Source organism: Salvia splendens, chromosome 7, assembly GCF_004379255.2.
Source record: "Salvia splendens isolate huo1 chromosome 7, SspV2, whole genome shotgun sequence".
Taxonomy (NCBI): domain Eukaryota; kingdom Viridiplantae; phylum Streptophyta; class Magnoliopsida; order Lamiales; family Lamiaceae; genus Salvia; species Salvia splendens.
This window is the reverse complement of record NC_056038.1, coordinates 35,949,287-36,091,100: the sequence shown is the minus strand read 5'-3', so window position 1 is coordinate 36,091,100 and position 141,814 is coordinate 35,949,287. Positions and strand designations below refer to the sequence as shown.

At 38.3% G+C, this 141,814-nt stretch overlaps 19 protein-coding genes, 2 non-coding genes and 2 pseudogenes across 26 annotated transcripts; 14 read left to right on the top strand and 9 right to left on the bottom strand.

Annotated features, from left to right (window-relative positions):
• Positions 1-2,803: 2,803 nt before the first annotated feature.
• Positions 2,804-5,055, bottom strand: LOC121741901 (UPF0481 protein At3g47200-like). Its single transcript, XM_042134854.1, has 2 exons — positions 4,865-5,055; positions 2,804-4,257 (listed from the first exon to the last, which is right to left on the bottom strand). The coding sequence occupies exon 2, from the start codon at positions 4,241-4,243 to the stop codon at positions 2,960-2,962; it is 1,284 nt and encodes a 427-aa protein (XP_041990788.1). The 5' UTR covers positions 4,244-4,257; positions 4,865-5,055; the 3' UTR covers positions 2,804-2,959.
• A 1,921-nt stretch (positions 5,056-6,976) lies between these two features.
• On the top strand, positions 6,977-9,164 carry LOC121742482 (cytochrome b6-f complex iron-sulfur subunit 1, chloroplastic-like). Its single transcript, XM_042135623.1, has 5 exons — positions 6,977-7,137; positions 7,217-7,440; positions 8,035-8,152; positions 8,245-8,427; positions 8,940-9,164. The coding sequence occupies exons 1-5, from the start codon at positions 7,093-7,095 to the stop codon at positions 9,039-9,041; spliced, it is 672 nt and encodes a 223-aa protein (XP_041991557.1). The 5' UTR covers positions 6,977-7,092; the 3' UTR covers positions 9,042-9,164.
• A 33-nt stretch (positions 9,165-9,197) lies between these two features.
• On the top strand, positions 9,198-11,362 carry LOC121810828 (flavanone 3-dioxygenase 2-like). The gene is made up of 5 exons (XM_042211551.1): positions 9,198-9,215; positions 9,435-9,755; positions 9,889-10,136; positions 10,514-10,838; positions 11,102-11,362. Exons 1-5 carry the CDS (start codon positions 9,198-9,200, stop codon positions 11,360-11,362), a joined length of 1,173 nt encoding a protein of 390 aa, XP_042067485.1.
• A 1,825-nt stretch (positions 11,363-13,187) lies between these two features.
• LOC121742301 (uncharacterized GPI-anchored protein At4g28100-like) lies at positions 13,188-15,582 on the bottom strand. The gene is made up of 2 exons (XM_042135409.1): positions 14,809-15,582; positions 13,188-13,755 (listed from the first exon to the last, which is right to left on the bottom strand). Exons 1-2 carry the CDS (start codon positions 15,394-15,396, stop codon positions 13,429-13,431), a joined length of 915 nt encoding a protein of 304 aa, XP_041991343.1. The 5' UTR covers positions 15,397-15,582; the 3' UTR covers positions 13,188-13,428.
• Positions 15,583-21,957: 6,375 nt separating this feature from the next.
• Positions 21,958-25,049, bottom strand: LOC121810827. Its single transcript, XM_042211550.1, has 2 exons — positions 24,734-25,049; positions 21,958-23,794 (listed from the first exon to the last, which is right to left on the bottom strand). The coding sequence occupies exon 2, from the start codon at positions 23,785-23,787 to the stop codon at positions 21,958-21,960; it is 1,830 nt and encodes a 609-aa protein (XP_042067484.1). The 5' UTR covers positions 23,788-23,794; positions 24,734-25,049.
• LOC121742811 lies at positions 23,069-23,175 on the top strand. The gene has a single exon (XR_006038147.1). It is a non-coding gene; the product is annotated as a small nucleolar RNA R71 (small nucleolar RNA).
• Positions 25,050-37,181: 12,132 nt separating the features above from the next.
• On the bottom strand, positions 37,182-38,804 carry LOC121811263 (transcription factor MYB41-like). Its single transcript, XM_042212089.1, has 3 exons — positions 38,618-38,804; positions 38,397-38,526; positions 37,182-37,883 (listed from the first exon to the last, which is right to left on the bottom strand). Exons 1-3 carry the CDS (start codon positions 38,748-38,750, stop codon positions 37,187-37,189), a joined length of 960 nt encoding a protein of 319 aa, XP_042068023.1. The 5' UTR covers positions 38,751-38,804; the 3' UTR covers positions 37,182-37,186.
• Positions 38,805-44,771: 5,967 nt separating this feature from the next.
• Positions 44,772-46,143, bottom strand: LOC121811264 (transcription factor MYB102-like). The gene is made up of 3 exons (XM_042212090.1): positions 45,949-46,143; positions 45,722-45,851; positions 44,772-45,418 (listed from the first exon to the last, which is right to left on the bottom strand). Exons 1-3 carry the CDS (start codon positions 46,079-46,081, stop codon positions 44,827-44,829), a joined length of 855 nt encoding a protein of 284 aa, XP_042068024.1. The 5' UTR covers positions 46,082-46,143; the 3' UTR covers positions 44,772-44,826.
• A 7,534-nt stretch (positions 46,144-53,677) lies between these two features.
• Positions 53,678-58,362, top strand: LOC121810826 (annotated as a pseudogene).
• Positions 58,363-65,019: 6,657 nt separating this feature from the next.
• LOC121810825 (malonyl-coenzyme:anthocyanin 5-O-glucoside-6'''-O-malonyltransferase-like) lies at positions 65,020-66,369 on the top strand. The gene has a single exon (XM_042211549.1). The coding sequence runs from the start codon at positions 65,020-65,022 to the stop codon at positions 66,367-66,369; it is 1,350 nt and encodes a 449-aa protein (XP_042067483.1).
• Positions 66,370-67,718: 1,349 nt separating this feature from the next.
• LOC121810824 (malonyl-coenzyme:anthocyanin 5-O-glucoside-6'''-O-malonyltransferase-like) lies at positions 67,719-69,484 on the top strand. Its single transcript, XM_042211547.1, has 2 exons — positions 67,719-68,252; positions 68,585-69,484. The coding sequence occupies exons 1-2, from the start codon at positions 67,719-67,721 to the stop codon at positions 69,407-69,409; spliced, it is 1,359 nt and encodes a 452-aa protein (XP_042067481.1). The 3' UTR covers positions 69,410-69,484.
• A 2,849-nt stretch (positions 69,485-72,333) lies between these two features.
• Positions 72,334-74,044, top strand: LOC121810823 (malonyl-coenzyme:anthocyanin 5-O-glucoside-6'''-O-malonyltransferase-like). The gene is made up of 2 exons (XM_042211546.1): positions 72,334-72,870; positions 73,223-74,044. Exons 1-2 carry the CDS (start codon positions 72,334-72,336, stop codon positions 74,042-74,044), a joined length of 1,359 nt encoding a protein of 452 aa, XP_042067480.1.
• A 901-nt stretch (positions 74,045-74,945) lies between these two features.
• Positions 74,946-76,331, bottom strand: LOC121810822 (malonyl-coenzyme:anthocyanin 5-O-glucoside-6'''-O-malonyltransferase-like). Its single transcript, XM_042211545.1, has one exon. It carries the CDS (start codon positions 76,329-76,331, stop codon positions 74,946-74,948), a length of 1,386 nt encoding a protein of 461 aa, XP_042067479.1.
• A 2,463-nt stretch (positions 76,332-78,794) lies between these two features.
• Positions 78,795-79,501, top strand: LOC121810820 (malonyl-coenzyme:anthocyanin 5-O-glucoside-6'''-O-malonyltransferase-like). Its single transcript, XM_042211544.1, has 2 exons — positions 78,795-78,803; positions 78,959-79,501. Exons 1-2 carry the CDS (start codon positions 78,795-78,797, stop codon positions 79,499-79,501), a joined length of 552 nt encoding a protein of 183 aa, XP_042067478.1.
• A 6-nt stretch (positions 79,502-79,507) lies between these two features.
• On the top strand, positions 79,508-80,119 carry LOC121810819 (malonyl-coenzyme:anthocyanin 5-O-glucoside-6'''-O-malonyltransferase-like). Its single transcript, XM_042211543.1, has one exon. It carries the CDS (start codon positions 79,508-79,510, stop codon positions 80,117-80,119), a length of 612 nt encoding a protein of 203 aa, XP_042067477.1.
• Positions 80,120-81,142: 1,023 nt separating this feature from the next.
• LOC121810818 (malonyl-coenzyme:anthocyanin 5-O-glucoside-6'''-O-malonyltransferase-like) lies at positions 81,143-82,423 on the bottom strand. Its single transcript, XM_042211542.1, has one exon. It carries the CDS (start codon positions 82,421-82,423, stop codon positions 81,143-81,145), a length of 1,281 nt encoding a protein of 426 aa, XP_042067476.1.
• A 1,486-nt stretch (positions 82,424-83,909) lies between these two features.
• On the bottom strand, positions 83,910-84,012 carry LOC121742783. The gene has a single exon (XR_006038121.1). It is a non-coding gene; the product is annotated as a U6 spliceosomal RNA (small nuclear RNA).
• A 5,078-nt stretch (positions 84,013-89,090) lies between these two features.
• On the top strand, positions 89,091-90,901 carry LOC121742577 (phenolic glucoside malonyltransferase 1-like). The gene has a single exon (XM_042135759.1). It carries the CDS (start codon positions 89,280-89,282, stop codon positions 90,648-90,650), a length of 1,371 nt encoding a protein of 456 aa, XP_041991693.1. The 5' UTR covers positions 89,091-89,279; the 3' UTR covers positions 90,651-90,901.
• A 1,782-nt stretch (positions 90,902-92,683) lies between these two features.
• LOC121810817 (cytosolic sulfotransferase 17-like) lies at positions 92,684-93,598 on the top strand. Its single transcript, XM_042211541.1, has one exon. The coding sequence runs from the start codon at positions 92,684-92,686 to the stop codon at positions 93,596-93,598; it is 915 nt and encodes a 304-aa protein (XP_042067475.1).
• A 3,179-nt stretch (positions 93,599-96,777) lies between these two features.
• LOC121741775 (diacylglycerol kinase 5-like) lies at positions 96,778-100,347 on the top strand. 2 transcript variants are annotated; one of them, XM_042134672.1, is made up of 13 exons: positions 96,778-97,258; positions 97,481-97,701; positions 97,823-97,945; positions 98,052-98,180; positions 98,260-98,345; positions 98,537-98,654; positions 98,785-98,833; positions 98,914-98,996; positions 99,091-99,158; positions 99,272-99,352; positions 99,553-99,640; positions 99,732-99,848; positions 99,918-100,347. In XM_042134672.1, the coding sequence occupies exons 2-13, from the start codon at positions 97,501-97,503 to the stop codon at positions 100,230-100,232; spliced, it is 1,458 nt and encodes a 485-aa protein (XP_041990606.1). In that variant the 5' UTR covers positions 96,778-97,258; positions 97,481-97,500; the 3' UTR covers positions 100,233-100,347. The 2 variants fall into 2 exon arrangements, with proteins under 2 accessions (XP_041990606.1, XP_041990605.1); XM_042134671.1 differs by having other exon boundaries at positions 96,779-97,184.
• A 1,432-nt stretch (positions 100,348-101,779) lies between these two features.
• LOC121741776 (diacylglycerol kinase 5-like) lies at positions 101,780-104,168 on the top strand. Of its 5 annotated transcripts, none has more exons than XM_042134676.1 (9): positions 101,781-102,120; positions 102,402-102,560; positions 102,632-102,680; positions 102,763-102,845; positions 102,936-103,003; positions 103,118-103,189; positions 103,360-103,447; positions 103,543-103,659; positions 103,729-104,168. In XM_042134676.1, the coding sequence occupies exons 3-9, from the start codon at positions 102,677-102,679 to the stop codon at positions 104,041-104,043; spliced, it is 747 nt and encodes a 248-aa protein (XP_041990610.1). In that variant the 5' UTR covers positions 101,781-102,120; positions 102,402-102,560; positions 102,632-102,676; the 3' UTR covers positions 104,044-104,168. The 5 variants fall into 5 exon arrangements, with proteins under 5 accessions (XP_041990608.1, XP_041990607.1, XP_041990610.1 ...); XM_042134677.1 differs by having other exon boundaries at positions 102,402-102,566; XM_042134674.1 differs by having other exon boundaries at positions 101,780-102,047; positions 102,402-102,680.
• Positions 104,169-104,618: 450 nt separating this feature from the next.
• LOC121742707 lies at positions 104,619-107,089 on the bottom strand (annotated as a pseudogene).
• Positions 107,090-126,052: 18,963 nt separating this feature from the next.
• On the top strand, positions 126,053-126,544 carry LOC121740934. The gene has a single exon (XM_042133592.1). It carries the CDS (start codon positions 126,077-126,079, stop codon positions 126,338-126,340), a length of 264 nt encoding a protein of 87 aa, XP_041989526.1. The 5' UTR covers positions 126,053-126,076; the 3' UTR covers positions 126,341-126,544.
• The last annotated feature ends 15,270 nt before the right edge of the window (positions 126,545-141,814 follow it).

Genomic DNA, 141,814 nt, shown 5'->3' with positions numbered 1-141,814 from the left:
GTAGCTCCGCCCCTACTACTACAAGTGCAACACCTCCAATCATAATTTCTCAAAGAAATATACAATGAAAGAGAAAACGAGCTCCAAAACATTATGACTAAGCTCAAATTCAAAATAAAGATAACTAAGAGCATCCACAATGGTGGATATCCGCTCCGTGCCTCGGGAACAGAATGCGTTGCAAGACATCGGTCATATCGACACTCACACAAAGAAGGGATGGAGGGTGTTATTATGTCACGCGCCTTCCCTCTAGCTGCATTGTATCTGATCTCACGAGTTTTATTTCTACATTTATTATTGATGTAATAATGTTATGTAACTAGGTTCCTCCAATGCACCTAGCTAGTGGGTGCTCAAAGAGTCATTATGAATCTAAGACACGTGGTGGCCAACTACTATTATGTTTAATTAATCGTATAATTATGATCATTATTACTACCTTCTAAATTAGTCAAAGACAAGGGCGAAGCCCTATTTATTTTTATTGACATGTCTATCATCTAAATTTTCAATTTTATGCAGCAACTCGTATACTGAGGTGTAAATTTTATTTAGCTATTCTAATATAATGATATATATTTAAAACAATTCTATTTAAAATTGGACTTGTGACCTTTTAATTTACATTGTAAGTATTATACTTCTCCCAATTACATCATTACATGCGATATAATTTTTGTGGTTGTCCCATATTTTGTTGCCAAGATGGAAATGATGTTGAAACGAAAGGACACGAGAAGAGTTCTTCTGAATTGGGGATAATTTATTTGAATATAGTGTTGAATAATTTAGTGGTGTTACAAGATTTATCCAAATGGTAATGTATTCAACCCATGCCCGACCTCACATGACAGGCCACATTTCAAGCTCTAATTTACCCAATCCAATATCACCAAAATAATTGGAGAATTAGTTTACTAGTGGGCCCTCCTTCAGTTTTTTACATTAATCTAAGATAAAAATTTGTGTGACCTCTCACTTCGTGATGGTTCTCGAGAAAGAGTTATTGTTCTTTATATAGTAATACAATAAATAAATAATATTTGAAATATTACGAATTTAATATATAATTATAAAAATAAAAAAATAGAAAGAAAAACAATTGAAATATTAGTAGTAGAGAATGAGACTCGTTTCATTAGAAATTTTTTTCTTAAATAGAAATGGTCTATTTTTGGAATATATTCTAAAATGACAAATGTGATCTATATATATTAAGAGACAGAGGGAGTTTAGTAATTTGTTAAAAATTGTTATTTTCATGACTTAAGTTAGTTCGATGAAAATGAGTGTTTGTTAAGAATAAAATTAATTATTGTTATAAATAAAACTCATAATATATTCAAAATAAAAAACTTATATTCCTTCGTTCCAAAAAAATATGAATATTTGGGACGGCACAAGAATCAATGTATAACTGATAAAGTAAGAGGGATATAGAAAGAAAACTAATTATAGTATTATTAGTGGAAAATGAGAGTCACCTTATTAGAGAAAAGAAGTTGCCGAAAATAGAAGAGGATATTTTTATGAAACATCCCAAAATGAAAAATATCCTTATTTTTATGAGACGGATGGAGTATTTTTATCATTAAAATGTTTGTTGCAAAGTGATTATCATTCTTAACAAAAATGCAAACCGGTACCGACCCGAACACCTTGAATTTCGGTTATCGTTTAATAATCGACCGATTCCGGTTCGATTCTCGATTAATCGAATAACCGAGAATCGTTTACCCACCCTAGTTTTAATGTATAAAAGTAAACGTTTTAAAATTTTGATTCAAGACAGATAGAGCGAATTGGATCCTCTCAAAGTTTGTGCACCATATGCGAGCCCGCACATGAGTGCAACCCTTACACTTATAATTTAAAATAACAAAATTATTTCTATGCCCTGTGTTAAAAGAACACGAATCTAGTTTCTTAAAGAAGATTAAAAATATTTCTTTCATAATTATAATTGGAAAGATCGATCCATTAATCTATTTTCTACTTTCTACGATGAAAATGGAGTTAAAAATAACGTTTTCACAAAGAATTAAAGATATTCACAAGCTTCTTAGTCATCTTAACGAATTTAATTTATTTAATTCGGAAAATGAGGTGTTGTCTAATTGTATATCATTGGAAACCACATTGAATCTAGTTTTCACAGAAGGAAAAACAAACCGATAAAACAATATATGTTTCTAAATATAGTTATTTCGTCTTATTAAAATCTGCCATAGTGTTTCAAGATCTTGTTTTTGTGATCCTGTGATATTTAAGTTTATGCTCGTGGGCCTTAAGAAAAAAAATGTGAAATAAACATATTTATAATTTAATTAATAAGGGGTTTATGAAATAAAGAAGTGGAGATTGTGAATGAAACACACATAAATCAATTCCATCCTGCTATAGGCCCAAACTATAACTATAAATCTATAACTATAACTTAAAATTTCCAAATCCAGTAGGCTCTTTTATTTATTTATTTATTTATTTATTTATTTATTTATTTATTTATTTATATATAAAGAGATCCAATAGGTTATATATAAAGAGATCCAATAGGTTGGGCCAAGAGAGATAAGTTTCTATATATAGAGAGAGAACAGAGAGATCACAAGAGAACAAATCATAGATTATTTTGGACACAAATTAAGAAAATTGTGTGTAAAGAAGTTAATATATTGTGAACGTTTGTGATAAAGCTTGGTAATATAATTGTGTGTAAAGTAGTATTAATATTTTCGTCTTTCTTGTAATATTCTTCACTCACTTTATTTACTCATGATATATTTTTAATGATAGAGACTTATATAAATACAAACAATATATTCCAAACTTAAAAATAAAACATGAAATTGAGATGTAGACAAACAAGCTAAGTTTGGCTCTCCCAATGGAAGTAACATTACAAACATACATACATACACCTGCAATAGAAGATGGAATCAAGTGGCAAAAGTGTTTAATTGGTTGGATTGATTGTGAAGTAAGTTTGTATAAAAGTGAGGCATAGCAGAAAAGTGGCGGCCGCAAGAGCTATTACAGACCATGGGCTCCGAAAATTGGTGTTGATTAGTTCGGCCATCCATGTCCTTGCTTTGCTAGTGCAGTGCTTCTCAATCCTCATATTCACATCACTAAAAACGCAATCGTCCGGGAATCCATAAGTATCGATGCTCTTAACCATTTCAACCACCTCTTCATCGTTCGCCAACATGCTGTACAGTATGCCTTTCTCCCGCAGCACCTTTACATCTCCAGCATTGTTGATCAGAATTTTCATGAAATTAAAGTAAGCCGTCACACCCATGTTTGTATCCGTCTCAGGCGACATCTCGAATGCAATAGCATTCGAGAAGAATACTTTGCTATTGTAGGTGATGTAGAAGAAAGGAAGGTGGAGTTCCGCATACCATGCAAAGGATTCGAACTTGATATCCGTCAGACAATACGAACTCCGCCTGAAATGAACGCCCTTTGCTTTCAGATCAGTCGCCGACCAAAAGGGAGTGTTCATCATTTGCCAGTTAGTTCTTGAGCCTTGCTTCCTTGTGTTGAGATTATTACATTGTTTGACAAGCCGCAAGAGATTGCTCGAATTTTCTTGTGTCTCGTCGAGGATGAAGCTAGTGCCATGCATAGCTTCGAGTAAATGAAGAGGCTCTTCCCCTCTCCCATCCGCCCATGGAAGTTGTGTCAACCTGTCATCCCCAAAAATATTGTAGCTCAAGTACTGGCACAACAATGAATCGTGATCCGGGTGAATTAAGGAGATGAGCCATAACGGAACCTGATTCTCCAGCATAAACATATCGCGGAACATGAACAATACCCCAGACATTCCCAGGCGTTGGCAAATTAGGTTGTATGTTTCATCTTCTCCGATGTAGCATATGAGGAAGCAGGCGTCGCGAAGCATCATTTCAGCCAACTCCCCGTCCGCGTAGCCATCTGCTCCGCCATAGAAATAGCGGATTTCATCTATCCGCTCAGATATGTTACTCAGTAGGAAGCCTTTGCGGGAAGCGTCCCCGCAAACTATATCCTGTAGCTCATCCTTGAGTGGCTCCACTAGATGCGACTGTGGATGCAGGCGGTGGTGGTAGGGGCCGAGGGGCACCACTACTGGCTCATAGATTTGCTTTTTGTCTTGTCGCAACTGTATTGGCACTCTGTGCAGCATGCGCCGCCGTGATTGGATGCCCACGGTGACGGATCCGGAAGTTTCTTCTTCTCTGTTCGTCATACAACTCGAAACTTCTACACGTGTCTATAGTTAGTCATTGACGGGGATTGTGATATATGCATAACTAATTCCTAGTACTGAACCGTTGAATTTTAATACATACTTCATTAATAGATGACACGGAGTTCATTACAAGATCGTTTCTTAGAATGAACTAAAACAAACTAAAAATGAAGGGTTTGACAGTTCGGAGCCAGAAATTAATTCGACATTTGGTTCCTAAACTCACAAATTTTGGTCAAAATTTGGTATTTTCCACAAACCTAAAACTTGATTGTTAATATTATCAAACTTGCACCTGGTAGTGAGTTTCTCTTGATTCAATTTGCCCCAAATTAAATTTGACACGACACAAGTCGGATTTTATAGTTGAATAAAACAACGGACATAATAAACAATGCCGCTTTTAATACACGTTTTAAGTTTATGAAAAATACCAAATTTCTAGCAAAAGGTTGTGATATTAGAAGCAAGTTGTGATATTATAAGCAAATAGCTCTTTAATAATCAATAAAATCTTCTTTTTTATCAGCATTATCTCCCATCAGGTCTCTTTCTACTCTCAAACCGATATGACATAAAAAGAATAGTATGATAAACGAACATGGCAAGAAAAGTCACCTATTATCTTGCTAGCTTGTTTGGTGGAGAGAGAGAGAGATATTGAAGCTGCAGATGAAGCTTCTTTATCTGGATCTGCCTCAAATTTAGTTCTGACTCTTTTTCCTCTGCAGAATTACTACTTCTACTTTTCTTTCTTTAATGTAAAAAATTGATTTTTACTAATATAGAATTTGAGATTGAAGAATGATTGTGTGCAGAAGGGAAGCATTTAAGTATAAGTTCGGTTCTGGTGAGAGATCAAAATATCTCAATTATGTGTGGCTATAATTCTATGTTTTGGATACTTTTGCTTTCTTTATTTATATATTTTTAGGCTCAAAATAAAATTGTATTATGAACTTTGATTCAATTTAATTTTTCGTAGCATAGACAACTAAAATATGATATTAAGCGTTAAAACGACTATTCAACCAATTCCTAATTAGGTATTAGTAATATTCTACCATTAAAATAGTAGTACTAAGAGCATCCACAACGGCGGTGAGCGGACCGGCTAGCCGATTCTCGGCGCTGGCCGGTCCGCTCGCCGAACCATTGCAGCAGGCGAGCGCCAAATCGGGGAGAAAAACGACGAGCGCACGCCGATTCCCGGGCGCTGGCCGATGCGCTCGCCGAACGGCTGGCCGCCATTGCAGGCTCCCGATCGACGAGCGATAGGCCAGCCGATTTTTTTTTATTTTTTTATTTAATTTTCGAAACACTATATATACGCGACTGCAGACCAGTGGCCAAACTGACGACGACTGCAGGAGGATATCGGAGAAAGCCTTCCCCGTGCCCGGGCTTTATAAGGAGTTCACCTACTGGAACTGCTATGGGGTGCTGATGGACTCCGAGAAGTTTCGGGCAGGTGTCGATGCTAGCTGGCCGAAGAAGCAGCGACTGAACTATACCGGTGATTACAGCGACGGCAGCAGCGGCGGATCCCACGACCTCCCTGAGGATGTTCAGGAGTTCCCGTCCCCTCCCGTGTTTACTCGCCGCACTCGCCCGGTTGGTCAAAGGCGGGCGAAACGGGCTTGCCAGGGGTCCCAGAAGGTCTAGTCGGCATCCCCCCTGTTGGCAGGTCGACAGCCGAGCTCGCCTTCTTCGCGCGTCAACAAACGCGGGCTCAGATGTACAAGATCTTAGTTGACTGGAAGGCGGCAACTGACCCCGAGGAGAAGAGTTTTCTTCACTCAATGCTCGTGGGTATGCGGGCCGATTTGAATGCCGTCGCAGCACAGTTGGGGGGCTCAGACGCGGGCTCAGATGTTGCAGATTTGGGGGTCCCGGATAGCGGCGACGACGGCGAGGAGTGAGGCGGAGGCGGGGGGCTCGTGTGTGGAGGAGGAGTTTTTTTTAAAATTAATGTAATTTTTTTTTAATTTATGTACTTTTTTTAATTAATGTACTTTTTAAAATTTAAATATTACTCCCTCCGTCCCGCACTACTCGCACTTATTTCCTTTTTGGGCGTCCCAAGTTACTTGCACTCTTTCCATTTTTAGTAAAAAATTTTCACATACAGCCGTCATTTTTGACTTTCCTATACACTCATTCCTTAATCTCCGTGCCGAAAAGGAAAGGGCGAGTAGCCCGGGACGGAGGGAGTATTATTGAATTTTCCCGTATCTGTGTCGTAAATTTAATTCCGTATTTTGTGTGATTGTTAATTATTTGTTTTTTATAATTTTGTTTATTGTGGCTAGGCTATGACTGACCTATTGCTTGTCCAGTTGCTTGTCCTGATGATGTGGCAGGATGAGTTTTTAGTGCTGATGATGTGGCAAGAGGAGTTTGTGGCTAGGCTATGGCTAGTCTATTGCCATTGTGGATGCTCTAATTTTGTTTTACTGAAAAATGACTCAATTTCTTTTTTACATGTCTCAACCAAAATGACATATTATTGAAAACACATTTTATCTCTACCTTATTCTCTCTTACTTTTTTCATCTCTTCCCTTAACATACAAAATAAATCCAGCTGCATAAAATCTCACTGTCACATAAAATAAATGAGTCACCTTCCTTGAGACGAGACATTATTCATTAAATCAATTTATTTTCCTAAGTTGTTCCATTTCAATTGATTCATTTTCATTTTTAACAAAATGGAAAAACACCTTCAATATCTCAAAGCAACATGTGGCTTACAAAATCATCACCTTATCTAAGAAGCTTGTGGTCTTCACTTTGCTCAAAATCCCTCTAAAATTCACTCCTTTCCACACAGACATTCCAACAATGGCTTCCTCAACTACGCTCTCTCCCGCCATTGCCCCTTCTCAGGTAATTCCCCTCTCCTCAATTCCCCAAATCCAACTTCATTCATCAATCCATGACTTTTTGACTTGATTCGATCGATCAGCTCTGCTCCGGCAAGAATGGGATGAACCGATGCTTTAATGTGGCGGTGGCGAAGGTCGGGAAGGGGAAGGGGTTGAAGGTTCGGTGCATGGCGACGAGCGTGCCGGCCGATCGCGTGCCCGACATGGGCAAGAGAGAGCTCATGAATCTGCTGCTTCTCGGCGCCATTTCCCTTCCTGCTACCGGGATGTTGTTGCCCTACACTTACTTCTTTGTTCCGCCTGGGTCAGTTTCCTCTCCATCTCTGCTTTAATTAGGTCTTTTTTTTGATGAATTGATTGTGTGATTTGGTTGTTTGATTGACGAATTTGAGAAAATTTTGGGGAATTGGATTAATTGTTGTGTTTATTGATGGATTTGTGTTCGTTCTCTGCTTTTGATTTGGGGAAATGTCTGATTGTTTGATTTGTGAGATCAATTGCTACTGTTGATTGAATTGGGGGAGTTTCTTTGTGTTAGTTTAGTTTGTCAATTGCATTTCAGTTAAATAATGTCAACGGAGTGCTCAAAACTCCGTTGAGCACTCCGTGTAGTTAAACACCAGATGTATGGCTATATATGATGTATTGTTATAGTTGGAATTTCATACATTATATACCTAAACTTTAACTATATGTCTTGGTTTTAACTTTAATGCGATGGTATATGTGATGTGTGCATTCTCGAGCGGTTCTACTTGTTGAGGGCTTCGTGTTCAACATCCATAGGGCTCGATATCCTAATCTGCGACCCCTATGTTGATCAAATTCTATCATATCGGTTTGTACATTACTTTTACGTCCATCCTCACTCCGTGTGTGATCTGGTAACTGAGAACAGTTCCGGAGGGGGTGGTGGTGGCACTCCCGCCAAGGACGCATTGGGGAACGACGTTGTTGCAGAGGAATGGCTCAAAACGCACGGGCCAGGCGATCGGACCCTCACACAGGGATTGAGGGTAACTAATGACAGTATATCCATTTTCAGATGCTAGAAAGGTAGGTTTTTACGAGTGGGATGTGTGATCGATTCTTTGATGTTTTTTTTCAGGGTGATCCCACCTACCTCGTTGTGGAGAACGACAGAACACTTGCAACGTATGGTATCAATGCTGTCTGCACCCACCTTGGCTGTGTCGTGCCATGGAACAAAGCTGAGAACAAGTTCATGTGCCCGTGCCACGGATCACAATACAATAACCAAGGAAAAGTTGTTAGAGGACCTGCTCCCTTGGTAAGTTTGGACAAAAAACATTTCTTTTTGTTACATTTTATAGAAATTGGGGCAAAGTTACTCATATTCTTGTTGTTGAGTTGGTTTACCTCTAAATTTGTGGCTTGAGATCCTAATCTATTGGTGTTCGTAGGTGAGACCGTCTCAATGTGAGATTAGTCAAGATTCGGATCTAAACCATATTTCATTGGCGTATTTTTATCGTGTTGGTATTTATAGTTACAAATTTGCTATTGAAGATAGGTTTGGATCCGTTTTCTTGACCCAAACTCATAGTGACATGGTTGCATACTGTTAGGAAATACTATGCATAAGTAATTACGGAAATAACAATACAAACACATGAATTATTTACCCAGTTCGATACAATGTGTATCTATGTCGAGGGGCGATACTAAGCCAAAAATTTCACTATAATTTTCGGATACAGTTTACAAGGGGAAAACAGAAATAATTTCATATTGTGGAATTTAGATGAACTAATATGATTTTTAATATTTTTGTTTGTGCAGTCTTTGGCTTTGGCTCATGCAGACCTTGATGATGGAAAGGTGGTGTTTGTTCCATGGATGGAGACTGATTTTAGAACTGGAGAGAATCCATGGTGGTCTTAGATCTCTCTAGAACATTCCCTTTTCAAGAAAAAAACTTGATGTCACCATGTATTTTTTATGCATACTATAATTTGTGTAAATCATAATTTTCAATTTAATTCATGCAATAGATTGCATACCTCATATTCTTGGCCTCTATAAATACAAGTTCACGTGATGATAAAGTGCAACTCAGTTGGTTAGACGTTTTTACTTCAACTAATTAGTCAGGGGTTCGATTCATCATACGGTAGATGTGAAATCATTATCGGCCCTCTTGAAAAATATTACTACTAGTATGTATATAGATACAAGTTCACGTGATACAATCTTTGTAAAATAAACATCATTTTGTCCCATTTGCATGCAAAGGCCACTAGGCATGAATTTTCAGCAAAAACCTACACGTTTTAGTATCCTTTCACATATTTGAACTTCTTCCACAACACATTCCTCTCTCTATCTCTCTCTAACATGTCTGAAAAAGAAGAAACCAAGGATGTTGATGTTAGTACAATCAATCTCAAGAAAGGGGTAAAGAATCTTGTTGAAACTATGCCTAAGTTGAACAAGTTGCCATCCGATTTCATTCTACCATTAGAGAGAAACCCTTTGTCCGTAAACTATGCCCAGATTCCGATAATCGATATAAGTGGTCTAAATGGAGCTTCTGAAACTAGGGATTCCACCATTGGAGCAATCGCCTCTGCTTGTCGTGATTGGGGAATTTTTACGGTTAGTCACCTTGCATTACGAGTTCGATGCAATATAGCATCAAACTTATGTATAAGATTCATATTAGGTTATGGATTCTCTCAATGAATGTAATGTATTAATTTAACCCTTACAAGTTCACTTTTGATGGTAGATCACTAATCATGGGATTGAGGAGGCATTGATAGAGGATATGATGGAAGTTGTCAAGGAATTTTTTGGTCTGAATTGGAGGGCGAAAATGAAGTATGCATCAGATGATGTAATGAGCCCAGTTAGATATGGGACAAGTTTGAACACATCAAAGAAGCATAATCTTCATTGGAGGGACTTTTTCAGACATTATGGTCATCCTTTTCAAGACACCTTCCACCTGTGGCCCCACAATCCTCCTAATTACAGGTTCATTCGTATTTCTTAAAATTCATGTCGAACCATCTAATCATAAAACATATCAAAGATTAAGATATAGTAGTATGTTGGTTATATTATGATTTCTTTGAGCACGAAAATATGAGAATTGAGAAAGTGATATTTAGTTAAATAAGTGAAAAAAAATAAAGTACTATAAGAGATAAAAAAGAGTGTCCTTTTTTCCAAATTATATAGTACTATCACTTACTACTTTGGAACTTTCGAAAAATAATGCATATCACTTACCTTGGAATTGAGAAAGTATAAATCATTTCCTTCGTGCCAAATGGGCCTCCCCATTATGATCCGATCCGATTTTTAAAACATTTATCGAGAAGCTAACGTGTGAGCAAATTTGTGCGAAGTAATGTTGCAAGGGAATACTTGGAGCGGGTGTGGAAGATGGCGATGAAGATATTTGAGGCGATATCGGAGGGCTTAGGGCTTGAAAAGGGGTACATAGAAGAGTGTTTAGGTGAGGGAGTTCAGATTCTTGCAGCCAACTACTATCCACCATGTCCTGAGCCACACAAAACATTAGGGTTGGCTGCTCACTCTGATCATGGTGCACTCACCTTTTTGACACAAAATGGTGTGGATGGTTTGCAAATCAAACATATTGATCAAACATGGTATGCAGTTCACCATGTTCCTGGCTCTTTTCTTGTCAACATTGGAGATTATTTGGAGGTTAGTATTGTCTGATTTACGTAAGATTGAGTATTCGAAGGATTATACGATCTAACATTATTAGATTATGTTTTCTGAAAGAAAAAGAAATATCTAAAAAAAAATTTGGAAATTAATCAAAGGCCGAACCTTGTTAAAACATTTTTGCAAATACCAAATCATAGTAAATTATGGTATCAACTAAATTTACCTTCGTCTATTGGACAAATATCTTACCAACTAAATTTCACTTGATCGTTTTGTAACCATGTGATTAACAATAGATATTGAGCAACGGGAGGTACAAGAGCGTGGAGCATCGAGCAACGGTGAATGCGCAACGAACAAGAATTTCGATAGCCGTGGGCCATGGGCCTCAATTATCGAGCTTTATTGGGCCTGCAAGCCCACTTGTAGCTGACAATGGTTCGGCCCAATATGGGCCCATTAAGTATGAAGACTATATTAAAATCCAACAAAGTAGCACAGTTCGTGGGAAGACTGCGTTGCTGGCACTTAAAGCCCAACAAAGTGAATTGATATGAGTCAAATCAAAAGGGTAGTTTGATGTTTTTTTTTATATGTTTTTCGTTTCCTATTTTATTTACATCTACTTCTAAGTTCTATGGCAGTTAATAAAGATGTATTGAATCCTTTCCTACCATTAAATTTTTTATTATTATAAAAAAATTTTGCTGGGAAAATGAAGGATGAGATATATTATAAAGTTTATTTTGGTGAAATTGTTGCCACGAAAATAATTCTCTTTCTTATGATTTTTGTGTCTCATCATAGCCCACTACAAATAATATATAATAACCGTAATTAATATTTACCGATTCTTGCACAGATTATACAGTCTAATTATGGATTTTAAAATCATAGTAATCAAAGAATTATTTTTTAATTATAATATTTTAGTACTAAATATAATTAAAACAATAATTATTCATTAAACTAAAGAGTTTCAATTTAGAAAATATTAGTGTAATTAAATCAGTCGTGGGTAGTGGGTTGATCATGAAATTTCAATCAAAATCATGGACCATATTAACCACATTATTTGAACATTATGGAGCCCATTAATTGACGAAATGCTTTTGTCCATATTTTATTTTTGTCGTGGTATATATAGATATTATAAAATGGTTTAGCAAAATAAAACAAAGGTATACGATACAAGGAGATGGTGAAAATCAAGATGAAGACAAACATCCAGCCGTGATTCCCTCTTTCAAAACATGTGCCCAAACATATTAAATTGCCTTTGATCATGTGATGCTCCAATTTGTAAATTCCCAAACAAGGTTTTCTGATCTAAGCCTTTTGTTGTTCAAAATTAACCAACATTGAAATCGATGATTGTTACCATTTATTTACTCATTTTCATACACACTACAAATGACCAACATACTCCATCTTGGGAGTTGCTCGAGTCTTGAAAAGTAAACAGGCCCGGTCCTGAGTTTTTATTGGCCCGGGGCGGAACTAAAAGAGGGGCCCCATAGCATGTGGGCTCTTGTTTCTTGCTTGGACCTGGCCCAGTAACATGTATATACTCATGTATGTATTTGGATTTTGGAGGCCCCAACGTTTTGGGGGCCCGGGGCGGGGGCACTGCTCGACCCCCCCCAGGGCCGGGCCTGAAAGTAAATTAACTTTTTTTGTTTGTAAGATTCGATCTTTCCCTTCTTCGTCTCCAATAGTGAATGCAAATTTTTTTTTATTTCTGTGTGCGACAAATAATTGCATAATACTCTCTCCGTCCGCGAATAGGAGTCTCATTTCTTTCCGGCATGAGTTTTAAGAAATGTTAAGAAAAGTGGGTGGAAGAAAGTTAGTGGAATATAGATCTCACTTGTTTATATTAATTTAAAAAGATATGTGAGTGGAATGAGTTAGTATAATGTGGGGCCTCTTTACCATTTATAGTAATTATGAACCGGGACTTCTATTCACGGACGGACCAAAATGGAAAAAACGGGACTCCTATCCTTGGACAAAGGGAGCACGTTGGTAGCAAGACAGTTGGCGTCTCATCAGAGCAATTGTCGTCACGTCAGGATCAAGTGAACAGAATGTGCTGATAGCATTAATGTATATAATGAATGACTCGAGTGTAATAAAAAGTCGATCGACCACACCACTGACCCATCAGAGTCGAAAATCCATTAAATTCGATTTGGTAAAACCACGAGATCAAAATTTACTTTGTCCTATTTTCAGCCATCCATTACTAAAGACAACTGGCTCACAAACAATCTTTTGACACCCGCAACAACCTTCTTTACTGTATCCAATCTCACCCGTATTTTAGTATGCCTATAACTTAGAATAATATTTTAAGCACAAATGTAATGACATGGGTAATATCGTAATTAGCATGCGACTTTATATGATAAAACCGTGAAGTAAGACCTTCTCGTACTACTACATGTCAATCGAACCAAAATGCCTGAAAATTTACAGTGATACAAAATGACAAAAATGACCCCACTCCCATTTTGTCGACGTGCTACACGTGAACCCCCACTAATTTCAGAGACAGCGTAAGAGATCAGGTGTATACAGGCAATAATTCATGACAAAATACCCAGCCAATGCAAGGGGGCTACAGGAAAAGAAAGGAAAGAATCATCAGGGGTAGAATCGGAAGAAGAAAAAAGGCCGCCGGAGCCGACGAGGAGTTATATTTGTCGAACTGCAGAGAGTCCACGGCGAGGGGCATGTTCTCCTGGTCCGGGGAGCAGGTGGACTCGTGCGGAGGGTGCGCGCTGTACATTATGGCGCGCAATACGGCAGAGACGGTGGGAATGTAAGCCGTCTTGTTGCGGGCCAGCAGCCACGTCAGCCCCATCAGCCGGCAGTCCCGGCTCAGCATTTTGCTCGCACGATCGCCATCACCTCCTCCTTTTGTTCCGTTTTTGCCACCGGTCACCTACGCGGGCATACGAGGGTATTTTAGACCTTTTGTATGAACATCAAAAAAGTAACGTGACAGCTTATTCCATCTAATAAAAATAGACATCAAACTTAAAAGAGTGTTAAATAATTACTAGAAAATAAATTGTGAATGAATAAATTAAATAGAGAATGAATTTCACTTTAAAGATAATCCGTTTTGTGACCGCTCGTAAATGAAACACAACTTAGTTGAGAGTCAGGTCCCGCAGCACAAACACAAAACGGCATAAGCACAATAAAGTAATGTGTCCGCTTATAAATGAAACACAACTTAATTGGTAGAACAATTATCACCCAATCAATAGATTAGGTGTTCGGGTCACTATGACACGGAGGTAAATGTGAAACCATTATACAACTAGTATGAGCAAGTGATTTAGTCTAGTTCCTACATTTAACTTTAAAACTTTCAAAAATTATTATTAAAAAATAAATGAATAAAAAATAAATCTAACTTTGATTTTACAATTTATAAATATGAATAAAACTATATACAGTATAAAAAGAAATACTGCTAATATTGACTATATAGTGTGAATGGTTGATATAACACATTTATAGCATGATAGTTCACTTTACTAAACTATCATTGGAATTTACAAAAGGAAAGTAACAAAGAAAAGCCCAAGAAAAAGGTGAAAGAAGATTAAACTTTTTACATATGAAGGCTCTAATCACGAAGCAATCAAGCCGTTTACTTAAATAAAAACAAATTTTTATCTTCACTTTGACATGCAAAAATGCATAGTTGAAAAATAATATAAATTTCAACTAAGAGAAAAACCAGAGAAATTGGAAATGAAACGCGAGACTAATTGAGACCACAAAATTTTAGGCGAAAGATATTTTCACATCTGCTTGATTTCGAAGAATGAATTGATTTGGAAAATTGAGGAAAAACTACCAACACACACAGAGCATTAATGGCGGAATGAATTTAATGTTTCCGAATGTCAAAATTCATCAATCATTGAGAAATAAATGCGAGCAAAAACCTATAAAATCGAATGAATTGAAGTGAAGTCACCTTCTCCAGCGCGCCGAGGCATTTTGTGCAACCGGAATAGGACGAATTCCTGCAATTCCGCTCCAGATTCCTGACGGCGGCGGTCGGCGTGGCGTTTTTGTAATTACCGGTGACGTTGAAGGCGGCGGGGCAGCTGAGGGACGTGATCTGGTGGAGGCGGATCCCGCAGAAGCACAAAACGGCGTCGCACGAGGCGTTGGCCTGGGGGAGGTGGATGTCGCGGGCGGCGAGGGAGGACTGGAGCGTGTTGACGCATTTTTGCGAGTCGTCGGGCATCATCGGGAGGTCGGAGGAGAACGGCGGCGGCGCGGCGGAGATCTGGAGCGCGGATCGGGCGTGGGCGGCGAAGAGCCAGGCGGCGAGGACGGGGCAGCAGCGGCTGCGGTCGAGGTTGCGGCCGCAGGCGGCGCTGACGCCGCCGAAGAGCTCGGCGGAGAGGTCGAGGCGGCAGGTCTGGGAGTCGGTCTGGACGGGGAAGGCGGGGACGGTGTTGGAGTCGACGGGCTTGGCCGGCTCGGAGAGGAGGCCGGCGAGGGAGCGGTGGAGGAGGAGGAGGAGGAGGAGAGTGAGGAGGTTGATTTTGAGCATTGGGAAGTGTGATTGGGGGATTCAATTAGGTTTTCATTCGGATTGATTTTGGGATTTTTGTGGTGGTGGGGAGAGGGGTTTGTTGTTGATGATTTTGGGGAAATGGAGCTTGAATCGATGGGGATTTTAGCTAGAAATGAGGAGGTTGAAGGAGGCAGAGAGAGAAAGTTGTGAGACGCCTTTTACTTGAAATAGGATAAGAGCATGCCCAACGGTGGACGGACGGCGTTCCTCCGTCTGTGCCACTCTACTGTCACTGCGCTCGCGCCGCTGGCACGGTTCTGCTAGCTGCGAAGAGCACGTCCGTGCCAGCGAGCAGGCGACGTGGCGGCACGCGATTGGTTATTTTTTTTATTAAAAATTGGTTTTTAATTAAAAAAACTGATAAAAAATAATAAAAAATTTCACTTTCCAAAAAAAATATATCCGTTTATTACCGTTTTGTACCACTTTTTATTTATTTATTATTTTCCCCCCAAAAATACACATTTTCATCTATAAATACCCCCACTTTCACACCCAAAAATTCACACCAAACTACACAATTCTCATCTTCATTCTCCCATATCCATTCTCAATCTTTCTTCCACTCCTACACCATAACAATGTCCGGCCACGGCGATAACCCCCCGGGCTCTAGTTGGAACCCCGAATGGTTCGGTTCACCACCGTTTCCTAGTCCGGAAACGGAATACTCGGCCCCTCCTCAAACCCAAAGTTCGGGCGTTCCGGGTGGCTACCGGCCATACCCAATCGACGACCAAGGTGCCCCCGGAAGGCGATATGGATGGACACCGGAGCCTAGGCCAACCGCCCCCTCCCAAACTCCGACTCCTCCTACTCGCGGTGTCCGCACACCGTACACTCCGGCGGAGATGGATAAATTGTTCAAGGCGTACTTGGAAATCTACGAAGATCCGGTGGTTGGCACGAACCAATCCGGCGATCACTTTTGGTGGCGCATCGCTCGCCGGTACAATGAAAACCGGCCGCCGGGAACAGTCGAGCGCAACGAAAGTATGGTGCGCAACGCCATCTTCCGAGCCAACGATGAAATTGACAAGTTCAATGGCTATTTCCTCCAGGAAGAGCGGAATGTGGGGAGCGGCCGGAACGAGGTCGACTTCATCACTGCCGCGATGAGCACCTACCAATCCATGAACTACTAGCCATTAGTTCTAGGCTTCCCTAGACTCTTCTCATCTACCAACATTCCACTTTTGTTCTTCACCTCTTTTTCAACCTTCACACACCCTTTCCAATAAATGCCAATTATTAACTATTTCTCACTTTCAATTTTCTTTTCTTTTCTCTCTCTTTTTTTTTTCTATTTCTTTTCTTTCTTTTTCTCCATGCTTTGCATGGTAACATCACTATTCTTTCTTTCTTTTTCTTTTGTTTTTCTACCTCAATAAGCTTCTATTTCATTTGCTAATTCCCCCTTTCAAACTTTCATTTCCTTTTGATTTTTCAAAAATAGAAGGGGTTCCTCTGTGCCATGAAGAGCCCATTTAGTTGCCCCTCTTCACATAGCTCATTGAAGCACTGCTCAATGCCCAACCGTCGGATTGTGATAGGGCATGGATATCTAGCTACCCGGTAGGGTAGTTGTGAGAGTTCGGCCCATTTCTTCTTCTCTTCGGCATTCAAATTAACTCCAGAGTGGTTGGGCGCCATCGTTCACTACCTAAAAATTGAGAGTATTAGATCAATTCGACAAGAAACCACAAAGATGCATTAATGTAGACACTCTCCCCCAAACATACTCTATACTAAAAGAACTTCTCATTCATACATTTATCGAGACTAGAATCAACCCCCCATTGTGTCACACAATGTCTCTTCCACAACAATAAACCTCAATCATGCTTAACTCAAACATTCCACCAACATGCATCACTTATCTAACATTGCATCTATGTAGACATCAACAAATCAAAGCATGCTAGTTCCCCACACTCAATAACCACAAACCCATGAAGGAAATTGCACAATTCATGCTCAAAGCAACCATTCAAACCAAATTCATCCTCTAACTAGCAATTAGTCAAGAAATCTCCAAACAAACGAAAGACATGCTAGTTTCCAACCCTCGATTCACCAATAATCATCTAAACACCGACATAAGTAAGAGAAGAATGAAAAAAAAATCATACCTTTCGGGCTTAGAGTGATAGAAAACGGATTTCTCTCCTTTTTGCTTGTTCTTGAGTAAATCAACCGATTAATCGGTTCAACCCTTGAATTAGATGGATTGGGAGGATGGTATGTGTGTGAAATCAGTGTAAGTGGAAGATTTGAAGGTGGAGGGGCGAGAGAGAGTAGAGAGGAACGAGAGAGAAATGGGGGTAGGGTTTTGAAAGTGTAAAAACTGACCTGGTTTGCGTCTTTAAATCGCGCGAAGAAATCGCCCGGTCGGGCGATTTGCACTTTGAAAATCGCCCGGTCGGGCGAACTTTCTGGACAATCCCGATTTCATCAAACGCCCGGTCGGGCGATTCGTATTTTGTACATCGCCCGGTCGGGCAATCTTGATTTCTGGAAACGCCCGGTCGGGCGATTTGCACTTTGCAAAACGCCCGGTCGGGCAAACTTTCTGGACAATCTCGATTTCTGTAAACGCCCGGTCGGGCGATTTGCACTTTGCAAAACGCCCGGTCGGGCGAACTTTCTGGATTCCAAGTCCATTTCGCCATTTCGCCATTTCGCCATTTCTCCAGTTTTTTTGTCCGCTTTTCACCCATCAAAGCCTATCTCCTGTTCCACTTAAAACACACAAAACACACCAAAAACAAGAACAAAATAAAAACACACCAAAAACACAAAAGCTATAAATTTTACCTACTAGGGGTTGCCTCCCCCATAGCGCAATTGTTTAACGTCATTTGCCCGACGCTTTGCAAGCTCCACTACTCAATCAAGGCAACCACAAAGACCTCGTCTTGTTGCTCCTTGGTAAAGAACCTCTTGAGATTTTGACCATTTGCCTTGAACGTGCTTCCATCGGGTCCTTTGAGCTCCATTGTGCCATTGCTCATGACCTCCTTGATAGTGAAGGGTCCCGACCACTTAGATTTTAGCTTGCCCGGAAAGAGTCTCAACTTGTGGTTGAAAAGCAACACGGCATCCCCCTTGTGGAATTCACGCCTCTCAATCATCTTGTCGTGATACGTTTTCATTCTCTCCTTGTAGATTGAGGAATTAGCATAAGCTTCATTCCTAAATTCATCAAGTAAATTGAGGTGAAGCTTCCTTTCCTTGCCGGCCTTGGTGAAGTCCATGTTCATTTGCCTCACCGCCCAATATGATGAGTGCTTCAATTCAACCGGGAGATGGCATGATTTCCCAAAGACCAATTGATAAGGTGACATCCCGATTGGCGTCTTGTAAGCCGTCCTATACGCCCATAGAGCATCGTCAAGCTTGAGAGCCCAATCTCTACGGTTAGCATTGACACTCTTTTGCAATATTTGTTTGATCTCTCTATTGGCCAACTCGGTTTGACCATTAGCTTGTGGATGATAAGGAGTTGTCACCCGATGCTTCACTCCATGCCTTGCTAAGACCGCCTCTAGCCACCTATTGCGAAAATGAGACCCTCCATCACTTATGATAGCCCGAGGTGCGCCGAATCGCGTGAATATGTTCTTTTGAACGAATTTAATCACCACCTTTGAATCATTAGTTTGGGTAGGAATGGCTTCCACCCACCTTGATACATAGTCAACGGCTAGTAGAATGTATTGGAACCCACTAGATGGAGGAAAGGGCCCCATGAAGTCAATGCCCCACACATCAAACAACTCGACTTCAACAATTGTCGTCAATGGCATCTCCTTCTTCTTAGAAACACCCCCCATTCTCTGGCACTCGTTGCATCTTCTCACGTAGTCCTGGCAGTCTTTGGTGATGGTTGGCCAAAATAGACCACTTTGGAGCACTTTCATAGCAGTCCGGTTAGCTCCAAAATGCCCCCCACTAGGTGCGGTGTGGCAATGCATAATAACGGACTCCCACTCCTCTTGAGGGACACATCTTCTAATCACCATGTCGGCACATCTTCTAAAAAGACAAGGCTCGTCCCAAAAATAGAACTTCACGTCGTGGAAGAACTTCTTCTTTTGATAGTCCTCAAGTCCTTCGGGAATCACCTTAGCAACAAGATAGTTCACAATATTGGCATACCATGCCACTTGACCCTTGGCCACATAAAACAAATGCTCATCCGGGAATTCTTCATTGATGACCAACTTCAATTTTTCCTCTTCACTAGCATGCTCCAATCTTGAAAGATGATCCGCCACCACATTCTCACACCCTTTTCTATCTCGGATCTCCAAATCAAATTCTTGAAGGAGCAAGATCCACCTTATAAGCCTTGGTTTTGCATCTTGCTTAACAAATAGATGGCGGATGGCGGCATGGTCAGTAAAGACAATAGTTTTGGCCCCAATAAGGTAAGGGCGGAACTTGTCAAAAGAGTAGACCACCGCAAGCATTTCCTTCTCGGTAGTGGTGTAGTTAGCTTGAGCCGAATCCAATGTCCTACTAGCATAATATATCACCCGGAATATCTTGTCTCTCTTTTGTCCCAAAGCCGAGCCTACCGCCACATCACTTGCATCACACATGATCTCGAAAGGTTGAGACCAATCGGGGGAGATCAAGATTGGGGCACTCACCAACGCCGCCTTGAGCTTCTCAAATGCCTGCGCACATTCAAGAGTGAAATCAAATTTTACATCTTTAGCTAGTAAATGGCAAAGGGGTCTAGCAATATGTGAAAAATCTTTGATGAAACGCCTATAGAACCCCGCATGGCCTAGGAAGCTCCTCACGGCCTTCTCACTACAAGGATGTGGCAATTGCTCAATGGCAACTATCTTGGCTCTATCCACTTCAAGTCCTCCGGCTGAAATTTTGTGTCCCAACACGATCCCATCACGGACCATAAAATGACATTTCTCCCAATTGAGTACTAGATTGGTCTCCTCACATCTCTGCAAAACTTTGGTTAGATTATCCAAGCAACTATCAAATGTCATACCAAAAACAGAGAAGTCATCCATGAAAACCTCCATAATATTCTCAACCATATCATGAAAAATGGACATCATACATCTCTGAAAAGTAGCCGGGGCATTACAAAGCCCAAAAGACATTCTCCTAAATGCATAGACACCATAAGGACACACAAAAGCCGTCTTATGTTGATCCTCGGGAGCTATCAAAATTTGGTTATATCCCGAATAACCATCGAGAAAACAATAATACTCATGTCCGGCTAACCTATCCAACATTTGATCAATAAATGGAAGGGGGAAGTGATCTTTCCTAGTGGCCAAATTTAAAGCGCGATAATCAATGCAAACTCTCCACCCGGACACCACTCTAGTAGCTATCAACTCATCATTTTTCCCTTTCACCACAGTGGTGCCCCCCTTTTTAGACACCACTTGAGTAGGACTCACCCACTCACTGTCGGATATAGCATATATCATACCGGCATCTAACCATTTCAACACTTCTTTTCTAACCACATCTTGCATAATAGGGTTTAGTCGCCTTTGGTTTTGTACCTTAGGCTTATACCCCTCGTCTAAATGAATTCTATGCATGCAAACGGTTGGGCTTATTCCCTTAATGTCCGATATGGACCACCCAATGGCTCTCTTATGCTTCCTAAGAACTCTCAACAATTTATCCAACTCGAAACTAGAGAGAGAAGATGATACAATTACCGGAAAAGTGTCATTCCCTCCAAGAAAGGCATATCGCAAGTGTAGTGGAAGTGGCTTCAACTCAAGCTTCTTGTTTTCCCCATCTTTATTGCTATCTTCACTTCCACTCCTAAGAGGTAGAAATTGTGGACGAAGTGATCTAGGGATTTCTTTAGCCGAGTCCAAAGCACCTACAAATTCCAACAACTCGGGGTTAGCATCCAAAACATCAAAAGAATGAGAAGAATACATGGAATGAGAAATGCATCTCTCTAATTGATCATCCAAGTAAGAGGTCGGTGTCACTCCTCCAACACACTCATCCATCACGGTCACAACATTGCAATGTTGTAGGCTTCCTCCCGGTTCCGCATCATGCCTCTTTAAGGCCTCATATATCGAAAATGTCACGCTCTCATCATTGAGACGAAGTGTAAGTTCCCCTTTTGAAACATCGATCATGGCCTTCCCGGTGGCAAGGAACGGTCTTCCCAAAATAAGAGGTACAATTCTATCCTCTTCCATGTCCAACACCACGAAGTCAACGGGGAATATGAACTCATTCACCCTCACCAATATATCTTCTGCTATGCCCGAGGGATATGCCACCGATCTATCCGCCATTTGCAAAGTAATGCTAGTCGATCTCAATTTACCAATATTCAACTTGTTGAAGAAGGACAATGGCATAAGATTAATGCTAGCCCCTAGATCGCACAAGGCATTCCCCACAAAGCAATTTCCAATAGTGCACTCAATAGTGAAGCTTCCCGGATCTTGCATTTTGGCCGGCAACTTCCTTTGAATAATTGCACTGCAACTCTCCGTCAAGTTGACCGTCTCATAGTGCCCCCCATTTCCTTTTTTGTGATACCACATCCTTGAGGAACTTTGCATAACTTGGCATTTGTTGAAGTGCTTCAACAAGAGGGATGTTAATTTGAACTTTCCTAAAGATATCCAAAAATCTTGAAAATTGTTCATCCTTCTTTTTCTTTTGCATCATTTGAGGGAAAGGAAGTTTAACTTCCGTGGGCTTAGGAGGAACTATTGTCTCGGCTTGATCTTTTGGTGGGCTCTTCGTTGATGCCTCCACTTCTATTGTCTCTTCTTCTTCGGGTTGCACAATAGCTTCCTTTTCGGGCATAGGGGGGCTCTTATAGCTTGTTCCACTCCTCAAATTGATAGCCTTGCAATCCTTTGGGTTAGGAATGGTGTTGCTTGGGAATTGCCCCGGTTGATGAAGTTGGCCCACGGCTTGGGCAATTTGACTCATTTGATGCTCCAAAGCCCCCATTCTCGTGGTGACCTCCACTACCGCCGTCTCAACCTTATCAATTCTCTTAGTAGATTGTGTCATGATTCCATCGGTCTTCTCCATTAGAGCTTTTAGAAGCTCATGGGTGACATCATCACTTGAAGGTTTAGAATTGGTGGGCACATTAGCGGCCCCACTTGTCGACCCACTAGGTGTAGGGAAATGAGGTGGTGGAGGTGGTTGGATAGCATTGTTTGGATTGCCATAAGAAAGGTTTGGATGTGCATTGAAGGGTGAGCGATAGCCTTGGTAATTACCACCCCCATTGTTAGGGCGATAGTTGTAGAAGTTCCTTTGATTCCCTCCTTGATGCACATAATTGACATCTTCCACGGTATGTAAAGGCTCTCCCATAGGTGCCACTCCCAAACTAAGGCCATCCACCTTTTGATTCAACAACATCATTTGTTGGTTGAGAAGATTGAATGCATCCGAATATACAACCGAAGCCACCGGCATTGAACTATCTCGGCCCGAGCTCCAACCCTTGCTAGTATAGGCAAGCCTTTGAAGCATCTTCTTGCACTCCTCGACCCCCTTGTCCAAGAATGAACCCCCCGAACCAAAGTCTAATTGACTCTTGATAAACTCCGAGCATCCATTGTAGAAGAGGCTCACTTGATGGCCCGGAGATAACCCATGGTTGGGGCATTTCTTTAGCAAGGCGTTGAATCTCTCCCAAGCCTCGAACATAGACTCTTGGCCCTTCATTTTAAAGTGGGAGATCTCTGCTTGGAGGTTGAGAGTGGAGCTTAGAGGGAAGAATCGATCCAAAAACTTTTGGGCTAAGTCGTCCCAACTTGTAACCGAGCCCGGCTCAAGGTTATCAAACCAATCTCTAGCATATCCCGACAATGAGAATGGAAATAGCCTAAGTTTGATTGTATCGTCGGGAACCCCATTAAGCTTAGTTGTATTGGCAATCTCTAAGAATTTAGATAAGTGCCTATTAGGATCCTCCGTGGGCCTTCCCGAGAAAACACGTTGCTCCACAAATTGAATCAATCCTGTCTTCAACTCAAAATTGTTGGCATTCACCCTTGTATCATAGGGTGGATGTGGGATATTGACGTTCCCAAATGCGTCTCTAACCGGAGCCTCTCGCCTCCTTTCCTCCTCTCTTTCCCTTCTCATCTCCGCCATTTCTTGTTGTAGTTGGAGAATGATTTGGTCTTGATTTAATAGAGGTGGAGGTGGAGGGGGAATTCCCTCATTGTTCCCATGTGGATTTTCCATTGGCTCAACTTGATGTTGAGCTCTTGCTCTTCTCCTTCGTCCTCCTCTTCTTCTATTGGCGGCTTCTATCTCTAAATTAATCGGCTCAAGGGGTAAACGACTTGAGCGCGTGAGCATAAAAAACCTACACAACACAAGAGAGGAAACAAAGTCAAAATAGAGCTAAACTAGAAAACTAAACTAAATAATTAAAGCAAGTAAAATGTCTAAACTAGTATTCTCTATCTTTTCACAATATCAAACACAAAAGCAAATTTAGTCCCCGGCAACGGCGCCAAAAACTTGACTCGTGCTAATTTAGTATTCAAAAGCGTCACCCGCAAGTGTACGAGTTAAGTAGCACGTGGTAAGCTAAATTATCGATCCACGGAGACTAAAAGCCGGTTTGAATACTATGATGTAACTTTGAACACTATCTAGACTAATAAAAGGGGTTTTTGGTTTTCTTAACTAAGATCAAAGAACAAATAAGCTAGTAAGACAATTAACTAAGAAAAACAAACAAACAAAGATAGGTTTTCACACAAATTGGGAAAGTATAGGGAAATGGATCCGTTAGAATGGATCAAGGATTTCATCTATGGGTCATGCTCATCTATTGGGCCTCAAATGCGGTTAGGAAAGTCGGGATAATCGGTTAGACCCCCTCTCGGGTGCATCTAACACGTGGGTCAATCTCTAGTGTAGGAGTCTCGTCCATACAATTCGAGATTGACTCCAAAGCACAACGGACCCAAGCCCTCTCTCTAGCTTATGCATCTCTCGATTACATATAATGCACGGAGTTGTTGATTACACATCTATCCTAATCTTGTATTTCTCAATAACATCAATTAGGTACAAGATTTATCTAATTGGTAGCTAAGCAATTAGATATTAAAAGACCAAGGTTCAACAAAACCAACAAAAGAGATAGATACGCATTCAACCATAGATTCAATCCATACAATCCATTCAAACTTCACCAAATCCCTACTAAAAGCTTAGCTACTCATAGTCAAAGCTAACATAAAAGCAAAAACAAGGAAAACAAAGCTACACATAATAGAAATGATACTAGAACTCCCTATGGTGGAATTGATGGTGGGGGGTCTCCTTCCTCCAATCTCTTGGAAATGGGAAGCTCCTTGACTTCAAATCCTCTCAAAACCTTATTTTCTTGCTAAGATTCGTGGTGTGGGAGTTAGGGTTTGGAAATGAGTGAGAACCCTTTTATATCCGGAGTAAGAAAGAGGCAAAGTTGGCAACAGCGACAAATCGCCCGGTCGGGCGATCTGTAAGTCGGAATATGCCCGGTCGGGCGATCTGGGTAAATCGCGATGAGGCTTCAAACGCCCGGTCGGGCGTTTTGTTGGATGAAAAACGCCCGGTCGGGCGAACTTTCTGTTTTCTTCGCCCGACCGGGCGTTTTTTATATGAAATTCGCCCGGTCGGGCGAACATTCTGTGGTCAGCCCGTTCGCTCCGTTTTGCCCGTTTTAGACCTGTTCTTGCATCAAAACTCCGACAAACTTGTTAACTCTAAAAAATAGCTGAAAAGTGGGTGAAACATATACTTTATACCTCAAAAGATTCAACAACATGTGTTAATCACCCATCTAAACATCCTAAACTATGAGTTTGTCAGCCATTCAAGTACCTCAACGTTTGGCAGGAGACGCGGACGCACCTAAAGTATATGGGAGGCGTAACATCCTCCTCTAGCGGCTCCTCCAAACGGTCAAGGTCGGTATCCCTATCCGACGTCGGCTCCGAAGAAGTGGCTAGCCAACTCGCCGGAGCTAACTTGAGTAGCCCCGACACCGGCCCGAGCGATTCCCAACGCCGACCGCAAGGAAGGAAGAAGGCGGCGGCCAACCGCCGTCGAGCCGCGGCTGCAACTGCCGATGCTCCAGTTCCCGCTCCCGTTCCATATGAGCCACCTCCACCCCCCCACCAACTCGTTGTGGGAGCTTTTGGCCCAACTCAATATGGCCGATAGGTCCACTATGACCCCCTCGCAACTTCGATTGCACGAGGCCATGATATTGGGCCTCCAAAGACAATTGGGGGTAGTGCCGCCGGATGAGTAGTCGTCCACGGGGGTATTTTTAGCTTTTAATTATGTAGTTTTTAATTTTTAGGATTCTAATTATGACTTTTTTATTTTATTTGTAATTTGTAATATTTATTGTGGTTTTTTAATGAATTTTAATATTATGGAAATGTTTTTGTTTAATTGAATTTTAAATTGAATTGTGCTCGTCCTTGCGGAAGAGCATAGCTGTGGGTGTTGTGCTCTTGCCAGAGAGCAAGCAGGAATAGTGGTGCCGGGGCCCACAACCGTGCTCGCTGGCAAGAGCACAGTTGTGGATGCTCTAAGGGATTTTGGAACTGACGAAGAATTGTGGGCTGCATTTTTACTGTGGAAGAAGAAATATGAATAGAGAGAAGCGATTGCTTACTTCACTTACTTGCTTAGCTAAATAGTGAAGGCTAGGCTAGGTAATTAAACTTGGGATCGGACACGATGAAGAAGATTGTCGTCGATTTTAGTAGACGGAAGTAGTGTAGCGTACATCTATCTCGTGTCTGGCGAACTCCGAACCATTTTCTCGTAGCTCATCTTCTTCATGTAAATGATATGGGTTAATAGCGAAATTCCAGACAAAACTATTACAAGGGTTGAAAGATTGAATTTAATGAAGTGTTTTACTCCCTCCTTCCCACTAAAGATGATCCACTTTTCTTTTTGGTTTGTCCAATCCAAGATGACTCATTTCTAAAAATGGAAACACATTTATCTCTACTTTATTCCATCTATCTTATTTTACTCTCTCCATTTAACACACAAAATAAAACTACATAAAACTTTGTGCCGCTCAAGGAAGGGGTCATCTTCCTTGGGACGGAGGGAGTATTTTTTATGGGCAAATAGGGCCGGTTGATCTTCTATTCTATGGAGTATTTAATAAGTATCAAATGTATATTGTTTTCGTTCACTGCTAAGATGACACGAACCTTTAACACGAATTGATAAAAATACAAATTAAATGAAAAATAACAAATAGTTGGAATATTAATGGAAAATGAGACAATCTTTAATAGAGAGATAAACTTAAAATAAGTGGATCAAAATGGAAACTACGATGGGAGTGGATGAATTGAGTAATATTCTCTAATTTTTTTAGAAATAAATTACAGAACTATTATTTGAAATAAGAAAATGTAGCGTTTATATGATGTGATATTATATAGTTTTGACACTTTTAGTTAATCGAGTAAAGTATAAAAAGGGTAAATAGTTTTCCTACATACACACCTGAAGTTTAAATGAGAAGAATTACTGGCTATTTTATTAGGCTCCACACTGTCCCAAAAAAATAAAATATTGGTAACTTTTTACTAACTTTTGAATCAAAAGGGGATGTTAGGTATGTCGATTTATAAAGAACTTTTTAATTGGATATCAAAATGTAGTATAGCAGGTAACATTAGTAGGAAATAACTTGATGTTAATGGTGTAGCATTGTGATGATCTTTCCTAGCATCAATAATTGTCACTTCCATTCAAAATAATTATCATTTTCTGTGGAAATGTAACAATTAAACAACAATTATTGTCAAAAAGAAAACATTCCATTCCAACAACAATTTGTATGTCTTTACGTACAAAATATATTAAATAGAATAATGTGGAGTGAGTTAGTGGATGAGTTTGATTTTTTTTTAAATAATACACCTCAAACTTCTTGGACATATTACATGAAGAAAAAATGTTTGATCAAATAAGTTGATCTTCGTCATCTACAAGAATAGGAGAAAGGGTCGATGAAGCGTATAAATCAGATTCGTCTCACTTTGACCGGACACGAGTTTTAAGAAATGTAATGAAAAGTAAGTTGAAAAAGTTAGTGGAATATTAGTCCTATTTTATATATTAGTTTTATAATAAAATTTGAGTAAGAATAAGTTAATAGAATAAGAGCATCCACAACCGTGCTCTTGCCAGCGGCACGGTTGTGGGCCCGGGCGGTACTATTCATGCCTGCTCTCTGGCAAGAGCACAACACCCACAACTGTGCTCTTCCGCAAGGACGAGCACAATTAATATAAAATTCAATTACACAAAAACATTTCCATAATATTAAAATTCATTTAAAACCCACAATAAATATTACAAATGACAAATAAAATTAAACATTGCATAATTAAAATCCTAAAAATTAAAAATTACATAATTAAAATCCTAAAAATTAAAAATTACATAATTAAAATCCTAAAAATTAAAAATGACACTACTCGTTGCCGAATTTCGCCCACATGTGGTTGATTAGGTCTTCTTGTAGTTGATTGTGGATTCGAGTATCGCACATTGTGTGTCTTGTCTCGATCCTCTGGCCAACCGTCGTATGCTCGCCTCGGCGTAGGGGAGACCTCGCTGTTGAGCTTCCGGCTTCGTCCTCGTCGTAGAAGCTAGCCGCCCTCGGCCCTTCGTCGGCTATAATCATGTTGTGTAATATAATACACGTGAACATGATGTCGGCGATATTATTCACGTACCACAGCCGAGCCGGGGCCTTCACAATGTTGAATCGAGCTTGAAGGACCCCGAAGGCTCTTTCGACATCTTTCCACGCTGACTCTTGACGCTGCGCAAAAAGAACCCATCTCGGGTCGTGCGGGTTGTGGAGCGTCTTCACGAACGTCGACCACCTTGGGTAGATACCATCGGCGAGATAGTAACCCATGCGGTATATATTTCCGTTGATGGTGAAGTCGATCGCCGGTGCTACACCATTCATCACATCATTGAAGAGTGGTGACGAATATAGCACATTCAAGTCGTTGTTGGATCCAGCAACGCCGAAATATGCATGCCAAATCCATAGGCGGTAGTCGGCGACCGCCTCAAGGATAAGCGTTGGGCCGCCGCCTTTGTGACCGCTCAAGTGTTGCCCCCTCCAAGCAGTCGGACAATTCTTCCACCTCCAATGCATGCAGTCAATGCTGCCAAGCATTCCGGGAAAGCCATGGACTGATTCGTGAAGACGAAGCAACCGTTGGCAATCATCAGTGGTGGGTGCTCGAAGGAATTCATCCCCAAAAGCAGAACGAACGCCCTCGCAAAAATTCTTTAAACATAGGATTCCAGTGGACTCACCGATATGCAAATACTCGTCGAACATGTCGGCCGTTTGCCCAGTAGCGAGTTGTCGGATGGCACACGTACACTTCTGCAACGCCGTGATACTTTGCCGGCCGGCTGCATCTACACCTGTTTGAAAGTATTCAACACGTGCGGACAATGTGTTGACAATTCGCATGAACAAGCGCTTTGACATGCGAAAACGGCGCCTGAAGTAATCTGCCGGAAACCGCGGCTGGTCGGCAAAGTAGTCGGCAACGAGCCTTTCGTGGGCTCCCTCCCGGTCACGATGGATGTACCGTTGATTTGATCTGGTTCGTTGAGGAGGAGGAGGAGCAGGGGTATTCGCCGCGACATATGCTTCGTAAGCGGCACGATGTTGTTCGTAGTATTCTTGTTCTTCGCGTTCCGCTTCCGCCATAATATGGGTGAAATCCATTTGAGAATTTGAGTGGGGGATGAATGTGTTGATAGTTTGTATGAGAATTATGAATGAGAGATGAATGAGAGATGATTTGATGTGATAAATGGATGATGAATGTGTGTATTTATAGATGATTTTGGGGAAAAAAAAAATAAAAAAAAATCAAAAAAATTCAGAAAAAACGGGAAAAAACGGCCATATTTTTGGGATTTGGAAAATATATTTTTTTTATTTTTTAGCATTATTTATAATTAAATACCGATTTTTAAAAAAAAATAAAAAAAAGTTTAAACACAACGGCTATGCCGTTGACGAATGGGAGCGCGCCACGTGTGCGTCCGCTGGCACGGACGTGCTCGATACATCGAGCAGCGCCGTGCCAGCGGCGCGGCTGCAGCGGCGGCGGTCCTGCGCCTTGCCAACGGCGCGGACGGCGGTGGCGTCTTTCGCCACCGCTGCGGATGCTCTAAGGGGTCTACTATAAAAAAATGATAAAAGTGAAATGAGATAAATGATATGGGATGGACTGAAATAGAAAAATGAGATAAATGTAGGAACGAGAGAGTACTTATTAATTTTATTTTGAAAATAGAAAAAAAGATCGTGGGGTAGGTAGAGAGAGAGAATCAAGGAAAAAGATGGTGTAAGAAAGTGAAGGGTGTCTGAGAATTTGGCAGTTTTATACTGTCTTTTTCTTATCAATTTTCTATCTGGCTCGTGACAAATTGAACAAAAATAGTGGAATTTCTAAAATTAAGAGCATCCACAACGGTGGTGGAAGAGCCGGCGTCCGTTCGCGCCGCTGGCACGGTGGTGTCTCGGCGCCGCTGGCACGGCGCTGCTCGATGCAGAGAGTAGTGCCGCGCCAGCGAGCAGGACACGTGGCGTTGGGCGATTGGGCAACGGCATAGCCGTTGCCTTTAAATGTTTTTTTTTATTTAAAATCGGTTTTTAATTAAAAAAATTGATAAAAATTAAAAAAAAAATTCACTTCCCAAAAAAAATATATCCGTTTATTACCGTTTTTACACCTTTTAATTTTTTTTTATTTTTTTCCCCCAAAAATACACACTTTCATCTATAAATACCCTCACTTTCACACCCAAAAATTCACATCAAACTACACAATTCTCATCTTCATTCTCCAATATCCATTCTCATCTTCATTCTGCCATATCCATTTTCATCTTCATTTTCTCATACCCTACAACATAACAATGTCCGGCCAAGGCGATGACACCCTCCCTCTCACGGTTGGAACCCCGAATGGTTTGGTGGACAACCGTTTCCTAGTCCGGAAACGGAATATTCGGCCCCTCCTCAAACCCAAGATTCGGCCGTTCCGGGTGGCTACCGGCCATACCCTATCGACGACCAAGGTGCCTCCCAAGGGCGATACGGGTGGACACCGGAGCCTAGGCCAACCGCCCCTCCCAAACTCTGCCGGCTCCTACTCGTAGCGGTGTCCGGACACCGTACACTCCGGCGCAGATGGATAAATTGTTCAAGGCGTACTTCGAAATCTCCGAAGATGCGGCGGTTGGCACGAACCAATCCGGCGATCACTTTTGGTGGCGCGTCTCTCGGGGGTACAATGCAAACCTGCCGCCGGGAACGATCTAGCGCAACGAGAGTATGGTGCGCAACTGCATCGGCCGAGCCAACGAAGAAATTGGCAAGTTCAATGGCTATTTCCTCCAGGAGACGCGGAATGCCGGGAGCGGCCGGAGCGAGGTCGACATCATCACTGCCGCGCTGAGCACCTACCAATCCATGAACGGCAAGTCGTTCAAGTACCTCAACGTTTGGCAGGAAACGCGGTTCCACCCGAAGTATATGGGAGGCGTAACATCCTCCTCTAGCGGCTCCTCCAAACGGTCAAGGTCGGTATCCCTATCCGACGCCGGCTCCGAAGAAGTGGCTAGCCAACTCGCCGGAGCTAAATTGGGTAGCCCCGACGCCGACCGCAAGGAAGGAAGAAGGCGGCGGCCGACCGCCGTCGCGCCGCGACTCCATCTGCCCCCGCTCCCGACTCCAACTGATAATTATACAATTGAAATAAAAGTCACAAAAATTAAAATAGAACGGCTCTGAATCGTGAGCCATCTCGAAAAAAACACTCTTAGTCATTGTTTGCATTATCGTCGTTGGAGAAATTTCCGGCAATGCCGTATGAAACCATTTAAACACGAGAATGTGATTGAGATATAGAAAAGTTAGAAATAAATTACAAAAATATAAATTGAGGAGTGTAAAATATGATATACTATATAGATAGGTGTGAGATTAAAAAAGAAAAGAAAAATAGAAAGATTCTTTGAGGGAAATAGTGATATAATAGGTTGATAAAAATAATTCAAGCTAATCGATTATTTAATCTAATGGATTTTGTTATATTGATTATTAAATAAAATTAATCTACATTTAACACATTTATAAAATAAAATTTTGCATCTCTCTAAATATATTAATTTACAAAATAAATAAATAAATCCAATTCGTGTATTTGTATATAGTTAATTAATCCCAAATTAATTAACGAAACATATGTTACATAGGCATGATGTATGCGAATTCAAACCTATCTTAAGGGGAGGAAGATATGAAGATCAACGGCGACAAAGAGGTCGACAACAAGTCTAGAGATGATAAAGTTGACCTCGGCTCGACGGCGAATCGCCCTCACAAGAGGAAGCGTTGCCATCGACACACCATGCATCAGATTCAAGCAATGGAAGTGTAATATTTTTACTATTATTAATATTTTGGTTATGCATTTTCTTGTGTGTTTTTATTTTGTATATTATTTTTAATTCGGCGATGATATGAATTCGAATGTGTATATTTTTTGTTGTAGTTTTTTCAAAGAATTGAACTTAGCCAAGCATTAGGATTGGAGCCTGATACGGAGAAACTCGTATCAATGATAATTGGCGAGAATTCGCCGGATATTGAGAGCATCCACAACCGTGCTCTTGCCAGCTGCACGGTTGTGAGCCCGGCCCCACTTTTTCTGCCTGCTCTCTGGCAAGAGCACAACACCCACAGTTGTGCTCTTCCGCAAGGACGAGCACAATTAATTTAAAATTCAATTAAACAAAAACATTTCCATAATACTAAAATTCATTAAAAAACCAAAATAAATATTATAAATTACAAATAAAATAAAAAAGACATAATTAAAATTCTAAAAATTAAAAATTACATAATTAAAAAAAGCCTAGGCTCCGGTGTCCACTCGTATCGCCCTTGGGAGGCACCTTGGTCGTCGATAGGGTATGGCCGGTAGCCACCCGGAACGGCCGAATCTTGGGTTTGAGGAGGGGCCGAATATTCCGTTTCCGGACTAGGAAACGGTTGTCCACCAAACCATTCGGGGTTCCAACCGTGAGAGGGAGGGTGGTTATCGCCTTGGCCGGACATTGTTATGTTGTAGGGTATGAGAGAATGAAGATGAAAATGGATATGGGAGAATGAAGATGAGAATTGATATTGGAGAATGAAGATGAGAATTGTGTAGTTTGATGTGAATTTTTGGGTGTGAAAGTGAGGTATTTATAGATGAAAGTGTGTATTTTTGGGGGAAAAAAATTAAAAAGGTGTAAAAAACGGTATTAAAAGGATATATTTTTTTTGGGAAGTGAATTTTTTTTTAATTTTTATCGATTTTTTAATTAAAAACCGATTAAAAAAACATTTAAAGGCAACGGCTATGCCGTTGCCCAATCGCCCAACGCCACGTGTCCTGCTCGCTGGCGCGAGCGCAGCGGCGGCGAGACACCACCGTGCCAGCGGCGCGGACGGACGCCAGCTCTTCCGCCACCGTTGTGGATGCTCTGAAGGTCCGTTCGCGGGATTCTCCCGTCGAGCAACCGATGAACAAAGACGGAAAAGTAAATTGCAGAAAAATAAAAGACGGAACGATAAAGATAATTATATTTCTTTCATGATTCCTTCAAAAGATAACAAAGACTCATATTTATAATACTCATATGAATAACCTAACTTGGTGAACAAGATAATAAAGATACAGAAAAGATATGGTAATATATTAATAGAGATATGTGAGATATTTCGGGAGATATAATCGTATCAACTCCCCTACGGTTGAAATCCACCTTGTCCTCAAGGTGGGAACCAATAAGCTACGAAGAGCATCGCGTATCCCCTCCTGGATCAAATGCAAAAAATTGCTCTGTCCAATTATAATATCCACTTGTCATCGTTTTCAAGTATATAATAAAATAATCAACATCAAATATATCTTCGAATTTCGTTTGATCATTCCATATCTGATCTTGCTTAAGCACCTTAGCATGAATGCATATATTATGACGGATCTGCGGCAGTCCGTTGGGCGGGTCTACGTGCGCGCCCCAGTTGTAAGGTCGGTATTGCTGCTGCCAATCCGGGGGGTCAGGTTCGGGCCTCAGTGACAAACACCTTTCGTGTTCATCAAGTCTTGCCTCGAAACGCACCACCCTGGTGAGTAGGTGTTCCAGCATCGCTGCAGTTTGGTTTAGCTGTTGGCTTCCTGGCAGTGGCAGTACCGCTGGGACCATGGACGCCGTTGGAGGGCTTGCGGAGTTCCAGGGAAGCACTTGCATAGCAGATCTCGGGAGTACCTTGTTTTCCCTCAACATCTCACGTTCCTTGTCTTGAGATCCTTCACTCTGTTCAATTTCATCGCTCACATCTACCCCGACAGGAGTGTTGATGGCAACATCGGTGATGATGTTGGGAACATCGTGAAGGTCTTTGGGAACATCCATCGTGAAAGTGTGATCAATGTTCTCCTCAATTATATTTTCATCATCAGTGTTCTCCTCAAACCAAGCGGTCAAACGGGTGAGCAGAGCGGCTTGGTCCAATCTATACACAACTTCTCGTTGTAATCGTTTACGGCGGCTAGTTGGGCAGGGGAGAACGATCGAGCCATGAGGTCAGGATTATTGGGGTCAGAACCCTGGTATGTCGCTTCACCATAGGCAAGATACGGGTGGTGAGGCGGCGACTGATCATAGGTCGAAGAACTCTGCTGCGTGCGCACCCATGGCGGGTCCCAGCAAGTGGGCTGTCGGGCCTGGTAGGGATGATATTGTGGATAGGATTGTTGGAGATCTAACGATCCAATCGGATGGTGTGGTGGCTGATATATGGGTTGCAATGGGTGGTGGTGTGGTGGCTGATATATGGGCTGCGATGGGTGGTGGGCGAATTGTGGCTGACGGTAGTCGAATTGGTGATGGTTATAGGCAGCATAGGTGGATGACATGATGGAGGTAATTCGGAGGATGAGAACCGAATGAAAGAACCAAATGATACAGAGAAACCCGTATCAATGATAATTGGCGAGAATTCGCCGGATATTGAAGGTCCGTTCGCGGGATCCTCCCGTCGAGCAACCGATGAACAAAGACGGAAAAGTTAATTACAGAAAAATAAAAGACGGAACAATAAAGATAATTATATTTCTTTCATGATTCCTTCAAAAGATAACAAAGATTCATATTTATAATACTCCTATGAATAACCTAACTTGGTGAACAAGATAATAAAGATACGGAAAAAATATGGTAATATATTAATAGAGATATGAGAGATATTTCGGGAGATATAATCGTATCAGAGCCTTTGCAGATAAAAGTTTGGTTTCAAAATAAGCGTACTCAAGTGAAGGTAAAGCAATGTTGTTACACCTATGAAAAGTCATTAATTTGTATTGAGTTTATGATCTGAACATATATGGGTAGAATTTATAACGGATCTCGAAAGTTAAGTGATTATTGTTGGAACCTTATCGTTTTTTAGATTTATTAGGATCCTTATTGAGAAGCGACTTACATATTGAATGTGTCAATTATCATTTACTAGTTAATAACCTCATAGATATTGGTGTTCCAAAAACAGTGTCTTCACTTAAAATACTTTTGTAGGAAGAAATAAAGTAGTATTCCATTTCAAATCACCTGTTTTGGTCATTCACATGAAATCATTTTTTTATATATATACAATAGTTTCTTCGGTCAATACATGGCATGTATTTTTACGATTTGCAATGCATTATGCATATTTTGATATTTTTAACCCATTATCTTAAAATGTGATTTGTGTTGCAATGACAATTCTAATGCGTATAAAAAGTGGATTAAGTTCCTATTAGTAGCAATATTTTTCTTCCTTATGAATTGAACTTTGATAGATAGCCAATCCTACAAATGGATATGTAACGTCATGACTCATGACCTTATCTCTATAAGTCGGCATTTATTCAACATATTAATAATATAGGACAAAAACTAAAAAAGGCACAATATGTGTATCAATTATCATCACATGACATCCTTTTAGACTTATATCAATATTGTGACAAATAATTTGTGTTCCACAAATTGCTCAAAATAGGAAAAAAAATATTAATTGGCATAAATCTCGGTCAAATATATCGTCTCCAAAACACATGTTCACAATCATTAAATTTTGTACACTTTATTTCGAGCAATAATATATTGAATTTTGCATATTTATAATTAACTCTTGTCATTGGTATGTATGTAATACTTAATTTTCAGAAAATAAATTAGTCTAGTAACAAAATACTTCCTCCGTCGCAATAAATATGAAATACTATTTAATTTTCGGCATGAGATTTTATACGATATTATTTTGTGAGTTAAAGAAAGATCAGTAAAGTAAAGAGAGAAAAAAAGTAAAAATAATATTGTTTTCATCGACGAAACATTTCATTTTTAATTAAAAACAATCTTAAAAGAAAAATATTTTATTTTTTATTACTTAGTGCATAGCACTTAGAAATCTAAGAGAATTTCAAATTGATTACATATGTTCCTTTCATATTGCTGTGCAAATGTAGCTCGTACGTAATATAAGGACAAAACTTAACTTTTCGAATGGACTAAACGTAAAACGCACGAGTTTTTCATTCCCAAAATTCAAAAGGTGTTTGAAAATGCAGTTTCGGCTAAAAAATCAAATAAAACAAAATTGCAATATATTGGCAATTAGAACGATATTTTCTAGTTCAAATATTTTTGGAATGATTTTTGTTGAAAAAGTTACTCCTCATTTTGGTGTCCATTCTTTTAAAGTAACAATTTTTTTAATAAAAAATACTCTCTCCGTTCCTTGTTAATAGATGCATTTCTTTTCGTCACGGAGTTTAAGAATAGTGTGTTAAATGTATGGTAAAAAAAGTAAGAGAGAGTAAAGTAAAAGAGATAAAGAGAATAAAGTAAAATGGAGAATTACTTTTTGCCAAAAAAGAGAAATGACTCAATTAACTTGGAACTTCTCAAAATAGAAAAATGACTTTATTAACATGGAATTGAGAGAGTATTAGATATGTTGTCTTATATATAGTGATAAAATTTTTATTTATCAAAATAAATAAATAGTCTTAAAAAGTGAAATTATTATGTAAGACAATGTGACAAAAAAAATTGTGGGAGGGATGAGCTTATTCTCAAAAATAACAAATAAGCTTCTTTTTTTCAAAGTCGGCTCCATTTATTAGAAATGGAAAAAAAATGGACAACATTTCACTGACAGATTGAAATAGCAAAAGTGGACAACATCTCACGGAAGGATCGAAATGGCAAAAGTGGACAATATTTTACTGACGGAGTGAGTACTGTTTAATACCATGCACATCCCAAATAATCAATATGCCAGCTCCAATGGAATAATCCAAACCTTATTTTGAATGACTTGTGTTCCTATTATTGCTTTAATTTCTCCATACGTGTGTATTCATATTATTAAAGTGAAACTAACCATAATAAAATCTAATGTATAAACAAGAAAAAAATGTAACAAAGCATACCTACATAAGATCACAAAAGAATCCCACTAATGTATGAAATCTAAACATTGTATAATCAAAACCAATCTAACATGATAACACAAAAAAAAAAGAAAAAAAAAAGGAAAAAAACAGTCCTAAGTTTACATGAAATCATCAAAATTCAAACTCTCCGGAATATCAAACTTGAACAGATTACTGCAGAAACTCTCCCTCTCATCTTCCCCACCGCCATTGTTAATCGTAGAAGAGCTAGACAGAGACACCGAATCCAAATTAAAATTATTGTTATTGCTATTGCTATTGCTGCTGTTGGTGTTGGTGTTGGTGTTGGTGTTGATGTTCATCGATTGAAAACTCGAATTTTCGGAAAAATCTGCTCTAACTTGATCCGGAACACTGTAGCCGAAGCCAGGCATCAAATTATCTTGAATCATTGGTTGATACTGAAACGAATTATCATCGATGTTTGGTGGAATTTGTTGATCGAAAGTATTTTCAAACTGATTAGCTTGGAGAGGTTGGGCTGCCTGCGTTTGATTCAGAAGGTGTGAATTCAGAATTTGAGCATCATCGCTGCTGGCGGCGGCGGCGGTCGATGCTAGGGTCATGGCGAGCCTCAGCGCCTCTGGATTGAGCAGCGTCTGGAGGCGGAGGAGGCTCGGTAGGTTGAGCTGCGGCGAGGTGAGGAGGGAGGAGAGGTCGAGTAAGTCGAGGCGCGGTGCGTGGGTCACCGGGTCGATCCCCATCTTGAGTAGGCGCTTGCGGATGTGGGTGTTCCAGTAGTTCTTGATCTCGTTGTCTGTTCTCCCGGGCAGACGTGCAGCTATGGCCGACCATCTGAACATATGGGTTAAAATTAATATTGAGATGAGCTAAAGTCGAAAATTTTACTAATATATGTTCAATAATTAATACTCTATCGTATTCTATCTCTCCACAAAAAATAATCCTATTTGTGAGTGACATGAGTTTTAATAAAAAATTAGTAAAATAAGAGAGATGAAAAGAAAAAGTGGATAATTAAGCAAAATAGGAAAAAAGTAGGTAAAGTATGAGAGAAATGAGAAAAAGTGAGAAAATTATGAGAGGGAAACTTTCTATTTTAATAATGGGATATTTTTTGTGGACATCCTAAAATGGTAAAACGTGACTATTTTTCGTGGAGGGAGGAAGTAGTGTTTTGTTAGATAGAAAAGCTTCACTTTTAGAATAGAACATTTACAATGGGAAAGACATAGGGAGTACTACAAGTTTTCCGTTTGAAAAATCGTAAAATTTGGACAAATTCTGGTGCATTGAAAAAAATGAAATATAACAAAATGAAAAGTGATAAAATGGTGAGAATCTTACTTGTTGCCAAGAACACTATGGAGTTGGATAATGGTTTCTTCTTCCTCAAATGAGACTCTTCCCCTCTTTATATCTGGCCTCAAGTAATTAGTCCATCGCAATCGACAACTCTTCCCACATCTTTGAAGACCTATAACATATATATATATATATATATAGCTTATTAGTCCATTCATATAAAAATATAAAGAAAAGAAATGAAATTCTAAATATGTATATACCAGCATTTTTTGGAAGATTTCTCCAATTTCCGGCGCCGTGGGCGTGGATGTATCGACTGAGCTTCTCGTCTTCTTCGGGCGTCCAGGGTCCCTTTTTGAGGCCATTTTTGTGGCAGCAAGGTGTTCTTCCCATTGTCGATGAGTGAGAGTTGAGACAATATGCTGAGTTGTAGAGAGAAGAAGATGATGTTTTGTGGTGTTGTTGAAATAAAATGAGGGGAAACAGCTGCTATTTATAGAGAAAAAAAGGAACAGTGTGCGAAAGAGATTGAAGTCAATGTGATTGGCGCCGTCCCCCCGGTCTAGGCGTGTCTCTCTCTCTCTCGTGTGCTGTCCGTAGATGATGAAACACTTTTTTTTACCGGCGGGAGTTTTAAAAATATAATAAAAAGTGAGTTGAAAAAGATACTGACATGTATGTGGGTCCATGGAGAGGATCTATATGTTGTCATATAGTAAAAGTGACAATTTTTTAGGGATGAACAAAAATGGAAATAAGTGACAATTTTTTAGGGATGAACAAAAATGGAAATAAGTGACAAATTTTCAGGGACGAAGGGAGTACTAGATTTCATAGCGACAACCCATTCAGGTATTCAGTGATGGATGGAGGTAGGGTCGGGTGGTGTTGCTCGATCCTACTATAGACCTATGCAAACCGTCGTTATACTCTATTAATCGGCCCGATAATCCATATTAGTTGCACCTTTGATCCCACAACAATTAACCGCTCCAATCCTTCCCATTTCTATTACACTATTATTTATTTTTGGATTGGGGGATCATGTTTTCATAAAAATTCGAGGTTATTAATTTAATTTGTTGATTTAAATATATGTGTTTTGTTTTAGGGACAAAAGTGGTGCAATTACTTTACGTATGTACAAAATTCACAAATTTCTAATCGATTCCCACGTAGTTTTAGAGTTTGAATCGGGATAAATATTTTTCATCTTCGTATTCTATTCAAATTTATGGTCTTCTTGCTAATTAATACTATGCGAAGTCTATGAGATTTTGATTGACAATTTAATTTGATATTTTCATAGTGTGTTTGTATGATGGAAAAGTCTATGGACGAAATTGGACGGATGTCCATTTTAGCATTTAATTTTTTCTTTTTGAGTTTGACATATTTTCCATCTGATTAATTAATGACCAAGCTTAATTAATTGATGAAAACCACACTAGAAATTAATTTATCTTTCTTTTTCGTTTTCCTTTTCATCTAATAATATGGAGTAGTATTATCGACTTGGATAGTGCACATATGACACGCAATTAAATAACTAAACAAAATATGATAACTTATTCCCTACATATAAATAGATAATGTAACAAACCCATAATTTTATGTCACTAAAGGTACACAAAAATGTAGTAATATTGTATTTTAATTTCATACTTAAAAAATAAATAGCATGACTGGATTTCTTGATGATTATCCAAATTAAAGATGAAAAATTAGGAAGTAGAGGTAAATATAAGTTGGGACAGGTGGCGACCAAAAAGTGCATTTGACCTAAGCCATGAAGTCTTGAAAACAAGGGTGATTGGTTGGTATGGTTGTTACATCCCCTACCCAATTATAAGCATATATGTCTCATTTTTCATCAATTGCTTCCAAGCATGAAAATACTCTTCTTTACCTTTTTCTGGAATTATTTTGAGAATCTTGTACTCCTTTTAAAGTAGACTAATCATGCACTTTTAATTGAAAATGGTTAGATTTAATCCAACAAATAATAAAGATGTACACCGCCAAATTTTCTTTGTGAGTTATGTCTTAAAACAATTTTTTTATGATGAAGAAATGCCCAGAGCCTTTGTCCTAGCGGCAAGGAGCTTAGACATTATTGCATGAGGTGCCGAGTTCGAGCCCTCTTGACATCAGTCTTGACATCAGTTGCAATTTCCTCCCTTATATATGAGTTAATTTAAAAAAAAACAATAATAAAAATTACTCCAATTTAGAACTGAACCAGCAACATGAGTCAGTTCAGATTGAGAGAACATATACAAAGTTAATCATAACCCAATAAGCCAAAGTTTCAATATAATTACCATATATTTGACATCACAAATATTTTCTTAGCTATTTGGTGTCAAAACTTTAGTCATGAGATCTTTGGCGTGGCTCACCCAGACAACTGCATAAAATCGAAGATTACTATTGTACACACATATATATATATATATATTTAAATTGTATATTTAGGTAGACCGTTTGAATGGATGAATGCATGAATGCATCATGCTTACTAAAAAAAATTAATATTATGTATATCCATGCATGATTAATTATTATTTTCTTCTTATGATTTCCTATTTTGAGTTCGATGCTAACACGTATTTACCTGCTACAAAATCCCAGTTTCCAAATTGGGGCAATCTGTGTGGCCACGTAAACATATACGACTGTATATTGCTAATATTGTTTTAAATTTTTTTAAATCTAAATCATGATTCATGAATCATGTCCACACAACCATGCACTCTCACCTATTCATTTCATTATTTCAAAAATATTTAAATTACTCAAAATAGACTGTTTGTAGCCACACACTTACACCCACTCTATATGTATTAAGTATATACATGCTTGTGTATTTTTTGTGTATCACCTATGTGGGGCCGGAGCGTATCAAAACCCTAATTTTCATTGATCCTTTCCTTGGCCAAGAAAATAAAAAAATGAATAAGAATGCTTCTCCCTATTTTTCTTAATTATTTATATAAATTCAAGTTAATTTTATCCATGTTCAGCGTTATTATGGGTGGTCGTGCCCATGTTTGCCTTGGTTGTCTTTTTTGTTTTGTTTTTTTTTCTGTTTGAGTATACTGTGTTGTCTGGAACAACTTGTTTGGGACAGATTTTCAACCGTTATTGCTCTTTTGCTCACCATTCTTCAATGGTTTCACCATTTTTGTCTCCTAAAAAAAAAGGGTGGCCGCCCCCCAAAACCATAAGTAACGCCTAATTTTCCTTTAGAGTTGGCCAAAAACGATATTGTCACCCACCCAATCTGCACATTTAATTTTTTTAGCGAGTGAAGAAGATGCACAGTCATTTTGAATTTTTTTTTCAAATTTATGTTCCGAAATGAAAATTTTACTTATTATTGTTAGATTGCAGATAATTTTCAACTAGTAAATCTTATCAAAAATTATGTTTTGGATCGACTACTAACTACATTAATAGTGGCAATGCTAAAGTCCCAAGACTTGGGTGAATAAGAAAAGCAAGCAAAGTTAAAACCGTTAGACTTCAGGTAACTGTTTTATCTAATTCTTAGCTAACAAAATAGATTTTGATCCTATAAAAGAGATCAAACAATTTGGTCAAACAATTTTATAACATTATTTAATTTATCTTAAAATGTACTTTCAGTAGCCCCAAAGTCAAAGAGAGTACTCTTAATCCAAGGAAGCTTCCTTGTCTTAATTACGTGATTGACTTCTATATGTAAAGTAATTAGTAATGTTTTCTTAGTTTAAGAATAAAAATATTACTCTCACTAATGTGTCAAAATTTGTTTGACACATATATTACTTTAATCTTTTACTAAGACATAATCAAACAAATTGTAGTCAGTTTAAAACTATACAACATATGAACTCAAATAAATTACTATAATAACATTCAATAATAAACCAAATTAACTCTCACTTTTGCTCCCTGTGTTAATAACAATCTAATTTTTAAATTAGGAATTGGTGAAAATCAAGATAATTAATTTATTAAATAATTTAGTCTTCTGTTTCGTCATTAGGATTGAAAAAATGAGTCTGGGTTTCTTGCAAAATCATACTTCTTCAAGTAATTAGTTGCCACCAGTAATTATTTTTTAATAGAAGGCTTACCCTAATTAGCCACCACGTCATTAGCTTAACACTAATTAACATAAATATTTTGAATAGCTGATTCTACTGTTATGAGGTGTTCATTAACCCTCAACAAACTTTTAATAACTTATTAATCCCCTTTGATTTTATTTCACCACGATTAATTATTTATTATCCCAACAATTCTATGCCATATCATGCATAAAAATTAATCTTAACCATTCAATTAAAACAAAGCTACTTATATTAGCATGGGCGTACATACGTGTAAAGAAAAAAAGGCTATTATGGATATTATGGCCCTTTGAAATTGAGAAAAGAGGAAAAATAAAGAAACTTCGCTGCAAAAGATCGAGTTTGGGAAGGAAAAAAATGTAAAATTCAAGAAATTTGATCAAATTATGGCCTGCAAATTTGTAAACAGTTAGAAAAATAACCATGAAGTTTGGTTGTTTGCAATCATCCCACGACAATATTTTTGGTATAATAGTTTTGGCAGCCGAAAAATCATACATGGACATTATTACCAGTTAGTTAAATAATGTTGTCCATTCATGCAATCTATGTTGTTTTGTTGAAAACACATCAACAATATATTACTTGTAGACAATCTGATTTTTTCACCGTGAGATAATTTCCAACAAATCTGAAATAATTTTTTCCAATTGATATTTAAAAATTATGAAACGAACCAAAATTTGACCAAATCTCGTAGTATTTCTGGCAAGTTGCTACAAATATGACAATAACAAAATAGACTTAATGCAAGTCGCCACCAATATTTTTTCCCGCGTCCGTCCCAATGTATTAGTACTCCGGATACCGTTGAAACTATTAGTATATGAATATGAAGACCGTTGAATAATTACGTAGGATTATTGCATGCAAATACGTGTATGGCTGCATGGAGACAGTTTACGAAAAGTGTGCATGATAAATCGTCATTAGATTAAATAATTAAGGAGACAAGTCCAGATGTTTCTAGTACAAAACACCAAATCTAAGATTCTGATCAAGGTTAATTGTTTAACAGAAAATGGATTAAGATAGATTAATGCCCTTAATGATCGGTAGTTAGGTGGCATTATTTAGTAAACGGAATTCTTAAGTAGGTAAATATGTTTACAGAGGTTTGTTGTGAAAATAAAATATGAGAAAAAAAATACAAATGGAATTCTGTAATTCAATGTTCATTTACAAGAGATATATAATTTGATCTTCTCTGACCGGTGCTTGATTAAATAATGTGAGATCCATCGGTATTGTAAACGTATGACATGGCAGTGATTATTTGAGATTTGAAAAAAATGATTCCATAAATATTAATTATGAAAATACTAGTACTATTAGTTATAGACATAACATTAATCGTTTATTTCTATTCAATGAAATAATGATGTGAACCTAGTTTTCCAATACAATTGGAAAGTATATATCTATCATTTTGGTAGTAATTTTTTGTTAAAGTCTACATTATTTTTAAAATATACTTTTATTCTAATACATTCGTAAAAGTTGTTATTGGGATCGATCATTTAAAAGAAAATTAAAAAATTAAAGCAGTATTTATTTTTTATTCAGGTCCTTAGTGTTAAAGAGAAAATGTGATTTGTATTTTGATGATCCCAATAGTTTGTAATTTCAAGAGGGTGCTCACAAATTAATGGTGATGCATGTGATGACTCATCGATTCCTTATAGTTTATTTATTTTATTTTATTTTCAGCAAACTCAAATTGATTTACTTATAATTTATGAAGCAAAACTTAATAGAGAAAACTATACACAGCCTTTTTGACGAAAAAAACTGTACACAATAATGTATTAACCGATATAACATAATTAATTATATAAACCGTATCGGATCTCACAACCCAGAGATTTAATAATTACTAGAATTTTAGAGGAGATAGACGCCTATTTAACGGATATGATAACTTGATAAATATTTAATTAAAATTAATAGTGAATTAAATGTGATTATTTTTATCAATCCTTTCTATCCACCGAACAAACACTCTAAGCAAATAAAATGAATTCTTCTTTTAGAAAAAAGTATAATCGAACTCCTTACTTTAATTTGACTAATTGCCTCAATAGTTTGACCATACAAATTTTTTCAAATAAATGTAGTTTATAAGGTTAGGTATGAATTTACGTATAGAAATATTTATATGGCTATGTTATATGTAGCCTTCATGATCACGACCAAATGAATTAAAGAAAAATAAAATTGATGAAACCAATTTTTCTTTCTTTTCTTTTTAACTTCATCTAATTCTTTTCTTGTTCTCTTTACATGAAATTGGAATAATAACACCTCAATAAACAAGTGAAATACAAGTAAAATACAAATGGAATTAATCAAATCTCCAACAAATCATCCAAATCCCACCCCTCAGAAATCTCAAACTTCATCAAATTACTGCAGAAACTTTCCCTCTCATCTTCAACCGTTGGAGGGCTGCTGTTTCCACTGCTGCTGCTTCCGTTCACCGATTGAAAACCCGAATTTTCCGAAACTTGGTAGCCAAAACTCGACATATCGCTGGCATTGGCAGTGTGAATCATCACATTATCTTGAAACATTTGTTGAGATTGCAACTGATTGTGATTGTAATTGTGATTTGGTGGGGTTTGTTGGTCGATTATGTAGTCAGAGTTATTAGGTTGGAGAGGTGGGCCCACCGAATTCGACATGTTGTTGGCCCCGCCGTTGGATGATATTAGGGCCATGGCGAGCCTCAGCGCCTCCGGGTTGATTAGGGTTTGGAGGCGGAGGAGGTTGAGCTGTGGCGAGTTGAGGAGCGAGGAGAGGTCGAGTAAGTCGAGGCGCGGGGCGTGGGTCACTGGGTCGATCCCCATCCGGAGCAGGCGCTTCCGGATGTGGGTGTTCCAGTAGTTCTTGATCTCGTTGTCTGTTCTCCCGGGCAGACGGGCCGCGATGGCAGACCATCTAGTGATAGCAAAAAAATTATTTGAGACGAGCTAACTAAAATTGAAATTTTTTTCCTAGTTAAAATAAAAAATTATTGAAAAGTAAGTTCGAAAAAATATATTTAATTTATTAGAAAATGTACTATACAATGTGGCATGCCAAAATTCACATGCGAGATTTTGTCACGTATCCATTTTATAAGAGGAAAACATGTGATTTAAAATGTTTGAACTTCAACGTGCCACGTCATCATTAAGGCAAGATGTTTTTTTTTTTTTGAAAAATGATGATTGGAAAATGAATAAATGGTGAGAATCTTACTTGTTGCCAAGAACACTATGGAGTTGGATAATGGTTTCTTCTTCCTCAAATGAAAATCTTCCCCTTTTGATATCTGGCCTTAAGTAATTAGTCCATCGCAGTCGACAACTCTTCCCACATCTTTGTAAACCTATAACATATATATAGCTTATTAATCCAATCATATAATATATATAAAGAAAAAACATGATTGATATGATCTAAAATTCTAAATATGTAGTATATACCAGCATTTTTGGGAAGATTTCTCCAATTTCCGGCGCCATGGGCGTGGATGTATCGACTGAGCTTCTCGTCTTCTTCGGGTGTCCATGGTCCCTTTTTGAGGCCATTTTTGTCACAGCAAGGTGTTCTTCCCATTGTTGAGAGTTTTAGAGAATATGATTAGAAAAGAAGATTATGTTCTGTAAGAAAAGTGAATGTTGTTGTATGCCCGGTTGAGAAATTGAAGACAAAAGGCGCCTATTTATAGAAAGAAAATTGATAGTGTGATTAACATTATTAAGTCAATATGATTGGCGCCGCCCCCTCTCTCTCTTGTGCGTTGTCACAAGGTGTCAAGGTTGATGGTCAAATTTAAAAATATAACAAATGTCAGAATCTAATTAAGATTAATCCTTTCATTCCAATTACTAATAGTAAGTGTTCGAATCATTACGAAAGTATATGGATAGGAGCACAGCCACGCATATGGTGAACTAAATCGCTTTTATAGTGAACAAAAATCATTGTTACAGTAAACTAAATTCGTGTTATCTAATTACATACATTAAGGTGGTGTTCGATTTACAAGATAAAATAATACTAAGATAAAATCTATGATTGATTTGTGAGATTATTTTAGTCAGATGGTTCCCTATGACTAATTATCCCATGATTATCAATCTAAAATTGAATTGTAGGGTTGAATTTCATGAACCAAACACACTACAAATTTAATCTCGGATACAATCTTGCAAACCGAACGTCCTCTAAGATTAGTTATATTTTGATCATCTACTCCACTTTTTATTCATATTAAATTTGTAGTGGAATAAATTTTAGCGCAATTGATCATTGTGACTCTAAGTCTCGGGAGCTCTTGAGGTAGTTTATTCGATTTTCAGTATCTCTAGTTTCAATCATTCAACCCTGATCATTTTATAAAAGAAATTGATAAACATAATTGAAGTAATTAGTTGGAGATTACGGAAGAGCGTAGCTTATTAAGCGAAAATTAGTTTGAAAAAGGAGGTGGCCATGAATAGGCTTTTTGATTATTTTGTTTCGAACCTTTGGAATACTAAGAAATGTTGGAGTTAATGCGAAGACTAAATAGATTGTCATTTTCGCATTTATTTTTCAATTTTGACATTATTTCTATCTCGATTAATGCCTTTCAATTCAATGTCGTCTTTCCATTTATTTTTCAGGGGTTTATGTATATATTTATTATTAATCTTAAAATTATTGTACTAATATTGCATAATAGATTAGTCCACCACATACACTTATAAAATGATCTTTTTTTTTTCAATTTATTATAACATACACGATAAAACACTACCCATAATGTAGTAGCATATACTCGTACACTATATATTGAATAAAATAAGTGCGATATTTGAACACAACAATCAAAAAACTATTTATGATAATGATTTTTGTAACACTTTTATAAATCTTGAGATTATATTGATGACTCAAAGATGAAGAGATAGGTATTTGGCTCATGGTAACTTTAGCTTGGGACATGTGTCAGCCCAAAAATGGCTTTGACCTTATAAAGTGTAATCTCATCAGGCCACCAGCAACGCGTTACGTGGGTGGCTCTAAGCCCGTTCCTCCGTGACGAGACGCGCGCGGGACGCGTTGCAGCGTCCCGTCCCGCAGCGTCCCGTTGCAGCATTGTGTTGATATTTTCGAAACACTATATTGACATTTTCATCAAAAACCCTAATTTGGTAGTTTTTTTTTATCTTTTTTTATTTAATTAATAAAAATAAAAATTACACGTGACAAATTTTAGACCACAAGATTTCTAAAATCCTATGGTCTTAAATTAGTTGTTGTTAGAGCATCTCCAATGGCGGCGAGCGGGCCGGCTAGCCGATTTTCGGCGCTCTCTGGTCCGCTCGCCGAACCATTGGAACCGGCGAGCGCCATTTCGGCGAAAAAATCGGCTAGCGCTGGCCGATCCGCGAGCGCTCGCCGCCATTGCAGGCGGCGGACCGGCGAGCGAATTTTAAATTTTATTAATGTATTTTTTTAAATTAATGTATTTTTTTATTGTAATTTTTTTAATTTAAATAATATTATTGAATTTTCTCGTATCTGTGTCGTACATTTAATTCCGTATTTTGTGTGATTGTCAATTATTTGTTTTATATAATTAGGGGTGATGTGACTAGGCTATTGCTGGGTTATTTGTTTGTCCTGATGATGTGGCATAAGGATTTTTAGTGCTGATGATGTGGCAGGAGGAGTTTGTGGCTGAGCTATGGCTGGACAAAAGCCATTGGAGATGCTCTTAGTAATTAAATAATAAGTTAACAATTGATCAATCCCCTACTATGATAATAGGGACTAGTTTGTTTTTATTTAGCTATGTGGTCCAAAAACTAATTAATTGATTAATTCATAAGACATTCAAAATTATCAAAGTATATTATTTTATACATGTATATATAGTCGTATTAAAATTTTATTTAGGTAAGCCTTATGAATGAAGGAGACCAATCTTGGCCATAAAAAAAGAGTGATGCTAAATGGCCATAATGTGGCCGGCCATAAATAGTTAATTTAGTCCATTTACATGTATAAAAAAATTAGAATTACTGATATAAACTTATATGTGTGTGAATGGACTTGTGAGTTGATACTTATCTTTGAATTCCATTACGTAAAACACATTAATATCACGAATTACTGTATACGTTGAGCAACAATCAAAAAATAACAGTAGTAATAAGTTGAGCAAAAACTACGAAAGAGCAACACTAACATGTTGAGCAACATATAATGAAGATGATATAAAAGTAAAATCAAGTAGTATTAAACCAGGAATATGAAAAAAAATCAATTTTTTGGTTATTTAATTAATTTATGGCTGGCCATAATGTGGCCGCATAGCATTATTCATAAAAAAAATTACACTTGTGTAATTTTATAACTATGACTTCCTATTTGAGTTTGAAATCAACACGTGTTTACCTGCTACAAAATCCCAGTTTCCAAATTGGGGTAATCAGTGTGGCCACGTACACTGAATTATCTCAATCCCTAATCATAATTAAGTCAACAGCCACTCTCACCTATTATTTTCATTATTTCAAAATAATATAAAGTATTCAACATGAGGCTGTACGTAGCCACACAAAAATACACACAAACACGTATCAAAATCTCTTAATTAATTTATTCTAATTTTCAACTTTCCGTTGATCAATTGTGGGAAACGGCCGCTTCTCACTTGGTTGTAATAAATAACCAATTAATTTAGATGATTGAAATTTATAGAATTTTGAATATTCGAGAAGATTCTTGCAAAGGAAATGTTCAAGCTAAAAAGATGCAAGGAACTATAGAAGTTCGGAAAAGAAACAAAAGCTAAAAGACAACGAAATCGACATACAGATAAATGTGAATGCTCTAACCAAATTCTGTACGATAGAAAAAAAAAGTTGCAAACCAATGTCCACACTATTAATGTACACACTATTAATTTGGATATTGCAAGCAACTCAAACACATTAGACTTTGAGGTAACTAATTCATCAAACTCTTAGCTAACAAAATAAATTTAGGTCAAACAATTTTAATAAAATATTACTACTTTCTTAACCCTACTTTCACTAGACCTAAAGTCAATACACTCTAGGAATTGTGTCTAGTTACGTAATTAATCTTTTCTAGTAATAATTTTAAGTTTTATTACTAAGTAAATGAAAACAATATTACCTTAACACACAAGCACATATGATATATACTATCACTAGTGATAAATGTACTTAAATCATATATATGCTATTGACTTTTTTTGTATTCTACATTTAAAATAGATTCATGAATATACTGATTAATTTAAAATAAATTAATATTATATACCATTCTGAAATAATACAGGGAAATATTAATTTTAAAAAATTGGATATCTGCATAATTTTCTCAAAATCAAATTGAATATCAAGTGTAAAATTGTCACAATTGTTTCAAATCAAAACTCTTTTTTAATTATCTTTCTAAGTACATTAGGGTTAATTCAATAACGAAATAATGTAAAATAATAATAAAACCGATTTACATAGAATCAGTCCGATTTGATATAAAAAGTGTACAATTATCATTATTCCATATTAACATATACAAAAAAGAGATATTCTCAAAATGAATTAAATTAGATACCTCTAATCAAAACTTTAAAAAGTTTTGAAAATTCAATTACTTTTTTACTATATTCACATCAGATACATGCAACAATTACGTATACATGAAATCACAATGCTATATACTAAAGTGCAAAGAAACTTCTACTTATGTTCCCTATTTGGGCTCATACATCATGCTAAAACAATAATTTACCAATTAGAAAATCAAGCACACCTTAACACACACTTGTCCAAACTTTGTATTTCAACAGTAAAATAATAGGGCACTTATTATTATAACTTTTTAATATTAAATAAAATAATTAATCTACTATTTCGTCATTAGGATTTCTTGCACAAACATACTTCTTGTAGCAATTAGTCGTCAAACAGCCTATAATTTTTTAAAGAAGGCTTACCCTAATTAGTCACCACGTACGTCGTTAATGAATTTAGAAATTAATTTAATTATTTAATTTGGTTTATTCCACTGTATGAGGTGTTCAATAATCCTCAACAAACTCTCAATAATTTATTTCGACACCATTGAATAATTAACAATTCGAGTAATTCGTCTGAAATCTGGATAAGAACATACATTGACGAGGTTATGCAGTTAAAATGCGAATTAATTAATCTTAACTATATTATTAAAAACGATTATATTAATTTATAGATATGAAACCGTTGAATAAATTACGTCAAAGTAAATTCAGTGCATGCATATACGTGTATGGCTGCATGGAGACAGTATACGTAAATTGTGGATAATAAATTAATCATAGTTAGATTAAATAATTAAGTAGACATTCCAGATGTTTCTGTTGCTAAACACCAAATCTGAGATTTTGATTAAGGTTAATTATTTAACGGAATTACTAAGATATATCAAAGCTATTAGTATGATAGTATCTCTAGTTAGGTGGCAATAATTAGTAAATAAAATTCCTAAGTAGGTACAAATGCGCAGAGGTTTGTTGTTAAGATATAAAGCCATAAGAAAAAGGTACAAATGGAGTTATCTAATTTGATTATCAACATACAAAAATATTAATTTTATTCCACTCCAAGACGTGCTGAAATATTATCAGTTTTGAAAATGGATTATTTGAATGTAAATTTACAAATTTTTGCCATATTATAGTTTTGCATGCCAATTTTAAATTCATCATGTAAACTACTGAAATGTTAATTTGTGGAGTACTTATTTTGCAACCAAACTATTAATTTATTCTGATTTTACAACCAACCAAGATTTCAACGATTACATAGCTTAATGATTTTCTTACGTGGCACTATTGGACATCAACTAAAACGACATCACAGTTTAGGCAACAAAACAACATCGTATTGTATACTAAATTAAACAATTTCATTTGTTGAATATACTAGTTTCTATTAGTCCATGTTAGCGATCAAATCTTAATTGGTTGCAAAATCGGAACAAATCGATAATTTATTGACGGATTTTAATGTTGGTATACCAAACCAGAAATTGGCGAAAGGTTAAAAATTTACATAATAATACACATTTGAAATCCAAAGGATATTTGAAAGTATGAAAGGGTACTACTAATATCAATCACAAATTCAGTAAACGGAATTCGTGGGTCAGGCAGAGAGACAATAAGGTAGTTGCTTGTGTCAGAAAATAGATGTGGTGCAACGATCGTCGATGGGAATGATGACAAACGAAGAACGAAGAATGAAAGCGATATTTAACTCCAAAGACTTGGGGCCGACCTATCGCACCGTGGAGTTCAGTGCAGCTTTAAAGTCCGGGTTATGTGGAGTTTTCACCCCCACGGACCACGAATACTTAGCATATAAGCCCAAGTTATTAACTCAAGTTAACATGAAGATATTATGCTAAATCCCATTTATAAATCATCGTATTATAAAATAGGCCCAATCCTTAAGTGCACCTTAGGCTTATTAACCATCGAAATTGCTGTATTAGTGATGGAAGCTAAATTATTCTTTACTACTATAATAAAATTTCGTTTCTTATACAAATTATTGAATATCCATAGCCTGTAGTGTACAATTTTTGTAACTCGTTAATAAGAGCAATTACAAATTATTCGAATAATAAAATTTTTTTTTCTTCTATCATCTTTTTAATGTTCAGTTTCTTGCACTTATTTTTTCCTCTTCTTCTTCTTCTTAGATGTACATCATGAAGAATGTAAGCATGATAAGTAAAACTAAATTCATTCATCCAATTATAGGGGAAGGTTTGAGTCATTATATGAGAAGATAGAAAACCATAATTATTGATTTGTCGTCACTTTGAATAGTATGACTGTTAAAGGTGTTCCATACTCAAAGCCAATGATCAAATTTTTAATGTTTGAGTTAAGGATTGATGAGTCTATTCTATTTGATTACAGTTAAGAGTGAATTTAAAATTACTACGCAATCAAAGGTTGATTAATAATTTTTTTTTTATAACTTTGTGATTGGAATTATCTTTAATTTAATGTGAATCGGCCTCTATTTTTTATAAATGTGAGCTCAAAATTAGATTTTTTATTTGTGTGACCCTATAATTAAAATAATCTGATAACTTTAAGTTAAATAAAGTAGAGTATTAAATATTGGGCTAGGTTGTGAGTGGACTTCTGTGGACTCACAAAATTTTGAGAAAAAAAGGTCCAACAGCTTTGATATTGGGCTATATATGTTCTGTGACAAAACTAAAGTACAATTTAAATAAAAAAAACTTGGTTTGAATTCGGTCAAAATAAATAGAAAGAATATTATTTCCAAGTGAATCACATTTCCTACTGATTAATTCACCAGGAAATGGAATTGGGGAAAAACAAAATTGAAATGGAAGGATTCAATTTTTGAGACAGGTGCAATTTTGAGATGACACATCTCAGGTGTGCGAGTTCTTGATGCACATCAGAAACCCACCGAATGTCGAAATTGTAAAACATTACATATGTATATATTTCAAAATTGTAAAACTTCACATTAGGATTGCAACTTATTATTTATAATATAGTACCTCAATATCAATTTTTATAAAAAAAATATGAAATTCTTATTTAATGATATATAAGTGGAAAATAAGTAATTGAGTACTATAATTTTTAATTTAATCTTAATAATTTTCATAACTTTTGATTTCGCAATATAAAATCGTAAAATTTTAATTTTGTCAATTGTTCATAATAGTCAATATGGGAACTGATGTGACAAAATCAAACATATTTTGTTACAAAGATATCACGACGTTTCAAATAAATCGCTATTATTTTAATTCAACTCAAAATTGAATGAGAGTATCATATTTTTATCCCATCATATTTTATTTTTGTCATAATATGTAAGTTTGGATTTTAGACATTCTTGGACAATTTAATGATAAAAAAATTACTACTACTAATTTTGTATTCCAATTTAAAAAATGATGATAATGTATCTCTTTTACTTATTAATTACACGATACAATAGATTAATTTTATAAAAAATCATTGTGCATCGCATGATCGTATAATACTACCAATTTGTATAAAAAAGATTATTCATAGTAGTTTACCACCATAATAAATCTATAAATAAACGCACATAATCCACAACTATACACTCCACAACCACCATGACCACCGTGCTTGAAACCTGCGGCATCTCTCCTCCGCCCGGCTCCACCTCCGATCTCTCGCTGCCTCTCTGCTTCTTCGACATCATCTGGATCCATTACCACCCCATCCGCCGCCTCCTCTTCTACAACCACCCTTGTTCCGAAGCCGAATTCTCCAACACCATTGTTCCAAACCTCAAACACTTTCTCCCCGTCGCCGGAAACCTCCTCTACCATCTCGACAACGACAAATCCCGCCCCCTAATCCGCTACGTCTCCGGCGACTCCACCTCGCTCACAGTCGCCGTCTCTGGCCGCAACTTCGACGACCTCACCGGAAGCCACATCAAAGAATCCGATCAGTTCTACGACCTCCTCCCGCCGCTGCCGTCGGCGACCGACGACGGAAATTACAAAATTGCCCCTCTCGTCGCCATGCAGGCGACGCTCTTCCCCGGCCGCGGGATCTGCGTCGGCATGAGCACTGCCTCGGCGACGCCAGATCCGTGGGTGGACATCAACCGCCATGGCGGAGACAAGCGCTACTGCTCGTCTCCGCCGTGTATTTTCGACAGATCGGTTATGGGTGTTGGAAGAGATGATCAAGCCGCTGCTAACAAAGTTGATCAAGCCGTTGTGTGCCGACGCTCACATTGCATGTTGAGGTTGGATCAAGCCGCTGCTGACCAAGTCGATCAAGCCGCTACATGTCGAGTTGATCAAGCTACTGCTGACAAAGTTGATCAAGCCGTTGCATGCCAAGTTGATCAAGCTGCTGCGTACAATGCTGAGGTTACTGGCCATGGTTATCGGTGTATGGCTACGAAGAGAGAAGCACGTGATAAACAAACTGAGACGATAGATAAGACAAAAGAAAGGACAAAGGTTGTTGCACCAAAAGAACCAATCCGAGAGCTCGCACGAGTTGCAGCTGTGATTGAGCCGAGCACGCCAGCTAAGATGGAGAACCACCGTTGTACTTGGAGAGACGTGTGGCTCAATGGAATAAAGAAGAGAGACTTTGCAGAGTTTGTTAAAGTAGATTACAGAGTTTGTTAAAGTAGATTAGTGCAATGTTCTGGATGATTCGAATCAAGAATATATGTATTGTATCTGGTTACATTAGAAGCAATGAAAAATGCAGATTTGAGTTCTCTCTCTAAACATATCTCCAGTATGTGTGTCTGCATAGCTTCCGCAGCTTCTTTTAAATGGGATATGCGAATGGGGTAGACGAGAAATACCGGAGCGCGAAGTGAAAGGTCGTTTTCACTGCTCCATCAAGTTTCTCAGTGCCTGATATCAAAAGGTCGTTTTAATGGAGTCAGGGCCGCATTCACACTCCACCAACCCGATATCAAAAGGCTAAAAAACCATGTTTTGTATGAGATTCCTGGCCTAGTCCACGTCTCCACTTTCCTCCTTCCCTTTGGGCCAAGTTCATGTTTCGCAAATACTGTCATAAAGCCGTTCCCTCGAAAGCCCCCTTTAATGGAAACCAGACTATCACGTGGAAAAGAATGGCTAGAGCGGGACAAAAGATCCACAAAGAGCTGTTATGGTCATTCGAAGATGGGGAGATCTTCTTTTGGGAAGATATTTGGCGGAGTAACCGGCCGCTGAGTGTCTGGTGCAATCTGAGAATGAGCTTACGGCAGGAGCGAGTGAAAGACTACTGGGTCAATGGAGAGTGGAACTCATCGCTCTTAAACAGAAATCTCGTTCGGCTAGGCGTACCAAGATGGGTAGTCGATGAGATTGAAAGGACGCCAATTGAAGAGGGGGGTAGGGATATCTTGCGATGGAGTCGCTCGGCTCACAGAGAATTCACAAGCTCGGCGTGGGAGTTATGTAGACATCGCCATCCTCACACTCCGGTATTTGACCTGATATGAAACAACTGCACCCTTCCGTTGATCTCTATCTTTGTATGGAGGTTGTTAGCCAACAGACTACCGGTGGACTCTAAGCTCCAATGGAGGAAAGTGAGTCTTGCATCTAAATGCCGATGCTGCAAGTCACCTAGAGTGGAGTCGATGGAGCACTTGTTCTTGCAAGGTGAAGTGGCAAGGGAAGTGTGGAGTAAAGCTGCGTTATGGTTCCCCAATTTACCGAAATGGAATGAAAGAGTTACTGACTTGGAGGCTAGAATCAGATTCTGGCACCGTAGACTATGTCAAACAAAGAAACTTCACGCTAGCTCGGTCATCCCCTGCCTTATTCTTTGGTTCATCTGGTCTGACCGTAACAGCTACATTCATCGAAGAGTGACTATGACGGCGAACAATGTGTTCCATAGAACCAAGACCTACCTACAAAACTTGATCAATGCAGGCAAATTGGGAAGGGAAGAATGGAAAGGCTGCGAAAATTTGGAGGAATTCAACACATCCTCCTGGATCGAAAGACCACGCAAGCTCATCAAAACCATCAGGTGGATACCTCCGGATATGGACTGGATCAAGCTCAACACTAAGGGAGTGTGGAACCAATCGAAAGCAGGGGCGGGTGGGCTTCTCCGAGACTCCAACAGCAACATTGTCCGAGGCTTTGTCAGAAAAGTGACTGCCTCATCGGTTCTTGAAGCAGAGCTGCAAGCCTTATTACTCGGTCTTGACTTGGCCAGAGGACGGGGTCGAAAGGTGTGGATTGAGTTGGATTCTATGGAAGTGATCTCCATGATTCAACACAACAAGCCCGGGCCAGCTCATCTGCGGCACTATACCACACACATCCGAAACAAACTCAAGGAGACCGACTTCAAGTACTCTCACTGTCACAACGTCGGAAACAAGACAGCGGAATTTGCAGCGAAACGAGGGATCCTCGAAAATGATCAACAGGAATTCGACCATCATACAGCCCCGACAATGATTAAGGCCTTGACAAGAATGGACCAGCTCAACATGACGAGCTTCTCCTTCCAAAGGCACTAGTTGGACGGTTGGAATTTGTGTGAATTTTGTGAATTTAGTTGCCTATGTAATGTGAGGCGAGAGGACTGGACAGGAAGTTCGAAATGAATGGAAAGAAGATTGGCCTAGGATGCAGTTTTGAATGTAACTTAGAAAGGAGTATGATGAGGTCCGAGCTAGGTTGGATCGGACCGCATACTACTCTTGTAATGAATTTGTAGAGGGGCGCCACTTTTGGGCGCGGCCTTGGCTTGTAGTTCTTTTGACATGAAATATTGGGATGAAGGACCCACAAACCCTCCACCGCGAAGGTGTTTAAAAAAAAGATAATGATGCAAATGAAAACCAAATTGTTAAAGATTGCAAAATTAGTAGGCTGAATTTACGAATTAAGTGGCTCCAAAAATTTGTTTGAGAAATGAACTAGGTAGGGTTTAAGTCCGCTTAACAATTTTATCTTGTGTGTTGGTTGGAATAAAAGATGACGGAGAGATTAATATAAATATAAAAGATATTATTTTTAGTATTGAATCATCTTGGTTGAAATGAATTAAAACAGAAAGGGAGTCATCATATTAAAAACATTATTGGTATATTTAATGAACTTTCTAACTAGGAGTAACATTTTTTTTCTTGAAGGCGTGGGCTATGATCAACAAATCCGGCTATGACGAGGCGTTTGTTTCTAAAAACGGCGAATCTCTGCCGTTTTTTGAGACACCAATTTTCAAAGACTCTATAAGAATTGACGGAATATATTGGGAAGCAGTGAAGAAGCGTCCTTTAAAACCGGCGGCGACGCATCCATTGCCGACCAATAGAGTGAGAGCTTCGTTCATCCTCCGCCAATCCTACATAATAAAACTCAAAATCGGATCTTGTCGGCGAAGCCAAACATAGATCGAGTCTCCACTTTTGTGGTTGCGACGGCCTATGTCTGGACCACATTGGCGAAATCCTTGGGTCCCGCTGGAGATGAAGATGAGGTATTCTTTATTGGGGCCGATGGCACGGGGCGGCGGAACGCGCTGTTCGATACACCAGTGCCGGTGAATTACTTCGGCAATTGCTTAGGTGTCGGGGTGGTGAGAGCCGAGTATCGGAAATTGGCAGCGGGGGATGGATTTGTTGCGATAGTGGAGGCTATTGTTGATACGATAAAGACAAAATTCTATGACGGAGATTGTGAAAGATGAAGAATGAAGATAAGTATTCATGCGTGAGATGGAAATGATGTGAAGCTTTGGCTAGCATGAAGTGTGAAGATGCTGACTCAACATCCAGCTGGCAGAGTGACTAGGTATCTAGTCAGCATCGAGTGTGATCAAGTTAGTCAAGAATTAGTTAGGTGTGGAGCTTGCTTCACTAAATATCTTGTTATGTTAGGCGATTGTATAAATATGGATCTTAGGTGACTTTGTATTTTGATTGAAGTTTTATGAATAAAATTCCCTTTTCTTCTCTCTCAATCCTGATTGTTGAATGGATCGTATGAATCCTATTTTGAGATTTTCCACAGAGATGAGTTTCTTAAAAGCCCGGAGAATCTGGTGAAGGAGATGCCGAAATATAAGGGCTTTGGCGATGACTGGTTCCCCCAAGTTCGATTATGCGGAGGCGGATTTCGGATGGGGGGAGGCACAGAAGGTGGAGGTTCTGTCGTTGGACGGGGGATATTCGATGTCGTTGTCTAACTCCGGTGACGGAGATTTGGTCGTCGGTGTGTTGTTGACCAAGGAGGAGATGGAGGCTTTTGCTTCTATGTTTGCAACTAGTCTCTACATTTAATAACGTTTATAATGAAAAAGCACTCCTAATAAAATATAAATATATCATAAAATAAGATTTTAAAATACTAGTATAATCTATCCGTTCGGGTTAACAAGACATATTTTTCGATCGAAACAGAATTTTTTTGATTTGTTGGTTAATTTGTATGATTCGCGTTATTAAAATGTGAGTGTAAGTTTAAATAAAGAGAGAAATAAGGTTGGATAATTTATTTAGCAAGAGAAAAAGTGGTTGGATGATAAAAACATAACTATTTTATTTGAAACCAACTAAAAATGAAAATATGTTTTTGGGATAGAGAGAGTACAAAATAAAATATGTAGCTAGAATAAAACTGCAAATTTCATTTATGACTACATACCTAGAGGTGCTCAAGGTTTACGGTTTCGGCGGTTACGGTTCCTAATCGAAACCGTAAGTATTTATCCGAACCGAAACAGTAAGTATTTATCCAAACCGAAACCGTCGATTTTAGAACCATGGTTCAGTTTAGGTTTAAAAATTTCCGAATCGAAACCGTTCCAAAACTGGTGGTTCTGGGCGGTTTCAAACTGGAACCTCGAAAAATCGCCAGAAAATCGAGCCGAAACCGTAAAAAACTGTAAAAATCCACCGGTCGGAAACCGAAACAGACGGTTTGGAACCGGAACCATAACCACGAAACACCCTCGCAGTTCGGTTCCGATTAAGCAATTTCCAAAACCAGAACCGCCGGTTCCAAAACTGTGGGGACCTCTATATATACCAATCTAATATTCCTAACCAAAAAAATACATACTTGTATCGTGTTAGAATACAACTGTAAATTTCATTTATGACTATATACCAATCTCATATTCTCAACCAAAAAAACACATACATGTATCGTGTTAGAATACAATAGATTACAACTACAAATTTCATTTATGACTATAACCAATCTAATAAAACTGAATATTTCATTTATGACTATTTCCCAATCTAATAATCCCCACAAGAAATTACCCCTCACTAAGAATATCTCAATTCATTTATCTTTTTGTCTCAATTCATAATTGGGTTAATAGTCATCCAAATTATAATGTTTAGTCAATTTAATCACGTCTCACAAAATTTAAAATTAAAATATAAAACAAAAATACAAAGTTCAAAATAAAAGGAATGATATACTATACAAGAAATGAATAAAAGATGAGTAGATTGAAGAATATGAGGAAGTTTGAATAGAGAAAAACTTAGACAAAGTCTAAAAGTTAAATCACTATTATTTGAATTGTTTTAGGTTGTTGCAAAATGAATGTTGTGGGGATTTATAAACTGTAGGGTGGATTGTAGTCACTTTATCTATATTTTATTATCTATTCAAAACGCCTATATTATCTATCTCATCAAAATTTAATGATACAAGCTAAACTACTCCTATTTTATTAATCTATTTAAACGGTTTATTCATATTATTTATAAAATAAAAATCTAAATATAATTACGTAATATTTTAAGATGTGTGGCTAGCAATAAAAATATTACAAATATTTGACTTATAATTTTTCGAACGAAATGGCACTATACTTATATTCTACAGAAAAATACTTTACAATATTACTATCAAATACAAAGATTTTAAGAAATAAATAAAGGATATGTCGTTAAAATAAATTAGAGCACCCACAACGTCCCACTTTTTCTGCATGCTCTTTGGCAAGAGCACAACACCCACAGCTGTGCTCTTCCGCAAGGACGAGCACATGGGTCCCACCATTCTATTATTCAATTTAAATAAAAACATTTCCACAAAATTAAAATACATTAAAAATACCCAAAATAATATTACAAAATACATTAAAAATTAAAAATTACACAATTAAAATCCTAAAAATTAAAATTTTCATAATTAAACTCCTAAAAATTAAAATTTACATAATTAAATTCGTAAAATTAAAAAAACCCACTACTCGTTGCCGAATTTCACCCATATGTGTTTGATTAGGTCTTCTTGTAGCTCAACCTGGGTTCGGGTATCGCGCATTGTGTGCCTTTTTCGATCATCTCACCCACCGTCGTATGCACACCTCGGCGTGGGAGAGACCTCGCGGTTGAGCTTCCGGCTTCATCCTCGTCGTAGAAGCTAGCCGCCCTCGGTCCTTCATCGGTTATAATCATGTTGTGTAAGATAATACACTTGTACATGATGTCGGCTATATTATTCACGTACCACAGTCGAGCCGGGGCCTTCACAATGTTGAATCGGGCTTGAAGGACCCCAAAGGCTCTTTCGACGTCTTTCCGCGCGGACTCTTGACGCTGCGCAAAAAGACCCCATCTCGGGTCTTGCGGGTTGCTGAGCGTCTTCACTAAAGTCGACCACCTTGGGTAGATACCATCGGCGAGATAGTAACCCATGTGGTATGTATTTCTGTTGACGGTGAAGTCGATCGCCGGTGCTACACCATTCAACACATCATTGAAGAGGGGTGAAGAATAGAGCACGTTCAAGTCGTTGTTGGATCCGACAAAGCTGAAATATGCATGCCAAATCCATAGGAGGTAGTCGGCGACCGCTTCAAGGATAAGTGTTGGGCCGCCGCCTTTGTGGCCGCTTAAGTGTTGCCCCCTCCAAGCAGTCGGACAATTCTTCTACCTCCAATGCATGCAGTCAATGCTGCCAAGCATTCCGGGAAAGCCATGGACTGATTCGTGAAGACGAAGCAACCGTTGGCAATCATCGGTGGTGGGTGCCCGAAGGAATTCATCACCGAAAGCTGTACGAACGCCCTCGCAAAAAATTTTCAGATAAAGGATTCCAGTGGACTCACCGACATGCAAATACTCGTCGAAGAGGTCGGCCGTTTGCCTAGTAGCGAGTTGTCGGATGGCACACGTACACTTCTGCAACGCCGAGATACTTTACTGACCGGCTGCATCTGGACCTGTTTGGAAGAATTCAACACGGGCGGGCAATGTGTTGACAATAAGCATAAACAAGCGCTTTGACATGCGAAAACGGCGCCTAAAGTAATCTGCCGGAAACCGCGGCGGGTCGGCAACGAGCCTTTAGTGGGCTCCCTCCCGGTCACGATGGATGTAGCGGCGAGTTGATCTAGTTGGTTGAGGAAGAGGGGCAGGGGTATTCGCTGCGACATATGCTTCATAAGCGGCACGATGTTGTTCGTAGTATTCTTGTTCTTCGCGCTCCGCTTCCGCAATGAGATGGGTGAAATCCATTTGAGGTTTTGAGTGAGAGATGAAGGTGTGGATAAGTTGTATGAAAAATATGAATGAGAGATGAATAAGAGATGATTTGATGTGAAAAATGGATGATGAATGTGTGTATTTATAGATGATTTTGGGGAAAAAAATAAAAAAAATACAGAAAAACGGGCAAAAAAAGGGCATTTTTTTGGGATTTGGAAAATATATATTTTTTTTATTTTTTGGTAATATTTTCGATTTAAAAAAAATAAAAAATAAAAATTTCTAACGGATATGCCGTTGGCCAATCACACGCTGCCACGTCGCCTAGTCGCTGGTACGGCGCTGCTCGATGACGTGCTCGATGCATCGAGCAGCGCCGTGCCAGCGGCACGAGCACAGCAGCGAACACAGTCTCCGTGCCACTGGCACGGACAAACGGATGGTGAGTTGCTCTCCGTTGTGAGTGCTCTTACATTTAAAGGACACGTAGAAGAGGGAGTATCAAAGGCGCATGGATCCTTTGTTGCTTATCTCGTTAGATCCTCTGTTGTGCTTATCCATAACATTGAGGGGTTGTGCTTTTATTTTTTCTCTTCTCTATTATATATTTTTGCTACTTTTTTTTTCTCTCTTACTTAATCTATTTTTCTCTTCTTTTCTTTTACAGAGTATCTTCATAATATCTCATTAAACTCATACAGTCCTCAAATAAGATTAATTTTATGAACGAAGAAAGCATATTTCTTTGTAACAAATTAAAAAGAAAATATATTATTTTAATTAAGACAGAGGGAATAACATAAAAAAATTATCGTTAGAATAAAAGTACAACTTTTATTTATGACTTATTTACCAATCTAATAATCCCCCCAATAAAATTGTTCATTTTGTCTCTGAAAATTTGTAACTTATTTCCATTTTCTTTCGTTCATAAAAATTTGTCATCTTTCACTTTTTACGTTTTTTGTAGTAGACCCACACTCCAATAACCCATTCTCACTCACATTTTATTATAAATTTAATACTCCCCCTGTTCCAAAGAAGATGACCCCTTCCTTGGGTCGCGCAGTTTTATTTTATGTGTTAGATGGAGAGAATAGAGTAAGCGAGATGGAATAAAGTAGACATAAATGCGTTTCTATTTTTAGTAATGAGTCATTGTGGGTAGGACAAACTAAAAAGGAAAGTGAATTATCTTCATTGGAACGAGGGGAATATATAAAAGTAGGACTCACATGTTACTAACTTTTTCATCTCATTTTCTAATATTACATTTCTTAAAATTTATGTCAAGTCAAATGGTAACAAATTATAGGAGACGGAGGAGTAAATTACATGCATCGTTAGAATACAGATGTTAATTTCATTTATGAATACAATTGTTAATTTCATTTATGACTACTTACCAATCTAATGTAACTGAAAATTTGACTATTTGCCAATCTAATACTCCCTCTGTCCTACTTTAGTAGTTCCGGTTTACCATTTTTGGATGTCTCTCTTTAGGAGTTTCGGTTGGAATATTCTATAAATGATATTAGACCTCACATTCCACTAACCTTTTTTCACTCACATTTTATTATAAAATTAATATAAAAAAACATGACCCACCTTATATTATCTTTTTTCACCAACTTTTCTTTACATTTCTTAAAATCCGTGCTGAACTCATCCGGGACTCTTAAAGTGGGACGGATGGAGTAATCCAAATAAGAAAATACTGTGTAAAGTCTCCCAGAATCTTTGGATTCCATCTTATTTTTGCTTATTTTATAATTTCCACTCAAAATGTAATACAAATATCTAACGACTAAAAGACAAAAAATCACACCCATTTTTAGAGGTCTTTTTTACCATCAATTTTAAATATTGTAAAAAAATTACATGAAAGTTTTTAGTACAACTAATTTTTCATAATACCGAGTTTTGCTCAAAATGAATCCACATTAGAATAATCTAAAACGTCTAACCAGACCAAAATATCTTCATTTCGTCAAAAACACAAAAATTTCACCTAATAAATCATCATAACAATATTGTTTTGATGTGTTCTGCTTTCATTTCAATACTAATTTTGCCATGTTGTATCCTGATGTTAACATGTGAAATACTTCATTCATACACGAATATGAGTCTAATTTCTTTGAGTCACAGGTTTTAACAAATAAGTTAATTGTATATGGCCCCACTTGTATCATTCTATATACTCCCTCGTTCCACTTAAGATGACCCACTACTAAAAATAAACACTTTTACCTCTACTTTATTCCACATTGCTTACTTTATTCTCTTTACCTAACACACAAAACTAGGTTGTATATATCTCGTGTCGTCTAAGGAAGAGATCATCTTCCTTGGGACGGATGTAGTATTATAGTTTTGAATGAAATGTGATTAAAATGAGTTAGAGAAAAATGGGACATATCACTATTTATAATAAAAATAAACTGAGACTTCTATTCGCAGATAGACCAAAACAGAAAAACATGACTCCAATTTGTGCGGAAAAGGTATAATTTAATTTTGCAAGAATATTTGTTCGTGTGAGATGGACTAAATACTAAAAGTTCATTATCATATTCAGAGTTCATGGTAAATATATAGACATGATCTATAGTTAGTGTTCGAACAAAATTTATACTGTGAACAAAAAATAATTAAAAAAATTCTTTTTAAGTATAAATTTAATATAATTGTTGGAATATAATCACTATTTTAGTTGACATAAAATTAAAAATAATTTAAATTAAATATAAATGACAGATAAAATTCTCCAACAAAATCTAATTCAACACACTACAGTCCATCGTATAAATGAGACACTTTGTCATTTGTGTTGTTCATAATATATAGAATAATCATTTACTTTATTCCACTTTTAGTATGCATACATTCCAATCAATTTTGTACACTCATAATCCATTATAAAACCAATACTACAAGGTGGTGTTCGGTTTCCAAGATAAAATAGTACCAAGATACTCCCTCCGTCCCAAGGTAGTTGAGGCATTTCTTTTGGGCACGAGATTTAAGAAATTGATTTGTTAAAGGTTAAAGTGGAGAGAGGAAAGTAAGAGAAGGAATAAAAATTTTACCAAAAAAGGAAATGACTCAACTAGCTTGGGACAAACTAAAAAGGAATACGACTCAACTACCTTGGGACGGAGGGAGTATAATCTAGGATAGAGTTGTGAGATTATTTTAGTCATAGGAGGTTAACTATAATTAATTATCTCATGATTATTCTTCTAGAATTAAGTTGTGGGATTGAATCTCTTGAATCAAATACAGTATAAATTTAATACCGGATACAATCTTACAAACCGAACACCCCACAAGTAAATTTCACGTTCCACTCATTTTCTTACTTTTAATATTCTTTACAAAGGCAATTAATTTCTTAAAACTCACTAATATGACTCTTTAATGGTGGAAATACCTATTATAAAACACCTTGGATCACTTGATACTCTGAAAACCACCATGACAACCGTGATCGAAACCTGCCGTATTCCGCCGCCACAAGACTCCGCGGCCGAGCTGTTCCTGCCGCTCTCCTTCTTGGACATGACTTGGCTGCATTCCAATCCGATGTACGTCCTCAACTTCTACAACTACCCATGTTCTGAAGCTGAATTCTCCAACACCATTGTTCCAAGCCTCAAACACTCTCTCTCTCTAACCCTCAAACACTACTTCCCCGTCGCCGGAAATCTCCTCTTCCCTCTCGACTCCGACGCCCCGAAACCCGTTCTCCGCTACACCCCCGGCGACACCGTAGCGCTCACAATCGCCGTCTCCAGCCTCGAATTCGACAAGCTCATCGCGAATCACGCTAAAGAATCCGACCAATTCTACAATTTCGTACAGCCGGCGGCGCCGCTGATTGAAGAAGAAAATTACAAAATTGCCCCTGTGATCTCCCTCCAGGCGACGCTCTTTCCCCGCCGCGGAATCTGCATCGGTGTGAACTTCCACCACAGCCTCTGCGACTGGAGATCCATCGTCGGATTCGTCAAGGCGTGGGCCGTGATCAACAAATCCGGCGACGATGAGGCTTTGGCCGAATCTCTGCCGGTTTTTGAGAAACCCGACTCCGAAGCTTCTAGAAGAGTCGATGGAATATTCTGGAATGCAATGAAGAATATTCCTTTCAAGACGGTGGTGTCTCTCCCACGGCCGACTAATAGAGTGAGAGCTTCGTTCATCCTCCGCCAATCCCACATAAAAAACCTCAAGCATCGGTTCTTATCGGCGAGGCCGAGCCTAGATCGGGTCTCCACTTTCACAGTTGCGGCGGCGTATGTCTGGACCACGCTGGTGAAGTCGCACGGCAGCGGCGGAGAAGAAGATGAGGTGTTCGTTTTTCCGGCTGACGCGAGAGGGCGGCGGAACGCGCTGTTCGATCCGCAGGTGGCCGTGAATTACTTCGGGAATTGCTTGGGCGGTGGGGTGGTGATAGCGGAGCATCGGAAGTTGGCAGCGGAGGATGGATTTGTTGCGGCGGCGGAGGCCATCGGTGATGTGATCAAGGCCAAAATCTACGACGGAGATGAGTTGCTTAAAAGTCCGGAAGATCGGCTGTCGATGATGTCGTTGCCTGATAGGGTTTTCGGGGTTTTGGTGGTGTATGGTTCGCCCAAGTTTGAGTATAAGGAGGCGGATTTTGGGTGGGGGGTGGCGAGGAAGGTGGAGATTCTGTCGTTGGATGATGAGAAATATGGAATGTTGTTGAGTAACTCCGGCGACGGTGGTTTGGTTATCGATTTGTCGCTGCCCAAGGAGATGATGGAGTGTTTTGCTTCTATATTTGAAGATGGCCTAATAGTATGATGAAAGTGAGAGTGGTTAAATTTGAAAGGATATTTTTTTTACTTATTTATCGTTATGAAGAATGAATTAAATAAAATAGTTATCATTCACTCTCTCTCTACGGTCTCACCTTTATGGAGAAATCGATTTCTCCATCTCTATATTCACGCCGAATTGCTTAATCCCCCTCCAAACTCACGATTGTTTTCACTTTTCTCCTACTTTTAAAAATAATTTCTCTGATAAATAATAATTCGTAATTAATATCTTATCTGCAATCGCGGTGAAACAAAGGTGAATTCCTCAAATTATTTGAAGATTGGCCGTCGGGAGCTTTGAAAAATTCCTAAGTTTCATATAAATAGGTTTAATTTTCTTTTTGATTTTTAATTCGTCTCATAGAAATAGTTTATATCCATTAAAAAATACCTTTTCACATTCTCTTTTGTTGATTAAGATAATATGAGAGTAACAGGGATGACACCGAATTTTAGGAGATGTTATTTTGTGTGTTAAATAGTGAGAAAAAATATAATTTTATAATTGATGCGAGATGGAATTTTTTCCAAAAGAGGAAATGTGACATCTTTTGTGGGACTAACTAAAAAGGAAAGTGTGACATTTATTATGGGACGGAGGGGGTACTACCGAAGTTCTCTTTAGCTATAGAATACAAAATATATATACAAGGAAAGTATAAATCTATTATAAGGGTATCAATCTTTTATTGAATTATCAATGTAAGAATTCTAATAAGTATCTTTTCTTCGTTCTAACACTTCCTCAAGTTGTGTGGTAGGATCTCTATTGTTCAGCTCGCAAAGAACATATATGAAATTATTTGACGCGACTATATTTGTGAGTATATCTACTAGTTGATCTTCTTCAATATTAAAGGTTAATCAATGGGGTGAGTGTACTCGAGAGATGGCTCAACCTAGACTAACAACTTTCCTAGTAATTCTAGAGTCATAAAATTGGTAATCAAAGTTGTTGAATTAATTGTATGACGCTTCCGTTGTAGTTGGATCCAAAACTCTACATGTCTCTTTGTAATAATTTCTCTTGTGTTAAAATTCATATTTTTACTTTTAATTCTCTTTAATATGCTCTTATCAGTTTTAGAACAAAACCAAATCCTTAGTAATTAACATTCATTTGTGGTGCTTACAGTTATTTCATATCTTAAAATAAGTATAATCACTGCCCTATAGTTTCCACCTATGCGAAAGAATTTTAAAGCTGCCGAATAGCAATAAATTGCAGCAACTCTACTTCACCATTTTAGTCGACATTTGTTGGCTATTCTTCACAAGATTTTCAATTATAGCGGCTTCTACATGAGGTGGATAATCTCATGTCTCAACACAATGACAACTGTGATCGAAACCTGCCGTATTCCGCCTTCACAAGGCAGCGCCGCCGAGCTGTTCCTGCCGCTCTCCTTCTTCGACATGACTTGGCTGCATCTCAATCACACCCGCCGCCTCATCTTCTACAGCCACCCATGTTCACAAGCTGAATTCTTCAACACCATTGTTCCAAACCTCAAACACTCTCTCTCTTTAACTCTCAAACACTATCTCCTTGTCGCCGCAAATCTCCTCTACCCTCTCGACACCGTCTCGAAACCCGTTTTCCGTTACATCTCTGGCGACTCCGTCTCCCTCATGATCGCTGTCTCCGGCCTCGATTTCGAAGAGCTCGTGGCAGATCACGCTAGAGAATCTGATCAGTTCTATGACCTCCTTCCTCGGATGCCCAATATGTCCGAGGAAGAAAATTACAAAATTATCCCTCTCATCTCTCTGCAGGTGACTCTCTTTCCAGGCCGGGGAATCTGCTTAGGTTTGAACAATCACCATAGCCTCGGCGACTGCAGGTCAATCATCGGATTTATAAAGGTAATTAGGGTTTAAGTCCCTATAAAAAAAATTTAATTCATTTTTATTGTTTTAATTTTGTTGACTTAGTCTTAAATCATTTTTAATCCTTAAGCTGATAATGATGCAAATGAAAACCAAATTGTTAAAGATTGCAAAATTAAGAGAGACTGATTTTATAAATTAAGTGGCTCCAAAAATTTGTTTGAGAAATGAACTAGTTTATCTTGTGTGGTAAGAATAAAATAAGAAGAGACACTAATATAGAAATAAAAGAGAAAGTGAGTCTTCGTATTAAAAATATTATTGGTATATTTAATGAACTTCTTGCTATCATTTTTTTTTTCTTGAAGGCGTGGGCCATGATCAACAAATCCGGCGATGATGAGGTGTTTGTTTCTAGAAACGAAGAATCTTTGCCGTTTTTCGAGAGACCAATTTGCAAAGATTCTAGTAGACTTGATGGAATATTCTGGGATGTGATGAAGAAGATTCCTTTAAAGCCGGCGGCGACGCATCCATTGCCGACCAATAGAGTGAGAGCTTCGTTCATCCTCCGCCAATCCCACATAATAAAACTCAAAAATCGGATCTTGTCGGCGAAGCCAAACATAGATCGAGTCTCCACTTTTGTGGTTGCGACGGGCTATGTCTGGACCACATTGGCGAAATCCTTGGGTCCCGCTGGAGAGGAAGATGAACATGAGGTGTTCTTTTTTTTGGCCGATGGCACGGGGCGGCGGAACGCGCTGTTCGATCCACCAGTGCCGGTGAATTACTTCGGCAATTGCTTAGGTGTCGGGGTGGTGAGAGCCGAGTATCGGAAATTGGCGGCGGAGGATGGATTTGTTGCGGCGGCGGAGGCTATCCTTGATGAGATAAAGACCAAAATCTACGAAGAAGATGAGTTTCTTAAGAGCCCGGAAAAAATGTTGACGGATACGGCGAAATATAAGGATACGAGGGCTTTGACGACAACTGGTTCCCCCAAGTTTGATTACACGGAGGCGGATTTCGGATGGGGGGAGGCGGAGAAGGTGGAGTTTCTGTCATTGGACGAGGGAAACTCGATTTTTCTGTCTTACTCCGGCGACGGCGATTTGGTCGTCGGTATGTCGTTGACCGAGGAGGAGATGAAGACTTTTGCTTCTATGTTTGCAACTGGTCTTGATATGTGATGTTTGTCTAGGACAAATAAAATGAGATCGATGTATTAAATTGATACTTGGATGCGGAACTGTACTGGATTAAATAATGAGGCTAAACCAAGAAAATAAATTTGGTAGGATATAAAAACGTGAGACGAGAATTTTTATATGGAAAATCTAAATCTGAAAAAATCACGAAACCGGAGTCTAAATTTTCCACTAATATATTTAGTAGGCTTACAAAATTCTCCATATACTCTATAGGAGAAAACAAATCTCAAGTTTAATAACTTGGAAAATACAAAAGAATTGTTGAGCTACAATTTTAAGGGAGATATAGAAATTTTTCTTCACTTTTCTTCTCTCAGAAATGCACTCTCTCTTATGTGCCTCACTTGTTGCACTATACTTGCAACTCTTGCACTATTGTGGTAAATACAAATCAAAGTAATGAAAAAACTTTAGACAGGAAACATTGGTTTTTTTATTTATGAACATATGTATACAAACTAAATACATAGTCACATCTTTTATAATGCTAAAATAACAACTTTTCCTAACTGACATAAACTGCCATCATCCATAACTATCATTATCCAAATCTAATAATGGCCAACTGCTAATATATCTAATATTTACGAAATTAATTGAATCAACTGACAATTCATAAAAGATGTCAATATCCAATCATCACATCAACGTTTCATGACATGTATAATATCCATTCTTGCTGCATTCTTAATGACAGTTTTATTACGTGCCTATTTATAGGAGGCCGAGCCTAGATCGAGTCCCCACTTTCACGGTTGCGGCGGCATACGTCTGGACCACGCTGGTGAAGTCCCACGGCAGCAGCGCGGAAGATAAACACGAGGTGTTCTATTTTCCGGCTGACGCGAGAGGGCGGCGGAACGCGCTGTTCGATCCGCCGGTTCCGGTGAATTACTTCGGGAATTGCTTGGGTGGTGGGATGGTGAAAGTGGAGCAGCGGAAGTTGGCGAGGGAGGATGGATTTGTGGTGGCCGCGGAGGCGATTGGTGATGTGATCAAGGCTAAAATCTACGACGGAGATGAGTTTGTTAAAAGCCCGGAAGATCGGCTGGGGAAGATAGGTGAGAGGGTTGTCGGAGTTTTGGCGGTGTATGGTTCGATCAAGTTTGAATGTAAGGAGGCGGATTTCGGATGGGGGTGGCAAGGAAGGTGGAGATGCTGTCGTTGGATGAAGAGGTGTTGATTGGGATGTTGATAAGTAACTCCGGCGACGGTGGTTTGGTTATCGATTTGTCGCTGTCCAAGGAGAGGATGGAGTCTTTTGCTTCTATATTTTAAGATGACCTAACAGTGTTAGGGAAAATAATGGATATAATTTACAAAATCTAGGCCTACAAATCGTGCATGTTATCGTTTCATGCAAAAAATATTGCCAGCCGTTCATTAATACGGAGTATAATATAATTAGGACTTTATCATGATTTAAATCTAAACAATAAAATTAAAATATAATACTACATTCGTCCCACAATAGGAGTGTGTAAGCACACATTTTAAAAAATATAAAAAATAATAGATTAAAAAAATTAATGAAACATGGACATGGCGGAGCCAAGGGGCCCTTGGGATCCCTCAGCCATCCAATATATGTATGCAATATTTAACACGGATTGGAACTAGCGCAGTGGCCTGTTTATTTGGCTAGCAACCAAGTTACCCAGGATTGATTCACCCTCTCTTATTTTAATTAATTGAATTCATTCTCTACTCTTATTTGGATATTATAATCAGCTAGTTTTTTTGCTTTGTTTTATAATTATAAAGTATGATTTTCATAATTTAAGAATAGTAATTAAATATTTCTTTAATCTATACACTGTATTATAAAAAAAAATAAAGATACATTAAAATCAATTTCAGTACTATGCTCTTTAATAAAAAAATATTTAATTATATTAATGTCGAGGTTGTTACCGTATCTCTAGTTTCTATTACTCATCATATAATCATTTATCTCATTATCCATCTCTCACACACAATTCTTTATTACTCATGTCCGAGCTGTTTTCACGATGTTTACACCGAAAACATCAACAAATCTTAATAGTAATTCGGCCCCCTGGCTCTGCCACTGAATATGGAGCTCACTTTTTTATATTGATTTTATAATAAAATGTGAGTGAAGTGAGTTAGTGGAATATGTGACCTATTAACTATTTATAGTAAAAGTGAAATGTGAATCTTATTGTAGGACGGACCAAAATGACAAAATGTAACTCTTATTGTGGGACCAAATAAAAATAATAAAAGTAATTATTACCCGACTCTAACCCGATCCGACCCAACCCAAAATCATTGGGTTCCTTTTGGGCGACCTTAGAAGGACTCGAAGTTAACTTCATGCGTGTTCGTGTAAGATGACCATTTTCTTTCTGTATAAAAAATTGTCACCTCTAACAAAACCTACTTATTTTTTCTGTATGTAAGATGACCATTTTCTTCAATTACAAATGATTTTAGATATAGTTATTCAGTGTAATAATGTGATGCTTGTTACTTCTATGTGAAAGAGAACCTTAATAAATACTCTCCCACTTTGTGTTTTTGACTCGGCGCGAATTTTAAAGTTAGTGTAACGTAGATCCTATTTTTATATATTAGTCTCTCTGTTTACGAAAAATAGTCTTATTTTGCTATTTTGGAATGTCAACAAATTTTATAGGATGGATAAAAATGGAAACAAGTGACAAATTTTCTAGCATAGAAAGAGTATAAATGTATATATGACTTACCAATTTGTGTTATCTAAAAGTCGTACAGAAATGGACAAGACTATTTAATTGGACATGCAGTAAGAATTTTCATGGATTCAATTTCTATATATTGAAAAGAAGTGGTGAATTAGTATATTACCCTATAAAACACCATATCTAGTTGTTCGCTTCATACTCAAAAACCCTGCAATGACAACTGTGCTCGAAACCTGCCGTATTCCACCGCCACAAGGCGGCGCCGCCGAGCTGTTCCTGCCGCTCTCCTTCTTCGACATGATGTGGCTACATTTCAATACGACCCGCCGCCTCATCTTTTACAGACATCCATGTTCCGAAGTTGAATTCTCCAACACCATTGTTCCAAACCTCAAACACACTCTCTCTTTAACTCTCCAACACTATCTCCCCGTAGCCGGAAATCTCCTCTACCCTCTCCACACCGACGCCTCGAAGCCTGTTTACCGTTACATCTCTGGCGACTCCGTCTCCCTCACGATCGCTGTCTCCGGCCTCGATTTCGAAGAGCTCGTCGCAAATCACGCTAGAGAATCGGATCAGTTCTATGACCTCCTTCCTCGGACGCCGAAAATGGCTGAGGAAGAAAATTACCAAATTGTCCCTCTGATCTCTCTGCAGGTGACTCTCTTTCCCGGCCGGGGAATCTGCGTTGGTTTGAGCAATCACCATAGCCTCAGTGACGGGAGATCAATCTTAGGATTCATGAAGGTAATGGCTTAAGTATTTTTTTTTATTGTTAATTTTGTCCACGTTATCTGAAATCTTTTTTAACCCTTATTAATGATTGCACTAATTCTAAAATATAATTAAAAATATTATTGGTACGAATTTTAGTATTTTAGGTGTGTTTGGTTTGCAAGATTATATCTCATGATTCAGTTTGTATTATGTCTGATTCATGAGATTCAATCTCATGACTTAATTTTTGATGCATAGCCAATCCCTTCCTAATAAATAATCTAACAACTTAATCCTAAATAATATCTTGCTAATATTTATTATTAGACTATAAGAAAATATGCTTAATCATGAAGTTCTTACTAACATTTTTTTCTTGAAGGCGTGGGCTATGATCAGCAAATCCGGCGATGATGAGGTGTTTGTTTCTAGAAACGGCGAATATATGCCGTTTTTTGAGAGAACAGTTTGCAAAGATTCTAGAAGACTTAATGGAATATTCTGGGATGTGATGAAGAAGATTCCTTTCCAGCCGGCGGCGACGCATCCATTGCCGACTAATAGAGTGAGAGCTTCGTTCATCCTCCACCAATCCAACATAAAAACGCTCAAGAATCTGATCTTGTCTGCGAGGCCAAACATAGATCGAGTCTCCACTTTTGTGGTTGCGGCGGCGTATGTCTGGACTACCTTGGCGAAATCCTTGGGTCCGGCTGGAGATGAAGATGAGGTTTTCATCTTTGGGGCTGACGCCCGGGGCAGGCGGAACGCGCTGTTCGATCCACCATTGGCGGTGAATTACTTCGGCAATTGCTTAGGTGGCAGGGTGGTGAGAGTCGAGCATCGGAAGTTGGTGGCGGAGGATGGATTTGTTGTAGCAGCGGAGGCTATTGGTGATGAGATGAAGGCGAAAATCTACGACGGGGATGAGTTTCTAAAAAGCCCGGAGAATCTGTTGACGGAGATGGCGAAATGTAAGGATATTAGGGCTTTGGGGATAACTGGTTCCCCGAAGTTGGATTTCACGGAGGCGGATTTCGGATGGGGGGAGGCGGAGAAGGTGGAGTTTCTGTCGTTGGACGGTGCAGGATATTTGATGTCGTTGTTTAACTCGCGCGACGGAGATTTGGCCGTCGGTATGTCGTTGACCAAGGAGGAGATGGAGACTTTTGCTTCTATGTTTGCAATTGGTCTCTATATGTGAGAAAGGGTTTTGGTTTACAGCTTTGATTTGATTTTCCATAACAACATTTAAGTTGATTGATTGCAGAACAATGGGGTATAACTGTATCTTTAAAATTATGCTGTTAGATTAATTTTTCAACGTATATTGTTGCCCGAGTGCTTAATCGATCTATCTCCAATCTCCATGTTCTAGATGTAGGTTCGAAACTGTTTGAGAGCAATATCGTAGTAAGGTTTCTTCATTCTATTTAAATAATTTTATCAGTATTCTGAAATACTCTCTCCGTCCTATAAGAATATGCGCTCTTTCTTTTTTAATCCGTTCCACAAGAATATACACTTTTTAATTTTAGAAATTATTTTCTTGCTAATGAGGTGAGACCCATTTTCCAGTAATAATATTTTAATTACTTGTTCTCTCAACTTTTCTCTTACTTCACCAATTCTGCATTAAAACTCGTTTCGAACTTAAAGTGTATATTCTTTTGGGACGGAAGAAGTATATAAAAGTAGGACCTACGTACCATTAACTTTTTCAATCCACTTTCTATTACGGTTATAAAATTCAAACCTGGTGAAAATAATACACATACTAGAGAACGAAGGGAATAGTCACTAGTCATGATAGCTTAACATGAAAGATTTTAATTAACAATATTAACAACTCGCCTATAACTCTAAGTAAATGAACACTCTCTCCTGTCCATTAGTCCTCTCCTGTCCCTCACTAAGTGTGGTATTTGTTTTAGCAAAAAAGGGAATAAAGGAAAGAAAAAAAATAAGAGAGAATGTTAAAAAGAAAATTACTCATTTGTTAAATATTTTAAAAAGAAATATGAATCATTTAGCAAAGGACAAAGAAACGAACATCTTAAATAAAAGGGACCGAAAGAAGGAATAGGTAATTGTAGACTACATGTCTACATCCTTGATTCTCCATATACTTTTCCTCGCAGTATTAGGCCATCTTGAAATATAGACGCAAAAGACTCCATCCTCTCCTTGGGCAGCGACATATCGATGACCAAACCGCCGTCGCCGGAGTTACTCATCAACATCCCATAGTTATCTTGATCCAACGACAGAATCATCACCTTCCTCGCCACCCCCCACCCGAAATCCGCCTCCTTATACTCAAACTTGGGCGAACCATACACCACCAAAACCCCGAAAACCTTCTCACGCCTCTCCATCTTCCCCAGCCGATTTTCCGGACATTTAAGCAACTCATCTCCGTCGAGGATTTTCGCCTTGATCACATCCCCAATCGCCTCCGCCGCCACCACAAATCCATCCTTCCCCGCTAGCTTCCGCTGCTCCATCTTCACCAACCCACCACCCAAGCAATTCCCGAAGTAATTCACCGGAACCGGCGGATCAAACAGCGCGTTCCGCCGCCCTCTCGCGTCAGCCGGAATGTAGAGCACCTCCTCTTCACCTTCCGCGCTGCTGCCGTGAGACTTCACTAATGTCGTCCAAACATACGCCGCGGCTATCATTAAAGTGGAGACCCGATCCAGGCCCGGCCTCGCCGATAAGATCCGATTCTTCAGCTTCCTTATGTCGGATTGGCGGAGGATGAACGAGGCTCTCACTCTATTAGTCGGCCGTGGAAGCGACACTGACGGCTCGAAAGGAATCTTCTTCATTTTATTCCAGAACATTCCATCGACTCTTCTAGAACCTTCCGAGTCCGGTTTCTCAAAAACCGGCCCGGTTTTCGGCACCAAAACCTTATCACCGCCGGATTTATTGATCATAGCCCACGCTTTCATGAATCCGACGGTGGATCTCCAGTCGCAGAGGGTGTGCTGGAAGTTCACGCCGATGCAGATTCCGCGGCTGGGGAAGAGAGTCGCCTGGAATGAGAACACAGGGGCAATTTTGTAATTCTCATCCTCCGTCAGCGGGACCGGCGGCGGGACGAGGTCGTAGAATTGGTCGGCTTCTCTAGCGTGATTAGCGACGAGCTCGTCGAAATCGAGGCCGGAGACGGCGACCGTGAGCGCTACGGTGTCGCCGGAGATGTAGCGGAGAACGGGCTTTGAGGCGGCGGTGTCGAGAGGGAAGAGGATGTTTCCGGCGACGGGGAGATAGTGTTTGAGAGTGAGAGAGAGAGAATGTTTGAGGTTTGGAACAATGGTGTTGTGGAATTCCGCTTCGGAACATGTGTGGTTGTAGAAGTTGAGGACGTACATCGGAACGGTATGCAGCCAAGACATGTCGAAGAAGGAGAGGGGGAGGAAGAGCTCGGCGGGGACGCCTCGTGGCGGCGGAATACGGCAGGTTTCGATTACGGTTGTCATGGCGGGTGTTTGGAGTATGAGTGATGATACTACTAAGGCGTATTTAAGAAATTTATTCTCGAATGAGATCGAATTGAAAGATTCTGAGTTATCTCTACATTTATCTTTAACAAAATTTTTTGGCATTAAAGTTTCAAACTTAGGTAAATGGAATAAGCAAGTGGAACATGAGTCTCACTCATGTAAATTAGTTTTTATAATAAAATGTAAGTAAAATAAGTTGGTGGAATGTGGAGCATACTAATTATTTATAGTAAAAATGAAATAAAACTTTTACTGTAGGACGGACCGAAAAGGCAAAATGAAATTCTTATTGTGAGACGAAGGGAGTAGTTATAAATGTAGTTTACAATTGGATGGTTTTCTAGACATACAGGATGGATTTTGTATTTCTTAACGTATACTCCATCCGTTTCAACTACCTCTTAACGTATACTCCATCCGTTTCAAGGTAGTTGAGTCGTATTTCATTTTGGGTTGTCCTAAGATAGTTGAGTCGTATTCTTTTTTTGACAAAAACTTCATCCTTTCTCATAATTTACTCTCGCTTCATCTCTCTTAATTTATTTACTCAATTTTACTCACAAAACAACACTATATAAAATCACGTACTACCAAATTAGAAATGCTCAACTTAGAGTGGGACAAGGGAGTAGTTTTCTTAATGAAAATATATTTTTACATTTAATTTTTAAGTATATGTAATTTTTAATGTATTCAATGAAGTACTTTCGTATTATATAGTAGTCCCTCCGTCCCTAAAAGGTATGATTGTCTTGTCAAAAGTTCTGGCTGAAATTGATGAACATATTAAGTGGGCATATTATACTACTCTCTCCGTCCCACAAGAATATTTCTTTTTAATCCGTTCCATAAGAATATGTACTTTCTATTTTTCGAAAGTCTTTTCTCTCTAATGAGGTGGGACCCATTCTCCACTAACAATACTTTAATTACATTTTCTTTCTATCTCTATCTTACTTTATCAATTTTACATTAAAACTCGGGCCGAATTCAAAGCGCATATTCTTTGAGGACGGAGGGAGTATATGATTACACTTGTTTAAAAGTCAAATCATTTTTGTTGAACACATCAGAAAGAATTTGGCCAAACTTAATATTTTAAATGCCTCAATTACAAAATTAAACAAAAATATGAATGAATATGAATGAATTGATAGATTCTGAATGACTTTTGGGATTAGAAGATTGGGAAATGGTCACAAATCAAATTTGCAGTTTTATTAGATTAGTATAGTCATAAATGAAATTTACAGTTGTATTCTAACGATATACTAATGTTTTTTGTTGGGATTATTAGATTGGTATATAGTCATAAATCAAATTTGCTGTTTTATTCCAACGACACATATTTTATGTTGTACTCTCTCTATACCAGTAACATATTTTTCTTATTAGGCAATTCTAAATAAGATAATTAAACTTTTATATTTAAAAATATTAAAATAACTTTATCTCTCCAATTAATATATACAATCATTTTTTTCTCTCATCGATCCAACCTTCTTCTCTCTTCATTTAAAACTTATATATATCTCACATTTTCACACTACAATTAAACAAATTAACTAACAAATTACAAAATCTTCTTTGCCGATTGAGAAATGTGCCATATTAGCCGGCTCAGATGGAGTATATCTTAAAATCTTACTACCTCCGTCTCATTCAAGATGTTTACTTTTCCATTTTAGTTTTTCCCATTCAAGATGTCCACTTTATATATTTGAAAATAAATATTCCATATGTCCCAAGTTACTTGAGTCGTATTCCATTTTTGGTTGTCCTAAGTTACTTGAGTCATTTCTCTTTTTAGCTAAAAACAAGACATCTAATCACACCTACTTTATTCTCTCCTCTTTCTTTCTTTCTTTATTTTCTTCTCTACTTTATTTTATTTTATTTAACTCACTAAATACAGCTTTAATTAGTAATGAACCATACACTCCCATTTTAAATGGACCATAAATATTAGCAGAATATGGATCATAGTTCACTCTCATTTTATTATAAAATTAATACTCCCTCCGGTCCCCATTAAATGTCTCATATTTTCTTATTTGGATGGTCCCCAATAAATGTCACATTTGATTTTTTATCATTTTTAGTAGTGGACCACCCTACATTCAACTAACTCATTCTCACTCACATTTTATTATAAAACTATTATATAAAAGTAGGATTCACGTTCCACTAACTTTTTCTACCCACTATTTTTTACAAAGACAAACATTTTTTTTAAAATTCGCATCGGTCAAATATAAGACATTTAATGAGGATCGAATGTTGTATATAAAAGTAGGATCCATATTATGCTAATATTTTCTATCACATTTTTCACAAAGTTAAATAATTATTTCTAAAAAAATAAAAATTGCAAATTGAGATGATTAATAATAGACACACACAAATGCAAAAGTATTCAATTCGATTCAAAATGGGATAATGGCAAATGTAAGGAGCAATGATCACTTTCATCTTAAAAAATCTGCCATGACAACCGTGATTGAAACCTGCCGGATTCCGCCGCCACGAGGCGTCGCCGCCGAGCTCTTCCTCCCGCTCTCCTTCTTCGACATCTCTTGGCTGCAACTGAATCCGATCCGCAGCCTCGTCTTCTCAACCACCCATATTCCGAAGCTGAATTCCACAACACCATTGTTCCAAACCTCAAACACTCTCTCTCTCTAACCCTCAAACACTATCTCCCCGTCGCCGGAAACCTCCTCTACCCTCTCCACACCGACACCTCAAAGCCCGTTTTCCGTTACACCTCCGGCGACTCCATCCCACTCACAATAGCCGTCTCCGGCCTCGACTTCAACGAGCTCGTGGCAGATCACGCCAGAGAATCCGATCCGTTCTACGCCCTCGTACCGCCCGCGCCGCCGCTGCATGACGAAGAGAATTACAAAATTGTCCCTCTCGTCGCCCTGCAGGCGACACTCTTTCCCGGCCGGGGCATCTGCATCGGCATGAACTATCACCACTCTCTCTGCGACGGAAGATCGATCTTCGGATTCTTCAATTCCTGTGCCGTGATCAACAAATCCGGCGACGACGAGGTGTTCGTTTCTAGAAACACCGAATCCCTGCCGGCTTTTGACAGACCGGTTTCCGAAGATTCTAGAAGAATCGATGGAATCTTCTAAAATGTGATGAAGAAGATTCCTTTCCAGCCGGCACGGTCGCATCCCGTGCCGACTAATAGAGTGAGAGCTTCGTTCATCCTCCGCCAATCCCACGTAAAAAGCCTCAAGATTCGGATTTCGCCGTCGCTTCGCATCTCCACCTTCGCGGTTGCTTCGGCGTACATCTGGACTTCCTTGGCGAAATGCGGAAGCGGAGGAGGAGGAGACGAGGATGAGGTGTTCTACTATCTGGCCGACGGGAGGGGGCGGCGGAACGCGCTGTTTGATCCTCCCGTGCCGAAGAATTACTTCGGGAATTGCTTGGGCGCTGGGGTGGTGAGGCTCGAGAGTAGGAAGCTGGCGGCGGAGGATGGATTTGTTGTCGCGGCAAAGGCTATTGATGATGAAATGAATAAAATCTACGACGGAGACGAGTTTCTTATAAAGCCGGAAAATCGGCTGCCGATTGTGTTGTCGAATTGTAAGGACGTGAGGATGTTGCTGGCTTCTGGCTCGCCGACATTCGAGTTCGCGGAGGTGGATTTTGGACGGCGGTCGACGCGGAAGGTCGAGTTTCTGTCGATGGACGACAGGACCTACGCAGGGGCGGACGCAAAAATATACATGAGTAGGGGCTAAATTTTCAAAATTTTATATAAAAATAAATTTTCATATAATTTAAAATATTACTGTATTAAGGGCTTTTATATACCAATATGTTCAAAATATGAATAAATTTTATAATTTTATAATAGAAAAAAATTAAAAAATTGGATTCATTAGGGTCTAAAGCCCTCCCCTCTTTACATGTGTGTCCGCCAATGGACCTACGCCATGTGGTTTGGTAGCTCCTGCGACGGTTTGGTCGTCGGTATTTCGTTGTCCAGGGAGATGATGGAGGCTTTTGCTTCTATATTTCAAGATGGCCTAAGAGTGGGTGGAAAAGTATCAAGTATGTAATCTAATTTTAATCTTCAATTATCAATTATAGTCCTTCATTAGCACATGATTTTAGGCATGTGTAACAAAGTTGAAATATAAGAGGTACTCCCTCTATCCCAAATAATTTGGGATTGTATTATTTTGGCATGTCCTAAATTACTTGATGTAGTTCATTTTGGCTATAAAATTCGATTCTTTTTTGTACTCTAATTTCTCATTTTTCACTTACTTTTTTTTTTATAATTTCTCGTCTTGTGTACGAAAAAACTAACTCAGATAACTTAGGACCAGGCACCGCCTCATCTTCTACGACCAAATATGCTCAAAAGCCGTTTTCCTTGACATTGTTAACGTCCCGAAGCTCAAGCAATCCCTTTGGATCCTGAGCGAAAGCCCCTTGTACTGTTAGGTCGTCGGCAACATATGAAATAACACCATTTCAATATATTTTAATTCTCTATATTTAATACTTCCTGTTATTCCAATACGTGTCTTTGTTTGATCCAACGTTAATTTAAAAAATGTAAAGAAAAATTAGCCGAAAAGATTAATTAAGACAATTTGTAAGGGAGGGACCAAGATCGAAAAGTGAGACACGTAGTGTTTAACAAATTACTACTATTTTTTCAGTAATCTCGATTTAGTGAAAGAAACTGGAAAAGATTTTATTTGAATAACATCACTCTCATTCATAACTACATTTGATCTCCATTTGTAACACTATAGGCCTTGAGCAAATATTGCAGCAAAAGCTTCCATCCTCTTCTTCTCCAACGACAACCCCACCTCCAATCCGCCGCCTTCGCCCCTCGATTTGCTCAGCGACATCGAACTCTCCCTGTCAATCGACAGCACCTCCACCTTCCTCGCCTCCCCCCACCCGAAATCCGCCGCGCCAAGATCGAACTTCGGCGACCCCGAAACCCCAACCGCCCTAATCCCCTTCATCTCCTCATAGCTTTCCCGCCAATTCTGCATACATCTCAAAACCTCCTCTTTCCTATTCACCCTCTCCCTCATCACCCTCCCGATCTCCTCCGCCGCCGCCGCAAACCCCTCCTCCCCCGCCAGCCGCCCCCGCTCCACCCTCGCCATCGCGTAGCTCAGGCAGTTGCCGAAGTAGCTCGCCGGCACCGGTGGATCCGCCCGCCTGCGCACGTCGATAACGAACGAGAAGTACTCCGCGACGTCGCTTTCCCCACGGCCGGACTTCGCCAGACAGCTCCAGACGAACGCCGTCGCGGCCACGAACGACGAGATCTGAACCGGACCGGTTTTTTTCAGTTTTTCTAAATCGGTCCGGTTCAAAGTGAACGCAGCCCTGACCCGGTCTGTGGGGACCGGGTCACATGAAGGCGGAGGTGTGAAAGGAATCTCTCTCATCACTTCCCAATTCAATTGGTCCCATCCACATGGGTCATTAATAAGTCCTCTATCGAAAATCGGCCGGTTTTCCCGATTTTCGATAGATACATACTCGGATCTGCCTCCGAGCCTGTTAATCTCGGCCCACGCTTTGACGAATCCGACGATCGAGCTGGGAAACAACGTAGCTTGGAGGGCGAAGACGGGGACGACTCTGCGTTCGTCCCCGTCTGTCGTCGTTGGCGGCATCAAAGGGATGTAATCGTAGAATTGATCCGCATCTCTCGGGTGGTTCGCGGTGAGGTGGTCGAAGTCGTTGGTGGAGACGGCGATCGTGAGCGGGACGGAGTCGCCCGCGACGTAGCGGATCGCGGGCTTCTGCGCGGTGTCGGAAGGGTAGAGGAGGTTTCCGGCGACGGGGAGGTAGTGTTTGAGAGTGAGGGAGAGGGATTGTTTGAGGTGTGGAATAGTGGTGTTTAGGAATTCGAATTGGGAGAAAGGGTGGGCGTAGAAGATGAGGCGGCGGATGGGGGTGAAGTGAATCCAGGTCACATCGAGGTAGGATAGCGGCAGTGATAGCTCGGCGGCGGCGCCTGGTGCCGGTGGAATGCGGCAGGTTTCAAGCACGGTTGTCATGGTGGTTTTTGGGGTATGGTGTGTTAGCATATCCCATTATATAGAAATTGATTCGTGAATATTAGTACTCCATTCCTCCCATTTTATTGATTTTTTTTTGGTATAGATTTAATAAATTTATCGTAATTATTTTTTCTTTTTATATGAAAATGATATTTTTCCTATTATATGACGTAATTGATTTTTTCTCTGGAGATTTAAAAAATAATACCACATTTATCCCTTAAATTTTGTCACACTTTGACAAGGTGTGGGTTTTAAGAAATACTCTCTCCGTCCCACTTTAGGAGTCACAGTTGAGTTCAGCACGAGTTTTAAGAAATGTAAAGGAAAGTTGGTGAAAAAGATAGTGGAATGTGGATTATAATTTTTTATATTAGTTTTATAATAAAATGTGACTGGAAAAATGTTAGTGGAATGTGAGGCCTAATAATGGAATATTACAATCAGGACTCCTAAAGTGGGACACCCAAAAATGGTAAGCCGGGACTCCTAAAGTGGGACGGAGAGAGTATAATGAAAATTGAGCTGAAAGAGTTAATAGAGAGTGAGTCCTACTTTTATATATTAGTTTTATAACAAAATGTGCGTTGAAATTAATTAGTGGAATATGTGGTCCACTACAAAAAAACGGTAAAAAGTGAAATGTGACAAATTTTGTGGGACGGACGAAAATAGAAAAATGTGACAAAATTTAAGAGACGGATGAAGTATTTATTAAAAGGTGGTAAAATAGAAGAGATAAAGTGAAAGTAGAGTACGAGACATTAGTTATTTTATTTGAAGCTAAAAATGAAAATTAATCACATGTGACAATAAAAGAGAGAAATCAATCGTTTACGGGCGGAGGAAGTAATTACTTCCTCCATCCCACTTAAAATGACACGTTTTTTTTAGTTTGTTCCAAATAAGATGACACATTTCTTCATTTGGAAACTTTCTTTCTTCAATTAATACACTCAACTATTTTTTCTCACTCATTTTAAAATATTTATTTTTCTTTTTCTCTCTATTTTAATACTTACGTTTACCTTTTTCTCTCTCCAATTAAGCACATTAACCAATAAATCCTAGAATCTTGTACCGACTAATAAATGTGTTATCTTAGCCGGGACGAAGGGAGTACTAGAATAGACCAAGAAATATGATGAATTGGAATCTTTTTTGGGTGATCTTCGCTGGAAATAGTGGGATTCTTGCAAACACATTTGTCTTAATTAAAGTTTGGTATATAGTCATTAATGCAATTTTCATTTTTATTCTATCGATGCGTCCTTGAGTTTAACTTAAAGGAGTAATATTTTTTTGTTGTTATACAATGGTGTTAAAGAACAATTATTTTCATGAATTATATTCGGATATATGTATTCAAGTATAGATCCATGGCCCGTTTAAAAATTCGTGAGCCTATTGGTTCGATTACACACTCGAGCCCATTTTCCCTCTATTTGACCCAATTCACTTAAAATGGGCTGGCGGGAAAATAGAGGTAATGGTTCCTTCCTCGATTTATGCGTGTCATCCTTGCGCAGGGGTCATGCTAATCTTCTCTGTATCGTTCCAATTTTATCGGATGTCCCCAAAGGGACAAAATAGAGGTAATGGTTCGTCTCTGAATAATAGAATTAATGGAGTGACTAGTGAGACACGAATTTTGATCAAAGTGAGTGGCATATTGTAAATGGAGATATAATCGCCCCTTGAGGTAATGGTAGTAATTTGATAAATGTATTATTAGTGACGAAAACAATGGATTATGTTAATACTCCATTCGTCCAAAAAAATTGGCCTATTGTTGGTCGACATGTATTTTAATGAGAAAATTGGTAAAATTTAGAGAGAGAAAGAGAAGAAATAGGTAAAGCATGAGAGAATATCTAGAAATGAAAAGGACTAATTTTTGTAGACAAACCAAAATATCAAAATATGACGATTTTTAAAAGATTGAGAAAATGTTGATTTGAAGTTTTCGGAGATGCACAATGACTTCTATTTTACCGATTACTGGTGTTGTTTTATGAGTTCAGTAAACAATGAGTTAGAATAAATTAACGTTATGCCCGCAGGGGCGTAGCGCAGTTGGCAACGGAGGGGCAGATTTTGCTGCAATAGAATAAATTAACGTTATACTTAAAAGCTGCTACTACTACTATATACTCCCTTTGTCGGTTTGTCCCAATCGAGGGTCACTTTAAATTGATATGAATTTTATAGAATGTATAAATTGTAATAATGAAATATAAATGCGAGCATAAAAAGAGATATGGAATGCTTTTATACAAAGAAAACTTAGGTAAGTGCGCTCGCAATGCGTGCATCATTACCATGCAATTAATGGCTTTAATCGCAGTATCTAAAAAGGTTAATTATTAGATTTATATATTAATTAGTAGGATTTAATTTGCTTAGAATTCTGTGTGCGCACCAAGGAGAAATAGGTCGCTATTTATTTATTTATTTATTTTCAATTCCAAAGTCTAGTAGTTGACTATGGTGATATTTTCCGATGGAAAGTTGCTAAAGTAATGACTAATGAATATTGCAATTCAAAATAGGCAAATAGAATTAGAATTTAGACAATTTTTTCACATTAAGACGTGATATATGTCTATTTTTGCTGCGTGTAAATCCTAAAACAGATACTCTACATTTTTGTTTCTCCACCTAAAAATATTAATGGAATTTTTTTGTCCTAACATTTTCATTAACTAGACAAAGGCACATGAATGGATAGATATACGACTGTGAATTAAGATTATACATATACAGAGAGTGATAAACACGAATTAAAACAAAATAAATATCATAATCAAATCGTTATGGTATTTGTTTAATATTGTAATACTACCTATAGACTACTATAATTTTAATTCGAAATTGATTATCAAACGTTTAAGTGGTCAAAATGTTGATGTGGATACAAACAGAATTTCAACTCCAATCATCTTAGTTCAAAGCGCACCTAAACACTTTCTTTGACCAATCGATTAGTTCTTTTATAGTTCTATTTCACTAACTATTTTTTACTTTAAAAGGGTTTTACAGAATATATAGCAAGTTCATATTTTTCAATTTATAGATTAAATATCCATCGACTTGAATAACTGCCATGATGATTCTGGTCTAAGTTTACCTAATTTACAACTAAAACATCCTTTTCCGGCGCACCAAATCCACTCGTAAATATTGGATATATATATATGATAATTTGACAATACAAATTTATGTTGTATTTGTATTTATATTATGTCTCTGATTTCTCAGTTCTCGTCTCGAATTCAGTTAAATTGAACTACGCCATTAACGAATCTAGTAAACTAAACATGTGTCGTCAAAACTAGCGGACTGGAGCAGGTTGTCACCAATTCGTCGGCGTCATCTGGAGTTGTTTAGTCTGAAAATGAGTTTTTTTCGTAGCTATTTGAATCATGAAATTGTAGATTCCTGATATACGTTCTACTTGGGCTATGGAATCCTGATGGATTAAACTATTTTTGTGTTTTATAATCACTTTTTATAAAATTTTATGATTATTACATTCTTCGCCAAAAATGTTGCTAGCTAGGAGTACTATTCATATTTAATAAAAGAATATAGAAAAGTGTCAGGATCTAGTCATCAATACATGTTAGAAGTCAAGTCAACTGATTTTTGTTTATTCTCATGTTTTGAAAGGCTAATGACTTTGATTTATAGCTTTTTGTCAAAAACCACATTCTATTACCAATATTAGTGAAATTACTTTTGTTAGTTTGACAACTTCGAATCCATCGATGAATTGGCCAATAGAAATTAAATTTAAAAGTATTTGTTGAGTCGAGATTAAAATTATAGGAAAAAATTTGCTCAACCTCGATGAGGTTAGGTGTAAGGATAAAGTAGGGCCACAAATACAACAAAATAAAAGACCAAATTAAATTCTCATCTTAGCCTTGACTTTAGTGGTTTCTTGTATAGTACTCCCTCTGTCCCACATAATTTGGGACACTTTGACCGGGCACGAGTTTTAAAAAATGTAATGAAAAGTGAGTTGAAAAAGTTAGTGGAATGTGGGTCCAACTTTTATATATTAGTTTTATAATTAAATGTGAGTAGGAATGAGTTAGTGGAATGTGGGGTCCACTACCAAAAATGGTAAAAGTGAAATGGGTCAAATTATGTGGGACGTCCCGAAATGGAAAACTGGGTCAAATTATGTGGGACGAAGGGAGTATATGTTTTTATATATGATCTTAAAATATAAAACTCTTACCCCCAAGACTTTTTTGGTGCTAGTCCATGATGTTAGAGGTGGATCTTGGATTTTAAAAATCAATGGGTGAACAAATTAATAGTAATTCAATTTTGTAAGTGTGATTTATCAACATATTGAATATGGAGGCATAAACTTCTTATTGCTCCATTATCCATTCGATTATGCATAAAGATCGATTGGATTATAGTTTCACCCTGCCTGACTCGGTTATTTTTCTAAAAAAACATTTTATTAAAATCATCAATCTCTTTTAATCACAAAGTGCCACTTTATATTTGGAACATATTGTGACTTTTATTCATAAGACTAATATTCATTTTTATTCATAACAATATCACTTTTAATAAAGTAAATTTAATCATAATAACAATAATTTTTTAACAAAGTGTAATTTATTTATTTTTTTGCATAGAACGGTAAGGAGGAAAGTATAAGTTTTTGTCAAAAGAAATTAGGAGAAAATTTGTCAAATCTTTATTGACACACACACATGCACCAGTGGTTAGACTTGAGGTCTCACATTCAAATATCATGGACGTCGATGTAACTAATTATATTTCAATAAAAATGAAATTTGATTTTTAATAATTTAATTAAGCACATGGAATTGCTAATTCGAGACCAAGCTAGTTTTGAACCTAATTATATGCTCTGAAAGAGAGAAAATCGATGCTTATACATATCTATGAATTTAATTTTTTTGCATGATATTGTGTTTGTGACACATCATATTTCTCTAAAGTCCTATAATAATAATATTATACTTGAAGAAATTAGGTTGAATGTAATGGGTTGTTGATGGTGTGAACATCTACCGTTTCTTTGTGGGGGCAATCACTAACAACTAACTACCAAATATTAACAAAAGATAACTATGATATGTTTAAAGTTGGGAGAAGACAAAATCTACAAATCTACCTATCAAATTTTAATCAATTTATATATATAAAGATAAACTGTATTACAAGAGAAGGTCAATTGGTCATGAACAGCACGAAGGGATGTATCATTTTTATATTGAGAAATTTTAATATATATTTTCAAATATAGGGATATTTAAGGGCTGGCCGTTGAATTTCATGTCAACTTTTTAAAATTTATGCAAATATAGTAGATATAAATTGGAGGGTTAATTTTTTTTTGTATATAATATACTCCTTAGTAACTGATTTTATAAAACCTAGGGTTAACCTATTTTTTTTTTGTATATCAATTAAATAAGACAGGGAAGAATTAGCAATAATTGCATGCATCTAAGAATATCAACTATCCCATCGAGTTTTAGGCCAATCCTATTCGAATTATAGACTAGTCAGAATGTGGGATAATAGAGATGAAAATCGATATACATTTTGAACTCTAACACCCTAAAATTAACAAATTATTCAAATTAACCCACAAATTCGAACGGAATTGATATTCCTATATAAGTAAGAGATTATTTTGTTGGGATGGACAAAAAGGAAAAAATATATCATATTCGATGGGACGTACGAAAGTATCTAATTATATGCTAATATCAATTCCTGCAATAGCTAGACGTAGAATGCGACTTTTGACATCTGTCTCCAACATATATAAAGCACCGACGGATAATACATTAATACTTCCATATGTATTTAAATACCAATTGCATTAAATGATACTGCACCATAATATATAATTATATTTGTATAATCTCTGATCTCTTAGCTAGATTATTGTCTAAAAGTAATTGATTCAATTGATCATCTACAGTATGATTGTATGATGAATATGCAATTTATAGCACCGTTTTTTTTAAATCCTATATGAAGGAAGAAATTACATGTTCTCTAAGTTAGTCTTAATCACTACTAGAAAATGTGTCATTAAATATCAAATATAGCAACTTTTTTTTAAAATCCTATATAAAAGAAGAAATTACAAAAAAATGAAATTACATGTTCTCTAAGTTAGTCTTAATCATTACTAGAAAATGTGTCATTAACTATCAAATATAGCACCGTTTTTTTTTAATCCTACATGAAGGAAGAAATTACAAATAAACGAAATTACATGTTCTCTAAGATTACAACCAATGTCAAGAGGGCTCGGCACCTCATGCAATAATGTCTAAGCACATTGCCACTAGGACAAAGGCTCTGGACATCAAATATAGCATCGTTAAAACTAAAGAATATGCCGTAAGTTTACCTAACCACAGAATTGTCGACGGAAGAACGTGATTCGTCACTCCAAAAACTAATGAAGCCGATATGGCATTGTAAAACTAACCCTGTCAGTGGCTAGAGTAACGATGTCATATTCTGTTATAACATGTAATGAAATTTTATTTTATTTAGTATAATTCTTCATTACATTGTTGTTCAAATCTCAATTCTCCTATAAACTATAATTTGGGTGAAAATATATACGAAGTGATAACTGAAAATTAAGTTTATATCTCCAAATGAGCATGATTTTTACAAAAAAATTAATTTTGTACTAGTAGTGTCATGTGATTATACAATTTGTGCTTAATTGCCGACCTATATAAGATAATATATTTAATTCAAAATTTCCCAGCAACTCCTCCCCCTTTTAAAAACGCATATAGCAGAGAATAATCCTATTTAATTTATGGCACAAACTCATGAAATTCCGATGGCCGCCGCCGTGCTTGACCGCTGCCAAATCCAGCCGTCGCCGGACACCGTGACGGAGCTGATTCTCCCGCTCCTCCACTTCGACATCACGTGGCTCTATTTCCACCCCGTCCAGCGCCTCCTCTTCTTCCACCTCCCCTGCTCCAGACGCCATTTCATAGAAGTCATTGTTCCCGATCTCAAATCTTCTCTCCTCGTTACCCTCAATCACTTCCTCCCCCTCGCCGGAAACATCGTGCATCCGATCAACTGCGGCAGACCTTTCTCTCGCTTCGTAATCGGCGATTCGGTCTCGTTTACCGTCGCCGAATGCGATAAGGACTTTAAGCACCTCACCGGCTACCATCCGCGGCTGTCGGATGAGTTTTACGCGTTTGTGCCTGAGCTTCCGCCGGCGAAGATTTCGCCGGAGGATGTTGTTTTGCCTGTTCTCGCGCTGCAGGCGACGCTATTTCCAGATCACGGCGTGTGCCTAGGGTTTACAAATCACCACGCGATCGGCGATGCGAGCACAATCGTCCGATTCATCAAATCCTGGGCTTCTGTGAACCGATTCGGCGGCGATGCGAGGCTAATCGACGATAAATCGCTTCCGTTCTACGATCGGACCTCGGTGAGCGACGCCGGCGGACTGGACGCGAAGTATTGGGAGCTCGTGAGGCGGACGCGCGGCGTGGTGCCGCGGCGGTTCTCGTTCCCGTTCAACAAGGTGCGCGCGACGTTCCTCGTCCGCCGCGACGACGTGGAGACGCTCAAGGCGTTCGTGGCGCGACGGCGGCCGGAGATGCACATCACGGCCTTCACGATGACGTGCGCGCTGGTTTGGGCGTGCCTGGTGCGGGCGGAGGCCGGATCGGTCCCCGACGACGAGCCGGAGTACTTCTGCTTCGCCGCGGACTGCCGCGGGAGGCTGGATCCGCCGCTTCCGTCGACGTACTTCGGAAATTGCCTCGCGCTGGTGAAGGCGCAGTCGAGGCACGGGCTGCTGAAGGGGAAGGAAGGATTCCTCGTCGCGGCGGAGAGCATCGGCGTCGCGATTCAGAACACGGTGTACAACGAGAAGGGGATTCTCGACGGCGCGGAGGAGTGGCCGACGGAGTTTCGGAATATGATCGGAAAACGTCTCTTCGGCGTGGCTGGATCGCCGCGGTTCGATCTCTACGACACCGACTACGGCTGGGGACGGCCGCGGAAGGTCGAATCGGCCTCGATTGATACAGACACGTCGATGGCGCTTGGCAAATCCAGAGATTTCGACGACGGATTGGAATTCACGCTGTCTCGGCCGAAGAGGATTTTGGATGCGTTCGCCGCGATTTTCACTGAATCGATCAGGACTTTGTGAGAATCGCGGCGGCGAAAATTAGGGCTCAGAAATTGGGGGTTTTTCCTGCGGCGGCGGCGTATGTATGTTAAGCTTATGAATCTGGTAATTTTGTTAGCATTTGATTTAACAGATACTATTGATTTAGGTTAATTCTTTTAATTATTATGTGTTTTAACCATTGAAAGATTACTGCCATTTATACATACTGTAAGATTGTAATTCGATTTCGCAGCTACACTGAAGTAAATTCTTCAAATGTTCATCTCTAACGCTGTCTAAAAATTTTCCTTAGTGTTTGGACAAGTTATACTATACGCAATAGTGGAAACGTTTCTTTGCGTTTGCACAACACGTGCAGGCATTGCGCGTGCACGGGCACGGGCACGTCTTTTGCCCGCTATTTGGTTGTATGCCATTTTACGGCTATTGTGGTTTTTATGGCATAGTGCTTTTACACGTAAAAGTAGTTGTAAGATCTATCCATTGTGAAATGTTTGTTGATACTTTGATTAGTGATTTGGTTATGTAAAGCTAGTTGGGCGTCTATATAAAATGATTTGTGACCTTCCACTCGACATCGTCATATCACTAAAAACCGACTTGTATCTTAAGCTCACTTTTGCCTTTGCTCTTGATGGCCAATTTATGTGTTTATCAGCATGAGAGGCAAAGACATATGTTAATCTCTTCTATATACTCTTAGATCATTTTCACAATAGCGATTGTACCATTGTTGAAACCATTATCCTTACTAAGTTCGAAAATTTGTACGCTACTAAAATTTCGATATATTCAAATTGAGTCAAGTCAAGCCGAAAAGGCCAATCCTCCACATGAAACATACATATAGACGATCCAAAAGTAATATATAGTGGTAATTTCCACAGAATGGATGTGCCCTAATTATGTCATAGATCCGCTACTAATAGGGCTGACAATTTTTGACACGACACGATAACACGATACGAACCGGCACGAAATTAATGGGTTTGGGTCAGAGCTTATTGGGTTCGTGTTCTTATTATTTAAAAACTCATTAGTTGTCTTTCTGAGGTGATATTCTATTGTGTTATCATGCTAAAAATTATTGGGCCTATCAAATTGCTACAATCATTAATGTGGGCTTCCGAATTTGGGCCATTAAAAATATTGCTATCATTTTAGTTTGGGTTCTAAATTCTAATTTTCTATTACTATTGTTTTCTATGCCAAATCTTCCAATCGAAAATAAATTCGAAATTTTCAAATCTCATCAATTTTATCCCAGCCTTTTCAACATGTATCAGATATATAATCGGAACAATAGAAGGCACTTTTAGAAATAAAAACTGTTTAGGATTTTGTAAGCTTATTATCTAAGTTTTTTCCTTATAGGAGAAACGTCTTATCAACGAAATTGTGTCTCATCGTCAAGCCTACTGTCTAAATGGTTTATTCACGTTTTCAATTTATCGTTGAATGTCTCTCTGTTGGGTCATTAGATGGCGTACGGTAAAATTATGAATGTGCAATCATGTTTCAAATTTGGTAAAAGAAATAAGAAGTTGTAACTAAGGCAAAAATTAATTGTACCACAATTTGCACATATAATCTAATTAAAATCTGAACAGATAATTCTAGAAGCAGCATTACTTAAAAATGTCAATTTAAGTAAAGGGTTGAATGGAATATGCAATAATAATAATGTAACCCAAACGATTTTGTCTATACGTCAAAGATTCAATTTGATTCGATTCACAGCTAAGATTTAGACTTTAAGCTATACATTGTTTCTGCTTTTCTTTTTTAAATAAATTGTTAATGTGAATAACATAAACAGCTAATTAAGGTTTGTCAGAACATCACATGAAATTAATCCTTGACTATAACTATTAGAAGTCTTCATTTACAATTTTAAATAACTAAAGAAGACAAGTTTAATAAATGGAGTACTCTTGCCTCTATAAATGCTTCACAATACCAATCATTCCATAACATCCCAAGCACCATAGTAGCATATAAAAATTTCCATTATTTTCTTCAAGAGTTTGATGGATAATTCATTATTGGAGATGGATTTATCTACCCTCCCAAAAGAAAATTGGTGGGGTGATCATGATTATCTCTATAAAGTAGGTGGCTTTTGGCTTTTGCCTCAATTCATCCAATCCATTTATAGGGTTGTTAAGTATTTCAAGCCAATCCCAAGTGATATAATATTGGCTTCTTATCCAAAAACAGGTACTACATGGCTCAAATCACTTGTTTTCTCTATTGTCCACCGATCTTCCAATTCCAAACATCGTCTATCCCTAAATAACCCCCATGATTTGGTCCCGACTTTAGAGGTTCAAGTTTTTACAACATCAAATATTGCCCCTAGTAGTGAAAATCAATCAAGTCGAATATTCAGCACGCACATCCCATATCAGCTTCTATCGGAAACCCTAGATTCGTCAGAATGTCGCGTTGTCTACGTGACAAGGAACCCTAAGGACACCCTTGTCTCGACGTGGCATTTTGTCAACAAGTGGAAGAAAGCACTGGACCATCCTTGGCAACTCGACGTGGCGATCGATAAGTTTTGCCAAGGATTGAGCCCATGTGGGCCTTACTATGATCATGTGATGGGGTACAAGAAGTTGAGCTTGGAGAGGCCAACTAATGTGTTTTTCATTACCTATGAGGAGCTTAGGGTTGATCCAATAACTCATGTCAAGAGATTGGGTGAGTTTTTAGGGTTTCCATTCGAAGGAGATGAACAAGTTCAAGAGGTTGTCGATAGTTGTAGTTTCGAAGTGCTAAGTAACTACGAAGTGAACAGGTCGGAGGAATCTCCGACTTGGTTCCAACTTCCATATAATTCTTTTTTTAGAAAAGGGGACGTTGGAGATCACAAAAACTATCTCACTGATGAGACTATTGAGCGCATCGATGCACTTACTAGAGAAAAATTTCATTCCTTGGGTTTCAATTATGGGACCTAATTAACAATTAGTTGATGTTATGTTTATAGTTTAGATTGCTCATGTTTGGGTTTTTTTTCCTTGAATCAATACTTTGATTTGATTGTATTTTCAAACTTTTGTTGCAAAACCTATAAAGCGGCCTGTGACTAAATTTATTTTAGCGGTGATTGAATTAACATGACCTTAACTAATTAACATTAATCATGACACTCATGAATTATTGAATAATTGGTGTCTTTTCAAGAAACACTAAAACTACTCGAATTAGAGGACGTCCCTACGGACGTCAGTCCTGCGTGTCGGACGTCCGCGCGGGACGTCCGCCATTGTGTGCATGTGACGCGAATACGGACATCCGCTGCGGACACCGCATTTTCGCGGCCTTCCGCTGACGTCCATCGCGAAGTTCTTGCGGACGTCCGCCATTGCGTTGACTCTCACGGACGTCAGCGCGGACGTCCCGATTATTGCATTAATTATTTTTTTAAAAATTCTATAAATATGTCTCGTTGCACTTCATTTCATTCGCACAACTTGTATTAACGAGTATCTCTCTCTAAAATACTTTTCTTTCGAAGAACAATGGAGCATCACGATAGCGATTCCCCCGCTACGAGCGAGTCACAGTCGCCTTATTTTCCCGGCGGCGGGAGTACGCCGGTGTCTGCCGCGATGCCCCAAATGTCGGGGATGATGCCCCAACCTCAAATGGGGGCGGGAATGATGCCCGGGTACTACAACATGTACCCGCAGTGGTATAGTATGATACCCCAAATGTCCCAGATGCCCGAGGCGAGTGCCGGAATGCCCCAAATGACAGGGATGATGCCCGGAATGCTGGGAATGATGCCTGGAATGCCGGGGATGATGCCCCAGATGCCCGGTATGATGATGCCGGGGATGATGCAGGGGCCGCCGGCGGCTGCGGGGGGAGTAGGCAGGGGGTCCCCCAATCACCGGCGGACAACGTCTACCGGCTTTATATGGATTTACTGTCGACGGACAACCCCCGAGTACTCCTCTCGAGACTCAGTTCACTGGCATCAACACGTTCTCGATGGAGGAGTTGGGGCTATCTCCGATCCGGGATTCTCCCACAGACGCACCAACGACGATAGGGAGGAGGGGGAGGACAGGGAGAGTGAGAGGCAGGGGATGGGGCAATACCTCGCCCGTCCCGATGTACGGTGGTGAGGCGGGGGAAGGGTCCAGCGGGAACAAGAGGACCGTCTGGAGCATGGAGGAGTGCATTGCGCTGTCGAAGGTGTGGATCAGTGTAGTGGAGGATCCCTACGTCGGGGCGAACCAGCACATCGACAGGATGTGGTGGCGCATTAGCCAAAGCTACCTCCAATTCAAACCGCCAGGGGGATAGCCTCACAACGGAGAGCAATGCCAGAAACAGTGGGAGCGGCTGAGGATGCAGCTCAGCCGATTTGCCAGCATTTACACAAACAACCTCCGCTCGGCAACCAGCGGCATGTCTTCCGAGGATGTGAAGCTTCTGGCGCACCAACAGTTCCCTGACAGTGGAAAGGGGTTCGGGGAATTCAAATATTGGGAGGTCTATCTTGTGGTGCAGTCTTCGCCCAAGTTCACTGCGGCGTTGAATCTGGCTGGCCGAAGCGGGCGAAGATCAGCGCCTCCGGGGAGTACAGTAGCAGTGCTGGTTCCCACGAACCCCCCCCCCCCACCGAGGCAGAATTCCCGACACCCATATCGTCGAACCGCCGCTGTCGCCCGATTGGGCAAAAGGCGGAGGTGCGGACTGCGAGGGGAAGCGCCAGCGGATCCGCCGTGGCCTAATCGGCTGCCCCCACCCAAAACAATCCCGAGAACTCCTCCTTCGCCCACATCGCAGCACATGGAACCTTGTTACGTGCGATGGTTGAATGGCGCCAATCGACCGACCCCCCATTACAAGCGGTCGCTTAAACCCCTCGTCAACAGTATGCGGCGCGATTTGGGGTTCGGAGACATGTCGGGGAGTGACGACGAGGGGGGCGGCGGCGATGACGACGAGGGTACTGGCGGCGGGGAATCCGAGGAGTGAGCCGACGGTTTTTTTTATCTATGTATTTTTTTTAATTACTATGTATGTTTTTTTATAATTATGTATCTTTTTTTAATAAAGTGGTTGTAAGATCTCCGTATTTGTGTCGAATTTCTAATTCCGTAAATTGTTTAAATCCGTAAATTGTTTAATTTGTGAATTTGTGAATTTTTATTAACATGGGAAGTCCGTCGGGATGTCCTTGGGGATATCCGCCACTGTGCAGTGAGATGTCTGTATGACGAGGCATCCACAATGGGAAGTCCGTATGACATGGCAGGAGGTGTTTTTAGGATGTCCGCCGGGACATCCGCACCACTGTGGATGCCCTTAGACTAATCCCGCTGAGTAGGACCATGCTAACAACTAGTACAAATTAAAATCATCGTGGATTAGCTCGTGAATTTTCAATTTGACAGCATACGATGTATGACGTCAGATTAAATGTAAGAGTGTAGTAGGACCATAACGGCCACCTAGTTATTTAATTTTCCTTTGAAGAATCACATAGCAAATTGACCTTTTTTAATCAACAAAAAAAACATGTACTACTACAACTTTGGACGCCAACCACATGTTTGTACAATATGAAAATTTTTTGACATATTAAAGATTTTCTTTATAGTATAATAATCTGTAAAATTAATGATGCAGGAATTCAGCTTTGGGAAAACTAAATCATTTCTTCGACTGGTGCAATTTTCTGAAGTCGAATTACTGCACAGTTTCGTAAGAATATCCCGTAAGTTGATTCAACTTTTTGACGTCGTAACGCCACAAAAAATCATAATTGAAGCGTTTCTCTAAAAACTCAGAAAGTTCTCCCCATTAAATAATTTCTATATTTGTCATTTTAGATTATCCTCAATTTAAACATTCATTTTCTAAATACGTGGACTTCACCCTCCTAATTACACTCAAGTTCCACTATGAAATTATTATAATATAAAAGTAAAACCTGCATTGTAATAACGTTTTCATTCATTTTCTTTTAAATTTCTTAAAATTTATGTAAAGCCAAAATAGAACTTTATAGTACTAAACTCTAGGAAAGAAAACTAATAAAAAAAATATTTCGAAGCTATAAATATTGAATATTGATTAAAAAAGTCCAAAAATGAACAAACAAGGCACTAGCCCTCAACAAGATGAGCCAACTGTAATAACGAACCAATCACAGCTTCATCGGCGCTTCCTCAATTCACAATCAGAGCTAACTTAGCCTATTAAGTTACCAAACCACCTAATCCACACTTAATGCCGAAGCTTTCTCTCTCATCCTTCATCACGATTTACGCGTCAAATCCACTCTGTTAGCCCCTCTCTCTCTCTCTCCGCATACAATTTCATGTTCCTCAGACTTTCAAGATCCCAACTTCGCTGCTGATTCCTTGTCTGACCCACCACTAATTCATTATCTTTTTAGTTCCCAACTCTCTTTCTTACTCTGTTGACTTGATTTTTTGGCGTTGATTGGTTAAGAGCCCCTGGTATTCTTGTTATTCAGCTTGGGATAGCTCTAAAAGGGGGAAACTTGGCTTCTTTTCTTGGGTAATTCATTAACTTTGTATATGAGAATTATGTGTTTGATGAAATGTCTGATCCAGTTTGAATGTATTTTTGAGGTATGGGAAGGGATCTGTTACTGAATTTTAAGAGTTTTTTTTTTACTGATAATTTATAAGGATGTTACTTTAGAATATTCTGCTCATCTTTATTTGATATGGTGTCTTTGCTTGATTTCTTTAACAAGTAGAAGAAAAGAATCTCCTTTCACTGTTAGAATTTTACTATATGAAAGAATAAGTGACTTGAAATCCTACATTTTTCTCAAATTTGTGTTGCAGTTTTTGATTGGGAATCAGGAATGGCAAGCGAGCACCTTGATAAAGATGAGTTCATCAAGGAGTTTCACATCCCGAGATCGTTGCTCGAGCAAGACACGAAGATCCAATGCTTGCCTTCTAAGCCCGAACACCCTGTTCTCGTGTTTATCAACTCGAAAAGTGGTGGTCAGCTTGGAGGAGAGCTTATTGTCACGTATAGATCCATACTAAACAAAGAGCAGGTGAAAATCAGCTACAAATCGCTCGTTATGTTGCATTCGATAAACTAGTTTCTTGTTGTGGAAAACCATTTTTTTCAAATAACTGGACACATGAGCTTACTTATTTTAGCCGTATTTTTAGGTTATTGACTTAGGAGAAGAAGCTCCTGATAGGGTGATTCGAAAGGTTTTTATCAATCTCGAAAGGCTGAAGAATCGAGGGGATGAGAATGCTACTTGGATTGAGGAGAATTTGAGGCTAATTGTAAGTTGTGAACAAAAGGAAATAAAGAAGTTTGTCTCTCCTTTTCCTTATACTACTTTTTTATTGGTGATTTCGTGAAACTTAATGCGTGAGCTTCGACATATAGGTCGCTGGTGGAGATGGCACGGCCGGATGGATTCTTGGGGTTGTTTCTGATCTCAAACTATCTCACCCGCCACCTATCGCTACTATGCCTTTGGGAACTGGAAACAATCTGCCATTTGCATTTGGTTGGGTGAGTATGATCATTCTTTGTGGTAATTTTTCGAGTATATTAGTTGTTTGAGCTCTCAGTTTATGCCGATGCATTTTAGGGTAAGAAAAATCCAGGAACTGATCGTGGCTCTGTGCTTTCGTTCATGGATCAAGTACGGAGAGGAGATGAAATGAAGATGGACAGGTAATTTATAAACCATGAATACTTCATATAAGATCATTATAACCATGAATAGTTTGTCGTTTTCATCAAGATCATTATTTATTGAGAAATAAGCAATCAGAACATTCTTGATAATGTGTTGGCTTGATGTACATATACAGTGACCGTTTCTTACTCTTGCGATTTTGCTTAAAATTTTCTGTACATAACAGTTGGCACATTATGATGCGAATGAAAGCAATACAAGATTGTGCTCCGGTTGCTCCTCCTGAGTTGCCACAATCGTTGCATTCATTTCATCCCGTTTCTTCAACAGATGACCTCAATGTGGTAAGAAACGCTTTCCAACCTTTGTTTAAGGTGCATTTTCCCTGCGTATTATGCCATAGCTTTGTAGTGTGATTTCCATTTTCAACTGTGGCTACGCTGTACTTACGTGTCACTTGCCATAATGTTACAGGAAGGTTATGATACGTATCGTGGAGGGTTCTGGAACTACTTCAGCATGGGTACGCGAATTTAAGAATCTCGACATTTATACAGTTTAGGTTTAGCTTATTGTACTGAGTTGTTTTTTTCTGCTCTTCAGGAATGGATGCTCAGGTTTCTTATGCTTTCCACAACGAGCGCAAGCTGAACCCGGAAAAATTCAAAAACCAGCTTGTGAATCAGGTAAAATGACTGGACAACTATCACTACTAGTTTTTTTTATTTCGTCTTCCTTAAAAATCGCTGTGATTTCTGTCATTTGTATCTTCCATTACAGAGTACATATGCTAAGCTAGTAAGCACACAAGGATGGTTTTTGCCTTCTCATTTGAACCATGCTGCAAGGTGAGTTCATAAGCTGTAGAATGGATGTTTTTGCTCGACTTCTGCTTAACTTACCTTTCATGGTCGCTTATGCAAAACGGCCTTCTTAACATAAAAATGCATTCCCATTGCAGTATTTCTCAACTTTGTAAGGTTAAGATCATGAAAAAGGATTCTAAATCTTCTGATTGGGAAGACCTTAAAATTCCTCACAGGTAAGACACTTGACTGCTATGCATACGATCGTTTAACTTTCTGTTGGTCGTGTTACTACAAACAAACTGCAATCACCAACCTATCCCTAGTCTTTGATTGACTATTTCCACTTTAAGTAATCTTAATTTACCTAGGATTCTTGGGTTCGAAAATTGCTCTGATTTCAACTTGAACTGATGCATTTTCGTCTAACATTCAGCGTCAGATCAATCGTGTGCCTCAATTTACCCAGCTTTTCTGGAGGACTAAATCCGTGGGGAAATCCGAATAGTCATAAACGTCGTAATGTAAGTAGTATTCTTGAATTTCAACCAACCATCCATCCATACCCAATTCCTTTACTATAACTAACCTCATGAATTTCTGCACCTGAAACAGAGAGACTTAACCCCGCCTTTGGTAGATGATGGCCTTCTTGAGATTGTTGGCTTCAGAAACGCTTGGCACGGGCTTGTTTTGCTCGCTCCAAATGGACACGGGACCCGCCTTGCACAGGTTAGTGAAACGTTGTGTGACTACATTTTCTCTAGAGCGTAATGTTTGTGTTTATTGTATCCATTGAAGGCACACCGTATCAAATTCGAGTTCCATAAAGGTTCAGCTAAAGAAACCTACATGAGAATCGATGGAGAACCGTGGAAACAGCCTCTTCCAGAGAACGATGAGACGGTTGTGGTAGAAATCTCTCATCTTCGCCAAGTGAAGATGCTTTCCGTCCGTGGTTGTAGAGCCAGTAGTACTTCAGGCCCCCCGCCTCCAGAAGTTCACGACGTCGATGATAAGGATAGTGAGAAGGAAGATGAGGAAGTGAAGAAGAAGTTTGGTGCAGCAGACACTTTCAAGATCCCAGAAGGGCTTGATATCTCCCATTTCAGTTGATAATGTAATTAGTCTTTGGTAAAATCTGATTAATTTGGTAAAATGCACAGAGTGTGTCATTGTTATTGATCTTTGACTAGTGATTTGGCTATATAAAGCTAATTTGGTATCTGTATAATTTGGCTAGTGATTTAAGCTCACTTTCGCCATTGCACTCGAGGACCAATCTCTGTATGGATTGATGACATATGTCGATCTCTTCTTTTATACTCCCTCCGTCTATAAAAAAATAGTCTCATTTGTGGACGGGCACGGATTTTAAAGTGAAAAATAAGAGTATTTTTTTGGTGACGGAGGGTGTATATTCTCTTCCAATTTTCATGACAGTTCTACCATCGTTTATTTAAATTTGTATGCAGAACTAAAATATCAATACATTCAAAGTAAAAAATATCTACGGTATTTTATACTGTAGTAAATGATTTAGATAGTGGGTCCAACTCCAAACTCAATAGTTACCATTTTGATTTTTGAGGTATCATTCTTCTTGATGGAATGATGGTGTTATAATGGTAAAAATTATTGGGCTTAAATCATGTACTAACAAATTGCTACAATCATTAATGCGGGCTTCCAAATTTGGACCATTTAAAAAAATTGCTCTCAATTTAGTTTGGTTTCTAATTTCCTTCTTCGACTCAAAAAATTGTGATTAATACTAGTATGAAATATTTTCATCAATGCTCTTGCCAAAGAGTATGGGCGTGAGTCTAGAACACTTTTATTTATTTTTTTATCCTTACTCTTTTGTAAGAGCACAACACTCACGTCCATACTCTTCCGTAATAGCATACTCAAGGGTCTCACCATTCTATTATTCAATTAAAAATTTTCAATTACTAAAAACATTTCCACAATATTAAAATGCATTCAAAATATCCGTAATACTAATACAAATTACTAAAAAATTAAAAATTACATAATAAAAATCCTAAAAATTGAGATTGAGAGAGTTGTTTGGTGTAGTGTGATTTTTGTGTTGAAATGTGGGTATTTATAGATGAAAGTGTGAATTTTTGGGATAAAAATAATGGAAAAATAAATTAAAAGTGTGGAAAAAACAAATATATTTTATTGGGAAGTGGGAAAATATATTTTTTTATTAAATCTGAAGTGGATAAAAATAAAAATAATGATAAACCAACGTTGGACAACCAGAGCATGCCACGTCGGCTGCTCGTGCTCTTGCCGTCGGCACGGTGGTGCTCTTAGCTAAGAGCATGGTCGTGCCTGCCGTCGGCAAGAGCACAACGGTGAGCATGGCTACGCGCCGTGCCGACGGCACAATACCTACTCTTGCGACGAACATGGATGCGGATGCTCTAATGTCTTGAAAACTAAGAAAAAATATATTAAAAAATAAAGAGTTTTTACCATTTTTTTGGTTTGACCATAGCTGCACCGAGCCTGCCAATGGTGGTGGAATTTGAACCCGTGACCTAAAAGTCACCACAGCTCTGCGCTGCCAACTAGGCTATAACACGTTGGTTTTACCAATTTTTTTATTAATATTGAATATTGATGAAAAAAAATGAAGAAACAAAGGCACTGGCCATCAACAAGATAAGCAACTGTAATAACGAACCAATCACAGTTTCACCGGCGCTTCCCAAATCACAATCAGAGCAAACTCAGCCTGTTAAGTTTCCACACTCAATGCCAAGCTTTCTCTCTCATTGTTGGTCACGATTCACGCGTGTAATCCACAGTATTAGACTCTCTCCCTCCCTACAATTCCATGTTCCTCAGACTTGTCAAGATCCCAACTTCGCTGCAGATTCCTTCTCGGACCCACCACTAATTCATATCTTTATGGTTAGGGCCTTGATATTCTTGTTATTCAGTTTAGGACAGCTCAAAAAGGGTGAAACTTGGCTTCTTTTTTTGGGTATTTTATTCACTAACTTTGTGTGTGAGAATTATGTGTTTGATGAAATGTCTGATCTAGTTTGAATGTATTTTGAGGTTTGGAAAAGGATTTATTACTGAATTTCAAGAGATTTTTTTCACTGATACTTTTGAATGTTCTGCTCATCTTAATTCGATATGGTGTATTTCTTGATTTCTGTAACAAGTTGAAGAAACAAATCGCATTTCACTATTTGAATTTTACTACATGAAAGAATAAGTGAGTTGAAATCATATATTTTTGTCGAATTTGTATTGCAGTTGTTGATTTGGAACTAGGTATGGCATGCGAGCACCTTGATAACGACGAATTCATCTAGAAGTTTCACATCCCGAGCTCAATACTCGAGCAAGACTCAGAGTTCCAATGCTCGGCTCCAAAGCCCGAACACCCTGTTCTCGTGTTTATCAGCTCGAAAAGTAGTGGTCAGCTTTCCCATTTTCAACTGTGTCTGCATTGTACTTATGTGTCGCTTGTCACAATGTTACAGGAAGGTTCTGATACGTTTCGTGGAGGGTTCTGGAACTACTTCAGCATGGGTACGCCAATCTTCCTAAAGAATCTTGACGCCATGTATACAGTTTAGCTTATGTTGCTGAGTTGTTTTTTTCTTCTCTTCAGGAATGGATGCTCAGGTTTCTTATGCATTCCACACCGAGTGCAAGCTGAACCCGGAAAAATTCAAAAACCAGCAAGTGAATCAAGTAAAATGACAGAACAAATAACACTAAAAGTTTTTTTTCATCTTCCTTAAAAATCGTTGTGATTTCTGTCATTTGTATCATCCATTACAGAGTACATATGCTAAGCTAGTCAGCACACAAGGATGGTTTTTGCCTTCTCATTTGAACCATGCTGCAAGGTGAGTTTGTAAGCTGTCGAACGGATGTTTTTGCTTGACTTCTGCTTTACTTACCTTTCAAGGGTCGCTTATGCAAAACGACCTTTTTAACATTAAAATACATTCCCATTGCAGTATTTCTCAACTTTGTAAGGTTAAGATCATGAAAAAGGATACTGGTTGGCAAGACCTTGAAATTCCTAAAAGGTAACACATATCTGCTATACATACGCTCGTTTGACTTTCTGATGGTCGCTTTACTACAAACAAATAGGGCCTATTTCCACTATAGCTAAGCTCATTTTATCTAGGACTCTTGTGTATGAAAATTGCTCTGATTTCAACTTGCACTGATGCATATTTCGTCTAACATTCAGCATCAGATCAATCGTGTGCCTCAATTTACCCAGCTTTTCCGGAGGACTAAATCCGTGGGGAACTCCGAATAGTCATAAACGTCGTAATGTAAGTAGTATTCTCGAATTTCAACCAACCAACCATCCATCCATACCCAATTCCTTTACTATAACTAACCTCATGAATTTCTGCACCTGCAACAGAGAGACTTAACCCCGCCTTTCGTAGATGATGGCCTTCTTGAGATTGTTGGCTTCAGAAACGCTTGGCACGGGCTTGTTTTGCTCGCTCCAAATGGACACGGGACCCGCCTTGCACAGGTTAGTGAAACGTTGTGTGACTACATTTTTTCCAGAGCGTAATGTTTGTGTTTATTGTATCCATTGAAGGCACACCGTGTCAAATTCGAGTTCCATAAAGGTTCTGCTAAAGAAACATACATGAGAGTCGATGGAGAACCGTGGAAACAGCCTCTTCCAGAGAACGATGAGACGGTTGTGGTAGAAATCTCTCATCTTCGCCAAGTGAAGATGCTTGCCACCCATGATTGTAGAGCCAGGAGTGCTCTTGGCCCCCCGTCTCCGGTGGTTCTCGACGTCGATGAAAAGGATAGTGACAAGGAAGATGAGGAAGTGAGGAAGAAGTTTGGTGCAGCAGACACTTTCAAGATCCCAGAAGGGCTTGATATCTCCCATTTCAGTTGATAATGTAATTATTCTTTGGTGATTAATTTGATAGTTTGTTTCTTCCAAAGCATCGTATTAAGACATACTACTATTTATTGGGGCAATTACATTAAAGTTTTAGGAGATGTTGTTTTATGTGTTAAGAGGAAAGAGAAAATATATTTTTATATATTAAAAATAAAAGTGTAAAAATTGAGATTTTTTTATGTTTTGATATGTTTTGCTTATATGGTAGATGAGAATGATGATCATATATGGTAATCACATTATTTATTTAAAATAATATTTCCCTATTAGATGGTGATTTTGCTTTAGTTAAAATCTCCCAGTCAGTCCAGTATACTTTGCATTTTGGAGTTTGTCAAAATTTAATTATTTCAATTATATATATAATTAATGATTATACTGTATTAATTTTAATTATTGTCAATTGTGGAGCATGCTACAATATTAACGACTATTAATGGTAGTCTAAGCTCTTTGAACAAAAAATAATTATGTAAAATAATTTATTACTCGCTAAATATTTGTATCTTTCATTTTCTCAGTTACATAAAATTTTAAAACAACAATTCATATCACACACCAAGAAATATCAAAGAACATTATGAACAAAAATTACATTAATTTCAATAATAGAATGCCAACTTCTCTGAACATTTTTTTCTTAAGAACTCACTCTTTCTACTTTACAGCAACCTCTATCATACAATCTGCATCAACTTTGGATAAAACCAATCTTAATTATATAACAGTTTAACATCAAGACTAGCATTACACACCTACCATGATGCATTAGTCGAAAACGCGTCGTTCATCAGACCGGTGCTCCTCCAAGCATTTTTTTGACACCCTCGTTCGCGTTTTGGGTTGCTGCCCTTTCTTCTAATTTCTTCTTCTCTCTGACATTCACAAGCAGAGGAAACGCGTGAGAATCATGTGATACAAATGCCGAAATAAAGATAGAGCATTAGGGTATTTGGAAATGGAAACAGAAAAAGGATGGATCTCGTTCCAGCCATATCAGAGAGGATATTGTCACCTGTCGACGTACTCCCTCAACAACTCTTTGGCTTGAACCAGCTTTGAGAGAAGATTGCGGTATACATCAAGGTCACGATCAACACTTTTCTTGTTTACGTTTAGAGCAGCACAAAGCTGTTGAGTTATAAAGAGACATTCAGCCTTATACATATAGAAGAAAACACTCACTTCTTACCAATGTCTTCAATGATATATTAGGCCTTTCAAGTAGGAGAGAAAGCAAGAGAAATATAATCATGAAATGGTAAACGATCATCACTTTTACTAGTTCACAACTATTCAGCATCATTACTAACATCCATTTTCAGATAATCCAGACCACTTCTACGAGGCATCATAAAAAATTCACTGAATGTTAAGTTCAAACTTTTACCTTGTCTAAGATGGTTGGCTCAGTTGCATTTGACAACTCAAGCAAGCGGAAGAGACCGACAGCAAAGAACCGACTGTAGCTGAAATTTCCCTTGCTTCCTGCTCTTTCTGAGATGTCCTTTAAGATGTCCTCAACTTCTCCTTCTCGAGAAGCAAAATCAAATAAAGTAGTGGCTGATTGAGAACGAGCCCATTCTTCTACCTTCTGGGCATCAGCTCTGTAGCAAAAAGCTTTCTTTAGTATGCTTCATTACACACTAGGATCACAGAATGATAAATCGTATTTTCACACCGCATAGGTAAATTAACATTCTACTTTTAGATTGCACTTCAACTATTTTTTACAGATTTACATCAATAAATTTTATCAGGTAAATTATATGGATTGGAAAAAACACTTGCATCAAATATAGTTCAAGAGTGTTTCAAACGAGCCTGTATTGAGCAGGATCCTCATTTAGAGCCTCAACATAAGCTTTGAAAATGGCCTCTCTATCTTCATCACTCGGGTATCCCTCCATGAGTTGATCATACACGGTAACAAAACCAAGGGCAAACACCGGATCATACCGGTATGACTTCTTGTACCTCATCAAGTGCTGTTGTACAATTAGCTCTTGTAATACTGTATTATATATACTCGGAATCGGCCTCTTATATGCCTTCAAGAAATTCAACTTTGTCTCAGCAACTGTGGGGGGGTCTGAAAGCAACATCGATAGGATGACTCAGAAGGACTAATTGAGAAACAAAACACCAATCTACAGCAAAAAGATTAAGAGAGGATTACATAGATTCTGACATGTTTCCCTGCTGATTATAGATTATCCTCTCTAATACAATATAATGATCAATATATACAACAATCACCAAGCATTTTAACATTTCCGAGACAAGGTAAGATTAGGTGGCATCAAAATGGTAGAAATCGTGAGTTAAAGGTGAGATTGTTGGATATCAGTAGGAAAACAATCATAGCCTCACATGAATTGAAGTTTCCTATTGAAGCAGAAGCTATAGCAGCATTTCAGTTGTCAATTCAGCATTCAATCTGAGTAAATCAGGAAAAGTTTTCCCAACCTCCCTAATCTTGCCCTAAACAATACTACAATCTAGATTTGGTATATATTCATCAATGAATACCTTCAATTTCTAAATCATCATCAAAATAGCTGATGCTCTTAGTGACCTACTTTACCAAAGCAAAATTGAAAATACGTACAAATCACACAATAAACACTAATTTACAGAAATTAAACTACACAGAAAGCTGAAAATCCCTAGAGATGGAGAATGGAGCTTGCCTGCGGCGGAGGACATGCAGTGAATCGCCAAACCGTAGCGCAAACTCCGGCTCCGGAGCTTGCGGGAACCACCGGGCGAGCGGAGCTTAATAGAGCTAAAATTCGACGCCAAACATTTGTGAGAAGGTGGAATCGGGAACTTCCGGTCTGGAGACTGAGCTATTGAAGCAAACGACACCGATGTTACGGCCGCCATTGTTGATTTTCGACGAAACAATAGGGAAGGAGGAAAGCAGTTTTCCGTTTCCGATTTCTCTCTTTAGATTTGAGGTGTCAGGGATTGCCCAATGGTGTTTCGCCACGTGGATCCATCGCTGTGTGAGGGTGACCTTCTCATGTGTGGTGGTGTTTGCTTTGCTCTATATCAATATTAATAATGCCAAAATACTTTAAGTTGAAAACTTATTATACTTTTGATTATTTTTTTTATAAATCTAGAGCTAAGAGAGAGTTATGTTAAAGTAAATATTTTATTATTGATGTGGGCTCTTCCGGTATTATTGCGGATCTAGAAAATGAAATTCATGGGATCGGACACAAGTTAGTTAAAAGGTAAGAGATCTGCGACGAACGTTGCTGTTACGGAATGGTAGACGAAGAGGGAAAGCGAACCTCAGTCTAGAGGGTTGGGCGAAGCTGCCACACCGGGGGTGAGTGTAATGGGCAAATAGTGTTGCATTTATCACCGAGATTGAAGCTATTTTCTTATGTGCGCTTTCCTTATTCCTTGTTGGCTTGGTGGCTCTATAAGAGCATCCACAACGGACAATGGAGGGGGAGCCGCGATACACTCAGCGGACATCCATCTCCATTGTGGGAGGGCGGCAACGGGCGTAGGACGGGGGTTGGCGCATGCAGGGTGGGGCAACCGTCATCGGGACGTACAAGTGCGGGTAGGAGAACGAGAGTCACTTAGAAAAACATAATAGAAGATTCTTAATTTATCATTCTCCACTAAAGTTAGCCTATCTTCTATTTTACTGTGTGTTTTTCTATCTACGAAGTGAGTGAAGTGAGTCTCGTTCTCCACTTCAATTATCTTTCACATTTTTCATTTATACTATTATTTAATTTTGTAGAGTAATAAAATGTATCGTCCACCATTAAAACTATATTGATATATAGTGGACAGAGAGAATATGATTATCTCTCCTTCCACAAATGGATCAGTCCATTTCTGCTCTAAATTATTAAAATTTGATATTCATGTTTTGGTAAGCTAAATATATACATAGTGGAAGATTTCTAGATACAATCACATGGTTTTTTGTAAAAATTACTACTATTAGGTATCAAATTTGTTTTGTCCTACTTATACACCGAAGTGCTAACCTTTGAAGGAAATTGATTTGAACCATCATACAAGTACACATTTCTGGTCTTTAACCTCACACATGCTAAATTAATATATTCCCAAATCATTCTGATTCTTGATTACATTACCCTCAAATTACATACAATCAACACTACTAGACAAGACTCACACAAATTGCACACAACAAAGAAATAAAGTCTACTTCTTTACCAAAATCAAATCAAATTAATACCATATCAAACACTGATGAAATAAAATACGAGACTGAAACAAAACGCTACTTAGTGGGACCCCAGCAAATGAGGTGCATGATCTTCTCAGCCTTCTCAGCTTCCCTTGCTCTTCTCATTGCGTAATCCTCATGCTCGGAATTCGATTTCCTCGCAACGCCCGAGCCACCGAATACCCATTTGGCACGGCCCGTGTCAGCCGAGATCGACGGTGGAGAAGAGCTAATGACGCCGGACTCCGCCATGCCATTCCTCTGCAACATTTTTGAGTTACTTAGAGAATTTTAAAGTAGAGAAGTTTGAGTCCACCATGTATGATATTATTTGTAGTGTAATTGTGTGGTGGAATTGAATGCATTAAAAGAAAAACAAGGGGTTGTGGCCCCATGTTTCAAAGAGAGAATTTGTCACCACAAGATATATAGTGCCAAAAATCTTGGTGCTGGTTTTTTTTTTCTTGGATTAATTTGTGTTGTTAATGAATGGTGAACATGTGATATCATTTAAGTGGTGATGTGAATTTAAACGATGATTAACGAAATAGGACGATTTGTACACTAAAAAAACACGATTTACCGGATTAAATCCGTCATAAAGTCTGTTGAAGAATTTACCAACGTATGTTCCATCACAAAATTCTTTGATAATTATAAATTAAAAAAATTATTGAGATATAAGTTGAAAAATTAGAATAAAGTTGAGAACATAAATTTGATAAATTTCAATATAAATGATAAAACCGCGAGCTAATTTAGTTTCAATCCTACCCTCTCTCTTTTTGTGTAATCGTTAACAAAGTGAAAATAACTATTTTTCATACAATTATTATTATATTCAATCATCGGTGCCAATAGATTTTAGAATCCATTTATCCAAAACTACGGCTCTTTTTATTTGGTTATTTCGTCGTTTTATAATTCTGAAAGTGTGGGCTGTTCTCATTATTTAAAGGAAGCCCAAACTGAGAAGAGGCCTTATTTATAATTTAATTGTAAACGTAAGGCCCAACTTTTTAATCCAATCTACCAGAGCATTAATCCAATCCAAATCCAAAAATTCAAAATTTTTACTAAGTACTATATTTGAATTGAACTAAAATATCATTTGAATAAAATATTTCATTTACATATAAATTTGAATAATACATTGCATGCACTCCTTAGTTTGGATTTTTGGAATTTTTCAGTTACGAAAAAAGAAATCCGATTATTTTTTAAAAAATATATCTGAATCGAAGTTAATATTATAATTTGATACGATTCAGTCATTCATATTACAAATATTTTGCTCAGAAATACTCATATATCTTGGTCTTACCTCGTCGGCAAAAATTCAAGTAGCCTGTCTATTCTAAACTATTTATAACCACCAATCTAACATTGTAATCGCAACGGCACAGTATAAATATATATATATATATATATATATATATAGGGGTGCATAAAAATGATAACGGTATTTTCAAAGTGTTAATTAATATTTTTCTCTTATAAATACTCCCACAAACAAAGCATACTTAAGCACTCATCACTACTCAAATTAATTAACATTTATTTGAGAAAGATAACATTATTAATCTCAATGGCTAAGATTAATAATAACAGCAGCCTCTTCTTCAAATTGGCTCTTGTGCTCAGTCTTGTTCTCATGATATCTGTAGCTGAGAGTGTTAATCGTAAGCTATGCGGCACGGATACGGATACGCGTATCAGTATCCGAAGGATACGGATACGCGGATACGGCTCTTTCCCAAACAACCCGATACGCGGATACGTTTTAACTATTTTTTTAATAAATAATAATAGTGCATAATAAATTACAAAATAGATATTCTAATGTTATTATACAAATAAAAATAATAAAATTACAAAATATTAAAAGCTAAAGTCAATTTCTTTTATGGTCGATTACACCACATCGATTTTTTGGTTATACTTATCCATATTACCAATAATATTGATCAAAATATTTATTTATAGTTACAAAATTAGACAAAGTTAATGGAGTAATAAATTGGCCCAAAAAATGAGCCCCAAATATACTCCTTTTCCATCGTGACTACTTCTTGCCCAATTCATTCTCCCATTTCCAATTTTCTTCAATCCCTAGTTGAGGCAATAGCGGCGCCTCCCCTTTCTTCTTCTTCTTCTTCTTCTTCTTCTTCTTCTTCTTCTTCTTCTTCTTCTTCTTCTTCTTCTTCTTCTTCTTCTTCTTCATATCCGATTAACTGTCAATTTTGTTCCCAAATCGGATTGAAGTTCGTAAATTGAAAGTTGCGAAGTTCTTCGACAGAGATGGACGTTGATTTCGAAGAGGAGAACCTCAGATCTTTGCAGATAGAGGAGGATGAAGGCCCAATACGGCCCAGCTCGCGGATACGCCGAAGGATACGTATCGAATCTGAGGTTTCCCGGCCCAATACGGCCCAGCTCGCGGATACGCCCAGGTACGTATCGACGGTGTATCCGTCGCGTATCGGTATCGGATACGTATCCGATACGTGATACGGCAACAGGGTGGCGTATCGGTGTTATATAGATCGTAAGTATTCCTCTTTACTTTTAATATCCATATTTCTTCATTACTAATTATTATCTTACCTTTTCTAGGGGATCTTAATTTGATCTTGCAGTAGAGTGATTAAATATAAATCATACAAAAAAATCTTAAGAAAAGAGAAAAAAAAAACATAAATGTTTGATATATTCAAACTAATCCATTTCCTTACATAACCTAAAATTTGAAACATGTTAATGTAAGACACCTTTTGGTATTATCTTCTCTTTTTCTTTCTATTCTTTATTTGGTATTTTCTTCTACCTCTTTTGAGCCATTTTTCTTCTTTCTATTCCAAATAAATCTTGCTTTTGGTATAATATAGAAATCTTATTAAAAATGGACCACTCATCCCTTAAAAGGCCTTATAAGTAGGATCATCATCAAGTCGATGTGGAAGAAGATTTAAGAATTTTAACAATTCTGAAGTTTCTCTTTCTCTCTCTCTAGTTGGATTTGGAAAGAAAGATGCAACTCTATTTTGCAACTCAGTTCATGGAACAGTGAGCGATGAAACATGTTCAAGTGTGGCTCAAGATTTCAATCTCTCTCTTGATGATTTCCTCGCCATTAATCCCAATATCAACTGCGACTCGATCTTTGTTGGCCAATGGCTCTGTGTCGATGGTTCTTTATAAGGCCGTCTCCAACCATTTACCTCAAATTCAGACCTATTTTTCAATAAATGTCACGTCAATAAAAAGACTAGAGATGGTCTGACTACGGTCAGACCATCTCCACCAATAAAGAGATTTTCACCATTTCTAAATGTAATAGTATGATACTCCTATTTCGTGTTTGTTTTCGTGTTCTTACATAGTTTTGTGTGTGATAGAGGAGTTTAACTATGAAGTTGTCGCAATTGTTTACTTGCAATAAAAGTTCGTGAGTTTCATCTTGTATAAGTTTTTAGTCTTTTTACTAAACACTCAAAATTCGTTCGATTAATGCGTGAATTTTGTTGCAACGGAACATGAGGAAAACGTCGCCAAACATAATCATCATTAATCTATTAAAATTATCAATTTTGTCTATCTTAGCGAACATGATTCCTTTTATAAAAATGAAAACACAATTATCTCAAATTTATTTTATCTCTTACTTTACTCTATTCACTTAAAACAAAACAAAACAATATAAAAAGGCCAAAAAAGAAAGGGGCTATCTTGAAGAGGATAGAGGGAGTAATATGTAAAATTCCACATTGTTTATAACTAATTATCCAAGTTTCAGTTGTTATAACAATTGTTAAATCAGGAGGTAAAACATAAGTAATCACTAACTAATACACATAATTTCAACCTTGAAGATAACGACGGTTTAATATAAAGTATTAACCCCCATTTGCTTGTACTTTATATATATATTACTTGTCATTGATTAAATATTTTAAATTCGTCATTATTGAAACCATATAAAATCGATTTTTAATTATTAGGTAGGCCAGCTGAATGGTGCTCTTGATTTGACAACAATTTCTATAGATTCTGACATAGTTATTTATTTAATTATGACCTTATCAATATACTAAAACAATACTAATAAGTTTTAATAACTCAAGAAATATTATATGAAGTGGAACTCGGTTGTCGTGATTAATATAAGTAGATATTATGACCTTTTTAGATTCGAAAGCAACAAAACAAAGTGTAAGCAATAATTTTGCAAAAGTAATCATATCCAATTTTAACCATAAATCAAATATTAAACTTATATAATTAAGACATAATTGTTGGGACTTAGTCAAATATTAGCAACGATTTGGATAATGTTAGGTCAATAATGTTGGTGCTCCTTATTATAGTCCCATTCATTGAGGAGCTAGGGTGTTGTGCGTTCAAGAGTCGCCAGTTCCGGGCAGGTTCACAATCTAATGCATTATTCTTTTGGAGAAACAACGATAAAATTTGATATTTTGGAGATGTCTCCTATATGACAAGTGATGTGGTTAAAGGACTTAAGCCAACATGCTTATGTTTTTTTCTAAATTTTATATAAGTAATTATATGATTTTGAATATATTGCTCATGTCAATTTTTTTTCTATGTTTAACCCTGATGGTGCGACAGTTTCGATCCTTTGGGTCGTTCTTCATATGTATATCATTGCCAGCAATAGCTATTACACCACCTCTATTATCAGATATACTTGATGTTGAGAAAACCGGGTAATTTTCTCTCAAATAGTGAAATGAACCGATTCAGTAATTTCAGAGTTAACTCAATAGGGTCTACTCGATAAAATTACTTCTCCAAATAAATTCTTTGGAAAGACTGGCGGGGACACTGTCCCTCTTAAATACCAGATTCCTAACAGAATTTATCAGTCGGTGTATTTATCACAATATAAAAACATCCAAAAGAATCGTACAAAACACTACTACCAAACCCGCAAATAATATTGAATACAATATCCCAACAGAAAATAAACCCAGAAATAAATGCGGAACAAAATAAATAATAAAGAAAGAACACACCCGAGACTTTGATAACAGAGTTCGGCCAAATTGCCTACGTCTCCGAGCACCCTCTGCAGAGCCCGCTTATATATAGATAGAGAAGAAAATACAATATTTGAGGATGATTTACATAACGTGGGGTGAGCTCCTTTTATAGGAAGCCACACCCCCAAACTACCTACTCCCCACTGATGTGGGACGGCAAAATTTTGCCAAACTTCAACACTTACGTACTGACTTTCTTCATTATGTTTGACCTATGCATTCGAGTATGTTTTCTACATAAGTCCATTGACAAGTACTATCATCACGAGTATATACTGAAGTTTTCGTTGTTGGAAATGAGACGGGTACATTTTAGTCGATACAATGTAATTGGACTTTTATGGGCACGTGGGGAGTGACAATGATCGGCCATGGCTCAGTGAAGTTAAGGATGGTGGTTTGCCCATGCGGATCCCACGTGATGTTACGGACTCCAAAAACATTGCATTCATGAATTTGTGTTACTTCTCAACCTTTTATTGTCATTCTTTATTGGATTCTCCCATTATACAAGCACCACAAATATAGCTATAAAAATTTATTACATTCAAACATTTTGTCACGATGTGTTCTGTTAATGACAATCGCAGATCTATTTTCTGTATGTTTTCTCCGGTAATTGTGATTGATTTGACGTCATGTGGTAATATATTTAGACAACTAGATATAAAAATTGTCTATTTTTTCACTTTCATCCTTCCACTAAAATGATTCTCTGTCTATTTTGTAGTAGTAAATTTATACTCCCTCCATTCCATAGTAGTGGGGGCATTTCTTTTCGGCACGGAGATTAAGAAAGTAGAGAGATGAAGAGAGAATAAAGTAAGAGAGAGTAAAGTAAGTGAGAAGAAATGTGTTAACTTTTACTAAAAAGGGAAATGACTCCACTACTATAGAATGTACCAAAATGGCAAAATGACTCCACTACTATGGAACGGAGGGAGTATCTCTAATAAGACCAGACTAAATTTTATAAGTGACAATATTTCAACCAATTTCTTTTTCTATCTCTTTCTTACTTAATAATTTTTATTAATACTCACGTCATCTACTATGAAGACTAATTTTTGTAGATATAAGTAGTATTCTTGACTTCGCCGTCCCAATGCATATTGTGATTAAAGAGCCGGTCACCGAGTTAAGACGAGAAAAATTACATAAAATCTTGTTTAGGAGTATCATTCAATTTTAATTTTGGCTCACGATCAAGATATTATAAAGTTGAATTAGTTCGACGGATGTGTCTAATTAAGTTCGTGTGCAAAATCACATCACGAAGAAAAGCTTGTGTATTTAGGGCATCCGCAGTGGTGCGGACGTCCCGACAGACATCACTGCGGACATCTCAAAAACACCTCCTGCCATGTCATACGGACTTCCCACTGCGGATGCCACGTCATACGGACATCCCACTGCACAGTGGCGGACATCCCCAAGGACATCCCGACAGACTTCCTACATTAAAAAAAATTCACAAATTCATAAATTGACAAATTAAACAATTTCCAGAAGTAAGCAATTTACGGGATTAAAATTTCGACGCAAATACGGAGATCTTACAACCACTTTATTTAAAAAAAGATACATAATTATAAAAAAACATACATAATAATTAAAAAAAATTACATAGATAAAAAAAAACCGTCAGCTCACTCCTCGGATTCCCCGCCGCAAGTACCCTCGTCGTCGCCGCCGCCTCCACCACCCCCCTCGTCGTCACTCCCCGACATGTCTCCGTTACAACCAATAATCGGGACGTCCGCGCTGACGTCCGTGATAGTCAACGCAATGGCGGACGTCCGCACGGACGTCAGCGGAAGGCCGCGGAACTGCAGTGTCCGCAACGGATGTCCGTATCCGCGTCACATGCACACAATGACGGACGTCCAGCGCGGACGTCCGGCACGCCGATCTGGCGTCCGCCACTGCGGATGCTCTTAAGCCAACATACACCATATCACTTTTGATTTGGTGTTAGCTGAATTACGTGAAAATTTAATACTTTTAAGACATTGGTGGAACTATATTGACGAGGAAAGATCAAACCTTATAAGTTGACTAATTCTATGTTATAGAATGTTAGTGTTTGAGCTCATCAAGATCGGATTGAGCTGGTGGAAGAATCAAGTCAGGAAATAGCCGTTGGGAATCAAAACAGGAACTAGCCGTTGGAAACGGTTATAACCGTTTTCGGCAAAGGAAGCTGTTCGGCAAAAGGAAGCTGTTCGGCAAAAGGAAGCTGTTTGGCAAAGGAAGCTGTTCGGCAAAGGAAGCTGTTCGGCAAAGGAAGCTGTTCGGCAAAGGAAGCTGTTCGGCGGTTTTCTTGAGCTGCATTAATTGAGCTCGATACTTCTTAAGGGAGTTGCGATTCATTCCAGAACCAACAACAACAGAAATCAAAAGTGATAGAGAGAGAATTCAAGAGAGGAAGTGTTATCTTTCAGCTGTGCGTTTTTAGCTCTCGAAGCAAGAAGTTTTCGGGCGAGTTGAGGGTTTTCCATCTTGTAAATTCTTGAGAGTTTTGAGTGCTCTTATGTTTGTAATTTCTCGAGTGATCAATAAAGAAACACACCAGATTCTGCCCGTGGATGTAGGCTTACGCCGAACCACGTAATTCGCTTGTGTTCTTCCTTGCATGTTGTCATTTCATTAATTTGCATTTCGATCATCACAACCGTAGGTTCGTTCTTCACAACGTGGCGCCGTCTGTGGGAAATTCGTCCACTGAATTGATCGAGAAGGCATAAAGTTTTGGGAGTTCTTTCTTTGTTTTTTTTCCTCAAGAAGGCGCTCAACCTGTTTGAATAATGGCTGCAGCAAGGTTTGATGTTGAAAAGTTCACAGGCCGAAATGATTTTGGCCTATGGAGGCTGAAGATGAAAGCAATCTTGATACAACAGGGTTTATGGGAAACCCTAAATGGTGGAGGCAGTAATGAGGAGGAGAAGCCAGAGCCTGATGAAAAGGAGAAGGCAAAGGCTCAAGACAGAGAGTACAAGGCATATAGTACCTTGATACTCAACCTCAATGACAGAGTCCTCAGAGAAGTTTCAAAGGAGGAGACAGCGGCTGGAGTTTGGTCCAAGTTGGAGTCATTATACATGGCCAAATCCTTGGCAAATCGGCTGCACCTGAAGCAGAAACTTCTCACTTTCAAGATTGCTGATGGAAAAGGTGTGTTGGAACAGCTCGAAGAATTTGGGAAATGCATCGATGATCTTGAGAACATTGATGAAGAGATTAAAGATGAGGACAAGGCTCTGATGTTGTTGAATTCCTTGCCACCAAGTTATGAGCATTTCAAGGATGCTATACTTCTTGGTAGAGAGTCCAAGATTGGATATGAAGAGGTGTACTCTGCTCTAAAGCTCAAGGAAATCCAGAAATCTAATCCAAAGTCCACTGAAATGGTGTCTGAGAGTCTGAGTGTTGCTGATCACAAGAAGAATGTGAAAAGAAAGTCACAGAAGAAGCCATGGAAAAACAAGACAGCTGACTGGAAAGAGACCAGATCATGCCATCACTGCAAGAAACCAGGCCACATAAAGAAGAATTGTTGGGTTTGGAAGAAGAAGCAGGCCGAGGAAGAGAATGGCAAGAACAATGCTGATATTGCAGAAGAGTTGGTGGTCCCGGAGGCTCTGTGTGTGACTGAGGACATGGAAGAACTTCCATGGATCATGGATTCTGGATGTAGCTTCCACATGTGTCCAACTAGAAGTCATTTTGAGGAAATCAAGAATGCAGCTGGATCAGTTTTGTTAGGAAATGACCAGATATGCAGAATCAGAGGAGTTGGGTCCATCAGGCTTAGACTTCATGATGGCTCCATCAGGTTACTCACTGGTGTGAGGTTTATTCCAGAGATTAAGAGGAATTTGATCTCTATTGGAGTGTTGGATGCAGCAGGATATAATTGCATATTATCTGATGGGATTATGAACATCGTCAAGAATGGTGATGTTGTTATGATGGCTGAGAGAAAGAGAAGCCTATACTATCTAAAGGCAAGTGTGGTTACTGGATCTGTGAATCTGGTGCAGGTATTAGACTTAAGAATGTGGCATCTCAGACTCGGACACTTGGGAGAAACTGGAATTAAAGAATTGGCCAAGAAGGAGCTGATTAAGCTGGAAAATCCCAATGAGCAGTTGGGTTTGTGTGAGCAATGTGTGCTCGGAAAGAGTAAGAAACTGCCCTATGGAAGAGGAATTCACAGCTCAAAGTCACCACTAGACTATGCCCACAGTGACTTGTGGGGCCCAGCTACACCAGCTTCATTGGGTGGAGGTAGATACTTTCTATCCATTATTGATGTTTTTTCTAGAAAATTATGGGTGTTTATCTTGAAGGAAAAGTCAGAGACATTCATGAAATTCAAGGAGTGGTGTAGGGAAGTGGAGGTGGAGAAAGGGTGTTCTTTGAAGTGTTTAAGAACTGATAATGGGCTGGAATTTCTGAGTGGGGAGTTTGATTCTTTCTGCAAGCAGAAAGGTATGAAGAGGCATAGGACATCTCCATCTAATCCCCAACAGAATGGAGTTGCTGAGCGCATGAATAGAACCATCCTAGAGCGAGTTAGATGTATGCTCTTTGGCTCTGGAATGGCTAAGAGATTCTGGGGTGAGGCTGTGAGTATGGCAGCAGTTCTCATCAATAGAAGTCCTTCTTCAGCTATAGCTTTTGACACTCCTGATCAGAGATGGTATGGAAAGGCCATGGATTATTCGAATATGAAGATTTTTGGTTGTATGGCTTATGCACACATCAGGCAAAGTAAGCTGGAGCCAAGGGCCTTGAGATGTGTGATGATTGGATACCAAAAGGGAGTGAAGGGCTACAGACTGTGGTGCATAGAGCCAGGAAATCAGAAAGTTATTATCTCTAGAGATGTGCAATTTGAAGAAAGTAGGATGCCATTTCTGGAAAAGGCTCAAGAGAGCCAGAGGCCATCTCATTCTGAGAAAGAACCAGAGCCTGAGAGGATGGTGGAGATGGGTGTTCCAGAACCTGAGGAGGCTGAGGAATCAGTTCAGGTGGAGGTTTCTGGAGCAGATAGAATTGCTGAGCCTGAACAGCAGATGGGAAATCATAGTGAACAAGAAGAAGCAGATGCTGATGTCTTGAACCCTGAAGAAGAGCAGCAGGATTTGGGTGACTATGTTCTAGCCAGAGATAGGGTCAGAAGAATCCCTAAACCATCTACAAGATACAGTGAAGAAGAATACTTGCTATATGCACTATGTGTTGCAGAAAACATAGAGTATGCAGAGCCTTCAAGCTTCAAGGAAGCTATGAGTTCTAAGGAGAGCAAGCAGTGGATGGAGGCTATGATAGATGAAATACAGTCCCTGATCAAGAACAAGACATGGGTGCTTGTGAAGAGACCTTCCACACAAAAACCAGTGAGTTGTAAGTGGATATACAAGAAAAAGTTGGAGGTTGGGAACAAGATTAGGTTCAAGGCTAGGCTTGTAGCTCGGGGGTTCACACAAGAGGAGGGAATAGACTATAATGAAGTATTTTCTCCAGTGGTAAAGCATGCCTCAATCAGAATTTTGCTAGCTATAGTTGCTCAAAGAAGTTGGTTTTTGGACCAACTTGATGTGAAGACAGCCTTTCTTCATGGAGAGCTTGAGGAAACTATATACATGAATCAGCCAGAGGGATTTGTGATACATGGGAGTGAAGATAAGGTTTGTCTACTAAAGAAAAGTCTATACGGTTTGAAGCAAGCAAGTAGACAATGGCATATCAAGTTTGATGAACATATGCAGAGTATGGGATTTATAAATTCCAGATATGATAGTTGTGTCTACTTCAAATCAAAGTCTGAGGGACCTGCTGTGTATTTGCTATTATATGTAGACGACATCTTGCTTGCTGGACCAGATAGACAGGAGCTAGATAGGGTGAAAGCCTTATTGAAAAAGGGATTTGAAATCAAGGATCTGGGGAGTGCTAGCAAGATTTTGGGAATGGATATATTCAGAAATGCAGATAAGAGGGTGTTGTGGTTGTCCCAAGAAGGCTACATTCAGAAAGTACTGCACAAATATCAGATTGACAAGAGTAGAGCAACCTCAGTTCCACTATCACAACAGACTAAGCTGTCCAAATCACAATGTCCCAGAAATCAGCAAGAAGAAAGAGAGATGAGCCAGATACCTTATTCCAACATAGTTGGGAGTGTGATGTATATGATGATATGCACAAGGCCTGATATTTCTCATGCGGTAAGCGTGGTGAGCAGATACATGTCCTGTCCGGGAAGAGAGCACTGGTTGGCTTTGAAAGGGATTCTCAAGTATCTCAAAGGAAGTAGTGATCTGGGAATAATGTTCAAATCAGAGAATGAAGGAGATAAGGATAGCATTATTGGGTTTTGCGATTCAGATTATGCAGCTAACCTTGATAATAGGCGCTCACAATCTGGGTACATATTTACCTTGTTCGGCTCCGCGGTGAGCTGGAAGTCTAATCTCCAATCCGTGGTGGCTCTATCGACGACGGAGGCAGAGTATATAGCTCTTGCTGAGGCAGTAAAGGAAAGCTTCTGGCTTAGGGGTATAGTTGGTGATTTTGGGGTGAAGCAAGAGAATGTTGTGATCAAGTGCGACAGCAATAGCGCGATTTGTCTCTCGAAACATCAAACATATCATGAACGCAGCAAACATATAGACGTGAGGCTGCATTTCATTCGAGATGAGGTTGAGAAGGGTGCGGTGAAGATTGAGAAGGTCAGCACCGAGCACAATGCGGCTGATGCACTTACTAAAGCCCTACCAAGATCCAAGTTCCGACATTGCTTGGATTTGGTTGGGGTGGTCCGAAATTTGTAAGTATGGGAAGGAAGGTGGAACTGGTGGTGATGGATCTTAGATTGCTCAAAGGTGGAGGATTTGTTAGTGTTTGAGCTCATCAAGATCGGATTGAGCTGGTGGAAGAATCAAGTCAGGAAATAGCCGTTGGGAACCAAAACAGGAACTAGCCGTTGGAAACGGTTATAACCGTTTTCGGCAAAGGAAGCTGTTCGGCAAAAGGAAGCTGTTCGGCAAAAGGAAGCTGTTTGGCAAAGGAAGCTGTTCGGCAAAGGAAGCTGTTCGGCAAAGGAAGCTGTTCGGCAAAGGAAGCTGTTCGGCGGTTTTCTTGAGCTGCATTAATTGAGCTCGATACTTCTTAAGGGAGTTGCGATTCATTCCAGAACCAACAACAACAGAAATCAAAAGTGATAGAGAGAGAATTCAAGAGAGGAAGTGTTATCTTTCAGCTGTGCGTTTTTAGCTCTCGAAGCAAGAAGTTTTCGGGCGAGTTGAGGGTTTTCCATCTTGTAAATTCTTGAGAGTTTTGAATGCTCTTATGTTTGTAATTTCTCGAGTGATCAATAAAGAAACACACCAGATTCTGCCCGTGGATGTAGGCTTACGCCGAACCACGTAATTCGCTTGTGTTCTTCCTTGCATGTTGTCATTTCATTAATTTGCATTTCGATCATCACAACCGTAGGTTCGTTCTTCACATAGAATTCCAAAAATAATGATCAAATTATATCTTTCCAACTGAATCAACCTTCATATAAACAATATTCTCTAATTGACAAAATTGAACAATTAATAAATACTGTAATTAGAAGTTAATCTGAATATGATACATGTATCATTCATGGAACCATATCGAACTATGCAAATGATCATTTTGAAACGAAAAAAATATTAACCATTGTAAAGCGAAATATTTTTTTAGTTCGAGATTTTATTCAATGTTATTTAAATGAAGCAGGAATAAAGTAAAATAGACTAATGTTTATATTGAAAACATATGAGATATTTAAAATAAAGAAAAGAAAAATGTGACATTTTGAATGTTACAATTAACTCCCTTCGACCCAGATTAAGTACAATATTTTTTGCAGTTTTGTTTGTGAGTTGAATAGAAAAATGATAAAGTAAGAGGGAGACTAAAATAAAGATAGTGATCTTTATATTTTAAGAAATTTATTCCCTCTAGACTCTAATTATGTCTCATATTGACTGATGTGAGTTTTAAAAAAAAATATTTGACTATCAAAGAAAATCGATGTAAAATATTAGTAATGTGAGTCCCACTTTTATACTCCATAATCTTAGTTTTATAGTATTTTTTTGGTACATAACTGCGGCAGCGCCCAGAAAGAGAAACTAACGAATATAAAAAGCAATTAATCTATCATGAAGCAACCAACTGCTAATACCCACCGGTGGATTTTCTAAAATATGAACTCCTCTAGAAAAGCTATATGCATAGTGCGACAAAATATTAGCTGCAAAGTTACCTTCTCTGTGCACATGACGAACCACAGCAGACTCGAAATTTTGGAGTAGGTCTTGTACCTTGTATACTATGGAGCGACAATTAGCAGAGATATCAAAATTTCCTAGAATCATAGCGACTCCAACAAGGCTATCACTCTCCACTTCTACCTTCCTAATTCCTCGAGACTTTGCCAACTTTAATCTATAGAATAAGCACCAAGCTTCTGCTGTTAAAATGGAGCACATGTGGAGAGCATTTACAAAGAATAGGGAAATGAAATTAGACATTTATTCGGTTTCAAATAGAAAAATATGAGATGTTTGAAGTATCACTTAAAATGCAACATTATAGAAAGAAAAATATGTTACTCCCTCCGCCCATCATTTAAAGAGTGATTTTGACTTAACACGAGTTTTAAGAAATTATTTAATTTTATGAAAAAAAGTAAAAGGAGAAATTAAGTGAAATGTGTGAACTATTTTTATATAATTTTATAGTAATAAATTGTGAGTAAAAAGTTACTCCCTTCGTTTCTCCATAGTTGAGTCATTTTTTCATTTTGGGAAGTTTCCTCATAGTTGAGTCATTTCCCTATATAGTAACTTTTTTCTCTATCTTACTACTTTATTATCTCTACTTTATTCACTTTCTACTTTATTATCTCTACTTTTTTCCCTCTCTTACCTTTTATCTATTTATTTAACACATTCAACATCTCTTTCTTAAACTCTGTGCCGAAAATTTTTGCCTCAAGTATGAAGAAACGTAGGGAGTATTAGAATGTGAGGCCCGTGTACCAAAAGTGGAAAATAGTTAATACTCCTCCGTCCCACTTAAGATGCTCACCTTTCTTTTTTAGTTTGTTTCATTCAAGATGTTCACTTTCTATATTTAGAAAAAAAATCGCTCCCATCTCTACTTATTAAAATATTCAACTACATTTTTCTCTCTATTTACTCTACTTAATAACTCTTTCGTGTCACTCAAGAATATGAACATCTTGAGTGGGAAGGAAATAACTCTTTAAATTATAGACCATCCAAATAACAAAATTGTTCTTTTAATGGAGGACAAAGGGAATGAGATTAGGCTAAGAGCATCCACAGTGGGGCGGACGATAGTCTGCTTTATGCATCGTCCGCCCCATCGTCCTCCACTGCAGCTCCGCGTCCTATGCGATTTCCATCCTCCACGCCCTATGCATCCTCCACGGACGATGAACCATTTTTTGCATCCTCCGGCCAATTCTCCGCCCCATTGCGGGGGTAAGGAGGATAGGTTCGGACGATGCACACATTTTCATTTTTTAGTTTTTTTGTATTTTTCTTCTATATATATCACCAATTTTTTTACTTCATTTCACACCTTTCACTCTACTCTCTTCCCCATCTCAATTTCTCTCTAAATTCAATAATGAATTCCGACGATTTTCCAAATTTGCAAGCATAAAATATAAAAAATAAATAATAAATACTGACGATAAGATTTGCCTTTAATTTCTGGTGTTTTTATATTTATTCTTGCTAATTGATATATTTGCAAACATAAAAATAAAAAAAAAACAAATACAAAATAAGAGTTAAAATTATAGGACGGACTATAAAGCGTTTCACTGATGTGGTGGAGGATAGGGCGCCTATAGGGTGTTTGGATGCTCTAAGATGAGGTGGGGCCCAATAGGAGTAAATAATTGAATAAAGTTGAAAGTAGTGGGCCCATTGGGTTTGAGCGATTGATGACACTTGGTGGATAAGCTCGACTATGCCCCACACTCACTTTATTCCCGTTTCAATTTTTTTTAATTGAAAAAAAATATTCCCATCTAAATATAGTACTTAGGGTGTCCACTATAAGGTGGACACGCCCAATAGCCCCGCCCCAGTTTTTTGTCCATAGCCCTAATTTTTTGTCCATAGCCCCAAAATTCTATTTACGCCACTATAGTGGACAACTCCAATAGCCCCAAAATTTTATAATCAATTTTCGTTTTTAAATATTTTTTAGTTTCAATCAAGTGTAATTTAAATAATCGCAGTGTAAATAACTAGAATACGAGGTAATTAGGCCGAATATTCGTTGTATTGCATACCGGTAAAATTATACAACGAATAATGAAAATAAAATACAACAACAAAACTCCGGCACCGTCTACTCGGTGTCGGAGTCGGCTTCCTCGTCTTCCTCTTCTTCTTCTTCTCCTCCTCCTCTCTCGCTGCTGCCGGCCGCGGTATCCCCAGGCGCATTATCAACCAACCCCAGTCGACTCTCAAGCCGATTGATGAGCCTCTTGTAGACGTTCTTGACGTACGGGTCAGTTTCCCCTGCGTATGACCTGCATACGTCTTGCAGTTGTTGCATCAACGTTACGTCTATGCTATTGGCCAATACCTCGTGGGGTTGCACCGTGGGCTGTGGGATTGGGGCAGACTGGGGGATGCGCGATCCGGACGCGGCCGCCGTTTGGCGGGAAGCACTTCTACCTCCTCTGGCTTGTTGTCCCATGGGCCGTCGTCGCCTAATGTGAGTCGCGGCTGGCTCTTCGACTTGCTCGTCGGACTGCTCGAACTCGTGCGAGCCGCTCCCACTGCTGTATTCCCCGGCAAGGTTGTGCCTTGTGCGCTTCGAGCCACCGGCTGTTTCCACCTCGTTCGCCACGATCGACCTGAATTTCGGACAATCCGCGAGGACAAGATACTCCTCCCACAAGGTGAACTTCGGCTGGCCCGTCTTGCGGTATTGGCCCTCCGACAGGGTCTTCACATCTTCTGCGCTTCTGCCACTCTCGGCGTGGCGAAGGTTGTTCTCGTATATGGACGCGAACAGCTTGGTAGCCCGCAGTATCCTACCGAACTTTTTTCGGATCTGTTCTGGGTCGCGCTTCTCGGCGCCGTCGGGCTTCAATTCCTCGTATGCCATCATGACGCGCCTCCAAAAGCTCCCCGACTCCTGATCGGTACCAACCACGGGGTCCGAAGTGATAGCATCCCACGCCTTCGCCACGGCAATGCTCTCGTCTTTGCTGTATGGCTTGCCGCGGCTGGACCCCTCGGGCTGATCACCGCTACCGCCGGGGCCACTGCCCTCGCTACTCGCAATGCCGGGGGAGCTGCCCGAGTGTCCACCGACGTTGCCGGTGCCACGACTGCCGCCTCCGCCCCTAGGGCCTCTGCCCCTACTGCCACCAGAGCCCCGGCTGCCGCCATCTCCTCGGGTCGGAACGGGTGTTTCCACCCGCGCTACTGGCGTATCTCGGATGCCGGTACTGAGCAGACCCAACATAGTATCAAATGCGACTTGATCTGCTTCGGTGATTGGAGATTGGCTGGCTTGAAAAGGGGAACCCGGCCGCGCCAGGTGAAGCGCGTCTAGGTTGGGTCGGTAATCTCCAAAAGCGGAACGACTCAGATTCCGTTGTAAAGCGGGCGGCGTTGGTGAGGATCTCCACGACTGAGATGGAGGAAGGGGTGGACTCGATGCCCACGGTGGTGGTGATTGATTCCAACTCCAAGACTGTGACGGAACCGCATATCCGCCAAATCCCGACGGCTGAGAAGCATATCCGGCAAAACCCGACGGCTGAGATGGATTGCTGTCATATCCCGATTCCTCAGTGTCGGGTGATTCGTCATCTCCTCGGTGCATTTTGTAGAGAGTGTTTTTGTAGAAAGTGGGTGTATGGATGTTGTGAAAATGGGAGTGGGGGAGGAGGGAGAGTGGTATTTATATAGATATGAAAAACGAAAAAAAAAAAAATTTCAAACCATGCGGCTAATCGCAACCGCCGCGGCTAATCTTCGTGGCACTATAGGCGCCGCGCCTATAGGCGCGGCTATAGCCACCCCGCCGCGTCCTCGCCCCACTCGCGGCGAAGCCTCGTCCGCCGCCCTCCCCCCCCCCACCAGCCGCGTCCACCCTCGCGGCGGACACCCCCTCCACTATAATAGCCGCGCCTACCGCCCCGCTTCCGCCCCGCTCGCGGCTATAGCCGCGTCCACCTTATAGTGGACGCTCTTAGAATGCAATTTTTAGGAAACACTTAAAATTGGGAATTAAAAATGATTAAGACTTTTATTAATCCATTGGTCCTCATTTAGCGTTAATAGTATTCAAGATTTTGGCCAGGTAGCATTTTCCTATCAATTAGTTAAAATTACTCAAACTTGAATTGGTCCGAAATTATTAGAAAATGATTTAATCATGATATAAAAACAAAATTAATTATATGTACCATTATCTTGCGTTAAGTACAAATCAGTATATATTTAAATAAACAATATCATAAGATTCCATATTATCTAATTCATCAAACTAAACTAAAAAAGATTCCAAAATAGAGTGTAATTTACCAAATCACCCCTAACCGATCTATAAATGCCCTATTTACCTTATTAGAAGGAGAGCAAATCACAAAAGCAAAATTAATCATTCGGAAGAAATGAGTTACATGAACAGAATGTGGATGGCCGCCAGCGTCTCCTTCGTCAACGGCCACTCCGACAAAGGGCAGAAGCTGAAATCCGGCCTCGCTTCCCTCAACCACGGCGGCAAGAAGCGCTTTTTCTCCGCCCCCGATATCCGCCCCTTCTCCGGCGCACTCAACACCGATATGGAAGGGCTCTCCGCCGCCGCCGACAGGAGGGGCCAGGCGGACGATTCTCTCCGGCAAGTCATGTACTTGAACTGCTGGGGACAGAGCTGACCGTCGGAATCCCCAAAACTGCCCGCAGGGGTAAAATTGTAAATTCATGGATCCAACCGAGTTCAATCGCGCTTTCCGAGATGCTGAAGTGACCCGGATTTGGGGTGGAAAATGGGAGATTTGGGAAGATGGAGGACCTGATTGTAAATTTTGTAAAATTGAGTATGTATATTGTTTGTAGCATCAATGAAGCCAACTTTTTTATTTCCTTTGCTCTGTTTGTTAATTATTGAATAAATTACTCACAGGAGCGTAGCGCAATTGGCAACGGAGGGACAAATCTTGCTGAATTGAATAAATTGTTGATAGATTAGGGCAGGTCATCTGCCTACTCCACTATGGAGCTATCAAAATCGAAACTAGCACTATTAATTAGAGAAGAGTACTTCATTCGAAATATTTGATATTTGCCCTGAAAAATGGCATAGGAATAACTCAAAAATGACTAATTTCTATAAGTTGTTACATGAATACATCAGCCCGAGTTTTACGAAACAGAATCTAAATCCACTGGTGAAAGTGGGCGACATTTGACATTACTTTTACTAAACCATCATTAAATTGGAATCCGTAGCTAGGATATCTCAACTCATCTATTCTTTACAAACGTCTAACATTTCCCTTCCAATTTCAAATGAATTTTGCCTACGAAAAATTTAGGGACTGTTTTATTTTTGTTTGTTGGCTTATATTTATAAATATTAAGATAACGAGAAACAATTGCAAGTTTCTTTTTTTCACTTTCTGTGTTTGCATTAATTTCACTAAAGAATTAGTGAAATATTACAAAAGCGTGATACAAGAAGCAGATTATAGTAATTTAATTGATGGAAGAATTTCTCAACAGTAGTAGTAGTGCTCTTTTTAATTCGTTGAGTAAACACATTGTACAATTATATTTTTATTCTTTATTATAGTACATAAGAAAAACTTTACTTACGTTTTGGTGGTCAAGCGCGTAACTTTAAAATATACCCTGTCCTTGAAATGTAGAAACGACAAAATCGAAAATGTTAAAGTCCTGATTTAATTGACCATAATTTAACCAAGCTTCATGATTTATCTAAAAATAAAACAACACTAGACAAGTTGTATTAAGAACGAAGTGACATTAACAAAGCCTATGTTAGATTGCATTAAATGTAATTTCAAGCATATGGAATTGTTCCAAAATCGTCTTTATATGTTTGTTGATTACTCATGATGATATATGTTTGTTGATTACTCATGTAGAAAACCAATTCTACTTTGCACAGAGGTATATGGAGCAGTAGATGGTGACACTTGCTTCAGCATTACCAAATCCTTCAATCTCACAACTGATTTCTTCACTACCATGAAATAAATATGATTTTCCATAATAAATGTTTGAGGGAGGGATGAGAGTGTTTTCGTTTTCATTTTCATTTTCATTTTCGTTTTCGTTTTAGTTCTTTTCCCCCCTTCATTCTTGTGTAACTCTTGTGTGGTAAAATAAGTTGTGAAATTTGAAATATGAATATGTTTGGAGACATTGTTGAAGTGAAATCTATGTTGCCAACTTTCCATGTATTAACGTGGACCTATGTCACTAATTTTAATAATGCATATTTATCAGTTAATAATGATAATAAAACAAACCAGCATTATGATATACTACTATTACAAGTTATTAATGCGATAATATTCTCTCATGGGAGTGAATATGATGTATAAAAATGGTGAAATTTTTTTATAGGTAAGGAATGAAAAGAAAAAATGAATTAAAATCGTCGTATAATAATAAGAATATATTTATAATTAATTAAATTTGTTACAATATATATCCTTTAGTAACACCCTTCGCCCACGAATACTAGGGGTGTAAATTCAACCCGAAACTTATGGGTCTAGGATTAGACGATATTAATGACATTCTAGGTATCAACACCTTATTTCCGACATTATCAATTCTTGATTATCTGATTAAGTGAGGTTTAAACTCGTCCCATTATACAATATATCACATGGTCAATATTGTTTCTTAATAAGATCCCAAGAGTATATACCTTTCAATATATGCATGTTAAGGGTGTTTCCCTTAACAAGCACTGGTAGCGAGTTTCGCTCGGCGATGGAGATATATCCGACGGCTAAAAGGCTCGGCGGACGATGACATATAACTCGGCGGCTGACAAAATACTCCGACGTCCAATTAGGATCGGCAGAGGGAATTTTGGGCGTCTCTGTGCGCGGGTTCTTCCGCAGGGCAGAGAGGCAAAATTAGGATCGGAAAACAATATTTGGCCAATAACTTTTAATTAATTGAATGATAAAATGATATAATCTCTCTAATTTATAAAACTACCAGAATACTATTGCCCTAACTTGTTGAATAAGAAACAAATATCTAAATATAAATGAGAAAGATATGGTAAATCAATTAGGCAACTAAATAATTGGGATTATCTAAATATAAATAAGAAAAATAGGGTGAATCAAATAGGCAGCTAAATAATTGGGATATCCTATCTTATCATAGCAATTCATGATTATGTTCAATACAAGAGGTCCGTCACTTGCCGCTGGTTGTCTTACTTGTTGAGTCATTGATTATATTGATGTTTATGTGAACTCTTTATTTTTATGTTAATTGGAGCTCTCTTTTTTTATCGACATTTTGTTCATCGCCTACTGCGATTGGATCAATTTTAGTTCATATCATACTATCAAAAAAATTATACATCCATAACAAAATGATATACATAAATAGAAGCAAAACTCAAATAAATCAAGGGAGTAATTTATTTAATTATTCCAATCGACATGATAAGTAGCTATAAAAGCATATTAAACTTAATAAGTCCAATTTGCTACTTTCTTGAAATTATTGGGTCCTGGAGGGTACTTATATGAGCGGAAAACAAGCTTTTGTTGTACATGAAAAAGTCACGAGAAAAATTAACAAATATTTCAACATCTTGAATTTATTTCTGTAGCTATTGATTGGTAGTGTTGGGTATGCATATTCTTGTATATATAGTAGTATAGGCTGGAAAGAAAATCTCAATCCACGACAATAATTAAAGAAAATCCAATTTACTTGAACGTCCGAATTAGAATAAATGAAAGTATTGTGTAATAATTAGAACAAAATCATTCAATACAACATAGTCATTTCGTTATTTTAGTACTATGCTTTAATTAATTATTGAGAAAATCCAATTTACTTGAACGTCCGAATTAGAATAAATGAAAGTATTGCGTAATAATTAGAACAAAATCATTCAATACAACATAGTCATTTCGTTATTTTAGTACTATGCTTTAATTAATTATTGAGTTCTACTTTTTATGTATAGACTATAGACCTAATTGTTTAATGGGCAGTGATTTAAAGACATAATGTCTCTATGCCATAATACCCTTATAGTTTTTTGCCACAAGCATAATTTGTATTTTGACTAATACATCCTTAATAATGTAAGTATGGATAATTTTAATTTTAGGGGATTTTAATGTGAAGAAAATTTCAATTAAAATGATACATTAAAGTGATGCCTAATTAACGTAGCCACACACTTTTCATTTTTTTTCTTTATATTTTGATTTGTATTTTTTTGAAAGTATACTACAATTTTGTTCAATCATTCTACTTATTTAAATTTATAAGATTTAAAAAAATCAAATTTGAAAAGTAAATAATTAAAATCAAAATTATGAAATTCTTATAATTAAAAATGTGAATTCAATTATTATTAATCGACGAAAGTAATTAAGGAAAATCCAGTTTACTTGAACGTCAGAATTAGAATAAATGAAAATATTGTGTATAATTAGAAGAAAATCATTCAATACAACATAGTCATTTCGTTATTTTAGTATGTTTTAATTAATTATTGAGTTCTACTTTTTATGTATAGACCTAATTGTTTAATGCTCTTATGGAGTATATCTTAACTAATACTCCTTGATATAGATTATTATACATGTAGGGGAAATAAGGTATATTTATAAGCTATAATTTTAATAAAAAAATAAAATTAAATAAATTACTAGTAACACCCTATTATGGCAATGCCATAATGTCAAAAAATCATTTCCCTTGTTTAATTTAGATCATTCACTATATATAGATCCCATTTTAATTTAAGAATAGATCTTCAGATCATCGGCCATGATGTTAGAGCATTTTTCATGCTATTAAAAAATTGAGAAATGAAATTTTGACATTATGGCAATATCATAATGAGGTTTAAATAGTAATTTTAATTTATACTCCATTTCATTGTTGATTAAACCTTGTTGCCCTTACATATACATAACCGATTGTTTGTATATGGAAATATTAAATAAGATCTTGGATAAGGAAAGCTTGATTTGGGAAAAAATATATGGAAGATATGAATATGGGTTCTCATATTTCTTTATCAATCGCACTAATTATGCGTACACATTTTTTTAAAAATGCAATCCTCATATTTATGATGACAACGTTTTATATCTCATCTTTTTATTGCATTTATTTAAGGACACGTTTTTAAAATTTTAAAATATTGTAATTTCATTGATTCAAGTACTATATATTTAGTGTATATTTATCTAGCTAACAAAATAATGATATAATGAATTATAATGGATTTCTTATCAAATTAGTTTTTATAAATTTTAAGTTAAATAATTTAATAAAAATAAATAGCTTTATAAAGTATTAAAAAAATTTATCTGATCTATACATATATAAAAGTTGAGTTTTGGGGGTATTTTTGGGGAAAATTAGAATGTGTACGGTTTTAGTACATAATGAAAATTGAAATTGAGACGTAGTATTGGTAAACTGAATTATAAACATTATGGATATACATAACGTCTTTCCACTAATTGACAGTTACCAACAATAAATTGCTATGCATAATCGGTTTCTTAGTCAAAAGGTTTTTATTATGCACTTTTAAATTTTGCGGTTATATTAGTATCATTATTTGAGAGGTTAAAAAGATAATGAATCATTAATTTAATTTGGAATAAATGATATTGACCCAAGAAAAACGAAGAATGCCAAAAGCTACAAGATTTTCTATAAATACCAATACCATTATGACATTGTATTTGTGCTTGGTATGTGTGTGGTGGCTACAGGGAGAGAGTATATGGGAAGGGGGAATACGAGAATAAGATATGCCGGCTATTGGCAACGATGAATAAGTTTCCAGTGGTTTAGAAAAGTCCAAAAATGCATTTTCCGATGAGATTAAGTCTTCCTCGGTAAAATCTTTTTAAATTGCAATATTGGTCTACAGTTGATTTTTATTAGTAGATGGAGGCAAACTGACGAAAAGCTGTGATAAGTGATTATTATTTCCATCGGCTAAGAGCATCTCGAAGGGCAACCAAAAACACGTTTTCCAGTGAGATTGTAATTTTTAAAATTTGCATTATAAGTCTGTAGTTGATTTATTTCAAATTCTTACATGTAGATGGAGGCAAACCAGCAGATGGAGTAGATGGCGTTAGCGTAGGACAAGGAAGTGCAGTAGACAATGACGAGAGAAGATGAAGTGTAATGGAGGCGGACATAAGAGGTTGAAGTAGAAGATGACTGCAAACGTTTCGCCTAAATGAATTCTAAATTATACCTTCAATTGTGATCAATTTATTTATTTATTTAATAGATTTGAGAATATGATGAAATATGAATCAGATTATATTTTTATCTATTTATTGTGTAGTTCATTGTCTATATTGATCACGACTTCAATGTTTATATTACCCTAAATTAGGATAATAATTATTTGTTGTGTATTTTATTATATTTTTATAAAATCCATACTGATATTTACGGACATTTAATATTGCCATTGATTGGTATTTATAAGTATGAGGAATAACGACCTTTTGTTGTATGAGTGTGCGGATTAACCGAAAGGTTTTAAAGTAAATTATGAGATTATTGCTTCAATGGCCTTCCATTTCATTTTCCAAAATTCATTATACATTTATTCATTACTCATTTCATACAATACAAATACAACGGCATAAATTATTGTCATTCATTTTCCAAAATTTGATAACATTGCTTAGTTTTTAACTCCATATTTTTCAATACTCTTCATATTGTTTAACATGAAGTTATGATATTCTTTTAATTTTGCCCAATTAGTAAATTTGTTTTAAAGTGATTAACAAAGTAAAATTGCATTGGGACGGAGGGAAGATTGTATGTCACGACCGCTCATGCTAGGGGTGTTGCAAACGAGGCGATCGTGACCAAGGGACAAACATTAAGAATAGCATTTAAGGATAACAGTTCATAAGAAAGGCTCAACTTGCTTAGAAGAATAATATATCTCAGAGTGTACGATACACAGAGTGCACACTCGAAAAAAAATCAGAGTATCAACAATCAACAACTCAAAACAAATATTATCCCAACAATATTTGGCGAAAGAAACAATATTCAGCGGAAGCATTTCGAGAGTAGAATAATGTCATGTATGAAGACACAACATATTCTAGACATTTGATAGACATTCTTCACTTTTATGCTCAACATCGCCCGCCGTCATCACTGCTCCACCTGCACATTTTTAAAAGAAATGCAGGGCTGAGTACTTGGTGTACTCAGTGGACACGTGCCGAAATATATTTTCATAACAACTGATTTTGTCAAGCCACTCTTTGAGTGAACTCGGAGTTTTAGGAAAAGTCCGAGAACACTAAACATTTTTCTTTTCCTTTTCAAAATCGATCTTTCGATCTATTTTCCTGGAACATATGCCGTATCTGACAAACCCGATTTCACTATCTCTTGTTCATTCCTCAATCCATTCATCATTCATCTTTCCTTTCATCATTCATCATATCTTAACATTCAAGTGCCGGGGAAGTGGTTACCTCCCACGGTCTCCCATCAATCCATTCCATTCATCGTTTCAGTCAGATAGGCATAGTTCCAAAACAAAATATGGCTTGACATAACCTTTTCAACTTTATTTTTTCCTCATAACACATTTTTGAAACATAAACTCATTTTCCTATTATCAAAAGCCGAACACATAACATCATATAATAACACCAAGCAAATAGCACTTATCATAATACATCACATTAAAAAGCAAGCTCATAAAAACTTTAAAAGAAAGCCCACGAAATGCTTCTCGTAAAAACTGTACGGTAACTAGAAAGCCCACCTCGATCAAAACGCAGCGCCGCTGCTGTCGCTGCCGGGAGACGCGAAGCCGGGAGGACGCTGCTGTCGCCGTCCAGCCATCCTCAGCGCCGCCGTCCACCGTCGCCGCCTCCAGCCATCCTCAGCGCCGCCGTCCACCGTCGCCGCCTCCGGCGGCGCTCTCTCTCTCTCTCTCGGATTCTCCCTCTCTCTTCTCTCTCTCGGATTCTCGATTCGTTCGTAGAAGTAAAAGAAATGAAATGGAGGGACGTTGTATTTATAGAAAAATTTTCATAAAAGACAAAAAATCACGTCTTTTCGTTTCGATGTGACGCGTAATTAATGCGGCGTTGAAAAACGTGCCTGATGCGACATGGTTCTTATCCACTTGGAAAACGTGCCTGATGTGACGCGGTTCTTATCCAACTTTTCGTCTTGATTTGTTGTCGAAAGTGTATTTGATACGTGGTTTATTCTTTCGTGTAGGTAACGATTTTGCGGGTCGTTACATTCTACCCACCTTAACAGAAATTTCGTCCCGAAATTTGATTACGTCCTTCGAATGGTTCGCACTTAGCTTGCTTCAAAGTTTCACGCAATTCCAAGAAAAAGTTCATGGTCCACCGGCCTCCATTCGCATTCTCGATCTCCTTGCCTCATCGTGACTTGACAAATTAGGAGTTCACCCCAAAGTTTCAGATTCTCGTTCTTTTTCGTCACTCGGGAAAGTGATAGATTATCTCAACTTAAAACTACGGTTCGCGCGTATTCAAACTCGCCTACACATAAGCACTTTATGTTCGCAACATACTTCATCATCATAGATCAGCAAATATCACATTTAAAGTCATTAATACTTCAAATAACAAGTATAATACACAACATTTACCTTCCCAAAACACAACCCTTTCACATTTCACATCTACTTTCAAAATAAATATTTTCTTCAAAACTCACACTTTTCTCAAAAATTTCACATAAAAATATATTACCTCTTTCTTGGTTGAGCGTGGCGAAGCGGGATGTTGAGCCTTCCAAATTTAACCTTATTTTAGTCTAGCGAATAGAATCTAGACTAAGAATGAAAAAGACTCTCGGGTCCAGAGCGGAAAGAAAAATTGCTCTGATACCATTCTGTCACGACCGCTCATGCTAGGGGTGTTGCAAACGAGGCGATCGTGACCAAGGGACAAACATTAAGAATAGCATTTAAGGATAACAGTTCACAAGAAAGGCTCAACTTGCTTAGAAGAATAATATATCTCAGAGTGTACGATACACAGAGTGCACACTCGAAAAAAAATCAGAGTATCAACAATCAACAACTCAAAACAAATATTATCCCAACAATATTTGGCGAAAGAAACAATATTCAGCGGAAGCATTTCGAGAGTAGAATAATGTCATGTATGAAGACACAACATATTCTAGACATTTGATAGACATTCTTCACTTTTATGCTCAACATCGCCCGCCGTCATCACTGCTCCACCTGCACATTTTTAAAAGAAATGCAGGGCTGAGTACTTGGTGTACTCAGTGGACACGTGCCGAAATATATTTTCATAACAACTGATTTTGTCAAGCCACTCTTTGAGTGAACTCGGAGTTTTAGGAAAAGTCCGAGAACACTAAACATTTTTCTTTTCCTTTTCAAAATCGATCTTTCGATCTATTTTCCTGGAACATATGCCGTATCTGACAAACCCGATTTCACTATCTCTTGTTCATTCCTCAATCCATTCATCATTCATCTTTCCTTTCATCATTCATCATATCTTAACATTCAAGTGCCGGGGAAGTGGTTACCTCCCACGGTCTCCCATCAATCCATTCCATTCATCGTTTCAGTCAGATAGGCATAGTTCCAAAACAAAATATGGCTTGACATAACCTTTTCAACTTTATTTTTTCCTCATAACACATTTTTGAAACATAAACTCATTTTCCTATTATCAAAAGCCGAACACATAACATCATATAATAACACCAAGCAAATAGCACTTATCATAATACATCACATTAAAAAGCAAGCTCATAAAAACTTTAAAAGAAAGCCCACGAAATGCTTCTCGTAAAAACTGTACGGTAACTAGAAAGCCCACCTCGATCAAAACGCAGCGCCGCTGCTGTCGCTGCCGGGAGACGCGAAGCCGGGAGGACGCTGCTGTCGCCGTCCAGCCATCCTCAGCGCCGCCGTCCACCGTCGCCGCCTCCAGCCATCCTCAGCGCCGCCGTCCACCGTCGCCGCCTCCGGCGGCGCTCTCTCTCTCTCTCGGATTCTCCCTCTCTCTTCTCTCTCTCGGATTCTCCCTCTCTCTTCTCTCTCTCGGATTCTCGATTCGTTCGTAGAAGTAAAAGAAATGAAATGGAGGGACGTTGTATTTATAGAAAAATTTTCATAAAAGACAAAAAATCACGTCTTTTCGTTTCGATGTGACGCGTAATTAATGCGGCGTTGAAAAACGTGCCTGATGCGACATGGTTCTTATCCACTTGGAAAACGTGCCTGATGTGACGCGGTTCTTATCCAACTTTTCGTCTTGATTTGTTGTCGAAAGTGTATTTGATACGTGGTTTATTCTTTCGTGTAGGTAACGATTTTGCGGGTCGTTACATTCTACCCACCTTAACAGAAATTTCGTCCCGAAATTTGATTACGTCCTTCGAATGGTTCGCACTTAGCTTGCTTCAAAGTTTCACGCAATTCCAAGAAAAAGTTCATGGTCCACCGGCCTCCATTCGCATTCTCGATCTCCTTGCCTCATCGTGACTTGACAAATTAGGAGTTCACCCCAAAGTTTCAGATTCTCGTTCTTTTTCGTCACTCGGGAAAGTGATAGATTATCTCAACTTAAAACTACGGTTCGCGCGTATTCAAACTCGCCTACACATAAGCACTTTATGTTCGCAACATACTTCATCATCATAGATCAGCAAATATCACATTTAAAGTCATTAATACTTCAAATAACAAGTATAATACACAACATTTACCTTCCCAAAACACAACCTTTTCACATTTCACATCTACTTTCAAAATAAATATTTTCTTCAAAACTCACACTTTTCTCAAAAATTTCACATAAAAATATATTACCTCTTTCTTGGTTGAGCGTGGCGAAGCGGGATGTTGAGCCTTCCAAATTTAACCTTATTTTAGTCTAGCGAATAGAATCTAGACTAAGAATGAAAAAGACTCTCGGGTCCAGAGCGGAAAGAAAAATTGCTCTGATACCATTCTGTCACGACCGCTCATGCTAGGGGTGTTGCAAACGAGGCGATCGTGACCAAGGGACAAACATTAAAAATAGCATTTAAGGATAACAGTTCACAAGAAAGGCTCAACTTGCTTAGAAGAATAATATATCTCAGAGTGTACGATACACAGAGTGCACACTCGAAAAAAAATCAGAGTATCAACAATCAACAACTCAAAACAAATATTATCCCAACAATATTTGGCGAAAGAAACAATATTCAGCGGAAGCATTTCGAGAGTAGAATAATGTCATGTATGAAGACACAACATATTCTAGACATTTGATAGACATTCTTCACTTTTATGCTCAACATCGCCCGCCGTCATCACTGCTCCACCTGCACATTTTTAAAAGAAATGCAGGGCTGAGTACTTGGTGTACTCAGTGGACACGTGCCGAAATATATTTTCATAACAACTGATTTTGTCAAGCCACTCTTTGAGTGAACTCGGAGTTTTAGGAAAAGTCCGAGAACACTAAACATTTTTCTTTTCCTTTTCAAAATCGATCTTTCGATCTATTTTCCTGGAACATATGCCGTATCTGACAAACCCGATTTCACTATCTCTTGTTCATTCCTCAATCCATTCATCATTCATCTTTCCTTTCATCATTCATCATATCTTAACATTCAAGTGCCGGGGAAGTGGTTACCTCCCACGGTCTCCCATCAATCCATTCCATTCATCGTTTCAGTCAGATAGGCATAGTTCCAAAACAAAATATGGCTTGACATAACCTTTTCAACTTTATTTTTTCCTCATAACACATTTTTGAAACATAAACTCATTTTCCTATTATCAAAAGCCGAACACATAACATCATATAATAACACCAAGCAAATAGCACTTATCATAATACATCACATTAAAAAGCAAGCTCATAAAAACTTTAAAAGAAAGCCCACGAAATGCTTCTCGTAAAAACTGTACGGTAACTAGAAAGCCCACCTCGATCAAAACGCAGCGCCGCTGCTGTCGCTGCCGGGAGACGCGAAGCCGGGAGGACGCTGCTGTCGCCGTCCAGCCATCCTCAGCGCCGCCGTCCACCGTCGCCGCCTCCAGCCATCCTCAGCGCCGCCGTCCACCGTCGCCGCCTCCGGCGGCGCTCTCTCTCTCTCTCGGATTCTCCCTCTCTCTTCTCTCTCTCGGATTCTCGATTCGTTCGTAGAAGTAAAAGAAATGAAATGGAGGGACGTTGTATTTATAGAAAAATTTTCATAAAAGACAAAAAATCACGTCTTTTCGTTTCGATGTGACGCGTAATTAATGCGGCGTTGAAAAACGTGCCTGATGCGACATGGTTCTTATCCACTTGGAAAACGTGCCTGATGTGACGCGGTTCTTATCCAACTTTTCGTCTTGATTTGTTGTCGAAAGTGTATTTGATACGTGGTTTATTCTTTCGTGTAGGTAACGATTTTGCGGGTCGTTACATTCTACCCACCTTAACAGAAATTTCGTCCCGAAATTTGATTACGTCCTTCGAATGGTTCGCACTTAGCTTGCTTCAAAGTTTCACGCAATTCCAAGAAAAAGTTCATGGTCCACCGGCCTCCATTCGCATTCTCGATCTCCTTGCCTCATCGTGACTTGACAAATTAGGAGTTCACCCCAAAGTTTCAGATTCTCGTTCTTTTTCGTCACTCGGGAAAGTGATAGATTATCTCAACTTAAAACTACGGTTCGCGCGTATTCAAACTCGCCTACACATAAGCACTTTATGTTCGCAACATACTTCATCATCATAGATCAGCAAATATCACATTTAAAGTCATTAATACTTCAAATAACAAGTATAATACACAACATTTACCTTCCCAAAACACAACCCTTTCACATTTCACATCTACTTTCAAAATAAATATTTTCTTCAAAACTCACACTTTTCTCAAAAATTTCACATAAAAATATATTACCTCTTTCTTGGTTGAGCGTGGCGAAGCGGGATGTTGAGCCTTCCAAATTTAACCTTATTTTAGTCTAGCGAATAGAATCTAGACTAAGAATGAAAAAGACTCTCGGGTCCAGAGCGGAAAGAAAAATTGCTCTGATACCATTCTGTCACGACCGCTCATGCTAGGGGTGTTGCAAACGAGGCGATCGTGACCAAGGGACAAACATTAAGAATAGCATTTAAGGATAACAGTTCATAAGAAAGGCTCAACTTGCTTAGAAGAATAATATATCTCAGAGTGTACGATACACAGAGTGCACACTCGAAAAAAAATCAGAGTATCAACAATCAACAACTCAAAACAAATATTATCCCAACAATATTTGGCGAAAGAAACAATATTCAGCGGAAGCATTTCGAGAGTAGAATAATGTCATGTATGAAGACACAACATATTCTAGACATTTGATAGACATTCTTCACTTTTATGCTCAACATCGCCCGCCGTCATCACTGCTCCACCTGCACATTTTTAAAAGAAATGCAGGGCTGAGTACTTGGTGTACTCAGTGGACACGTGCCGAAATATATTTTCATAACAACTGATTTTGTCAAGCCACTCTTTGAGTGAACTCGGAGTTTTAGGAAAAGTCCGAGAACACTAAACATTTTTCTTTTCCTTTTCAAAATCGATCTTTCGATCTATTTTCCTGGAACATATGCCGTATCTGACAAACCCGATTTCACTATCTCTTGTTCATTCCTCAATCCATTCATCATTCATCTTTCCTTTCATCATTCATCATATCTTAACATTCAAGTGCCGGGGAAGTGGTTACCTCCCACGGTCTCCCATCAATCCATTCCATTCATCGTTTCAGTCAGATAGGCATAGTTCCAAAACAAAATATGGCTTGACATAACCTTTTCAACTTTATTTTTTCCTCATAACACATTTTTGAAACATAAACTCATTTTCCTATTATCAAAAGCCGAACACATAACATCATATAATAACACCAAGCAAATAGCACTTATCATAATACATCACATTAAAAAGCAAGCTCATAAAAACTTTAAAAGAAAGCCCACGAAATGCTTCTCGTAAAAACTGTACGGTAACTAGAAAGCCCACCTCGATCAAAACGCAGCGCCGCTGCTGTCGCTGCCGGGAGACGCGAAGCCGGGAGGACGCTGCTGTCGCCGTCCAGCCATCCTCAGCGCCGCCGTCCACCGTCGCCGCCTCCAGCCATCCTCAGCGCCGCCGTCCACCGTCGCCGCCTCCGGCGGCGCTCTCTCTCTCTCTCGGATTCTCCCTCTCTCTTCTCTCTCTCGGATTCTCGATTCGTTCGTAGAAGTAAAAGAAATGAAATGGAGGGACGTTGTATTTATAGAAAAATTTTCATAAAAGACAAAAAATCACGTCTTTTCGTTTCGATGTGACGCGTAATTAATGCGGCGTTGAAAAACGTGCCTGATGCGACATGGTTCTTATCCACTTGGAAAACGTGCCTGATGTGACGCGGTTCTTATCCAACTTTTCGTCTTGATTTGTTGTCGAAAGTGTATTTGATACGTGGTTTATTCTTTCGTGTAGGTAACGATTTTGCGGGTCGTTACATTGTATTTATATTTGGTTCATTTGTTGGTCATTATGATTATATTTTAACGTTAAGGGTTTAGGATTTAGGTTTCAAGGTTTGAGTTTTTAGCGTATTAGGGTTACTATATTGCACTGTAATGAAGCTCGACTATGATAAAGTATAGTACTAATTTAAATGCATACAGAATACAAAAAAGATTACACACAATTTTGTGACAATATTATTTTGTGTCGGCACTTTTATACTTCAAAATACAATTTTAAAACCGTTTGATGTTTGAAAAGCTATCGTCCAATTTTAAAACTTGCAATACTACCAATTTGTTTTCGGCATCAAAACTTGATCTTGTGTTAATCAATTAACAATTTAAAATCGTATGATAAAAAAATAGTCTGTCGCATCGCACGTGGGTTAAAACTAGTTTTAATAAAATGTAAATATTCAGATTTATAACGTATGACCCAAAATAATTACTTTATACTCCATCTGTCCCATTAGAAATGAAACGTTTTCCTTTTTAGTTTATCCCATTAAAAATGAAACGTTTCCTAAAATGAAAACATCTCTATCTCTACTTTTTCATCTCTCTTACTTTATTCTCTATTTATTAACTCACAAAACAACACTACATAAAAACATATGCGGATTCCCAAATGTTGCATATTTAATGGGATGGAGTGAGTATTAAACTGTAATTTTTTTTCACTTTTTATTACCAAGATCCTTTATAAAAATATTAAATTTTTAGCTCAAAATTCTAATTGAGTTCAAAATTTTGATTTTAAACAATTTAATAATATTAATAAATTTTGTTTTCTTTATATTCTTAAAATTTGGAACCTTAAATTCAAACCTCAATAAAAAAAATTTCACATGTTCTTAACTCATCTCTTTAATATGTTAAAGATAGGTGAATTACATTTTCCAGTTTTTCATAACAAAATATACATAAAGTAGAAGTAAAACTCAAATAAATCAAGGGATTAATTTATTTAATTGTTCCAATCGACATGATAAATAGCTATAAAAGCATATTGGGCTTAATTAAGTCCAATTTGCTATTTTCTGGAGATCATTAGGTCCCGGAGGATACTTAGATGAGCGGTAAAAACCGTCATCTCTGACGCTATAATAGCATCTCTTACTTCCACAACCATCTTTAAATGCATTTGCAGTAAAAACATTAAGAGACTTGTCTCTTCCCTTCCATGAAAACAGACATGAGAACGAGGTCGTCCACGGAATCGGACAGAAAGTAAATGTGAACTCTTTGCCGAAATCAAGGCTTTTGATTCCAAAATCATCTTCTTTCGATGAGCAATGGTACTTCAAAGGAGGCGATTGGAGATCATTGTGAATATAAACATGTGATTTATCAGTAACAAAACAAGCTTTTGTTGTGCATGAAAAAGCCACGAGAAATACTAACAAATATTTCAACATGCTCAATTTGTTTCCGTAGCTGTTGGGTCGTGATACCGCCGATCTCACACACGCACGAACGAGGAAATAAAGCACGCAAACGATATAACGTGGTTCGGTGATAATCCACCTACGTCCACGGAGAAGATGACCGGAATCTTAT

Excerpts from the sequence above, each read along its gene's own strand:
- LOC121741901 (XM_042134854.1), bottom strand. The coding sequence starts at position 4,243 with ATGACGAACAGAGAAGAAGAAACTTCCGGATCCGTCACCGTGGGCATC.
- LOC121742482 (XM_042135623.1), top strand. The coding sequence starts at position 7,093 with ATGGCTTCCTCAACTACGCTCTCTCCCGCCATTGCCCCTTCTCAG. Across the intron at positions 7,138-7,216 it reads CCGCCATTGCCCCTTCTCAG|CTCTGCTCCGGCAAGAATGG; the intron begins GTAATTCCCCTC and ends TCGATCGATCAG. Across the intron at positions 8,428-8,939 it reads TTAGAGGACCTGCTCCCTTG|TCTTTGGCTTTGGCTCATGC; the intron begins GTAAGTTTGGAC and ends TTGTTTGTGCAG.
- LOC121810828 (XM_042211551.1), top strand. Across the intron at positions 9,756-9,888 it reads GTGATTGGGGAATTTTTACG|ATCACTAATCATGGGATTGA; the intron begins GTTAGTCACCTT and ends TTTTGATGGTAG. Across the intron at positions 10,137-10,513 it reads CACAATCCTCCTAATTACAG|TAATGTTGCAAGGGAATACT; the intron begins GTTCATTCGTAT and ends ATTTGTGCGAAG.
- LOC121742301 (XM_042135409.1), bottom strand. The coding sequence starts at position 15,396 with ATGCTCAAAATCAACCTCCTCACTCTCCTCCTCCTCCTCCTCCTCCAC. Across the intron at positions 13,756-14,808 it reads GCCTCGGCGCGCTGGAGAAG|GTGACCGGTGGCAAAAACGG; the intron begins GTGACTTCACTT and ends ATGCCCGCGTAG.
- LOC121810827 (XM_042211550.1), bottom strand. The coding sequence starts at position 23,787 with ATGCTCACGCGCTCAAGTCGTTTACCCCTTGAGCCGATTAATTTAGAG.
- LOC121811263 (XM_042212089.1), bottom strand. The coding sequence starts at position 38,750 with ATGGGAAGAACACCTTGCTGCCACAAAAATGGCCTCAAAAAGGGACCC. Across the intron at positions 38,527-38,617 it reads AAATCTTCCAAAAAATGCTG|GTCTTCAAAGATGTGGGAAG; the intron begins GTATATACATAT and ends TATATGTTATAG. Across the intron at positions 37,884-38,396 it reads CATAGTGTTCTTGGCAACAA|ATGGTCGGCCATAGCTGCAC; the intron begins GTAAGATTCTCA and ends CCATATGTTCAG.
- LOC121811264 (XM_042212090.1), bottom strand. The coding sequence starts at position 46,081 with ATGGGAAGAACACCTTGCTGTGACAAAAATGGCCTCAAAAAGGGACCA. Across the intron at positions 45,852-45,948 it reads AAATCTTCCCAAAAATGCTG|GTTTACAAAGATGTGGGAAG; the intron begins GTATATACTACA and ends TATATGTTATAG. Across the intron at positions 45,419-45,721 it reads CATAGTGTTCTTGGCAACAA|ATGGTCTGCCATCGCGGCCC; the intron begins GTAAGATTCTCA and ends TGCTATCACTAG.
- LOC121810825 (XM_042211549.1), top strand. The coding sequence starts at position 65,020 with ATGACAACCGTGATCGAAACCTGCCGTATTCCGCCGCCACAAGACTCC.
- LOC121810824 (XM_042211547.1), top strand. The coding sequence starts at position 67,719 with ATGACAACTGTGATCGAAACCTGCCGTATTCCGCCTTCACAAGGCAGC. Across the intron at positions 68,253-68,584 it reads CAATCATCGGATTTATAAAG|GCGTGGGCCATGATCAACAA; the intron begins GTAATTAGGGTT and ends TTTTTCTTGAAG.
- LOC121810823 (XM_042211546.1), top strand. The coding sequence starts at position 72,334 with ATGACAACTGTGCTCGAAACCTGCCGTATTCCACCGCCACAAGGCGGC. Across the intron at positions 72,871-73,222 it reads CAATCTTAGGATTCATGAAG|GCGTGGGCTATGATCAGCAA; the intron begins GTAATGGCTTAA and ends TTTTTCTTGAAG.
- LOC121810822 (XM_042211545.1), bottom strand. The coding sequence starts at position 76,331 with ATGACAACCGTAATCGAAACCTGCCGTATTCCGCCGCCACGAGGCGTC.
- LOC121810819 (XM_042211543.1), top strand. The coding sequence starts at position 79,508 with ATGAAGAAGATTCCTTTCCAGCCGGCACGGTCGCATCCCGTGCCGACT.
- LOC121810818 (XM_042211542.1), bottom strand. The coding sequence starts at position 82,423 with ATGACAACCGTGCTTGAAACCTGCCGCATTCCACCGGCACCAGGCGCC.
- LOC121742577 (XM_042135759.1), top strand. The coding sequence starts at position 89,280 with ATGGCACAAACTCATGAAATTCCGATGGCCGCCGCCGTGCTTGACCGC.
- LOC121810817 (XM_042211541.1), top strand. The coding sequence starts at position 92,684 with ATGGATTTATCTACCCTCCCAAAAGAAAATTGGTGGGGTGATCATGAT.
- LOC121741775 (XM_042134672.1), top strand. The coding sequence starts at position 97,501 with ATGGCAAGCGAGCACCTTGATAAAGATGAGTTCATCAAGGAGTTTCAC. Across the intron at positions 98,181-98,259 it reads TGCCATTTGCATTTGGTTGG|GGTAAGAAAAATCCAGGAAC; the intron begins GTGAGTATGATC and ends GATGCATTTTAG. Across the intron at positions 98,655-98,784 it reads CAACAGATGACCTCAATGTG|GAAGGTTATGATACGTATCG; the intron begins GTAAGAAACGCT and ends ATAATGTTACAG.
- LOC121741776 (XM_042134674.1), top strand. The coding sequence starts at position 102,623 with ATGTTACAGGAAGGTTCTGATACGTTTCGTGGAGGGTTCTGGAACTAC. Across the intron at positions 102,846-102,935 it reads AAAACCAGCAAGTGAATCAA|AGTACATATGCTAAGCTAGT; the intron begins GTAAAATGACAG and ends CATCCATTACAG. Across the intron at positions 103,190-103,359 it reads GACCTTGAAATTCCTAAAAG|CATCAGATCAATCGTGTGCC; the intron begins GTAACACATATC and ends TCTAACATTCAG.
- LOC121740934 (XM_042133592.1), top strand. The coding sequence starts at position 126,077 with ATGAGTTACATGAACAGAATGTGGATGGCCGCCAGCGTCTCCTTCGTC.